The sequence below is a fragment of the Myotis myotis genome, unplaced genomic scaffold (genome assembly GCF_014108235.1).
Source record: "Myotis myotis isolate mMyoMyo1 unplaced genomic scaffold, mMyoMyo1.p scaffold_m19_p_7, whole genome shotgun sequence".
NCBI lineage: Eukaryota > Metazoa > Chordata > Mammalia > Chiroptera > Vespertilionidae > Myotis > Myotis myotis.
This window is the reverse complement of record NW_023416379.1, coordinates 75,624,431-75,768,609: the sequence shown is the minus strand read 5'-3', so window position 1 is coordinate 75,768,609 and position 144,179 is coordinate 75,624,431. Positions and strand designations below refer to the sequence as shown.

At 37.9% G+C, this 144,179-nt stretch overlaps 1 protein-coding gene across 2 annotated transcripts; it reads left to right on the top strand.

Annotated features, from left to right (window-relative positions):
* The first annotated feature begins 52,300 nt into the window (after positions 1-52,300).
* Positions 52,301-127,017, top strand: FAM83B (family with sequence similarity 83 member B). 2 transcript variants are annotated; one of them, XM_036318259.1, is made up of 5 exons: positions 52,301-52,527; positions 69,922-70,425; positions 111,773-111,937; positions 112,671-112,795; positions 121,914-127,017. In XM_036318259.1, the coding sequence occupies exons 2-5, from the start codon at positions 69,982-69,984 to the stop codon at positions 124,213-124,215; spliced, it is 3,036 nt and encodes a 1,011-aa protein (XP_036174152.1). In that variant the 5' UTR covers positions 52,301-52,527; positions 69,922-69,981; the 3' UTR covers positions 124,216-127,017. The 2 variants fall into 2 exon arrangements, with proteins under 2 accessions (XP_036174152.1, XP_036174151.1); XM_036318258.1 differs by having other exon boundaries at positions 52,301-52,610.
* Positions 127,018-144,179: the final 17,162 nt, after the last annotated feature.

Sequence of the window (144,179 nt, the reverse complement as noted above, 5' to 3'; positions counted from 1 at the left end):
TTTGGGTGGCAAATGTCACAGTGTCCCTAGGGTTTCTTCAGGTTTTCAAAATAGTCTTGAGTTTTATAGAGCTAACCTCAATATAAAAGTATTAATATGATGCTGAATTGATCTTGATCATTATTATACAAGTTAAACATAAAGTATATGAAATCCAGCAAAGTTAAGTAACAATACAGCTCAGTGCATGATTCAGTCGTAGGAATAAGGTGACTGGTAATTATAGAGTCAGGAAAACCGGGAAATGAATTCTAACTCTACTTCTTACCAGCTTTGCTGTATTGGGCAAGTTGCTTCACTTCTTTGATTCTCAGTTTTCTCATCTGTAAAACATGAAATAAGATCTACACATCAGTGTTAAAGATATATGTGAATTGCCTGGTACCATGGTTGGCAAACTGCGGCTCGCGAGCCACATACAGCTCTTTGGCCCCTTGAGTGTGGCTCTTCCTAAGCCTTAGGAGTACCGTAATTAAGTTAATAACAATGTACGTACCTGTATAGTTTAAGTTTAAAAAATTTGGCTCTCAAAAGAAATTTCAATCGTTGTACTGTTGATATTTGGCTCTGTTGACTAATGAGTTTGCCGACCACTGGCCTAGTAGAGTGCTCAGAAAAATTGTACCTTTTATTAAATAACTAGAGGCCTGGTGCATAAAATTTATGCACTCGGGAGCGCAGGTCCCTCAGCCTGGCCTGTGCCCTCTCGCAGTCTGAGAGCCCTTGGGGGATGTTTGACTGACAGCTGGACATCCTTAGTTCTGCCGTGGAGGCAGGAGAGGCTCCCGCCACTGCCGCTGGGCTCGCCAGCCATGAGCCCAGCTCAGGGCTTCTGGCTGAGTGGTGCTCCCCTTGTGGGAGCACAATGACCACCACGGGGCAGCTCCTGCATTGAGCGTCTACGCCCTGGTGGTCAGTATACATCATAGAGACTGTCATTCTGGCATTTGGTCAATTTGCATATTAGCCTTTTAATAAATTGGATTGCTGATGCTCCTACAACTGCCTGTAGACACAATAAAGGTAACAGATGTTCAAAGAAAGTATACGGTTCTATGAACTTTATCACTTTGGAAAAGTTTCACAAAAAAGACAGGCATGGCCCTGGCTGGGATAGCCCAGTTGGCTAGAGTGCCATCTCAATATGCCAAGGTTGTGGGTTCAGTCCCCAGTCAGGGCACATACAAGAGTCAACCAATGAATGTATAAATGAGTGGAAAAACAAATTGATCTTACTCTCTATCTCTCTCTTTTCCTCTTTCTAAAATCAATAAATAAAGGAAAAATTTTTTAAAAAGACAGGGTTTATGCTGGCATTTGATTGTTGAGTAAGTTATGTTTGGGCAGAAAAGATTCTTTGAATGGGAATAGGCTTCATTCCATTAAGGGACAATGAAATAAGCCAGTCAGAAAAAGACAAGTATCACATGATCTCATTATATGTGGAATCTAATGAACAAAATAAACTGATGAACAAAATAGATCCAGAGACATAAAAGCATGGAACAGACTGTATAATCTCAAAGGGAAGGGGGGTTGGGGGGTGGGAAGAGATCAACCAAAAACTTGTATGCATATGCATAACCCATGGACACAGACAATAGGGTGGTGAAGGCCTGGGTAGGATGGGTGCAGGGTAGAGTGGGTCAATGGGGGGAAGAAAGGGACATCTGCGATATTTGATATTTTCAACAATAAAGATTTTAAAAAGAGATAGTTATTACACTGGTCTAATAAGGAATTTATTTTATGGAGACATGGATAATAATGATACTGTTGTAATATCCTGGTTATTATTTAACAGGAAAGGAGTGAAAGGGGAGACAGACATGCCATTTACATGATAGAAACATCAAAAAGCTGTATTTACCTTTCTCCAAATCTGTTTTCCCCTGAAGATGGCAGTTTAGATGCATTCCCAGTAAGCAATCTGGCCAGGATGAGCGTGGCCACTGCAAGTGTATAATATAAATATATAAAGTTCTAGACAAAGGGCCCCCCCCCCCTCTCACACACACACACACACACACACACACACACACACACACACACACACACGTGCCCTCTTGGGAATCCTGCTGCAGGGGGATGCTCTCCCCAGTGCCCACATGGTGCGAGGCCATGTTGGGCTCCACACACGGACTAATGGACTATAATCTGGCCTGAATGCTGAACTTCACCCAGCTGCAACATGGGACAAAAACTCTGGGTGCTGGTCTTGTTTCTGACTCTACTGAACACCCAATTGCTTGGGGGAAGTGGGACATTGGAACCAAAGAAATGTAACGTCATATAAATAAAGCCTTCTTTCACATTCCATCCTCTCTTGTGAAAATTTATTTTCTGAAGATATCGAAAGAGCCTCATTCCCCCTGGTGCCTGGAAGTCTGCCCCTTTAATTCCTCCAGCATTAATAAGGGAGAAAAAGGTGAAATTGGAAACTGATTATAGGTGATCTTGAGTATCTGCCAGCCTTTGGGCTTTTTTCTGTGGATAATTGATAGTGGATTGGGTTATGATTAATGGGCCACTGTCAACCAGAAGAGAGATATGTAGTCATAATCTGTAACACTGTTCTCATGGCTGACATTTTAAACATGTTATCAAAGACCTAGCCTACAAAATTGGTCAGAGATTCTCTTTGGAACCAGAGAATTTAGAGTCAACTTCTAGTCCTCATTGAGTGGACAGCACACCCACAAAAGAGTGATCATAATCAGTAAGAAATTAGAAACATTTGTCATCAAAAGATGGAAATGTCTGGGTATTGTAAAAAAGCAAAAAAAAGCTAACAAATGTTATCTGATGGCTGAGTGAAGGTTTTTGTTTTTCTTCTTATGCTCATATAACAAAATAAAGGGAATCTGGCTTTGAGGATAAATGAGGTCCCTGAATAAAAAGAGAAATATTTAATGTATTTATATTATAATATATAGCATAAACATTATATTTTATACTTATTATAGCTTATAGTATAGTATACTATAGTGTTTCTTTAGTTATCTTTCAAATGATTATTTAAAGTAAAAAAATTCCAGTTGGATAATGTTTCAGTCATTTTGATATAGGCCAGGCATTCCTGAGTTGATTCATGAAGGGGCTGCTTGAGTCCAGCTGCCAGGTCATGGCAAGAAAAAGTTTTCTGGCTCATTGCATGCCCCAAGGCTGTCCGAGTCTGTTTGTCAATCAGCTTTCAGGAATGCACGTGCTTAAAATGTAAATCTTTCTGACCCCTGGGATGTGACAAGCTCTATGTTCAACCAGGATTGGATCAAGCTAACAGCAAAACGTCAGTTTTACCTTTTTGTTGTTTTAATTCTGTGTTTAAAGGTGGGGAAAAGAATACTCAGGAAGACCATGTTAGCAAATATTCAAGTAATTAACCATCTTACAATCTTTATTGTAGAAAAGGATAAACTTATTCTTTGTAGTGTCACGGGGTAGAGATAGAGCTGCTGGTAAAAGATACAGCAAGGGCAATTTTAGCTTTACATAAGAAATATTTTATAGACTTGGCTGAAAATAGCTTAGCCTGATTCATGAAGGTGAAAATATTCAAGCCAAATGGGGATGACCAGTTGTTTATGAGGCAAGAAGGAGCTATTAATGAACTCGGTGATCTTCATTCTTTTGCATGTTAGCATGACCTGAGGGTTATTTTTTTAAGCTACACTGACATCAGAACCCTACCTCAAATCAATTTATCAGAACCTCTGGTGGTGAAGTCTGTGGGCATTGATGTTTTTATTAAGCAGCAGGGTTGTGAATCACTACATTAGCCAAGGTGAGTCTAGCAAATACCTTATGAGCAAATCCCCTGTCTGTAACATTACTTAGGAGGATGTCAGGAGCAAGCACTGGTAGCATGGTCAATCATGAGATAGTATGCAGAATGGAATGAGGGCAAACCAGTTTAAAGGCAAGCAAGACAAGGAAGGGGCTGCTTGAGTCCAGCTGCCAGGTCATGGAGACTTCTACAAGGAACTTGCATTGCTTTTCTAATCAGAAAAGGAAGTTTCATTAAATTAGCAATAATACTAAAGAAAATAAGTAAAATTTGAAACAGTTCTCCAGCCTCATCTTCAGTCCCTCCTGTGCCCCAACCCAAACCCCCAACACATGCATATAATACTTGTATTTTAGCTACAATTGACTCCTCAAGATTCTGGAAACATTTTAAATATACAATATTCAGCCATTTTGTAGAACAACTAGGAAATGAATTTTCTATAATAACTTTGCTTCCTTCTCTTCAGGATGAAATCACACTTACCTCCAAATCTTGCTCAACCACTACATCCTCTGAAATTTTCCCTGAGTTCCTTGTATTACTTGTTTTCTCTACTGTTTCTTTACAATTTTGAACATAGTCCATGGGCTGTATTTATGACATTGCATTTTGGTTATTTTTATTTGTGGTTATCTCCCTAAAGTTTCTGTTTTCTCCTCTGAGCAGCATATTGGAGAGAAATCAAAGAAAAATCAGGTGTTCTTCAGGGAATGATAAAATCATTGACAGAATCATAGATGCTAATTGAGGTTATTTTGAGTCTGAGGCAAGGTTTAGTGCTCATTTAAACACACTATATCCTATAAATGTTTAAAAGTCATTTCTGAAGCTCATGAGAGAGGCTATAGACAGAGATCTAGAATCAGGACTTAAGCACAGAGAGGAAATAAAATTCATTCATTTATTCCTTCAACTTTTTACAAAATGTATTTTTATTGATTTCAGAGAGGAAGGGAGAGGGAAAGATAGAAACATCAATGATATAAGAGAGAATTATTGATTGGCTGCCTCCTACATGCCCCCTAATGGGGATTGAGCCTGCAACCTGGACAGGTGCCCTGACCTGAAATTGAACTGTGACCTCTTGGGTCATAGGTGGATGCTCAACCATTGAGAAGCTTGCCTGGCTATTCCTTCAACTTTGATTGTCTTCCACGTGCAAAGGTATTATCTTTACATATGCTAAGTACTAAGGATATATTGGAAACAAATATGGCTGAATGATTCTGTTCTTTTGGAGATTATACTCTAATAAGAGTGAATGGGACAGTGCAAATCAGTTCTCTGAGGCAGAGTATATATGAAGTAAACAGCAGGTGGCTAATACATGGGCACTAGAAAACACTTCCTTGAATAAGCAGAAGAAGGGCCCTGACCGGTTTGGCTCAGTGTATAGAGTGTTGGCCTGTGGACTGAAAGGTCCCAGGTTCAATTCCGGTCAAGGGCATGTACTTTGGTTGCGGGCACATCCCCAGTGGGGGGTGTGCAGGAGGCATCTGATTGATGTTTGTAACTCTCTCTCTCTCTCCCTTTCTCTCTGTAAAAAATCAATAAAATATATTTTAAAAAAATAAGCAGAAGAAGGAAAATAGATTAGTTAATAATAGAGAAAGAATAGAGGAATAACAGAAAGAGGAAGAGAAGTTATAAAAAAATAATGAAAATTCTTAGAAAATGAAAGACAATAATTTCAAAGTAGTTCTTTTAGCTTAAAGACTGTTAAAAATAAATATTTCAAAGTAGGGATGTTTTTGTGCAATTTACATGTAATCCCTATTTTTCTCTTAATTCCTTCATCCAATTTCTTTACCTTTCATTTTGAAAGGGATATCAAATTTTCTTTATTCTTATCATTGGTCCTATAGTAATTCCCTGAACCAATCTCAATGTATGTTTGGAAAGGCCTTCTGTTCAGGCATTAGTCCTCAAACTTTGGAACTTTCCTATGAGGATCTCAATTCATCCTATAGATGCTATGAAAGCTTTAGATATTTTCCTGAACTAGCAGTTTAAAATCCTGCAGTCCTAAATCCAACATTAAATTTACTGCTGCTAGATAGAAGCCTGGCTACATAATTTATGGGTTCCAATGCACAATGAAAATATCGACCCGCTTGTTCAAAAATTTTTCAGATTTCAAGATGGTGACACAAGGCACAGATCACATGCCATGACTAGATGTTTACCAAAAACTCAGTTGAAAGCAATAATTTTTATAAAGGATGTTCAGTCCACTACTCATTCCTTCACCCCTGTAACATATTTCTCTGGATTAAACCTGGCCAACTGAGAACTTCATGTCAAGTAGAGTAGCTAGATAAAATACAGCAAGTCCGAGTGGGGGTGGGGGGCAATGGGGTGTAGGAACACATATGTAATACCTTAATCAATAAAGAAAAAAAATACAGCAAGCCCAGCCCAGCCGGTGTTGCTCAATGGTTGAGCATCCACCTATGAACCAGGAGGTCACAATTTGATTCCTGGTCAGGGTGTGCATTAGGCAGCCAATCAATGATTCTTGTTCATCATTGATGTTTCTATCTCTCTCCCTCTCCCGTCCTTCCTCTGAAATTAAAATATATATATTTTTAAAATACAGTAAGCCCAGGTAAATTTTAACTTTAGGTAAATAATGAATAATTTTTAAAAAATATATTTTATTAATTTTTTTACAGAGAGGAAGGGAGAGGGATAGAGAGTTAGAAACATCGATCAGCTGCCTCCTGCACACCTCCTACTAGGGATGTGCCCACAACCAAGGTACATGCCCTTCATCAGAATCGAACATGGGACCCTTCAGTCCACAGGCCAATGCTCTATCCACCAAGCCAAACCCATTAGGTCAACAATGAATAATTTTTTAAGCATATGTATATCTCATGCAATATTTGGTACATACTTGTCCTAAGCTTATTTGTTGTTTATCTGAAATTCATATTTAACTGGAAATCCTATATTATTTTTTGCTAAATTTATCAATCCTAATTCCAAGATCACTTTCTTTGACTCTTTGCAAAGTATGTTTAATACATTTCTCATCAGAATATCATACTATAGTGAGAAAACTTAAGAGAAAAGCCCCTAGTAAATTTGAATCAGTACTTATAAAGTTGTTGTAAAGATATTTTAAATGTTTTTTTATATCATTTTATTGATTTAGAGAGGAAGGCAGAGGGAGAGATAGAAACATCAATGATGAGAATCATTGATCAGCTACTTCCTGCACGCCCCCTACAGGGGCACAATCCAGGTATGTGCCCCTGACAGGTATAGAACCCTGGACCCTTCAGTCTGCAGACCGATGCTCTAACCACTGAGCAAAACCAGCTAGAGATGTTGTGAAGGTATTATTCTTTCTATTATAAAATGTTGTCTTAAGGGAATCCGTAACAGAAAACTGTCTTATTATTTCTACATGTATTTATATCTCATCAGTTTGTATCTTTTAGACATCAAAAACGGGATATCTGATACCACCTTTCTCTTTGCATTGGCTTCTAAGAAACTTAGCTAAAATAGTATAATGCATCTCATACAGATTATATATATACATATATATACATTTATATGCACTATTATTTCTCATTTTACCGTATCTCTCCTATGCTCATTTTCTTCTTCTTCTCAATATTTAAATATATTTTACCTCATTATATATATATACATATATATATATGTGTATATATATATATATACATATATATATATATATATATATTTTATAAGAATCCTATTTTGGGAAAAAGCAGGTAGTGAATAACAAGTTACACAATAATAAATGAATGAAGAGACTTCCTAGAAGGTATACATGTTGTTGGTAATCTTAAATTTTTTACTAACTCTAATATTCCATAAATATTTAATAATTTAATTTATCTGCAATATAAGGAAACACAAAGCTATTATTTATTTTTTAAATTAGAATTTTAGGAAAGTACTTAGAACAATGTCTCAGGTGAACTTTATAAAATATTCACCAAAAGTAGTTTCAAAGAATAGAAAACCAAGTTGAACAATATTATGTAATAGAGGGTGTTAACTTGAATCCTGCATATCTGTCATAAAATGTATAACTTTATGTGAATACTTACTCAATAAATATTTATTATTGATGTTATTAGAAAAGTTTAAAGTCAGTAAGATATTGAATATATTATGTTATTAAATGAAAGATATTCATTAATACAACTTTATTGTTGATTATGTACAATTGCCTAAACCTAAAATTTTGTCTTATTTGTTTTGTAAAAGAAAAATAGCTGTTTAGGCCAAATGATTTATTTCCTTGTTCTAACAAGATTGGTACAAATCATTAGCTTTTTAATGGAGCTTTCTTTTATTTGAGTCTCTATCCCTGCAAAATATTAATAACTTACCCATACATGTTGTCTCATTTATAACAGATAATCACTGAATAAGAACTTTCATTCATCAGGCAGATTTATATCACAGTTGTTAATACACAATTTTTATTCATTTTATAACTAAAAAATGTTATTATCTTAGAGGAATACGGTTGTAATACTTCAACTGTAAGAATAAATGTACCTATATACCAACAATGACCAAATGGAATTTGAAATTAAAAACAATACTATTTATAGTAGCACCCCCAAAATAAAACATTCAGGTATAAATCTAACAAAACATATATCAGATTTATATAAAGAAAACTCAAAAATAAAATCAAAGAACTAAATAAATGGAGAGAGATTTTATCATCATGCATAGGAAGACCCAATATAGTCAAGTTCTTTTCAATTTGATTTGCATTCAATGTAATCCCAATAAAATTCCCAGCAAGTTCTTTTATGGATATCAACAAATTCATCCTAAAGGTTATATGCATCCTATGGCCATACCACCCTGAACGCGCCTGATCTCGTCCAAAGGTTATATGCAGAGGCAAAAGACCCAACATAGTGTTGAAGGAGAGACAGAGAATAAATTTCCTATTTAAATATATTAAAATTGAAAGATAGATGGATTTCTGCAAACATAATATGTTGAGAGAATATAGTTGTTATATCAACAATTATATGAAGAAACAAATGTTTACTTTGTAATCTTTATTACATTTCCATCTATGTTTTAGAATAAATTTTCTAATATAATGACACACAACAAATAAGACTTTAAAAATGCAGGTGCTTTAGACATTCTGATTTATTTGGGGGCAATGCCTAGAAACTTGTATTTTATTAGTAATAAGTACAAATCACTCAGTGTATAGTCATCCTCCAAATGAATTTCAGATCAACTGTGAGAAACATAGCTCTATAAATATGACTGATGTTTGTAAAACATCTTCAGTTAGAAATCAATATGCTTCTCTGTGAAACTGATATAATTAGAAAATTTTGATGGTCATTTTTAAAGGAGATTTTTAGCAGCTATATTTAAAACATTGTTCAAGGTAATATGAATGATGTTATAATATTTCCAATGTTTATGTAATGATTTCTTTTATTATTCTACGTGGCAATATGTTTTTGTATCTCTCCTACCCAACTAGGATAAGGGCCATTCCCATAACTTAGGGGACAGACCTTTATAATTTAAAAAAAGTACAGAAAAATACATGGATTACTTTAGGATAAAGTAATTGAATAAAATGCATTTGCTCTCATGACAATGAAAGGCCTGATTATTCGGTGCTGAGGGCCACTTTCTATGGTTAGGTGGCATTCATCAGATAGAGTCAGACCTTTCTACCTCCATGGAGTAAACTTTAAAGGAACTGAATGATTGACAATCCAAGTGAAAAGTCTGAATTGGGCCCAGAGAATGGCATGTATGTGAAACAAAAAAGTCATATGGGAAGAGAGAAAGTATTTCTACAGAAAGGCTCCCAGACAGATCTGGAGTGGGACGCTCAAAAGAATTACTATGAAAGGCTGCAAGTAGAAGGAGCTTAATGGTGAATAACAGTCACTTCTAATTCCCACTCAAGGTGAATTTTTCACAGGTCAACACTTGAAAATGAGGTAGAGGACAATTCAGCACAGCCTTTGAAGTCCATCTGAGTGCTTGGTCACCTAAGGGTTTTTCCCCACTAGTGGACTATATAACTTGCCATGTATGTTAAGGGGCTAGTAAAGGAATAGTAATAATCAGACGATACTATTTAGCTTTTTAAGATCACATAACAAGATATTTAGCTTTTTAAGATCACATAAAATAGTAATGGTAAATTGAATAGTATTATTACCTCTTATATATTAACACTATGTTGGGTAATTATTTTAAATTACTAATAATGTCTAATTAAGGTCCTGCTATTTATTTCTCATTAAATGTGACATATTAAACCTAGTTACATTTAAATTAAGTACTTATGGTTTCAGGCAAGAAGAGCATTGCAATATGATGTAATATGAGTAAGAAGTCCTAGATTCTAACCTACATTCCAAGCTTTTACTCAAATTAGCTGAGTATTTTGCAAGGTATTGAACAATTTTTGAGCTTTTGTTCCCTCATCTAGAATAATTTTCATACTTATTTTGAAACAACTAGTTTGTTCAAGAAAGATTTCCCCTTTTAATATGAAAAAGAACAATATTACCTTTGGATAAAAGCCTAGAGAGAGTTAAACTCTTAAAGATGGTTTTATTTGTTGGGTTAGCCAGTTCACTAGTAAAAATAAATGCTTTGCAAACTGATGAGATAACCATCTGAAAATGCGGGTCTAGTATCCTTAATCTTGGAACTCAGGATTTTGGTTTTTTTCTGGGCACGCATTTTAAGTACATTTTTTGGAAAACCAAGTTTTTGTGGGTTTTTTTCCATCTACTCCCCTCTAAACTTTTATACTATTACAAAATTATATTACTTGTTCTTAAACAAGTCCTTATATTTTTCTACATGCATTTCATTCTCTAATATCGTCTTGATTTCTGGTAGTCAAAAACTATAAATTTAATCACAATGTTATTTATTATATTAAAAAACTAAACACAGCATGAGTGCCAATCAGAGAATATCAATTAGGGTACACTATTTGTTCTCTAAGTCTTATTGATAATGAAACTTCTAATTGTAAATTAGGTCTCAGTTACCTGAAATAAAGGCTACTGTTCTCAGATTCTCTTATAGGAAGGCATGACCATGTAACTAAGTTCTACTCTTTGGATATAAGTAAAAATGGAATGTGCAATTTGTGGGAAATGCACTTTCCCTCTATTTACGTTTCTCCAATCTCCTGAAGATTGAGCTAAAGATAAGATATGAGATTCTACATCATGCTTCATCAGACCAGCCCACAATTTTTTGTTTTTGTTTTTGCATTTATGAAAGGAACTTCTATCTTACTTAATCCACTCCTAGTTTGGGTTTTCTCTCACTCGCAGCCAAATTAAATCTAACAAATACAGCTTTCTGCTTAGAACTGGCTAAATAAAATTATTCAGACTTTAAAATGACATAACAGAATGGAAAGATAATCACAATATATTGAGTAATAAAATAGCATTTACAGGATGATCTGAAAGCATAGAAAACAATGCATTAACTACTGACAAAATTATCCCGTGCAGCAAACCGACCCAAAACTCAGTTCCTCAAAAAATATGATTTATTCCCAATCATTTGTCTATTGGTGGACTGTGGATTGGCTAATCTTGTCTTGGCCTTGCTGTGCTTGGCTTCAAGTTGTTGATTGGGTCCATGTCTTCTCTATGAATTCTTTCTCTTTAGTCCAGTGGTCTAGCTTCCCCCCCCCCCCCTATAATGACAATGGGAGAAGTATTAGAGAGCAGGCACACTTTAAGCCATTGATTGTGTCACATTTGCTCATATCCTGTTTGCTAATATCACATGGATATGCCAACCATCAGAACCCAGGGAAGTTTATACAACTTTTAGTGGGAGGGAAGGCAAAATTCATGGCAAAGGTCATGGACACGTGGAGGGGAAAAAAAATCGTGGCCAATTATTTGATCCTCATAATCTTAACATTAATTTTGACTGGTAGGCTTATAGGTGATTTTATTTCTTTCTATATGAAATGCATTTTTTCTAATTTATATAAACAAGTTTAATATACAATAAATTAATAAAGTAATATTTTAAATCATGATACCCATGCTTTAAATGCTCATCTCAATCCATTCCCAGTTTGAGTTTTCTCTCACTTGCAGCCAAATTAAATCTAACACACAGCTTTCAGATGAGATAACCATGCTTCAATGCTCATCTCATGGCCACTTTCCTTTTGAAGCCTTCTTGTAGACTTTAACAAGCACTAGGATTTCCTTCCCTGAAATACAACTATTTGCTGTTATTTATATCTCTCATGGATTTTCTCAGATTTTTTTTATTTGAATTATCATTGTCCGTACTCATTACCATTAGACTGAAGAGTAGAAATCAAGTCTTGTTCAGAAATGCAACTACTTAGCCCAAGTTTTATATACATAAAGTGCTCAAGAAGTATTTATCAAATGAATTGGGGAAGTATAAGCAAATTTTAAAAAGGGCACATTGTGTAGGAAAATGTTTACACAATACTCACAAAACAGGTGTTGACAGATCATATACAATATATGAAACTTTTACAAAAATAGTATTCATTAGGACGGACTCCATGAGATGCTTTATACCTGGTGTGCACACTCTAATGACCTAAATATTGACTCCTATGGACAAATAGGGCACATCCATTATTGATATCCAAGTCTAACTTAGAAGCATACAAATATCACAAAAGGATTCAGGGAAAATGAATGAGAAGAACATGAGCAATTCTCGGAGAACCCCCAATAATATCTTGAAGACATTTAAAAGGTAGAATTGATATCCTCCTCTCATAAGGATGGAGACTATGTTTTGAAAGTAATATTAATGTGCCTTTATTCATTTCTACTAGTCAGTAAGGAGAAGCTGATATACTAGTACAGTAAATCCTCCTGACTAGAGAATGGTAATGCCATCAATCTCAAGTGCTTATTTAAAAAAAAAAAGACTTAAGAAATATGTCTTCCTTAAAGCAGTAGTCATATCTAATCTGATTCCCCTTTTTCAGATGTCTTATGTAATTCTTGTTCTTTGTTACATATTCAAAATATGTCAGCTCTTTGTCCCCCAGGCCTTTATGTTTATATTTTTAGTGGGCTTACTCAGAGTACCAGTGTTAATTAACATGCTACTTCAGAAGTCTTTCCATGTTTCCATGTGATCTGACAGACTCTGGGCATGGCAGTGGGTGCTGCAGCTCCCTATCTCTGAGGAGAGGGTTCTTGAGTTGTACTCCACACTGTCGGATAAGAGAAGGGGGTGCAGTGTGGAAAGTTTAATCCCCTTTAATTGGGTGATTTACTTCCTGGTAAAAGTAATGCCTGAAGACCAGTGTGTCATTATGCAATACCAGGAAGCCACTGACACTTTATAGGACTATTTGAACATAGTGATTTATTGAGAATTTATACAGAGCAAGTTCATGTAATATCCTGTTATAAAATTGCTTGGCTATACATTTCACTGCTGTGGGCCCTTAAGAGGGAAAGATAATTATCCTCCTCTACCTCCTCAAAAGTTCTTATTTGTATAGATTTTCCTTTGTCACGTGAAGATGTCAGGGAGAAAAAGAGAATAGTTTTTTTTCTGTGTCAGAACTGGGAAGAAGTTGTAAGTGGGGTTTGACACTCTGTTGGTAACTCTTTATGAATTTTAGAGCAAATATAAGTATCCAGAAAGAGAAAGTGATGGAAGCTTTGCATTCAGAGTTGAGGAGAGCATGTGGGGAAGGGCATAAGAAGAGGGAAAAAAACCACCCAGGGACTGGGAATTGTGTCAGGACTGAAAGTTTTGTGAGGGGGTGCAAGGGCCTGAGCATGCATAGTTAGTCTCTTTCATAGGAATTAAGACTACAAAACCAAAACAACACAGCTTTCTGTGTGTCTATGAGCCTGGGTGTAGGTTGAGAGGCTAAGGGAACAGCAAGGCATGAGAACCCAAGCCAGGGGCTAGGACCTGAGGGATAAAAGTGACAAGTGGAGCCCGGCTGGTGTTGCTCAGTGGTTGAACATCAACCCATGAATCAAGAGGTCACTGGTTCAATTCCTGGTCAGGGCACATGCCCGGGTAGCAGGCTCAATCCCCTTTAAGAAATGTGCAGGAAGCAGCTGAACAATGTTCCTATCTTTCTCTATCCCTCTAAAAAAATCAATAAGAACATTAAAAAAAGGTGACAAGTGGAGCTGTTCAATTAATGGAATCCACTGGTTTGGTCAGGAAGCTGGGGAAAAATATCTCACATTAAGTAAAACTTGAGCACTGAACAGAAACAACAGATCTGAGTCCTTCAAGATACTCTGTCTCTACTAGAAACTGAGGTTGCTATGGAAACTGTGGACCTCTTTCTGAATTAAATAGGACAGGGGCTGCATGGCTGTTTGCACAAACTCAGGGATGGAGAATGAACTCCTGGAAAAATGTTATATCAATGTAGCTATATTAGGCAACTCCAGCTGCATTACACTTGATTTGGGTGATCCAAAAACATGTATCACCATGATGGTTATTATTTTTATTGTTGTTGTAAGAGCACTTAACATGAGATCTACCCTCTTAACAAATATTTTAAGTGTATAATACAGCATTATTAACTATAGACACAATGTTGTACAACAGATCTCTAAAACATTTGTTCTCATTTTTTGTGTTATTATGTTGAAACTAGAGGCCCGGTGCACAAAAATTTGTGCACTCGGGGGGGAAGGGGGCCTCTCAGCCCGGCCTGTGCCCTCTCGCAGTCTGGGACCCCTCGGGAGATAACGACCTGCTGGCTTAGGCCTGCTCCTGGGTGGCAGAGGGCAGGCCCAATCCCTAGGCGCAGCCCCTGGTCAGGCTCAGAGCAGGGCCGATTGGGGAGTTGGGGCGCCGCCCCCTGTCATACACAGAGCAGGGCGATTGTGAGGTTGTGATTCCACCCTCAGTCACGCTCAGGGTAGGGCCGAATTGGGGGTTGGGGTACCATCCCCTGTCACACTCAAGGCAGGGTCGATGGGGAGGTTGCGGCGCCACCCCCTGTCATGCACAGAGCAGGGCCAATCAGGGGGTTGGGGCATTTCCCCCTGTCACTCACAGAGCAGGGCCCATTAGGGGGGTTGGGGCTCTGTACCCTGTCACGCACAGAGCAGGGCCAATCAGGGGGTTGGGGCGTAGCCCCCTGTCACGCACAGAGCAGGGCCCATCAGGGGGTTGGTGGGCCGCCCTCTATCACCCACAGAGCAGGGCCAATCAGGGGGTTGGGGTGCCGCCACTCTCACACTAAGGGCAGGGCCGATGGGGAGGTTATGGCTCTACCCCGTCACACACAGAGCAGAGCCTGTGTGTGTGTGTGGGGGGGGTGGGGGGGGTTGGGGCGCTGCACTCTGTCACACACAGAGCCACAGGGCGATCAGGGGGTTTGGGCGCTGCCCCCTGTCACACTGATCCCGGTGCCGGGAGGCCTCATGGCTCCGCTGATCGCAGTGCTGGGAGGCATATTACCCTTTTACTATATAGGGTAGAGGCCTGGTGCATGGGTGGGTGCCGGCTGGTTTGCCCTGAAGGGTGTCCTGGATCAGGGTGGGGGTCCTCACTGGGGTGCCTGGCCAGCCTGGGTGAGGGGATGATGGCTGTTTGCAGCTGGTCACACCCCCTTCAGGGTGGGGGTCCCTACTGGGGTGCCTGGCCAGCCTGGGTGAGGGGATGATGGCTGTTTGCAGCTGGTCACACACCCTTCAGGGTGGGGGTCCCCACTGGGGTGCCTGGCCAGTCTGGGTGAGGAGCTGAGGGCTGTTTTCAGGCTGGGGGTGACTAAAGCTCCCAACCGCTCCTTTCTTTCTTTCTTTTTTTTTTTTATTCTGGGCCAGCTTTAGCTTTGAGGCTTGGCTCCAGCTCTTAGGCCTCCGCTGCTGAAAGTAGGTTTCTGGCCTTTGCTTACAATGTTGCGATCCTGCTGGCTGAAGCCCGGCATGTTTCTGGGGTTTTGTTTAGCTTCTATGTTTGTTACATAGTTGCTTGCAGCTCAGAGGCCTGCAGCGGCAGGCAGGGAATGTTGGAGTCCTCCGTCACTGAAGCAAGCAAGCCTCATGTTAGTTTCAAGCTGCCTGGCTGCCCGCCGCCATCTTGGCTGACAGTTAATTTGCATATTGCCCTGGTTAGCCAATGGGAAGGGTAGCGGTCGTACGCCAATTATCATGTTTCTCTTTTATTAGATAAGATATTATTGAAAGTAAAAACCCTGCCTGGGTAGCTCAGTTGGTTAGAGCATCACCCTGATGTGCCAATGTTATGGGCTCAATCCCCAGTCAGGGCACATACAAGATTCAACCAATGAATACATTAAAGAGTGGACTAACAAATTAGTTTCTCTCTCTTTCTCCCTTCTTATCTCTCTCTAGAATCTATAAGTGAAAAAATTTTAAAGTTTATTTAGAAAGTAAAATAACATTTTGTATTAATCATATTGGCAAGAAAAATATTCATTATTGATCATAGCAAGAGAAAATTTGTATTATACACTTTTGTGAAAGTGATTTTTTTTAGTAAAAAAAAACTTTATTTCACGTTTTATATGTTGGACCTCATTTACATATTTATTTCCAATTTTTGTTGTTTGCTTAACTGACATCGACATTTTCTGATGAGATCCATGCATTCTTTTAAAAATTGTTTAACATGTATTTTTGGGAGAAACCAAGATGGCGGCATAGGTAAACACTGGAGTTTGCTGCCTCGAACAACCACTTCAAAAATACAACTAAAAGACAGAACGGACATCATCCAGAACCACAGGAAGGCTGGCTGAGTGGAAATTCTACAACTAGAAGGAAAGAGAATAGCATACCGAGACTCAGAGGAGGCGCAGTGCTGAAGTCAAATACTAAGGTGCGGAGTGCATGTGGAGCGGGCTGGCGGCTGAGGGCGTGGTTGTCGTTTTCAATTGGGAGGGAGTCTCAGGCTCTGAGCTCCAGTTCTGGGTGAGTCTCTAGGGACCCAGACTCATACAGGAGAAGCGGGACTGTCTGGCATCGCTCAGAACCCTAGGGCAGCTTTCTCTCTGTGGGGCTTGCAGTGATTACTGGGACACTGAGAAGGTGAGCCTCTGAGGGAAAGACTGAGAGCAGCCATAATTGCTAACCCCGCCCTGTTGATCCCATGGGACCCGCCCCACCCATGCCCTGCAGGGAGACTTTTGCTGGATAGCCTCAGGCAAAGGCTAGATTAGCACCTCCCTAGAGATCCAGGAGCCAGGAAGCCCAGAGGTCAGAGTGGGACCACCCAGTTTGCAGCTCCGTGGAACCATAAAAGACACACTCAGGGGGCAGACTCAGTGAGCACCAAAGCCCCATCTAAGCAAGTCTAGCCCCAGAGGGGTGTCTCCAGCACAGAAGTTCTCCCACTGCAGACACAGCTGATTCTCACAGCCAATTGGCCTGGAGGTCAATTCCTCCCAGTGATAACTACAACAATCAAGGCTTAACTACAAGAAGACTGTGCACAAAGCCCACAAGGGGGTGCACCAAGAGCGTCTACCTCAGGTAATTGGGACACTTAGCACAGAAAGGCACTCTATCGACACAGCGAAGCATAAAAAAATGCCGAGACAGAGAAACAGGACACAAACAACAGAATTGGAGGAAAGCATACTGTTGGATATAGAGTTCAAAACCACACTTTTAAGGTCTTTAAAGAACTGTCTAGAAGCCTCTGATAAATTTAATAAGGCCCTCAAAAAGACTGATGACACCACCGATAAATGTAGTAAGATCTTCAAGAAGACTGGTGAGACCGCCGATAAATGTAGTGAGATCTTCAAGAAGACTGGTGAGACCGCCGATAAATGTAGTGAGATCCTCAAGAAATCTAATGACACCCTCAATGTTGTGATAAAGAACCAACTAGAAATTAAGCATACACTGACTGAAATAAAGAATATTATACAGACTCCCAACAGCAGACCAGAGGGTTGCAAGAATCAAGTCAAAGATTTGAAATACGAAGAAGCAAAAAACACCCAACCGGAAAAGCAAAATGAAAAAAAGAATCCAAAAATACGAAGATAGTGTAAGGAGCCTCTGGGACAGCTTCAAGCGTACCAACATCCGAATTATAGGGGTGCCAGAAGATGAGAGACAGCAAGATATTGAAAACCTATTTGAAGAAATAATGACAGAAAACTTCCCCTACCTGGTGAAAGAAATAGACTTCCAAGTCCAGGAAGCGCAGAGAACCCCAAACAAGAGGAATCCAAAGAGGACCACACCAAGACACATCATAATTAAAATGCCAAGAGCAAAAGACAAAGAGAGAATCCTAAAAGCAGCAAGACAAAGAAAATCAGTTACCTACAAGGGAGTACCCATACGACTATCAGCTGATTTCTCAACAGAAACTCTGCAGGCCAGAAGGGAGTGGCAGGAAATATTCAAAGTGATGAATACCAAGAACCTACAACCAAGACTACTTTATCCAGCAAAGCTATCATTCAAAAGTGAAGGCCAGATAAAGAGCTTCACAGGTAAGAAAAAGCTAAAGGAGTTCATCACCACCAAACCAGTATTATATGAAATGCTGAAAGGTATCCTTAAGAGGAAGAAGAAGAAAAAGGTAAAGATACAAATTATGAACAACAAATACACATCTATCAACAAGTAAATCTAAAAATCAAGTGAATAAATAATCTGATGAACAGTATGAACTGGTGATTGTAATAGAATCACGGACATAGAAAGGGAATGGACTGACTATTCTTGGGGGGTGAAAGGGGTGTGGGGGTGAGGGAAGAGATTGGACAATAATCGTGCACCTATGGATGAGGACAGTGGGTGGGGAGTGAGGGCGGAGGGTGGGGTGGGAACTGGGTGGAGGGGAGTTATGGTGGGAAAAAAGAGTAACTAATGTAATAATCTGAACAATAACGATTTAATTAAAAAAATAAATAAAAATTGTTTAACATGTATTTTTGACAAACATTAAAGATCTCTAGAACTCAGTAATCTTACGTAACTGAAAGGCTGTACCTGTTGAATGGCAACCACCTCCCAACTTCCACTCCCCTCAGCCCTTGATGACTACTACTCTCTGCTTCTATGCATTTGAATATTTTATATATCTCATAAAAATGGTATTACACAGTATTTGTCCTGTGACTGTCTAATTTCATTTAGCATAATGTCCTCAAGGTTAATGCATGTTGTTGCATATGGCAGGATTTTGTTTCTTTTTAAGACTAAATAATGCACCATTGTATGTTTACACCACATTTCCTCATCTCTTGGTGGACATTAGATTGTTTCCACATATTGGCTTCTCTAATTCTGCAATAAATATTAGAATAAAAATACCTTTTCAAGGTTTTGATTCCAATTCTTTTAGATAAATACCAAGAAATGGAATTACTGGATCATGTTTTTAATTTTTTGAGGAAATGTTATACTGTTTTTAATAGTGGCTGCACCATTTTACATTCCCAACATTATACAAGGGTTCCAATTTCCTCACCTCCTCACCAATAATTATTATCTCTGTATTTTGATAATAGGTCCTAAAAAAATGTGAGGTGGGTGATATTTTATTATGGTTTTGATTTGTATTTTCCTACTGATTAGTGATGTTGAACATCTTTTCATACCTGCTGGCCATTTGTATGCCTTCTTCAGAGAAATGTCTATTCTGGTCCTTCACCCATTTTTTAAATTTTTATTTTGCTATTGAGTTGAAAGAGTTCTTTATATATTTTTAATATTAACCCCTAATGTGATCAACATATCAGATAATATACCAGATATAGGGTATGCAAATATTTTCTCCCATTTTATAGGTTTTTTTCATTCTGTTGTTTTTCTTTGCTGTGCAAAGCTTTTTAGTTTGATGTAGACCCACTTGTGTTCTTTGCTTTTGCTTCCTGTGATTTTGGTGTTTTATCCAATAAGTCATTGCCAAGACCAATGTCTGGAAGCTTTTGCCGCATGTTTTCTCCTAGGAATTTTATAGTCTCAGCTATTATGTCTTTAATCCATTTTGAGTTGATTTCTGTATATAAGATAAGGTCCCAAATTAATTCATTTGTATGTGCTACTCAGTTTTTCCAGAACAATTTTTTTGAAGAGGCTGTCATTTCTCTACTGTGTATTCTTGCCACCTTTGTCGATGAACAGTTGGTCACATAAGCGTAGCTCTATTTTCAAGCTTGCTATTTTATTTCATTGGTTTATATGTCATTCTTAATATCAGTGCCATACTGTTTTAATTACTGTAGCTTTGTAACATATTTTTAAATAAGGAAGTGTAAAGCCTCCAACTTTATTTTACTATTTCAATATTGTTTTGGTTATTCGGGAGACCTTTGATTTTATATAAAATTTAGAATTGGCTTTTCTATTTCTGTGAGAAAAAAAATGCCATTTTGATAGAAATTGTTTTAGGTAGTATGGACACTTAACAATATTACCTTCTAATCTATAAACACAAGGTTGTGTTTTCATTTATTTGAATTTTCATTAATTTTACTCCTCAATGTTGTATAGTTTTTGTGTAAAATTTGCCACCTTGGTAAGTTTAGTTCTAAATATTTTATTCTTTCTGATGCTATTGTGCATGAGATTTAAAAAAAAAATTCTTTTCAGACAATTCATTGTCAATTTGTAGAAACACACTGATATTTGTATGCTGATTTTGTATCCTGAAATTTTACTGAATTCATATATTAATTTTATCTTTGCGGGGGTTGGCCTTTGTGTTTTTTAACATATAAGATTATGTCATCTGCAAACAGAGATCATTTCACTTCCTCCTTTCTAATTTAAATGCCTTGGGGTTTTTTTTTTCTTCTAGCCCAATTTTTCTAGCAAACTACATTCAACAGCACATTAAAAAGGATTGTACATAATGATCAATTGGCATTTATCCAGATATGCAAAAAATGGTTCAACCTATAAAAATCAATGTGATAAACCACATTAATAGAATGAAAGATAAAAACCACATAATTAGCTCTATAGATGCAGAAAAAAACATGTGGCAAAGTTCAATACTCTCTCATAATGAAAACTTTCAACCAAACAGGAAAGAAAGATACTTACCTTACCATAATAAAGGCTATATATAAAAAGACCACAGGTGATATTATACTTGACAATAAAAACTTAAAGCTTTCTTCTAAGACACCCAATTTCACCATTTTTATCCAACATCATACTGAAGTCCTACCCAGAACAATTAGGCAAGGAAAAGAAAAAGTACAGTGCTTCTGTACCTTAATCATGTCATGGTAGAGGAAATTGTACCTACTGCTTTAAAAATATTGCCATATTAACACCAATTTAGAACATTTCTTTCATTATTTTGTCCAAAAATGAGTGTATTAAACTTGTATTTTAAAACATAGTTCCTAGTGAGTTTGATGCATATGATAAGTACCAATATAGATAACTAAATTATGATATGGAAATTCACTTTGGCCATTACATTTATACCCATTGGTTTTATGAAATTCATTGAAATAGGGTCCCAGAGATTTTTGTTAAACATGTTAGAAATATGTTATTTAAGGTCAGATTGTAACAAAAACATTCTTATGACAATGAACTAACGTATAATTCCCTTACATGGAAATATTATAAAGTGATTGACAATACAATGAATAGATAAAAATATACATTCCTCACTAAATAAATATTTTTTGCCAAGTTTTTTTTAATATGTATTTTTATTGATTTCAGAGAGGAAGGGAGAGGGACAGAGAGATAGAAACATCAATGATGAGGATCATTGATCAGCTGCCTCCTGCACGCCCACCACTAGCGATCGAGCCCACAACCTGGCATGTGCCCTTGGTAAGAATCGAACCCGGGACCCTTCAGTCCACAGGCCAATGCTCTATCCACTGAGCCAAACCGGCTACGGCTTGCCAAGTTTTATTAGTCTATTAGGAGATATTACTAAATTTTCCTACTTATCAGTCCTGATGTTGTAATATAGTTATATTTCTCCCTTTACTCCCAGCAAAGTACTGCAAAAGATCCTTTGTGTTAAATATATATTTCGTATATGTATATTACATATATATATTGAACATTGGTCTCTTTGCTATTAAGTTTTTGCACCACATGTTTTCCTGAGATTAGATGTCACTGGCTTCGTTGGCAGTTTGTCCCAGGAGCAGCTTTTATGCAATAGCCAAAAGTCTCTTAAATTAACTACTATTTAGGAGTCTCAGTTGCTGTAAATAACCTATGCGCTGTTTCCTTTGAGGGCCCTCCACAATTTTAGCAAAGCTAATGTGACTAATGACAGAAATATTAAAAGTTCCTTTCTCTTTATGATATGGTTAGATCTGAGATCAATAAAATGTTACACAGATAAGTGAGCCCTTTCCACATCATGTAAAACACAAGCCAGGCTCTCTCATGCACTTTTTATGAGTTTTAGGGCTTGTGATGTTATTGATTCTATTAATAAAGCCTAGAGGTATACAATAGAGATTAAAATTCTGGTAGTTAAATAGAGTATAGCAAACACAGCCCTGAGGGTTTGCTACCACTAGTGGGCAATTTATGGCTTTTTCTAATGTAGTTAATCCTTTCTGCCTTTCCCCCCCTTGTAAAATTGAGCTAATAGCACTCACTACAGTTTATAGACTGTGCTTTGGGAACTTAGATGAAAGATGTTATTAGATGTATAATATATTTTACAGATATATGGTAATTAATCATTGCTTCACATCTTAGGTGGAGTCTAAGAAATGATGAGGTTAAGTGATGTGCTGAGAGTAATATTGTAAATTAGGAACAGTGCTTAATGATTATAAAACTTGCTGGTATAAATCTAAGTAGAGTCATAAAAACCCCCCAGCTATTTGTTTTAGGTAGAGCTTTATGATTCCTTTGGTAAGTTTAAAAGAAGAATTCCACTCTAATGTAATAAGCAAGAGTATTATAAAATATTTTTCTTCTAAATTTTTTATAATTTATATTCACTGCTATTATATTTGGGCCAAATCTGTGAAAATTCTAGAGACAGAAGGAGATAGTTTAACTCTGAGAATGGAGTTTAAATGAAAATGCTATAGGTGCTAATTTGAGCAGTGAATATAATATCTAACTTCAACTTTTCTGTGGTGAAAGATATTATACATTTTATATATTCTTCTTTTTTTTTCCTGTCCCCTTCAGTCCAGTCCCTTAGTTTCCTTGATGTTCTTGGCCTTACTGCTTTTGAAGAATCCTGGACCAGTTATTTTCTAGAATGTCACTCAAGTTAGGTTTGTCTGTTTGCTTATTATTTTTTAATCCTCACCTGAGGATATGATTTCATTGCTTTTTATTTTTTAAAATAATTCTTTATTGTTGAAAACATTACATATGTCACCTCCCCCCCCCTCCGCCCGATTGACCCCCTTGAGTCCTCCCCTTCCCCCTACCCCAGGCCCTTACCACACCATTGACTGTGGCCACGGGCCATGCATATATGAAGACAAGGTTCTTGGTTGATTACTTCCTACCCACCCACCCATTGCCGCCTTCCCTCCAAAATTCTGCACTCTGTTCCATGCTTCCATGTCTCTGGATCCATTCCATTCATCAGTTTATTTTGTTACTTGGATTCCACATATGAGTGAGATCATGTAATACTTGTCTTTCTCTGACTGATTTATTTTACTTAGCATGTTGCTCTCTGGGTCCCTTCATGCTGTCTCAAAGGGTAAGAGATTCTTCTTTTTTACTGCTGCATAGTATTCCATGGTATAAATGTACCACAGCTTTTTTATCCACTCATCTACTGATGGGCACTCGTGCCGTTTCCAGATCTTAGCTATTGTACATTGTGCTGCTATGAATATAGGGGTGCATACTTCTTTCTGATTGGTGTTTCTAGTTTCCTGGGATATATTCCTAGAAGTGGGATCACTGGGTCAAATGGCAGTTCCATATTTAATTTTTTGAGGAAACTCCATACTGTTTTCCATAATGGCTGCACCAATCTGCATTGCCACCAGCAGTGTACATCACATAAACAAATTGAAAGACAAAAATCACATGATCATATCAATAGACACAAAAAAAGCATTCGACAAGATCCAACACCCATTTTTGTTAAAAACTCTCAGCAAAGTGGGAATAGAAGGAGCATATCTCAATATGATAAAAGCTATATAGGACCAACCTATAGCCAACATCATACTGAATGGGCAAAAACTAAAACCATTTCCCCTAAGAATATGAATAAGACAGGGATGTTCACTTTCACCACTCTTAGTACTGGAAGTCCTAGTCATAGCAATCAGACAAGAAGCAATAAAAGGCATACAAATTGGAAAGGAAAAAGTAAAACTCTCATTATTCGCAAATGACATGATATTGTATATAGAAAACCCTAAAGATTCCACACAAAAAAAATACTATATTTAATAAATGAATTTGGCAATGTAGCAGGATACAAAAATCACTCAAAAATTGGTGGCTTTTTTATACACCAATAATGATTCTCAGAAAGAGAAACTAAACAAACAATTTTATTTACCATTGCAACAAATAAATTAAGATACTTAGGAATAGACTTAATCAAGGAGACAAAAGACCTGTACTTGGAAAACTACAGGACATTGAAAAAAGAGATAAAGATAGAAACAAGTGGAAGAATATACAGTGTTCATGAGTTGGTAAAATCAATATCATTAAAATGTCCATACTACCCAAGGCAATCTACAGATTCAGTGCAATCCCTATTAAGAATAGCAACAACATATTTCACAGATCTAGAACAAATACTCCAAAACTGTATATAAAATCAAAAAGGACCCCAAATAGCTGCAGCGTTCTTGAGATAGCAAAACAAAGTTGGAGGAATCACATTACTAGATTTCAAGTTATACTACAAAGCCACCATAACAAAACAGCCTGGTACGGGCACAGAACAGGCAAATAGACCAATGGAACAGAATAGAGACCCCAGAAATTGACCTAAGCCAAACAGTAAATTAAATCATGTAATTTTATTTAATCTATACCAATATCAGCCAATTAGCACCCATACACTGAATTTGTAAGTCTGCATGGTAATAAGAACAAAAGCTCAATTGAGGAAAAATGCTTTGAGGGTATTTTCAAACAGAAAACACAGCCTTATAATAATGGAGAGTAGATCTTTCCTAATAAACTTTTATTTGAAAGTGATCACACAGAGTTTATGCTCCTCAAGGATTTTGTTCTTTTTCTGCTAACCAATAGATCTCTGCATTCCAGTTACAGAGAGACCTTGTTACAGTCAATTCTGGAATCATTTTCATTGTAGATATAATTTATGTCATATGGTTATCTAAAAATATTAATGGAAATAAATATAATTCCAAAGGAATTTGCCTACTTTCTCTTTTAAAAATAAGGGTTCTTTCCAAATTTCCTCATTTCTGAGAATATCAATATTCTCCTAGTCACTCAATATTATCACTTACATTCTTATTTTCTTTATCCAGATATCAAATTCTGTTATTCTTGTTTGAAATTATATTTTCACTGTTGCCTACTATGAACCCCCAATTAATCCCTACCAGGATTACTATAAGAACATATTATTCTACTTTGATATTTTTATTTGAAAGCTAAGGGGAATAAATAAGCTCATATCTATTGAACAATCTGCCATATCCTAGGCAGTATTCCAAATCCTTTACATTGTAAAACTCATTTAGTTCTCACCTTGACCCTCTGAGTTAAATATTATTTTAACCTCGTTTTCAAGATTGAAAACAAAACAAAACTGAGACATGGGGAACTTAAGTAATTTGTCCAAGGCTGAGCAGATATAAGTAGTAAAGTCAAGATTCAAAATCAGGTAGTCTATACTGAGAGTTCCCATCAAGCTGCTCACCATGTTGCCTGGACATTTTTATGAGAAGCACAGGAACTCCATTTGTGTCTTGGAGTGTTTGTATAACCCACATACTCATTCTGATATGTTCTCACTCTGAGGGATTCCAAGGGGAACTGGCAGGCACAGGTGCTAGAGACAAGGCACCACTGGGCATGAGAGCCTGCATTTCCAACAGAGAAAAGAGGAGGAACAAGTCTAACCATCCTCAGACAGAAACAAGCAGAGTCTTGTTTTTTGAGTCCTGCCTTGTCATCCTTCCTTCAGCCTACCTAGACAACGCCATCAGGTGCTCTGATAGCACCTCTCACATCATGTTATTCTCCCACCTCAACACCTAAAGTGGCTTTGTAATGCTTACAGGAGCAAGTCTAAACTACTCCATCTGGCACTAAAGGTCCTTTTCATTTGATTCCATCTATTTAATCTTCCACTTCTTCCAAACACAGATGTCCTAATTCCCAAAACACAGAATCATCCTTGACTCCTCTCTTTTTCTAACATCTCTTAGCCAATCTGTCCACAAATCCCACTGAGTCTAATTTCAGAACATATCCCAAATCTAACCATGTCTCACCATCTTCACCACCACCACCCTAGATAAGGTACCAATCACTCCTTGTTTAGACTATTGACAGAGCTGCCTAACTGGTCCAGCTGCTTCTGCCCTTACCTCTCTACAGAATCTTCCAAACAGGGTAATCAAAACATTGCTTTAATATAAATTGCTCCTCTGCTGTAATCCCTCTAGTAGCTACTATCACACTGGATGAAAGTCCAAAGGTCAGAGTGTGCAAGACCTTACAGAATCTGGCCCCAGCAACCTCTCTGACTTAGTCTCTGTCCACTCTCACACTTGATCACTTTGTACTAGACACATTGATACATAGTGTTGTTAGTAAGCATGTATTTAGGGGTAATTTATGAAAATATAGAATCACTACCTGGAATGTTAAGATAAAATAAGATGGAAAATGAGTTTTATTTTAAAACTAGAGGCCCAGTGCATGGATTCGTGCACTGGTGGGGTCCCTCGGCCTGGACTGCGAGGATTGAGCCAGGCTCTCCAACATCCCCCAAAGGGTACCAGATTGCAAGAGGGTGCAGGCCAGGCGAAGGGTACACGGGTCACCAGGCCTATAGTATTCATATAAGATCTTTGGTTAATCTCTTCCCGCCCTCCCCCTCTGAGATTCATCAGTGTGTTCCATGTTTCCATGCCTGTGCTGAGCATCTGCCCCCTATTGGTCAGTGTGCATCATAGCTACTAACTGGTTGGCTGGTTGGCCGGTTGGTTAGGCTTTTATATATATAAACTAGAGGCCCGGTGCACAAAAATTTGTGCACTCGGGGGGAAGGGGGAGGTCCCTCAGCCCAGCCTGTGCCCTCTCGCAGTCTGGGAACACTCGGGAGATAACAACCTGTTGGCTTAGGCCTGCTCCCGGGTGGCAGAGGGCAGGCCCAATCCCTAGGTGCAGCCCCTGGTCGGGCTCAGAGCAGGACCGATTGGGGAGTTGGGGCGCCGCCCCCTGTCATGCACAGAGCAGGGTGGATCGGGAGGTTGCGATGCCACCCTCAGTCATGCTCAGGGTAGGGCCGATTGGGGGGTTGGGGCACCGCCCCCATCACACTCAAGGCAGGGTCGATGGAGAGATTGCGGCGCCACCCCCTTTCACGCACAGAGCAGGGCCAATCCGGGGGTTGGGGAGCTCCCCCCTGTCACTCACAGAGTAGGGCCGATAGGGGAGTTGGGGCACCGCCCCCTGTCACACACAGAGCAGGGTGGATCAGGGGGTTGGGGTGCCACACCCTGTCACACACAGGGCAGGGCCAATGAGGAGGTTATGGCTCTACCCCGTCACACACACAGCAGGCCCGTGGGGGGATGAGGGGTTGGGGCGCCACACCCTGTCACACACAGAGCAGGGCCGATCAGGGACTTGGGGCGCCGCACCCTGTCACACACAGAGCCGCAGGGCGATCAGGGGGTTGGGGAGCTCCCCCGTATCAGGCACAGAGCAGGGCTGATCAGTAGGTTGGGGCGCCTTCCCCTGTCACGAACAGAGCAGGGCCGATAGGGAGGTTGTGGCCCCACCCCCGTCACACACAGAGCCGCAGGGCGATCAGGGTGTTTGGGCGCTGCCCCTTTTCACACTGATCCTGGTGCCGGGAGGCCTCTCGGCTCCGCTGATCCCGGTGCCAGAAGGCCTAGCGGCTCCGCTGATCCCGGAGCTGGGAGGCATATTACCCTGTTACTATATAGGATAGAGGCCTGGTGCACGTGTGGGGGCTGGCTGGTTTGCTCTGAAGGGTGTCCTGGATCAGGGTGGGGGTCCCCACTGGGGTGCCTGGCCAGCCTGGATGAGGGGATGATGGCTGTTTGCAGCTGGTCACACACCCTTCAGGGTGGGGGTCCCCACTGGGGTGCCTGGCCAGTCTGGGTGAGGGGCTGAGGGCTGTTTTCAGGCTGGAGGGTGAAGGAAGCTCCCAACCGCTCCTTTTTTTCTTTTTTTTTTTATTCTGGGCCTGCTTTAGCTCTGAGGCTCCAGCTCTTAGGCCTCCGCTGATGAAAGCAGGTATCTGGTTTGTTTGGGTTCTATAATCGAAACAATGTATAACTCCAGCTCTGAGATCCCTGCTTGCTGAAAGCAGGTTTCTGGGGTTTTGTTTAGCTTCTATATTTGTTACAATGTTTCAAACTGCAGGCTCAGAGGCCGGCAAGGCAGGCGGGGAACGTTGCTTTCCTCCGTCACTGAAGCAAGCAAGCCTCATGTTAGTTTCAAGCTGCCTGGCTGCCGGCCGCCATCTTGGCTGGCAGTTAATTTACATATCGCCCTGATTATCCAATGGGAAGGGTAGCGGAGGTATGGCTAATTACCATGTTTCTCTTTTATTAGATAGGATATTGGTTGAAATTCCTGGGGGTAAAAGCAATCATCATATTTAAAGAAATATAGTATTTAAATGTACTTCTGTGTTTGGGAAAACAAGCAGGGATTAAAAGTTACTTTTAATTTCTCACATGGGTTTTGATAAATTCATTTCAGGTAGACATAATATGCCACTAATAAAGAACATAACACCAGAAAAATTAGTTAATGGACATTTTTCTAAAGGGAGAGACCTTATCAAAACAAAAATCTTATCCTACCTTACCTTTTAATATGCTTATTTATTTTGAATTTTGGTGATTCCTAGTGAAAAATGAGCCTGAGGGATAGCCTCCTCCTTTTCTCATCTTGAAGTAAAATCTGTTAGAATTAATACAAAAAGTTTTACTTTATTTTCCACTTAAATTTACATTTCAGAAAAGTTTCCATAATGTTTTTTGAACATTTCAAAAATTAATTCCATTTTAATGTTAAACAAACTAGTATAAAACCAAATAAATAAATGTTTTTCTTTAAACTTTCTTTTTATTAAAAATTGGCCTGATTCTTGCAACTGACCAATGGTCCAATATTGAATTCTACAAAATGAAACTACAAAGTATTAAATGATATAATGAGGTAATTTTTTAATTGTGGTAAAATATACATAAGTTTTACCATTTTAACCATTTTTAAGTAAAATTAAATTTATTCATATTGGTGTGCAGAAACAACACTATCCATTGAAAAAAACTTTGTTTTATCATCCCAAAGCAAAACTCTGTGCCCCCTAAACAAGTAACTCCACTCTTTCACTTTCTGTCTCTATGAATTTGACTATTCTAGCTACTGCATAAAAGTGGAAACATACAATATTTATCCTTTTGTGTCTGGTTTATTTTACTTAGCATGGTGTTTTCAACATTCATCCATGTTGTATTATGTATCAGAATGTCATTCCTTTTTAACACTGAATAATATTCTATGTATATACCATAGTTTATTTACCCATTCATCTGTTGATAGACATTTAAGTGTTTTCTACCCTTTGGCTATTGTAAGTAATACTGCATGAATATTGCTCAACTATCTGTTTTCAATTCCTTTGTGTATATACCTAGAAGTGGAATTTTTGGATCATATGATAATTCTCTGTTTAACTTTTTGAGAAACTGCAACAAGGTTTCCTATAACAGCTAGGCCATTTTACATTCCCATCAGCAATGCACAGTGGTTCCAATTTCTCTACACATTTCCAATTATTGTTACTTTTTTATTTTTTATAGGCATTCTAATTGGTGTGAGAAAAAAAATTTTTAGATCTCAGAATGAGAAAAAAAATTCCAAATATGATATGGAAAAATACCAGAAGCCATGAAATAATATATTGATGAACTTGATTACTTGAAAATGAAAATTTTAAAAGTTTCTCTATGGTTGGAATCACCATAAGAATAATCAATAAAAAGACAAACTAGCCCAGCCAGTGTGACTCAGTGGTTGAACATTGATCTATGAACCAAGAGGTTATGGTTTGGTTCTGTCAGGGCACATGCCCAGGTTGCAGGCTCTATCCCCAGTAAGGGGCATGCAGAAGGCAACTGATCAATGATTCTCTCTCATCGTTAATGTTTCTATCTCTCTCCCTCTCCCTTCCTCTCTAAAATCAATAAAAATATATTTTTTAAAAAGATAAACTAGAAAATAATTGCAACTTTCAGACAGGAGTTGATTTTCTAATTTGTAAGAGACTTCAGATAAAAAAAAAAATAATCGGTAACCAATTGAAAAATGGGTAGAGGGTATAATTAAAAAGTTAACAGAAGAGAAAATTCAAATAGATCTTAAATACATAAAATGATAGTGTGAGTTTCTGGTTGCTCATCTTCAAAGTGGCTAATGATATCTACTGCAGTAAGCTAATCAACAGATTAAATGGTAGGTACTCAGCATAAAACTTTTATATGTTTTAATTCACAACTAAAGTCTCTAGGAAGTAGAGCAACATAATCTACTTGAAACTGGTACAAAAGAAAGAATAGTTCTTAACTTGGAACTCAGCTAAAAAAATAATTTCTTCATAACCAAGATTTAAGAGATAACCAACCAACCTAAGGTATTAAAATATAAACCAGATTGCTGAGTTAGATTGTCAGGTTAGCTCTAGTATAGTTGTAACTTATAGAACAGTTGTTCCAAAAAATCTAACAGATCTGAGGAGAGTGGGGTAGGGATACAGGAAGAGATTAGCCAAAGAATTATATGCATATATGCACAGCCCATGGACATAGACATTAGTGTGGTGAAGGTCTGGTGTAGGGTAAGGGCTGGGTGGAGGGGGGCAAAGATGGGGAAAAGGAGGGACACCTATAATATATATATAAAAGAATACAGAAACATTTTTCAATAAAATATTTATGAGAAGAAATAATAAAACTTTTTTTTATATTAGCAATATAAAATATTGGGAAGAAGAACTATTAAAATTTATTTCAACACCCTCATCATTAGGGATTGAAGTAGAATGAAGATCTCTAAAAATATTCACCCAGCATGAGAAATCTGGCTTTAGTGAATCTTGGAACTGCTTTAGTGTAATTCTAAGAAGTCTCATTAACTTTGAGAATTATTCCTCCTTGAGCAAAACTCCTTGGTAAGAAAAATCTATTTAAGTTTTCATAAATATTTTGTATGGGAGATATGTGTTTTTCATGTTTCACACCAGAATATCAAAATGATCAAGAACATTCATGTAGCAGCACTTTTAATCTTGCTCATAAAGCTATTATTAAATGAGTAATTAATACTCATCAAATATACAGAAAAGCAAAGTTAATGAGCTAAAAAGTAATTTTTTACTATAGATATCAACTTTTTTTTTATAATTCCAATCGAATGCACTCTGTCAAAGCTATTTTTGGTGTTTTCGGGTAGAATAGTGAACAAATATGATGAAGTCACTGCCATTGAAAAGGCTACATGCTAATAGGAAAAGATCACAAAAATCATGCAATATAAAAGTAAGTAAATGAAATGAAATAAAGAAGGTGAGAGGGCCTAGAACATGACGACGGGTCTTTCTCTTGTGCAGAGTGGTAGGGGAAGCTCTCACTATAAGGTCATATCTAGTAAGCCATATGAGTAGTTGAGGGAAGGATATTCTCGGCAGAAGGAATGGGGAGTGCCAAGGTGCTGCTGTCAGATGATGTATGAAATGTATGAGGATAATGTGTATGTAGAATAGTGGGCAAGGGGGAAAGTCAATGGCAAGAAAATCAGACAAAAATTTATGAGCCTTGAAGGCTATTGTACGAACACTGGATGTTACTCTGAGTGGGATGAAATGCCATTAGAAAGTTTTATAATGAAGAATTGTATGATCAGATATATTTTTAAAATATTACACTTGTTGCTCTGTGAGCATTGACTTATGGGCAAGGGTAGGGAGACCAGCTAAAAGGTTTTTCCAATAATTAAGCTGATAGTCTCATTCCATTCGTACAATGATTAGGTGTCTTGATAGTTGTTATTTTTTTATATTTTATTGATTTTTTACAGAGAGGAAGGGAGAGGGATAGAGAGTTAGAAACATCGATGAGAGAGAAACATCGATCACCTGCCTCCTGCACACTCCCCATTTGGGATGTGCCCGCAACCAAGGTACATGCCCTTGACCGGAATCAAACCTGGGACCCTTGAGTCCGCAGGCTGACGCTCTGTCTGCTGAGCCAAACCGGTTAGGGCTGGATAGTTGTTCTTGCTGAAAATAGTTGTAGATGCTGAAGAATATTATATAAGAAAGTGTGGAAGAAACTGCTAGATGCATCCTAATATTTACTTCCCTCTTATTCTCTAGTAACAGGATATTAGATCAACACATTGATGGAAGATTCACATACCTCCTCACTTCTCTTATAGTTAGGCATGGCCAAGTGACAAATTTCCTGCTTTTAAGTAGGAAGTAGAAATGTAATGTGAGGACTCCTAGAAATACTCTTTAAAGGGTCGGAGCCACTTTTTCTTTGTACTTTCTTCTCTTCTTGCTCCTCAGAATGCTGACAGGTGATCAGCTCAAGCATACATCTTAGACTATGAGACTATGAGACTAGAACAGTGGAACAGTAAGATAGAAGAACCCCTGGCCTCTGATGACTATGGAACCTCGTGGACATTCATAACTTGTTCATAACACTGCTTGTGTATTTCTATTAAACATAGAATTCAAGTCTAAAAAATATAGGAGAAAAGATGAACATAGGTTAACAAGTTTGGAGACTTCTGCAATAGTCCAAGTGAAAAATGACCAGGGTGAAGACATAATGGAATAATAATGAGTGGTAAGATTTAGGATATATTTTAAAGGACAATCCAACAGGAATCGTTGATGTATCAAATGTAGATTATATTATAAAAGGATAAATCAATCATGCATCATATGTTTTGCTGAAATAAAATGAAATAGAATTACTATTTACTGATTTGAGAAAGATTACACGTGGGATGGGATTGTTTTCTTTTTTCTTCTTTTTTTTTTGGGGGGGGGGGTGTTGTTTTCTTTTGTTTCAGTTTTGAAGGGCAGGCCTAACTGGTACTTTATTTTGGATGCATTGGCTTTAGATGATAGTCTATATTTAAACTGAAATATGGTGCAGGCATGTAATAAAGGATACAGCAGTTCATGGGAAAGGACCATGTGGAGATAAAATTACGGACCTATCAGACATAGATAAGAAGTATAGATAAAGAAGAGGTAAAAGGATGATCTGATGTATACCAGATGATCTGATGTCTATAAATCCAAAAGATGAGGACTGATTTGCAAAGAAACTCAAAAGGAGCAGCCAGTGAGGTGTCTTTGAGACCTGAGGGCATGGGGTAGAGGGTTGTGTTTCAAGAAGAATAGAGTGATCAACTGTGAGCAAAGCTGCTGATAGATCCAATTAAATACAAATCAAGAATTGACCATTGGATTTGTCAATGTGAATGACATGGACACTTTTGCCAAGAGTTGTTTTCACTGAGTGGCAGGGGGAAAGCCTCAATGGAATGAATTCTAAAAGAGTGAGAAGATAGGCATTAGAGTCTCCTGGTCTAAACAACTCTATTTGGAACCTTTATTGTAATGAGGAGCAGAGACATGGGGAAATAGCTTTTAAAATGTTTTCACTTTCTTTTAGATGGGAATAGTATAAGCATGGTATAGTAGTTGTACATTCATGAAAAATGTTCTATAGAGAGAATGAGTGGAAAGAATGGAACACGAGAGAAACATGTCTTGCCTATGAATGGGTGTCAAGGGATGGAGCCCAGTGCACCTGTGGAGGGATTAACATTTTTCAGGAATAAAGACAGTTCATCCAAAGGTTAGAGCAATATTTTATTTTTAGGCTTTCCTATTTGGTTGCTGAAATGTTGGGACATTTTCTTCTCATTTCTTCAGTTTTTTTCAAATGGTGCCAAAAGATGAGGACTTTTGGATTTATAGACACGGGTATACCTCAGATCATCCTTTTACCTCTTCTTTATCTACGTAAAAGCAAGGTCCAGGATATGATCATGGGAGTGGTTACCTGAGGTAGGTTGGAGAAGAGATAAAAAACTAACAAAAAAGAAGTAATGTAATATTGTTTACTCATATAAGTCTCTGGAATTCTGGTCAACAATTACTCTAGACCAGCCGTGGGCAAACTACGGCCCGTGGGCCGAATCCAGCCCGTTTGAAATGAATAAAACTAAAAAAAAAAAAGACCGTACCCTTTTATGTACTGATGTTTACTTTGAATTTATATTAGTTCACACAAACACTCCATCCATGCTTTTGTTCCGGCCCTCCGGTCCAGTTTAAGAACCCATTGTGGCCCTCGAGTCAAAAAGTTTGCCCACCCCTGCTCTAGAGTCTCCAAAGGACATTGTTAATAACATAAAATCCAGAACAGAAGTGTTTAAAATGCAATATTCGGGCAGCGGTGGGCTAGAAGGAGTCATGGGAGAAAAGAAGAGGACATATGTAATACTTTCAACAATAAAGATTTTTAAAATAAATAAAATGCAAAATTCATTGGAAAAAAACCAAACAAACAAAAAACCACTAACAAACAAAAAGTGACCAGAGTATATCGGAAAGATGATTTATATAGATATTGCACTCACCAAAAATTAGTGAGCTATACAGATGCTGGAATTTTTAAGGAATAAAGAGAGTGACTAAGAAATCATAGATGACCACAAGAAGAGATAAGTGGCCAAACTACTCACGCCCTCCCTAAACTGAGCTATCTTAGCTATGTGAATGCACTGGAACCTTGAGACAATTTTGTTTGAAATAGCATCTGTTTGATACTATTTTTATCAAGTGCTCACATTGTTCTAGGCACCAAAGAAGTAAAGGTGAATTAGGATGCATAGTCTCTGATATAAGTACATCAATCTAATAGGGGAGACAAACATGAAAATAAATGGTAATGTAGAGAAAAAGCATTCCAGCAATCTGTGAAGCATTTGGAATAACAAGAAATTATGATAGTGGTGGATTGTTGAAATGAAAGCCTTCTGGATCATACACAAGTCATCCCTAGATGTAGTTCAAGAATAGATCGACCTTTCATTGATTTTCTCAAAAATCTAGTGAGTACTTCATAAAAGTGTACAAAGTACAGAAGAAGATACAATGATATACTAGATTAAAACCCTATCTTTATATTGAGTTATATTATGGGAGGTCATATCATAGGTGAGATTTCCTAAGTTCTGTTCAGCTTCGGGCAAAGTTGGTTTTTCATGTTACATCAAATTGTCTGAGTCATGTAAGCGTTTGTTTAAAATTTAAAGCCAGAGTTTCAGCTAAGAGAAATATCAGGGGAAAACAAAACTAGATACTGAAGACTTTATGCACCAAGTGTTATCTCTCTAAACATATTCACAAGATTTTCTATGAGAACCGAAAACAGGCTTAGTAACAGTGGGACATCTTTTTTAGTATATATTTTGAATCAAATAATAGTACATGTCAAAATGACTCATCATGCCGCCTGATGGTTGGTATTTACCTCTTCATAACTATCATACCATGCACTGAATAACAAACACCAAAAAATAATTTGCTTTCTTCCTGAGATTATTATTCACTTTTTCTGTTGGAAGTTTAATATAATATTATAGTTTATTTAAAGGAGCTCAATATTTATTCATGTTTAATTTATAGTAATATTTTGTTTGAATAGTTTTTCAACTAAGCATATAACAATATATGTTAACATTTATTTTATCATATTTACAGTAAATTGGAGATAATAATAATATCTAATGAGGTTACAGTGAAGATGAAATTACTCTATATATGTAAAGCTATGAAAAATGTTCAATAAATGTTAGCTAACATGATTACCATTGTCATCAAATTATTATTACAACTACACAGATATATTATTTTAAAACAAAACCCAACTAGTAGTAGGGCAAGCACACAATGAAGCTTAGTTGAATTCGCAGAGACAGAGGAGTGACATAAAGGGCTGGAATAGTGTTGAGCTTCAGATGACAATGGGATTAGGCCTAGGAGAACCATCAAAATTCTCTTTTCATCTTTCTTTTTAATCTCTTCCCATATGCATCAGCTTTCCCATCTTGGCATGATGGCTTTCTCTGCTTTCCATCTTTAGGGTGGAACCGGGTTGCAACAATCCTCATGTTTACACGTTGTCATTCCAGCCACGTGCCATAACTGACTAGCTGACTCTCAAGATCATTTCCAAATAGGATAGAAAATGGGAACAGTCCAACTTGGTTCAGAAATCTCCTCCTGAGCTTGTTGGGATCGAGGAGTTGATACAGTTTAAAAATGGCTTCCATCTCACTCTTGTGATGACTGGAACAGTTTCTAGAGGAAAGAGGATTAATGTTAGCACTGCCGATAAGACATACTTTGTCTTATTCTTATTCCTCAGTTCATATTTGTCTTTTTTTCCATATATCTAAAGGTATATCCTCAATTCAACTGAATGATGCGTAACAACAAACACACTCAACCATTTCATAAATGGAGGAAACCTAACATAAACGTATTTTTTTTCCCAGAGGCATCCCATAGGGCATATATTCGGACTTTTTTAGGAAAGAAACAACTCAAACATTTAAAACTAAAAGGAAAATTTACTAAATCATTAAGTGGGAAGTCAAAAGGTATCTTTCTAGATTCAGGCTCAACTACATTCCAGAGTTTGAACAATTTTCTAATATGTGTATCTCTATGGCCACTGCTTTTCTCTGTATGTGACCTTGATATTCTGTGTGTCAGGGGGATTTTCTCCCTGTGTCTGGGGGCGATGGGTCACTGTTAGATTCATGGTGTACTAAGCTAGTTTTCTCTCCACTATCCAATTTTACAATCCAGAGGAGGACTGTTGTAATTGCTCTTGTTTTAGTTATAGGAGCAATTGTTCTAGTTAAGAAAAATTGAGTTCTGTCTATGGGCAGGCCAATGTCAGGTGTTTATTTCTGAGGCCTGGAGGTGAGGGACATGATCTGTGATTGACAGCCACACTGGAACCTCAGTTTGGAAAATAATAATTTCCTCAGAGTAGGAAAATAATAATTTCCCAAAGGTAGAAGTGCTAATAAAATATTGTCTATTCTATTCCTGTATTCCAACTATGGCTGTCTATCAGCCACATTGTAACCAATTATGAATGTCTTCACCTAATGTGCTATAATAATTCCAAATGTCATCAGATACATACTCAGACCCTCTCCCTAGGGCAACAAATCAATATCATCTCTAGATGACACATCTGCTGATGTGTACTCTCCCTTGATCAATTCTGGATATGTGGATTTCCATGACATATTTAACCAGCCTAACACAATCTGCAATAGGGTTGGCAGGACAAAAAGATAACAGAAGTGAACCTACTATTTTTGAAAAGGGAAGAAGAAGAAATAATAGTCGTTACTGAACCTTAGCAAAAGTCATAATCCATAGGAAGGAAGAGTAAGCAGCCCTCCTTGACCATGGAGTAAATACTCAGTCACAATCTACCTACTTTTGCTCAAAAGACTTAACAGTGGTTCTCAACCTTCCTAATGCCGTGACCCTTTAATACAGTTCCTCATGTTGTGGTGATCCAAACCATAAAATTATTTTTGTTGCTACTTCATAACTATAATTTTGCTACCGTTATGCATTGTAATGTAAATATCTGATATCCAGGATATATTTTAAGGGTCGCGACCCACCGGTTGAGAACCGCTGGACTAGGAGGATTGCCAGGGCCCATTTTCCTCAATGGCCATGCTGGAGGAAAGATTCCCTCTGTAGGACTGTAATTGTTTAATCCACCCACTTTCTGAAAATATAGTTATAATGACCTGAGTGTTGAGTTGATGGGTGAGCAATAACATATTTCTGGTTTCCAGGTTAAAGGGTTCTCTGACAATTAAACATCCTAAAACCCCCACTCTTCTAATAGTTAATTCATTTCTGAAATCTCTACAGTCTACTAAGCAGCAGTAGCAATCTTGGATCAAGAGCACTGGTGTTTCTCCCAGTAATTGTCCTTAATGCTCTGCTGATTTCTCGAAGCCACTGATGAACGGCTTCCACTGAGCCCTCAGCTGGCGGTGGTAAGGGTGAGCCCATCTCTGCCCTATCCGGCTGCATCCCAGTAGACAGTGCTTTACACTACCCACTGCCTAGGGAGAATGTTTCCTCTGTCAGTCTGGGTGCAACATTAGGAGAGTCCATTTGGAAGATGAATCCATGCCTTATGCTGCTCATAGGTACCAACCTTATTTTCCCACCTCACTGCTTTCGCTTGTTCTAACTTTTTTTTAAAACAAAATAATTCTTTTGTTTTATAATTAATAAAGCACTGGGTTTCGGGCTCTCAGCCATCTCAGATTCATGTTTATTAACGAATCTAAATATTTCCTTTCTGCGTGCAGATCATTGGATTGAGAATCAAAGCTTATCCCTGTTCTTGCAGGATCTTACCGGAAGCTGCTAGAAATGACCAACATTCTCATCTTTTTAATAGGTCCCCCAAAATTTCACCCCGGGAAGTATGAATTCCTGGATACACCAAACAAACACTTCCAACTTCCTATCCAGAGACAGAAATCATTGCTGCACAGATAGTTACCCATCTCAGGGCTTTGTTCCTACAGTATTTCTTTTTAAGACACCAATTTGTATATGAGGACTCTTTGGGGTACAAAGGACCAAACCTAATTTAAGTCAGATTAAGTTTAAAATGGGAACTGGGTTGATGGTTTTATATTTGGTTGTATTCAGGACCCAATCATTTTAGGACTCTTCTCCCTCCACACCCCGCTCCACACACACTACTTATGGTTTGTTTTCTCTTATAAATTGGCTTGATTGTCTCCTCCTTCACATCCTTCCAGGCAGTTTGTGAAGGAGGCTGATACTCCAGGCTCCCTCACCTCAGATTAACTGCCTCAGCGGAAAGATGACTTCCAAATTCTCTAATTGCTTTCTGATGTATTAATATCATTTTAAACTTTACGAAGTAATTTTCTTTTTTAAGATATATTTTTATTGACTTCAGAGGGGAAGGGAGAGTGAGAGAGAAATAGAAACATCAATGATGAGAGAGAATCATTGATCGGCTGCCTCCTGCATGCCCCCTACTGGGGATCAAGCCTGCAACCTGGGCATGTGCCCTAACTGAACCCGGGACCTCTGCTGAGCCAAACCAGATAGGGCTACAAAGTAATTTTCTATGTCATTTAGGAATATACACATATGTAAAGAAAAAAGTATCAGGACAGACATAAGAATGATAAACACCAAATTGGGGAGAATAATTACCTCTGTGATGTCACAGGGGAATGAGCTATGGTGTTGTACATAGAAACTTCAGCTACATGGGTGATATTTTTTCTTGGTATATGTTTTCTTATACGTTTTAGTATGGCCAATATATGTTATAATTTAAAAAGGAAAAATAATGTTATTTATATTAAGATTTTGATTGCAGAGATAATCTCTGACAGGCTCTATTTGGATAACTTGGGCAGTCTTTTCCCTCATTTTTATTTTTTCATTAAAATGTACAAGGCTAGGTTATATGCTAACCACTGTAACTGTGGGTAGGATGAAGAGAAACGGTTGTTCTCAGCCCCATCGAATCCAAAAGAAACAGGAAAAATATGGTTTTCATAAATAAATACGTACATACATGCATACATGCATGCATACATACATACATAGGTGTAACTCATTCTTTCTCTAGTTCATTTTCAATCTGTCCAGGTATGGAATCTCATCACCGTATATACTACCAACTGAAATTATAGCGTTAACTATGGCCAATATATCTGGTAAACAATGGTGGGGGGAAACAAGATGATTCTTAAACACACTTAGGCTTCATCTTTTCCTTGTGCAATGTCATTCAAGGCCAGCCCCGGGAGGAGCATGAGGAAGGCTTCTCCGCGTGTGTAGGTGTGTGCATGCTCGCACACATAGGTGTGCAAATACCACTTCTTAGTGGTGCTTGAATTTGGATCTGAGGGTGACCCAAGCGGATAACACTCCCCACACTATTTTTCATCACGCATGCGTCATTGTGCCTCAGAATTTCACACTGCCCTGAAACCTCCTGGACTATCATCTTTTGACTTCATTTTGGGGGACTCAATTTGTTAAAAACAAACAAACAAACAAACAAACACACTTCCATGAGACATTGCTTGTTTGGTCATTCTTCAAACCTTATTTTACCAGGAAATCTCCCTGCAGGTGATTATAAGTGTCATCAGTGCTCAAATATCCTCATTTTTCTCTGAGGATTGACCTCAGCCACAGACCATGGATGGGTAACAATGGGATGAGAAAGGAGCCTTTCTTACCATGACCACATCCTGCTCCTTCCTCCTGAGAATGTAGTGATGGAATGAGCTCTACAATGAAATGTGGAGATTATCACTGTTGGGAACAAATGTTTGAAGACTTCTTTAAAGACATGCGGCGAGGGGGTAGTGGTCAAGTTTGATAGATGTACCCCCAATATTTGGATGCTGTGTATTTTTTAATCAGTGCATCAATCTTATCCACAGTACCTGGTAAATGTACCTACTGCAGTCCCTGTAATTTATGATTAATTTTTTTTGTCTAGACCTCAAATATTTTAAATCATTGACCCAGTTTTTTTTTTTTGTTTGTTTGTTTGTTTGTTTGTTTTTATATATATATATATATATGCTAGAAGCTGAATGCAAAACTGAAGAACATCCTGAACTAAATTTCAAGGTGCAAAACCACACATTTCCACGTATGCTGTTATTTGCTACTATTTCCACTAATGTTTCATCATTAACACATAATTCATCATTAGGTAGGCTCTCTGCTAAAGTCTTAAGAGTCAACAGATAATAAGAGTCAACACAATCAAATACTTCATTGTGGCAGGGTATGGACTATCAACTTCCTCTTCTGGGGTGGGGAAGTCCTCCTTGAACCTGACCCTTTCCTGACTTTGCCGTTCAACATTCTCTGTGGGTATGTTATTCTTAGTCCTTCACCTGATGCTAAAGTAGGTAATTTGAATTCTTTAGAATTCTAACAGTAACAGAAACCAGCTTGTGTTTATAATTGTAGGAATGGGAAATATGTTATGGAAAGGGTTAAAGAGAATAAAACGGGGTAGAGAAAACTTATTGTGCTTAGCAGATATTTCGCCGAAAGCTTGCAGCCTTGAGCACGACATAGCCTAGATAACGAGGAGACGCCTGGCCCCGGGAGGAGCCAAGGACAGACCAGACCCTTATGTCAGCAGAATGGTTTGCAGCCAGCAAGGATTAATAAAAGTCTGCCTCCCCCTTCGGTCTCCGCTGACTTCTTTTTGTCGGACTCAGACCACCTGCATCCAGGTGCCTGAAATAAAAATCTCTTTTGATACATTATGGCCTCATGTCATAGGTGCATGTCCCTGGCCCACTCGGAACCTGTCCGTTATGGCCATGGATAAACATCTCCCAGAGACGAAGGACAGGACGGCATTTAAATCCACAACAGAATCTGGATTGGGGAAGTAGAAAGCACTTCGGACTTGGTTTCAGCTTTTCTTTCGACTTCACACTGCCCTGTTGTGTCCTGGTTCTCTCTGCGGACCAGTTTGCTTTACTGCCTACATGACTACACATGGCTCCACAGACTCCAGATACATGCAAACATTGTCTATAAATTCCAAGAGAAAATTTGATTGGCTTAGTTTAAGACAAATACTTTCCCTAGTTCATAGGTTGGGCTAGGTGAAAATTTAATTGGGGGGGGGGGGCTATTTTGAAACATTAGATAATCTCTGTAGAACACGATCATTGAAGGTGAACCATCAGCATGGAATTCTGCCGTTTAGTGAAAAATGTATTTTATGTCTTAATTCATCTTAGGGCTTGTCTTGGCTTTGATGTTTGAAATAGGTGTATAATGTCTGCAGTAATGATAACCATAGTAATATCAGACTTTTGTACCATAATTGTAGGTTTTCTAAGCTATCCAACATCTCTTTGAGGTTTGTCAGTATTACTATAATTATGCCAGATTTAGGGATATGAATATGGAGACACAAGAATTTAAGCAGCCTTGCTAAGAAAGGGGTCATGACAAATCCCAGATTTGAATGCAAATCAACTGACTCAACCACTTGGGCTCAGGAAACTTAGGCAATGGTATTGGATTGCAATTTTTGTTCACCTGGATTTCTATTTTCTTCTCATCATTTCTCACTCCAGATACTCGAATGTCCCAATTGCTTTTCATAATAGAATTTTTAAATGAAAAAGTGTGTTCTTTATATAATAACAAATAGAAAGCTAATCTATTGGCAGCAACAGTATCCTATATGTTTTGTACTTTTTTTCATTATAAACATTCTCCTTTAATTCCTTTTTTTCCAACTAATAATCATATTGATGGTGGATCTTATTTTGCCTATGTTTGTAAACCGAGTCAGAGCCTTAGGGAACATCTGCCTAAATGAGTTTAAATTAAATTCTTGCTTAATCCCCACTGGGGAAATATAGTTTTGGTTGGAATATGGAGAGTGGCAAAGGCAGAAAGGATACTGTTCAAAAGTGTGTCTGCTTGTGTTTAAATATGAATCATTTCACTCAATAATTAAAGCAGTGATTAAGAAGAAAATTTTAATATTGGAAGTTTGATATTGAGGAATACAGAAGTCAGATCTTTGAAGCTCATTGTATCTTCCATTTATCCTTTTCAGCTCTATATCAACTCTCAATTCTCAAAAGGAAAAGAGGAAATAAATGTTGGTTACAGGCATTGTTAAGAAACAAAAGATAGACTATTCAAGCATTATTTGCAAGAGTTCAATAAAGGATGCTCTAAGTTATAATACTTTATAAGTTCATTCACTGTATTCACTTCCTCATTTACTCATATATTTATTGAGTTATTATTCATTAGGGATATAGTAGTGGACAGAAAGAAATAGATGCTTGCTGTCTTGGAACTAGTGTGAGTTCTCTTGGAACTAAAGGAGTTGGGCTTTTGCATAAAAAAATCTAAAATTATAATTATGACCATTTTTTGGAAGAAAAAACACATGCCTAGAACTTGTTTATAAACTTAGAACTTGTCTAGTCAGAGAAGCCAGAAAGACTTTCCTGTGGAAGGAAGAGTTGCATTTAACTCTGAAGGAGGAGTTCATAGTAGATTTTTTTCTTAAATGCATAAGGGTCTTTATTACAACACTGTGACTAGCAGAACAATATAATATGGACATCAAACTCTAATGAATAGGTGAATGCTGCATATATAATAGAGTATATCTCACAAAGGGACATTATGCACACATTAAAAGAATCAATTAGAGCTTTGCCTTTTGACTTAAAGCTATATTGAATGAGAAATGGGATATATATTTAAAGCACAGGAATAATTCCAGAGAGTGGTTTCATCAAGGGAAAAAAGGGGAAGCAGCGTGAGGAACTGGCTTTCCAGGTGAAAGGACCATCATTTTTCAGTTCCCTGAGGAAGATGAGCGCCTATTGAAAGAGTTGAACTGTAAGGAGGTTGATGGAGTTAGAGCTCAGAAATGCGGGCAGGGGTACAGGACAAGGGGAGGAGGAAAGGCCAGGGTAAGTACAGAAGTAGACAGGCAAGACCATGCAAGAATAGGCCATGCTCAGGACTTGGTTGTTACCATTCAGTAAATGATTTACACTTTTGAACTACTTTTTCTTTTCTCACTTAGCCATTGAGTGCCATCACTGAGCTGATCCTGCAGGCAGGGGTCCTCAAACTTTTTAAACAGGGGCCTGTTCACTGTCCCTCAGACTGTTGGAGGGCCGGACTATAGTTTAAAAAAAACAACTATGAACAAATTCCTATGCACACTGCACATATCTTATTTTGAAGTAAAAAAACAAAACGGGAACAAATACAATATTTGTATTTGCACGTGGCCCGCGGGCCGTAGTTTGAAGACCCCTGCAGACTATTGAGCATATAGTAGAATTTAAGGCACTATACCTGGTGCTAAGGAATTACTCAATAAATCCTAGCTTTTGACTTCACTTATTTCTCCCTAGCATCTCCTGCTTTTTCCATGAAAGGTATAATCTGATTCTGCAGTTCTCAACTCTCAGACTCATGTCCCTCTATGTTTTTGAGTCAATAAGGTTAAGAAAGTTAATGTCTCTTTATAATAGCAATAAAATAAAATAAAATTTATTGATAAAATAAATTAACCCACACAGGTTTTTTAAAAAATAAAGCTATGCTTAATTGTAATGTAAATTTATAAAAATACTATTTATTTTAGTAAATATTCACAGACAATTGGACTAGAAAAGGTGAAGTCGTCAGAAGTTTGACTTACAGATGCTCAGGAGGCTGATGAGTTTTATTGGTAACTCCAATGCGGTTTTGTTAGTGCTCTGAGTTACAAAATAAAGAATAGTTCTTAGCAAATGTCTAAATTAAACAAGATACATTGTAACTAGATTCCTGAAATTTTGTGTATGTTAAAACTGCACAAAAATTCGTATATTTGTGCCTGGCTGGCATAGCTCAGTGGTTGAGTGTCAACCTATGAACCAGGAGGTCAGAGCTCAATTCCCAGTCAGGGCACATGCCTGGGTTATAGGCTTGATCCCAGTATGGGGTGAGCAGGAGGCAGACAATCAATGATTCTCTCTTATCATTGATGTTTCTGTCTCTTTCTCTTCCTCTCTAAAATCAATAAAAAAAATATTAAAAAACTATTATATTTGTGTATAAAACAGGGAGAAGTTCTAGTCTTAGGCAATTATAATGGATTTTTCACCCTCGTTACATCATTTGCACAAAACATGGGGTGATTTTTGTGCAGGACACATTACAGGACATATGTCATTCCTCCAGGTGCTTGCCCACCAAATGCCAGTAGAAATTGAGAAGTGCCTCAGTCATTTGTAGCATTTTCCAAATGTCTCCTATGGGCTGGGCTGGTATCGCTTCCACTGAGAAATACTGATCTGATTGGAAGACAAGGCACTGGGGAGGTTACATTATGCCGGCAGACCTCAATCACAGCCCAGTAAAATAATAAAAGGGATGTTACATGGTCACATATTCTTTGGTAGAGAAGTAGTAAAGGGATCAAGGCTTATGCATTTTAAGGAGCTCATACTAGTCTCAGCTAAACTTAGATGATGAGTGATGGCTATCCTGCAGAGAGGCAGACAGGAACAAGAAAGGAACCACAGGAGAGAGAACCACTGAAAAGAGGTGAACAAAGACAAGGAATGCAAATAAACATGATATGTCTGGGAGACAGTGATACAGAATTACAGATATCTGTGAATTAGACCTACCAGAAAAGGCAGTTGAAGTTGGAAATTTACTGCTACTTTCTCTCTCTATCTCTCTCTTTCTCTCTCTTTTTCTTTAATTACAGAAGTACAAGTTATATCCCAGACCTCAACTGACCTCTGTGAAACCCAGTTCAGGTAATGATTCTCAGGGCACCTAAAATGATCACTGTTGATGTATTTCTACATGATACATTCGACATGGAATAAAAATGGATGTCTATAATCCTATCTAATAAAAGAGAAACATGGTAATTAGCCGTACCTTCGCTACCCTTCCCATTGGATAATCAGGGCGATATACAAATTAACTGCCAGCCAAGATGGCAGCCAGCAGCCAGGCAGCTTGAAGCGAACATGAGGCTTGCTTGCTTCAGTGACGGAGGAAGCCAATGTTCCCCGCCCGCCTCTGCCAGCCTCTGAGCTTGCAGTTTGAAATATTGTTACAAATATAGAAGCTAAACAAAACCCCAGAAACCTGCTTTCAGCCAGCTGGGATCTTAGAGCTGGAGTTGAAACAGTGTTTCAATTATAGAACCCAAACAAACCAGATACCTGCTTTCAGCAGCCGAGACCTCAGAGCTGGAGCCAAGCCTCAGAGCTAAAGCTGGCTAAAAATAAAAAAAATAAAATAAAAAAAGAAGTAGTTGGGAGCTTTCAGTCACCTGAAAACAACCCTCAGCCCCTCACCCAGACTGGTCAGGCACCCCAGTGGGGACCCCCATCCTGAAGGGGGTGTGACCAGCTGCAAACAGCCATCAGCCCCTCACCCAGGCTGGCCAGGCAACCAAGCGGGACCACCACCCTGATCCAGGACATCCTTCAGGGCAAACCAGCCGGCCCCCACCCGTGCACCAAGCCTCTATCCTATATAGTAAAAGGGTAATATGCCTCCCAGCACCGGGATCAGCGGAGCAGCGAGGCCTCCCGGCACCGGGATCAGCGTGACAGGGGGCAGCACCCAAATCCCCTGATCGCCCTGCGGCTCTGTGTGTGACAGGGGGTGGGGCCACAACCTCCCTATCGACCATGTTCTGTTTGTGACCAGGGGAAGGCGCCCCAACCTTCTGATCAGCCCTGCTTTGTGCCTCATAGGGGGGAGCTTCCAAACCCCCTGATCGCCCTGTGGCTCTGTGTGTGACAGGGTGAGGCACCCCCCCACCCCCCACGGGCCCTGCTCTGTGTGTGACAGGGTAGAGCCATAACCTCCCCATCGGCCCTGCCCTGAGTGTGAGAGTGGCGGCACCCCAACCGCCCCCAATGGGCCCTGCTCTGTGTGTGACGGGGTAGAGCCATAACCTCCCCATCGGCCCTGCCCTGAGTGTGACAGGGTACGGCGCCCCAACCCCCTGATCCTCCCTGCTCTGTGTGTGACAGGGGCCGGTGCCCCAACTCCCCTATCGGCCCTACTCTGTGAGTGACAGGGGGGAGCTCCCCAACCCCCTAATGGGCCCTGCTCTGTGCGTGACAGGGGGGAGCTCCCCAACCCCCTGATCGACCCTGCTCTGTGCGTAACAGGGGGTGGCACCTCAACCTCCCCATCGACCCTGCCTTGAGTGTGACAGGGGGCGGTGCCCCAACCCCCCAATCGGCCCTACCCTGAGCGTGACTGAGGGTGGCATCACAACCTCCCAATCCGCCCTGCTCTGTGCATGACAGGGGGCAGCCCTGACCAGGGGCTATACCTAGGAATTGGGCCTGCCCTCTGCTACCCCGGAACAGGCCTAAGCCAGCAGGTCGTTATCTCCCGAGGGGTCCCAGACTGCGAGAGGGCACAGGCCGGGCTGAGGGACCCCCCCCGAGTGCACAAATTTTTGTGCACCGGGCCTCTAGTCCTATTTAATAAAAGGCTAATATGCAAATCTACTGAACAGTGGAAAGACTGGTTGCTATGATGCGCACTGACCACCAGGGGGCAGATGCTCAATACAGGTGCTGCCTCCTGGTGGTCAATGTGCTCCCATAGGGGGAGCACCGCTCAGCCAGAAGCCCTGAGCTGGGCTCATGGCTGCTGAGCACAGCGGCAGTGGCAGGAGCCTCTCCCACCTCTACAGCAGCGCTAAGGATGTCTGAGTCGGACATCCTCCAAGGGCTCCTGGCCTTCCTGAACTGCAAGAGGGTACAGGCCAGGCTGAGGGACCCTCTTCCCTCTGAGTGCAAGAATTTTGTGCACCGGGCCTCTAGTTTTGTTAATAATATTGGTGATAATGACTGTTACATATTGCCATGATAAAATACCTCTGAAGAGGGCTATTCATTTTCCTTCATAAAAATGATAAATAGCTAATGACTTTTAAGAAATTAGGTGACATATTTTTTTAAAATATTTAAACTGGACAATATATGTCTCAGCACACACTGGTAACAAAAGCCTAAGATATATTTAAAATTGAATAATTATAATAATTAGTACTTTATATCAAATATCTTTATATTAGCTTCACTTCACATTCTGTCGAGCATGATTATGCATTTTAGCAATTGATACTGGCAAGATTTTTAGTTATTTATGTGTTATAAAAAAATGTAAGCAACCTAATATTTTCATGTCTTTGATCTGCAGAAGAGAAAAAAGAGGAACTGCATTCATGAGAGAGTAGGATATGATGAGTTTAGCTTAAAAACAAAGGAACATGGTTTTCTGCTGTTTTATCACTTATTTCTTTCTCTCATTCATTCAAATAATTTATTACAGTTATCTAATTTTTACAGATACTTACAGATTAAAAAATAATTACAGTACTATACCATAATTTTGAAAGAGTGGAGGAAGCAGAAAGTATAATGTTGCCTATCCTTCTAAAGGAATTTAGGATGGGAAAAAAACACACAGAAAAACAATTACTAATCTACATATTTATCTAATTTGATTTAATTACATTCATTTCCACACTGCTTTTCACTCGTACAACTTTTTGAACTTTAAATTGTATTTAAGTATTTCCATCTTTTCACACACATAAACACACACACAGAGACACGTCAAGGATTCAGATAAATGAATCCTAGTTATACCTACTATGCTTTATTAATCTTTCCATCCTGTGCCCCAACCAGTGCCTGGAACAATGCCTTTCCTACAGAAAACTCTCAATAAATATCTGTTGAATTAATGACACATAATACTTTAGGTAACTATTTAAATATGACAGATATATGAAATGATTACAATGTTCATTTCAATTATTTTCACAGTAGTCTTACATGAAATGTCACAAGACTATTAAACTAATGTTATGATTCGTCCAGCAATAGGTTTTGCCAACACTAACAGGTTTTGCTTCTTCACTTCCCCAAAGTACTTGGGGAAATGTTGGACATGACATTCTTTCTGTATCAATGGCTTTATCTGCCTGGAGGCCATTCTCTTGAAGCACATTAAAATATGAACATTTCAGAGCTCTTGAAGGGACTAGGAGCTTAATCTACAAATAATGACTTTTATCTACAAATAATGATTGAGGCCTTACAACCCAATGAAATAGCTTCTTATCATATTGTTAAGAATTTTTGAAGGAACATGTTTGTTAAAAGCAATATAAACAATTAGAAAAAAAGTCACAAAGAATATAATTTTTCTTTCCCAATAAACTGTAGTGGCTTCCTCTCTTCTGTAATGTATGCATCTTTTATTTTTATCTGTATTTTTGTGCATACCTATATTACTCTTTGTATTATTCTATTTCATATATATGTTGTCTTCTCAATTAAATTATAATTACTTTGAGGACAGAAAAAAATACCTGCTACTGCTTTTGAATCCCCTGGTGTACTTGAACTCAATATGGGAGGTAAATTGAGGTCTGTTGAATATAATTTAACATGTCCACTATTTTGTTCTTGAACTTCAGACTAAATTTTATAGAATGGAATAAAGAGCCAATGAAGATTGACTTGCTATTTTATCAATAAATACTGCGTTGGGGGCCTCTTAATCATGAGTACAATCTTACTAAGTTAGGTTTTAAGTATTAATTGTAAAATTCTAATTTTAGTTTCTGTTTTTAATATAACCTATCTATTGTAAAAATAAATCAGAGCTGAGGATTTTTAAGGTCATTTTTTCATATAGAAAACCTGAGTTTTTTGTCTCCTTGCTCACACCATCTGGACCTTGTTCCTTACCTACTAGTCTTTCTATTCTCTTCTTCCTCTCCACCGTCTTTCTCTGAGTGCCTATACAGAGAGGACCCCAGTACCTTAAAAATAACCTTTGGCCCTAGCTGGTTTGGCTCAGTGGATAGAGCATCGGCCTGCAGACTGAAGGGTCCCAGGTTCGATTCCAGTCAAGGGCACATGCCCAGGTTGTGGGATCGATACCCAGTGGGGAGACATGCAGGAGGCAGCCGATCAATGATTCTCATCATTGATGTTTCTCTCTTTCTCTCTCTCTCTCCTTTCCTCGCTAAAATCAATAAAAATATCTTTTTAAAAAAATAATAACCTTTGACATGACCCTGTTCCTGCCTGTTTCTACTTTTCACACACATGGCTAGTATACTCTTTCCTTCCCTCCACTGATAACTTTTAGCAGTTTGAAACTCATTATTTCTTATTTTTTTTTCCCTTTAAGTTTCACATTCACTCTGACCCCAAATGATATTTTCAATCTAATTGGCTCTCAAATTGGTCTCCTCTTTTTCATTTTCATTACTCCCTCCCTTGTCACCCTTTTCATACCACAGCTGGGCCAAACTGCTCTTCCTGACTTCCTAGAATTTCTACTAAAGGTCACCAGCTGTGAAATGAGTCATTATCTCACACCATCAGTAGACACAAGTCCATGTTCTTCACCTTGCAACCAGGTCCCTTCACAGTCCGGACCCCCAGGATAATTATAGTGCCCGCTTATTGTGCCTTACCATATATCAGGTGCTGTGATAAGGGTTCTACATAAACTGTTTCTAATTCATAATTCTCATAACAATCCTAGATCGTAAATAATACTGATCCCACTCTGTAGGTGAGAAAATGACTCTAAACTTGATTCCCAAACTTACCTTCCACACACAGCATGCCATGCCCATGGCCAGATCTGGCAATTGCTTTGTATGGTCCTGGAACTTTCTCATGTCCAGCCTTTACTCTGTACATTCAGCATCTAGTAGTCAGATGTCAGTCTCAGACTCCTGTCAAGTCTGCTCATCTGTCAGGACCCAATTCAAATTCCAGCAGTTCTGTGAAGTCTTGCCAGCATACTCCAGTGATCTAAGCAGTTAATCATTCCTTCCTCTTACCTCTGAAAGGACTGGAGTCCTTTGCACTTAAAGTTCCTGACACTGGCTTGTACTAATTAGCCCCTTTTCCTTGTGCACGTGTCTTCTCTCCTCGCCTAACTTGTAGGCTCCTTAATGGGTTCGGCCAATTTTATACATTCTCCTATCCCACTAAGGATGGAAAGCCCTTCCCATAGTGCCTTTAATGAATGGCCCCTCTTCATTTACATTGTCCTCTCATTTGCTTTGAATAATTAGTACTGTAGTAGATATCCTTCCTTGTGATTTCCCTTGATTTATGTATGTATGCCTATCAATAAAATTAGAGTTCCCATGGGCCCATTTTAACTTGTTGAGTCTAAATATTCTTGCTGTTTTTATAAATAAGTGTATATTTGTGACTGTGGTCTCAAAATGCTCACAAATATTGCTCCTTTAAGAAACATCCAGAATTATTTTTGAACACTGAAAAAACATACCAACAAATAAAGTGCCACGTAGGGAATATACACTGAGTGAGTCATATAATGGCACTTTTACTTTCTGCTTTTGGCCTTTGCTGTTTCACCATCTAGAATATGTAAATTTCATTCTCCTGTGGAAGTCCCCTCACCAGTCAAGACCTAGTTGGAATCCCAATAGTTTTGTATTCCTCAAGTGTTTTATTCAGAACAAAATAGCTATAAAATTAATTTTAACCAATTTTTGGTAATTTAGATATCATGCTGGAAGCTTAACATGCCTATTATTACCCTTAGTTCCATTCTTCCTCCAGGAGGCTGCATTTTTACCATTTGCTGCTAATAGTTACATCTTGAAGACTATGGTTATACAATAGTCTAACCAATTGTATGGTTATACAATTACTAGAAACCCATAATTTACTTACTGAATTGTAGACAAGGAAATGAAAACAAATTTTATTAACTTGTTTTTATATTAAAACCAAATTATAAAGTTTCTAATGCCATAACATTTGACCCATAGCATTTGACTTAGGGTGACCTGCTATCACTCAGGTGTTCCTTTTCAAAAAGTGTCTTTTCACCCTGTTCGGTGGATCAGTGGTTAGAGCACAGGCCCACAAACCAAAAAATCCTGGGTTCCATTCCTGGTCAAGGGCACGTACCTGGGCTGCAAGTTTGATTGATCCCTGGCAATAGGGCTATGCGGGAAGCAACTGATCATGTCACATGGATGTTTCTCTCTCTCTCCCCCTCCCTCCCTTCCACTCTCTCTAAAAATCAATGGAAAAAATATCCTTGGGTAAAGATTAACAAACAAAACAAAGCAAAACAGTGTCTTTTCATTCCAAGTCAGTAACCAGGGCAGTCCCACGTTGGAACCAAATCTTTAATGATACTTAAAATTCTTCTTCCATAGAAAAAGGTAAATGCACAAGTACTCTTTCTTCCACCTTTCCACTTCCTGTCTTTTCCAAGACCCGAAACTAACTCTCAGGGGGTCCGATCGGGGTCTGCATTGCTGGCTGCCGATGCGAATGATCAAGTGTGGGCTGCATCCGCCCCACTCCCGAGGGTGGTGGGACCCTGGCTCTCACCCTGCGGCCCCTGGGCCTCCCCTGGGTGCACTCGGAGCGCAGGAAGGGCGGGGAACGGGAGCACAGCCCGGCCCCGCCAGGCCCACCCTCTTCCCAGGTGAGCGCCACCGCCCTCCCAGGTCTCGGCTCGCCCGGGACCGTGGGGACTGGGAGTCATTGCCGGGTTGGCTGGAGGGCGGGCAGGAAAGAAAGCTCCAGACTTTGCCGGGGGAGGGTTGGGTGTTGGAGTTCAGACAGGTTCCGAGGCGCTTTCTGGCTGCACGGAGTTTGGTGTGACAGGACCGCGGGCTTGTTGGAACTGGTCCCCGCACCCGCCCTCGCTCCGCTCGGCACCTCGCCCCGGGGGTGCGGGCGCGCAGGGGGCCGGACGGAGCTTCGCCGCCGACCTGACGCCGGCAGGTAACTCCTCTCCCCTCCCTCGCGCTCCCGCTTCCTGGGCGGCAAAGCGGCGGCGGCGCGGCTCCGGGCGGCGGCTCCTGGGGGTAAGCGGGGCTCCCGGCTCCCCTCCAGCGAGCGGCGGGCGGGCGGGAGGGGCGGGCGGGCGGGAGGGGCGCGCGGCGGGGCGGGGACTGCGCCCACCGGGGCCGCGCGGACGGGAAGGGACCTCTCCCCGCGAGCGCGCGCGGGGTCGGAAATTGACCAGGGCGCGGAGTCTGTTTTCGTTCCTCCCTGGGCGCGCCAGGGAGTTAGGAAGTTGGAAAAGTGAAGTCCCGGGCGGAGTGGGTTCGGCTTCCCCGGGGACAGGCGTTGCCCGCCGTGGACGTGGGGTTTGTTTCCTCTTTCTGCGGAGAGGACGCGTGGAGAGGGGCCTGGAAGAGCCTCCTGGGAGGAAGGGTGGAGGTGGAGGTGGAGGTGCGTGTGTGTAGGGGGGGGGGGGGCGGTACGGAGAAAAGGTGGGGAGCTTAGGCTGCAGGGGGGCGTGGGGTGGTCTTTAGATCTCGCTCGAGGAGCAGGACTGGAAAAGGAAAAGTTTTTCTTGCGAAAAATCTCTTTTTGATCTGTATCCAATCCCGCTTCTGCCTCCTGATTAGTGGTGGACCGTGCTTTTCCCCGTGCCTTTGATTTGCTGGCCAGGTGCTTGTGGGATATACTGTCTCCGATCTGGGGAACCACTGTTCTAGGTTGTGGTCACCTTCAAAAGGGAGTGTGACTAGCGGAGATTGCTCCTGGCAAGGTACTGGAAACTTCAGTCCTGGTCTTCGTGACATGCCGGGAGAAGTATTCCCTATATGTATAAGGTGGGTGAGGAGGCAGATAATGTGTGTGTGTTAGTTGTTGAAATCCTGGGGCCTGTAAAGAGACAATAGTGCTTTATAGGGTGGAGTCTGAGGTTATGGGAACACAGGATAGCGTGTTGACTATCATGAAGGGATGAGGTTATAGGGTCTCTGACTTGGAAGTGTAGATGAGAACCAAGGAGGCCAGAACACTAAAAAAAAAAAGAAAAGAAAAGAAAAGAAAAGCCACGCTGGTGGCAGGCAGCAAAGGCCCGACTCATGTTCAACAGCTCACATCCAGATCCCCGCATGCTGCACACCTTACCAGGCTCCTTACGGACAGGCACCTCCCTTTCCCTTTCTCATCCCCAACAAGTGCCAGAGCCCCAGGGAAATCCATGACTGGCTGAATCCGCCCTGACAAGCCATAGGATAATGACAAAAGGGACTTGTGAGAGAAAGCTGGTCTTTCTGTTTTTTCAAAGTAGCTTAAGAATGAGGATGGTGTGAAACAGGATAAAGGAGGGAGGTGTGGGTGAGCCTTTGTTTTGTTGGCTTTCTCCCCCTCTTCCTACAGTTCCCAGCAGGGTAGGAGCCCCACACTTTCCAGCTCCAGATTCCACCTCCCTTGCTTTTGGGCCTAGGTCACACGTGGTGCACACATCTATGACTGGTGCTGACTGCGCCCTACAGAGCCTGCCTGAGGGGCTGGGTGGATCCTGCCTTCACAGCTGGCACATTCTAGACCGCAGATGCTCCGAGTGTATTGTGGGAAGCATCACCAAGGGAGCAGTTGTTGAAAGGGATTGCACAGATGCAGACAACCGCCCCTCAGGTGCTGACTCAGTGATGTCTCTTGTGATTACTCTCTGGAGATGATTACTTTAACTATAACTGAGTAAATGCTTTGGGGATGGGTTAATTTTATTATTGGTTTTATTATAAACCCCTCCTGGTACCAGAGCTCCTTTCAGTTTACAGTGGAGGTTCATACACTGAGTATTTTCTTGACCACAATTTACCCTGCAACAACTCATCTACCTGTTTCCCATTCAATTATATTACTCAGTAAAGAGTTTCCAAGAGTTAACATTGTACATTAAGTTGGCGGAATATTGTGGTGAAACTGTGGCCCCAGGAAAGCAGGCTTCTTCTGTAACATAAATCTGGTTGGCGGAGGCCTTTTGAAAAGGCCCCACTTAGCTTAATTTAACCAATTATTTGTAAAATTACAGGTTGGCCTTGTTTAGCTAGTTAGGTAACTTTACATGTCTCTCCCTCTGTAACTTGCAAAATATTGAGTGCTCCAGGGATATTTCACAATCCACAATTTGTTAAACACAATGTTACTGTTAATTTTGAAGTGTACTTTTGTTCATTTAAGTATTTCTCATCTGGAAATGTAATGTATTTTAGAACTTTGTTGGTGAGTTTATCATTTGAAAATCAGAATACATTCTCTTCCTTGTCCCACCCTTCCAGCATGGAAATACAGTTCTAAATGATGGTTATGGATTTGAAAGATACCATTTTATCTTTCAAAAAAAGTTAAATTTTGTACAACTAACACCTAAGTTCCATAAAAAAAAAGATAATTCCGCTCACATTTCTCTGAGAAAATGTGCTGAAGCCTTCAGGTGGTGCCTCTTTCCTACGGGTGGGCCAATGGGCATTGGCACTGTTTTGAGGTGTCTGTCACACCCTACCAGGGTGAGTAGGGATCCCAGGGGGATGGGCACTGCCAGGCCTTGGAGACTGAATACTGTGGGGTGGTGATACAGGAGCTGGGGAAATGGTGAACTCCAGTAGAAAGGGTAGTTTGGAGGTCAAGTAGAGTGGAAGCATATTGGCTGGAAGATTCGGGAGGAGAGTTTATTAGGGTGTCAGGAGGCTAACATACCCAGGAAATAGGGGTGGGAAATTAGAGAGGCAAAAGATGTTTTCAGCAGCTATGATTGTGTGAGGAAGATAAGCCTGGGTTGGAGAGATGGTCCAAATAGAAGGAATTTTCCCACCCATTGGGTACGTCTGTGTTGAATAACATGATGGTGAATGATATGAGGAATCTTTTCCTCTGGGGACATCTCTAATTACTATCCAGTTTGTATTTTTGTTTTTATTTTATTTTCACAAAGTCCCTAGGAGTGAGGCCAGCTGTCCCCTTAAGGCACATGACATTTATCTTTTGAGCTATGTGTCAAGTAATTTGTAGACTGCTCCCATCCCTTAGTCATGGTCAACCTCTTGAGTACTGGTGCAGGGTCAGGTGTAATATCTGTGTTACTGTCAGTGGCTCATTTTAAAGAGTTTATACACAAGCTAAGGAGTCATGATATCTCAAGGTCATAACTGCGCTCTTGCACTCCATCCATTCATTAAATGTGTGTATTGACAGTTGTGTACCAACAATGTGTTCCACTCTGGGAATATGAAGGTAGCAAGATACTGTTATTGAATCTTAGGAAGCTCACTGTTGGGTTCCCAATAACCATTATTAAGTACAAACAGAAATTAATGGATCAGGTCCATTTACTTAGTACTGCCTTCATATTCTCTGAAGGTCTCATCAGATATTATATATTTCATTAATTGAGAAATAGAACATTAACAGACCTTAATTAGTTGTGCTTTTGGAGAAAGTACTTACATTCAATCGGCCTCTCAGGTTTTTTTATTGGTGTGGTAAAGGGTTTGGACTACATGATCAGTAGTGTGTCACAGTCTGCTCTGAAATTCTCTGAGGTCACTTCTAATCAAGGGTACCATAAAATAACGTTAACTATAAGGCCTCCCCAAAGTATCACTGGGAAGCTCATTATTTCCACATCCATTGCCAAATTTTCATTTCAAAGGGTTTTAGTTTTCTTTTTGTCATCAGGTTGCTTTTCTAATTATATAACCATTACTCACTTGGGTAAGAAAAGGCAGTTTTCAAAGCACTAAAAAGTGGCATCTTCCACCTCATTGGCTGTAATAGAATCAGTCGACTGGAAGGCCTGCCTACGCTGTTATTTATATACATGCACAAGCAATGGATGGCTTTAATTCTTAACAGCACATGTCTCCAAATGCTTAGTCTTATCCGACTCATTCAACAGTTGTTTCCTGATGTTTTAAAAAATGTGTTTTTCTCAAATTTAACTTTGAGTTATTTATCAGAGAAGAGTGAAATACATCAAAGTTGTTTCTAGAGCAGTGGTTCTCAACCTTCCTAATGCCGCGACCCTTTAATACAGTTCTTCATGTTGTGGTGACCCCCCATTTCATTGTTACAAATTGAACATAATTAAAGCATAGTGATTAATCACAAAAACAATATGTAATTATATATGTATTTTCTGGTGGTCTTAGGCGACCCCTGTGAGGGTCGTTCAACTCCCAAAGGGGTCGCGACCCACAGTTTGAGAACTGCTGTTCTAGAGTAAGGAACTATTGACAGTGTTCCCCAGTTGTTGTTTTTTTTGCATCTCCACCCTTTCTTTCCTTTCTCATCTATATTGTCCCTTTATTCCTTTTGTCTGATCTTATCTTTTCTGGCCCCTTTTTGTTTCTTCTTGTTCTTTGTCTTTCCTGTCCTTTATTTCTTCTCAGTGTTTTCTCTTCCCTTTCTTTCTTATCCCTTGTCACCCCTTGCCTTCTTTACTCATCTCCTCATCCTTTTGTTTTCTTTTTCTACTCTATTTTTTTTAATCTTTCTTTTCCCTCTTCTCCCATTTCACACTTCTATTTATTTGTCTATTTCTCCAACTGTTCAACTATTTATTCATTTATGTTTTCTTTAATTTCTATCTGTCATCTCTTCTATTAGTATAGTTCTTTATTTTGGTACCTTATACAATTTGGGGAATAGTAGTCTCCAGTAGCTAAAATATATTATAAATAAAGTGTCCAGTTATACTTTAAATGCTAACTACAATATTTTTCTGTCATTTTGTACATTTAAAAAAATGTATTTGCCATTAGCAATGGAGCATGTGTACAATGATCATCCTGATAAAACTAATGATTTACCTCTTTTGGCACATCAGTGATTTTCCATTTTTTTAAGTCAATTTATTAGATAAACATTGTATCACTAGCATGAAGACTTTCATTTTTCCATTTTCCAAAATCTTGCAAGTTCAATTTGCAAGAAAGTATTCAAATAAGAGTGCACATCATACTGTAAAAAGAAAGGTAATGTTATTAAAACTCCTGAAACTGCATATTGATATGCTGATAGCCTCACTGTGGAGGTCATTGAAACATTTGTTAATTGGTGGATTAAAGACTGGATTTATCACACAAAAAAGTACTTTGAGTATCAGTGTCCAATGCAGAAAAATTGAAGGTCAAAAGAACTAATTAGACTTTTCTTTAAAAAAAATCTCAGTGTAAAATGATACCAAAGAATATTAAAATTATAGCAAAATTCTACATTTGCTATGTCTATTAATATCAGGCAAAAAAAAAACACAAACAAACCCAAAACCCGTCAGTTTATATATATTGAAAGTAATATAAAAAGTGCTCTATTGCAAAAGCATTTATTTGTGCAATACTAGACGAATTCTAGTACACTCATATCTACAAGTATGATCTCAGAATGCAGTCACTTCTGGAACACACTCAAAGCCTAGATTCAGAGCCCTGTTGTTGAGAAAGGATCTTCAAGCTATTTTAAATTCCACATTTGTTTTTAGAGAATATTTACTCCCTTTTAGCAGATTAAATCTTATTTGTAGAAGAGTTAGCACACAAAAAAATTAAAAATGCATAAAGTCTTTTCAAGGATATTGGATCCAAAATGTGATCCCCCAGAAAGTTGGGACAGGAGCCCTCGAGCATAAGTAGGTGTGTTTGTATATCACACATAGGGTGAATGACTGGATAAAATTATTCAGTGTTTGAGTTAAAGAAACTAATTGTTATCTTTGATTTTAATATCACAACTTAGTGGTACCATTATTGGAGGGAGACCCCTAACAGTTCAATTTATTTTTTATACATTTCATGTAATTTTCTTGATTTGTGTAGAAGATGGTTAAAACTGAAGAAAGAGAGGATAGTCATAGTGTAATCAGTGATGACACCTTCCAAAGAATGCTAAGGTCTTTCCTCTTCAAAATGCATGTTGTAGGAATTGCTAAATACTAGCCACATTTATGGGGGGAGCTAAGTTGAGAGACTAAGAGGTGAGTCCTGCCTTTGAAATCAGAACTCTGACCAGCAAAGAGTGGAAAGAGCAAGATTCACACACCTGCACAAGTGTACACACACACGAAAGTAAATTGTGCGGGACAGAAAGTCACCAGTGATAGCCATGATACCATGTGGCCAAGCCATCGCCTTCTTCAGATGGGCCTTAAGGACAAATGAAAGTGAAACAAGGGCTGCCAGGTGCCTTTTCTGGTTCAGGTCTGGTTTAGGCAAAGGTGACTAGAGTTTTATAAACATCAGCTGTGTCGCAGTTATAGTCTTCCAGGTTAGAACCATTGTCAGAGGACTTAAACACAATTGTGAAGAGAGATTACAGGAAACCCAGGTTCACATGTAATCCCATCTATACAAATCCAGCAGCTTTTTACACATTTAAAGATGTATTTGCTTATATCTTGATTCATTTCAGCGTGTGCTAGTGTTCTATAAACAAGTGAGAGGAGCCAATACAGATTATTTTGGAAACAATTAAAGGTCTGAACTAGTGTGGGGTAGTTTTCGAATCAGGTTTGTTTTTTTTTTAAATTTCTGGGGGAAAAATAAAACATCATTTTATTTCAACTGTGATATAGCTGTATAAAGAGGCTTGATTAAAAGTGAATTCTAAGGGAAAAGACTAATAAAGGATTGCTAGGCACTGAGGTTGTTTTAGATGTTCTGATTATGTGTGTGGATTTTTACGCAAATTGAAATTAATCTTTTCTGGCTAGGTATATTGTTGACATTTAATATTTTTTGGCATTTTAATCAAATAAATTTCTTCCCACTTACACAGTTTTCACAACCATATTACTGTTTTTAAAGCTCTACTTTATAATAGTCCAAGATTGCTTTTTTGCCACTGAATATAACAGTAGACTTTTTAGCTGTTCCCCACATACCAAAGCTAAATACATTTTCTTAAGGCATTTCATTTGCAAACTTTCACTTTTTCATAGATGAAGCAAACTGTTTTGTTTAATGTATTCAGAAAGCCACTTTAATAGTTTATATTGGAGCAAATATATTTGTTACGTTTTCCTATATTACCTGTTCCTCTGTAAATGTGAAAGTGTACCAAGATTGACTTTTTTATTGTCTTAAATAGTTTAGTGCATATGACATATGTTCAACATCTCACGCCATGGGGCCCCTGTTGCCTGTTTTGCTCTCATATAGATATATAAAGTCTTTGTTATAAATTATACGACTCCACTTCCTATGGTTATCAGAGAACTGTGGATAGTTGTTGTAAAGTGGGGTAGAGAGGCAGGCAAACGAGTGAGAGATGAATGGATGGATAGGTGGGTAGGTAGGTAGGTACATAGATGGATAGATAGAACCCTAGTTTTTTCTCCTTTGTGATTACCCAATGAGGAGAGAATGGAACATAGTTCCCAATATACTTAAAATGCAAGACAACAGGCCTTATCCAAGACAGCCTTGATACTCAAAATGTGCAATAACCAATATGACAGGGGCATTGATAAATTAGAATATACCAGTTTAGTGGCCTTTGAGGAACTTCCATTCTAGTGAGGGGGATACAGGCAGTGATAAGCAAACAGATACCTTTGTTATTTTACATAAGTGCTGTAAGTTAAAGCCAGTTATTTTACATAAGTGACACAAGTTAAATATAATTAGCATGGCAGAGAGGGTGGGTTGTTTTTAAAATGGGTAATCTGAAAGACCTCTCTGTAAGGAGACAGCAGATGAGTAAGATAGGAATGAAAACAAGGAACATTCCAGGCAGATGGGACAACCAGCACAAAGATTCTAAGATAAGAATTAACGTGGCTTGTTAAATGCAAAGAAAGAAAACCTGTTAGATATCTAGGGAAGGTGTCCAGAAACCACTTGAATATATGTCTGGAACCTAGGGGAACAGTCAGGTCTGGAGTTTTGCAATTCATCTGGATATAAATTATTTCATGCAATAAAACTTGATGAGATTATCCTGGGGAGAGCATGTTGTCCTTACCAGCGGTTCTCAACCTGTGGGTCACGACCCCTTTGGCGGTCGAATGACCCTTTCACAGGGGTCGCCTAAGACCATCGTGCATATCAGATATTTACATTACGATTCATAACAGTAGCAACATTACAGTTATGAAGTAGCAACGAAAATAATTTTATGGTTGGGTCACAACATGAGGAACTGTATTTAAAGGTCCAGAAGGTTGAGAACCACTGCCTTAAACAAATAGCCAGATATTTCTTCAGTAAAATGGATTTATTTGAGTGCAACGAGAATTGCAATTCAGGACATGCAATCCAATGGCCAAGTGCAAGTCCAGAGAAACAAAGGAGAGGAAGGCTCTTTTATGGAATTGGTAGGGATTGTAAACAAATAATCCATTGGAAGAAACTGAAAGTTCGAAGGATAGTGACTTTTCATGGGCTGAATTATGGCCGTCTTCCATTGGCTGAGCCGTTACTGGGCAAGGGGGAATCTTCCTCCTCTTGAGGGAGTACAGTGGTATCTCTTCCTGTCGGGTCAGTAGTGTTGCCTTAAGTGACACATGCATGGGAATTCTCCCTTCTAGCCTCTGGAACCCATTTTAAATGAGATGTCTGTTTATTAATTTCCACAATAGAGATAACTAAAGTTCCCAAGTCCATGCCTGGACAACAGGAAAATAAGTAGCTGTGAAGGCATTTGAAGGAAATTCTTCCCTCTGTCCTAGAACGAGGCATTGAGGATTTCTCTGCAGTGATTCTTGGATAATGTCAGCACTGTCAATAGTCATTATTAAGATCCTTTCCCCTAGCATTCTAGCATTCTCAAAAAACAAACAAACAACAACAAAAAAATCCTGATCCTCTTTCAAGTTTTACCTACCTTTAGAGTAGAGAGAGAGACGTATTTCTTGAAACCACAATTCGGGTTAGGATCTGGATGATTTATGGGATAAATTTAAGCCTGGCACTGCTCTGTTTTATTCTGTTGTAAACTATGCATTTGTAAACTCAGGGCTGCTCTGGAATATTTAGTTTCCTCCAATTTCACCTTAATGATGAACATCTATGCTCATAATTCACTTAAACACCCACTTAATTCTTTCGCTGATATAAGTTCATATAACAGAACTGATACCAAAAGCTTAGGAGAAATGGGTCATGCTGTACAGCTAATTTTTATCACCGTTTATGTTGAAAATATAAGACTAAGACTTAGAACTTTATTTATTAAAACTAATTCAAATGCACAAAATGAGTTTAACATAATTTTACATTTCAAACAACACTTGATAATGCTATTTATTTTTCTGACAGAGTGCTCTTTTGAAATCAGTATTTATATTTTTTGGCAGTGATCTGTGGATTTATCTAATCACTTATAGTACTCAGTGGGTTTCTGCTTACAAATAGATAACATTTTGTATCATCAAAAAACTTAACCTCCATTTAACATTAACATATATGTGCTTCAATGTTGTAAAGTTCTTTTTGGTAGTATATTTTAAACATTTATATTTCAGCATTTTGGGTGCCTATCATACATTTATCAACACTCAGGCTGTTACATTAAGTTATTACAGCAGTACATTATTAGCTTATTTAACCATTATGTTCTGAGCCTTAATAATTGTGCTAACAGAGCTTATAGTCTAGTAAAGAAGGTGGAGAATAGTGCATTTAACTAATGCATAAGAAGTGGTAGTCTGCTTGTTATCCACATAGCATCATAACATAAGCATTTTTTTCCATGCTCTTAAAACAATTAGAGGCAGCTTTTGACTTTCTTGAGTTTTTTGTTTGTTTTGCATTTGGTAATAGGTGGGCATAATATTTATTTAAATTTAAAAAGAAAAGAAAAGAAACCAAACTATGAAGGCTGACTCAGAAGAAACAGGGAAGAAGGGTAAGGGATAGTAGGCAGTTCCTTGTCCTACCAGAATAAGAAACACTTTCCTAAGCATCTCCCTATTTCCAAGCAAAGTTAGCAGGTCTCTGGCATCACAGAATTTTTCAGTAGGCAACATAAATATCATCTTAGAAGTTTGAAATGGGGGTGTCCCCAAACCCAACTTGTTGCACATTAGGGGACTCTGTCAAAAATATGTCCTCTGCTTGAATACATACAGAAAGAGGGTATTCAGTAAGAAAGGATTTTATTACCTAACTATGTTTTAGCAGTTTTTATGGCTGATATAAAGTTGAAACCTTTTATCTCATTTAGTTCCTATTACACACATTGATCAGAACCAGGGAAAGATGGAGCACTTTGGCAAAGTGCAAGATACAGCCCCATCATTTAATCTCCTGGAATGCTAACATCATGATGGAATACAATTCAGGAGTAGTTGGTTGTTGGTAAAAGAGTATTTTGCTTTAATTTCACTTGCATGCATAGAGTATTCCTCTGCATTTTGACTATAGAGTATATGCTCTGAGTTAAGGGTTTATTGCTTTTTTCTATGACTTTCTCTACCAGATCACTCAGTGCTTCCACATGATAGTCAGTGCTTCCACATGTTTTAATGTCATTAATATATATTGGAGGCCTTTATATTTTTATATCTGAACTGTAGTGTAGACAGTGGTTGTTAAATATATTGAATAACAGCCAATATAAATAAACCCTAGAATTATTTTGGTGGGAAAGTGATATAACATCACCCCACCCATCAATTTAAGGAAATTAAGAAATGTCAGGTATCAGAAGAGGAGCTTTCATTTGAGATTTATGAAATTAATTTGAGTGTTTAGGTGTATCCTTTTCATAGGTTTGATGGGTTGGGTGATCCCAGTGATTTGCATACGGAGATGTTTGCACTCACCACCCTGGGACTGTGTGTGCTGTATGTTCATGTATTCCTTGGCCTGCCAAAAATTATACCCTGTGATCTGTGCCATTTGGCCATTTTTTATGTGTTATTGTGAAGCCAGCTTAGAATTTTTTAATAAGTTTGGATGCCAAATTAGATATCAAATTGTACTTGACAGGTTAAGTATTAGAGTGAATTTTTAACTTAATAGTAGCTTCTTGAATGTTTTAATTGTCATCTTAAATTTCTGACAATCAGATTCAAAGCGAACACAATTTTGGTAGCTAATATTGTGAAGAAAGGAGAGATACATGATTTTCAACTCTTGTGGACCATGGATTATGATTTCATGAGACAGAGATGTTCCCAACATTTCTTTATGAAACATTTTCTCATATTCTGTAGGTAGACATTTTGATAAATATCAAAAATTCAATTATCCAAAGGATTGATTTGAGATTTTTTCTTTAGTATTTGGAAGACTGTGAAATGGTTCTTAATAAAATATGTTTAACATAGAAATTAAGTAAGAGAACTAGTTTTATGTCATCACATAAACCAGATAAAATGCTTGAAATTATTTCTGAATGGAAAATTAATTTTTCATTAGGTTCCTTTATTTTAAATGTTTAAGTTTTAAAAGTAAAGGCAATCTTTATTTGTATTAGCTTCCTGTTCCTGCTGAAACAAAATAAAACATCAAAGTTGGACAAAAAAAGAACACTTTATTCTCTCACAGTTCTAGGTCCTAGTAAATAGTCCTGAATCAGGACCATGTTTTCTTTGGAGGCTCTTGGGAAGAATCTGTTCCTTGCCTTTCTCTTATCTCTGGTGTTGCTGTCAGTCCTTAGTGTTCCAATCTCTACCTCCAGAATCACTTGGATTTGTCCCTGGCAACTCTCTCCTTATACAGACTTCAGTCATATTGGATTGGGTCCTACTCTAATTGAATATGTCTTCGTTGTAACTGGATTACATCTAAAAGAAGACCCCATTTCCAAATAAGATTACATGACTGGTACTGAGGATTTGGACTGGAACATATCTTGTTGGAGGGCACACTTCAACCCATAACAGTATTCAGTAGTTGAATAAAAATAGCCCAAGACAGAAATTGGAAAAGGGAACTCAGAGACATTAGCAGCTGTAATCCTTTGGGTCTTCTGCTTGCACACTAGTTACATACAGTAATTATAACCTCAAACTACTTGTGATTTAAGAACAGTGTCATTTCTCTTTGAAACATTTTCCCATTGACTTATTATTTCAGAAGACTTCTCAGTGAATATCAGATCAAAAACCATAAACAAATTGACACTAGGTTTGGCTGTTTATTCAATACTTCAGTTGCTAAAATAGCGAGTGATAATGTTAATGGTATGACAGAATCATTATCTTCTTTTGAATCTTAAAAAGACCTTTATGATCAAACATTTTTATGTCTTTATGGCAATTTTACTTTAATAGGTTGTTTAAATGTAAAATAATAAAGTTAATAGCATTTACTTTAAGTGATTTACCTCATATACTCTTTACAATGACTCAGTAAGGTGAAGACTGCTGTTATTCTTTCTACACATGACCAAACCCAGGCTTTGGGCATTGGTGACCTGTCCAAGAGCTTCACTGTAATTGGGCAAGCTGGCTTGGAACCTGGCAGTCTGACCCTACAAATAAGCTCTCACTCTCGATTCTATATATTGTGTGTGTTTTTCTATTCAAGGTCCATGAAATTGCTCATTAATATTTGTTTTCTAAACTTTCCTATTTTGAGATTATTGTCAATTCACAGGCAGTTGAGAGAAATATTTCAGTTGATTCCTTGTATCTTTTTAAAAAATATATATTTTTATTGATTTCAGAGAGGAAGGGAGAGGGAGGGAGAGATAGAAACATCAATGATGAGAGAGAATCATTGATCAGCTGTCTCCTTAATGCCCCCTACTTGGGATTGAGCCTGCAACCCAGGCATGTGCCCTTGACTGGAATTGATCCCGGGACCTTTCAGTCCACAGGCCAACTCTATCTACTGAGCCAAACCAGCTAGGGCTTCCTTGTATCTTTTACTCAGTTTCCCCCAGTGGTAACATCTTGCAAAAGCCATAATATTATATCTCAATCAGTACATTGACGTTGATACTGTCAAGGTACAGACCATTTCCATCAACACAAAGATCATCCCTGTTGCCTTTTTGGAGTAACTTCTTTCTCCCTCCTCTACACACCTTTCTTAGAATGACTCAGTGAGTAAACCCTGGCAACCACTAATCTGATCCCCATTTCTATAATTTTGTCATTTCAAGAATATTATATAAATGGAATCATGTAGCATCTAATCTTTGGGGATTGATTTTTTTTCTTTTCCTTTTTTTTTTTTTTTTCTTTAACTCAGCACAGTTCTCTGGCTATCCATCTAGGGCGGCTATAACATGGATCGATAGCTTGTTCATGTTATTGCTGATTAGTATTCCGTAGAATGAGTGTACAACAGTTTGTTTCATATTCACCTCTTGAAGGACATTTGAGTTATTTCTAGTTGGGGCTGTTACGAGTAAAGCCATTAGAACATTAATGGACAGTTTTCGAGTGAAGGTACATTTTTTTTATTTCTCTGGGATAAATTCCAAGAGTGCAATTGCTGTATCACATAGCATTTGCATATTTAGTTTTATAAATGAAACTGCCAAACTGTTTTGAAATCTAATTTTTTTATACTTTGTTTTGTATCCTTTGTATTTACATATTCAATGTTTGGAAATTATACTTTCCAAAAATGGCATTAAACATTTAATATCAAGTGCAATCTGTAACGGTTTTGAGGCATGGATGTGAACTCTTTCTATACAAAACTATTTTCCTGGAATGAGTCACTTAACTAGCAGGTGAGCCAGGCAGTTTGTTCAGCTTTTCCATCATAGCAAGATTTTATTTTTCTCTACTCATTAACTCTATCATGTATGTTCATGTACTTTCTAAGAGTATTTAATGGTTATTAATAAAATAATGTGCTTTTATATGTCTAAAAGTATACCCAATTAATTTTTGCCCTCAATTTAAGCCCTTCAAATGTTCAGTGATTGAACTCTCAAGAGTTCAAATTAAGTCTGTGTCTAAATACAAGTGCTATTTTATTGCAGTACCCATTCATGCAAGTGCCATTACCTTGCTGTTCTCCTTTAAAATTTCTTTATAGATTGTTCCTAAACAAAACAGCCTTTGGTTTGTTTTTGGTTATTCTAGAAATGCAAATTTATGCATAACTCTAGACAGTGGTCAGAGTATTACTTCTTTAGCACGACAATATCAAGTGTATTTATTTCTTATCTTAATCCTTGTACAGGCTATCTCAACTTCCATGCCCAGGGCATGGAAGGGTTTTTTTTTTATCATGTATTTTTCGGTTTTGTATCTGGCATTGCTATTTGGTTAGGCCTATAACGTTTTGCTTTTTTCTCATTTTCAATTGTATCTTCCATGATTAACTTTTCAACTATGTCTTTGTGGTTTTATTTTGTATTTATAGTTCTCTTGCCCTCTGATTTCTTGGATTACCCATAGTTCAAGAAATAATTTTTTACAGTAGTAAAGTATATTTTGCATAGATGAAGCTCAAAAACAAACACATTTTTTAAAAGTACTTTATGCATTTTAACTTCCAAATAGGTAATGGGTTTTTAATACCACATGTTATGGGAATTCAAAAGTTAAATTTTTAAAATTAAGAAATAAGTGCTGAGAAAACATAATGTGTTTGTTTGTGTGTGTGTGTGTGTGTGTGTGTGTGTGTGTGTGTTTTAACAACCAGCAGTTACCTATCATTTGATTTTCATGATAATACATGTGATTTTCATGTAATCACTGGATGCTTGTCCTGTCATGGTCTAGAATTACTAAATGAAAATCACACCTCACTAAACCTTAGGGAAGTATACTTTAATCAAATGGATTGATTCTGTTAAGTAGATCCAAACCTTTTTTTCTTTGTTACAAATGGATATTACATGTAACAGAACTTTAATGAACATTGAAAGGTCATTAATTAGTAGTATGATGCCATGCATATGAAGTGAGCAAGTTGAAGATTACCTTGGCACCCTGGACATTTTGGCCCAGTTAGTTCCTTAATATGGGTGGCTGTCATGTGTGTTTAGCAGCATCCCTGGCCTCTACCCAGTATATGCCAGTAGCATGAACATATTCTGTCTTTACTCTTATGTCAGATTTAATCTTTAGGTTCTTGATATTTTTAGAGTGACGGTGAAAATTCTGAGCCTAGAGATAGGGAAAGGATCGTCTCCGCTGAAATAGTAAAGTGGACTCTTAATTTTGCTCCTCAGCTCTGCCTAGTAAATGCTGGATCATTTTTGGTCCTTTCCTGCCCAACGAAACTTGTGTCCCTATTGTCCATTTCTTTCCAACCTTTTTGTATGATTAGTGGCTTCTGTTACATATTGTCAGCTCAGGAATAAACAAATGGTAATAGTTCCTAGGTTACCCTCCCAAATCTGATTTGAAATTTGGTAGGCCTGAGTCTGAAAAGGCTGAGTTCAGTGGACAATTTAAAGTTAGGGCCAAGCCCTAACCTGTTTGGCTCAGTAGATAGAGCATCGGCCTGCGGACTGAAAGGTCCCAGGTTCAATTCCAGTCAGGGGCATGTACCTGGGTTGCGGGCACATCCCTAGTGGGAGGTGTGCAGGAGGCACCTGATCGATGTTTCTAACTCTCTATCCCTCTCCCTTCCTCTCTGTAAAAAAACAATAAAATATATTTTAAAAAAATAATAAATAAATAAAGTTAGGGCCAGGCTTTCCATACGAAAACGTGTAAACCTAATGTTGCCCCACCCTGCATTCTAATAACTATGTATGGCTTCAGATGGGTACTAAACGTACCGAGTGATTACTTTGTAAGTTATATAAATGTCTAAAACTAACATAATATTGTATGTCAATTGTAATTGGAAACTTTTTAAAATTATTTTAAAAAATGAAATTAGGGCCAGGCCACTGACAAAGACGTTTTTGGTCAAATTAGCCCTTTGGGACTTGTAGCACATCATCAAGTTGTACTTTATTTCAATCCACACAATGGAGATCATGATTTCAAAACCTGGAAAGGCCCTTATTTGAATGAGATAAAGTCCAATCCAGTATCTCACACACTGAGTGATTGAATGCATAACATTCATTGTGGGGCTTTGTGAAGGATGAGGTGTGAGCTTGAATGGGAAGATTTTGATTCCTGGGAGAGAACCCTGGATTATCTTAATGTCTTAAATTTCTTCACTACCTCTATGCTGTCAAACTATCAAAACCCAGGAGTTCTTGCTTTGAATCATCTCTTGAATACACTTGTCGCTTCTTCACTGGGTATTTGAATGCTGAAAGACTAGATACTTGTCTCTCCTCCACTCCCCACTGCCAGACTAATTGTTTTAAACACAAGTTTTGTGGAGTCACAGAAATCTCCTGTGTCCCTCCACACCTGGCTCTGTTGTGGCTATTCAGCATTATCTCCTACTCCTACTCAAAGGAACCTGCTTTCTAGCAGACCACGTTTTTTCACTAAGTCCTGAATGTACAAGCTCATACCTGTTCTGGGCTTTTTGTGTGTTTTTCAGTCTTGTGTGGGATGAAAATGTTCATTCTTACCACGTGATTGTATTCTTACTTAGTACCCCAGGTTCAGCTGAAGCCCACACCCTACAAAGGGATATCCATAACTCCTGTATTCCATTTAGATTTCTACTTGCTTTTATCTGAAGGCATTGACAGCAGGCAGTACTCATTTTGGCCCTTAGCAATATATGGCTGTGTTCAAAGCGGTAACAAACAGCTTTGTGTGTGCATTTTGCCTCTTCTGATAATTACTAAATTCCTGGAAAGCAAGTATTTTGTGATTTTTATGTTTCATCAGTATGTGCTTATATGCATAACAAGTACTCAGTGAAGACTTACATTAATGGCTGGCTTGGTACTGATTTCAATATATATATATATATTAGCATCAAATAGGCTTATAGAAACTGATGCTACCTTGTGTAGTATCAGATTAAAGCTAAGAAGGATGGACTCTCTGGATGTGAGAGAAGAAATGTGTATTTCCTTAGGTGAAAAACTGGAAGTAGAGGCCTGAAATGGAAAATCAAGGAATAGTCTGTAAAAAAATCTATTTGTGGTAGTTTTTGAATTATAGTGCAATTAATGCCACTTTTGATATGAAATGTATGTCATATTAACCCACAGGTCATGGAAATGAGTAAATGTAAAAACTAATAATTGACATGGGTTATAAAACCTTTGATTACAGCCCTAACTGGTTTGGCTCAGTGGATAGAGCGTCAGCCCGTGGACTGAAAGGTCCCAGGTTCGATTCCAGTCAAGGGCATGTACCTTAGTTGCAGGCACATTCCCAGTAGGAGGTGTGCAGGAGGAGGCTGATCGATGTTTCTCTCTCATTTATGTTTCTGACTCTCTATTCCTCTCTCTTCCTCTCTGTAAAAAATCAATAAAATATGTGTTTGATTTTTTTTTTTTAAAAGACCTCCCTCTTCAAAAAAAAACAAAAAAACTTTGATTACAGAGCACTAACTGATCTTAATTTTCTCCTTTTCAAACACCCAGATACCTCTTGCTGCTGCACAAATGGACATTTGACAGTGCTGTTGTCAAGCACTTGCCAGCATGGAGACTTCGTCGTTGCTGTCCTCATTGAATGATGAGTGTAAATCTGACAATTACATTGAGCCTCACTACAAGGAATGGTATCGCGTAGCCATTGATACGCTGATTGAACATGGGCTAGAAGCATACCAAGAATTTCTTGCCAAGGAGCGAGTATCAGACTTTCTAGCTGAGGAAGAAATTAATTATATTTTGAAAAATGTCCAGAAAATTGCACAAAGTACAACCCATGGTACTGACAATTCCTGCGATGATACCTCATCTTCAGGGACTTATTGGCCCATTGAATCTGATGTGGAAGCTCCGGATCTTGACTTAGGCTGGCCATATGTGATGCCGGGACTCTTAGGGGGTACCCACATAGACCTCCTCTTTCATCCACCAAGAGCACAGCTACTTACAATTAAGGAAACTATTCGGAAAATGATAAAAGAAGCCAGAAAGGTAATACTATTTCTATTTCTAAATGAAAACTCTGAAACTGTGGGAAAGCACCAGAATAGTATACCACATTTGCATGTTAAAATATTCTCCATATGTATGAACCATGCCTGTTATTTTTAGGAAATATACATATGGATACATGGGAAGATTGCACTTTTTATATCTTGCAAATATCTGAGAGAGTTGTGAGGTCCCTGCTAATGGTAGAGATTTCATTCTCTTCATAATATATGTACACACAGGAGACCATATGTCTATGAAGGCTAAGATCTAGGGACTGTGAATGAGATGATTTGACATATTTATAAAGTTCAAAACACTTAAATTTTCCTTAATCTCTGAAAAGAGATATGTTTTTGGTAAATCTGGTGAAAATTTCTTTGTTTTTAATAGGACTGTGCCTTAATTTTTTCTGTAGATATGGTTTACACTGGTAAATAAATCATAGATTTACTTACTTATTTCCTGAGTTGTGGGGAAATGGTATAAAATCAAGCATGATCATGTAAAATTCTGAAGGAAGGTCCTGAGGTACTTCCCTTTTGGGGCCTTGGTCTTCTTTATTAAATATTTATGTTGGGTTATAAATCTAGAAACTCTATTTTAGAGCTCATATTAAACTGTACAAATTTTCTTTAAATTAATTAAATAGAAGTTACTGAGAGTTATCTATGTATTCAGCACTGTGATAGGCACTATGGAGACTATAACAAAAGGTTCTAAAGTGTTTCCTGAGATCACTCTAGCATTTTTAAGTGTATGGACAAAAAAGCTACGGGTTTTTAAGCTATAAAGTGTCTAGTTCTTAGTTACAGATACTATATAATAAATAAATTTAGATCTAAAAAGGTTCTTAGGATGTACACATACATGGAGTTGCTTTCTTCCATGTCAGTAAGATACAGAAATATGTGAAATGTATGCATTTATGAAGTATGTAAAACCAAGATCCCTGAAATCTACAAGACACTGTAGATTGTAAGAGAAGCAACTAAAAGCTTTGCAATCATTTTAGGGAGACACAATGTTCTGAGGCTGATGTCAAATGTAGGCTTTGCAAAAGTAACGTGTTTTTCCCCAAAACCTCTCAAATAACTTGATGTTTTTGCTGTGTTAACTCCTTTAGCAGAACTACATTAAAGAAAGCACTAATCTATTTCAGTTGTTAAAAATTAGCTATAGAATCAGGCACACGGTAGGTGTCCAAACTTTTATTGAATGAGTTGAACAATCAGTTCAATTTCCCAAACTGAAGCATGAGTATTTTTAAAATTGTACTCTCTTATGCTCTGTGAAAAAATTGTACAATTGTATTTTGTAAAACTACAGAGCAAAAGTCAAGGATATATATATGAGTCCTTTTAAAGGTAAAATAACAAATATCAAGTACCAACATGTGCTAATTTCTGTTTGGGGACACAATATATTTTTGAACCACTGTTTGGTTAACTGAAAATTCAAAATACATTAGTGAAGAGTAAACTTAGAATTCATCAACCTACACCACAGCTGGTTTGCTATGGGGCATTGCACTTCTGTGACACAAAATGAAACTGAGTAGGTCTTATGAGTTCTTGGGCTAGCACTAACTGGAAACTGAACACTAATCATGACCATTTGAGATATATATTCTTTTTAATGTGGCAGCTATTTATTTAGAGAAACTCTGAAAGTAATATATTCTCTGTCTGGTCATTGTCTGCTGGGAACTCTGATGTACATTAATGAGCTGAGGAACTTGAAGTCCATACTGGAAAACTGTGGTATAATGTTATGTTTATCTTACACCAAATCAAAGTGACATAAAATAAGAAAGAATTTTTACCTTTATTCAGTTTGCAGAGATAATTATGTTAACTCTGCAAATTGATACATTGCAATTGAATGTATATCATAATAGATAACTTAGTGTTGTTTTTCCCTTCAAAGCATTGAAAAATATATTAGTTTCTCCCCAGTTGCAATAAATATTGAGGTCACATGAGCTATAATATGGATGGCATATATATTTCTGAAGTATTTTTGGAAATGTCTTTATGTCACTATATTTATTTAAATACTAGAGGCCTGTTGCACGAAGAGATTCATGCAATAGGCCTTCCCTCCCTTGGATGCTGGCACCAGTTTTCCTCTGGCACCCCAGGACCCAGGCCTTCGTTCTGGCTGGGCTCCGGCCAGAGCTCTCCCCGGCCCCCCCCCCCGCCCCCCTGCAGCCGTCAGGCCTCACTGCTCCTCTGATCCCGGGGTGGTTAGGCCTCGCGGCTCCGCTGATCCTGGGGCCGTGAGGCCTCGCGGCTCTGCTGATCCCGGGGCCGTGAGGCCTCACGGCTCGGCAGGCTTCGGGTACGTTTGGCTCCACCTCTTGGACCCTAGTATGCAAATTAACCGCCATCTTTGTTGGCAGTTAATTTGCATATCGCCCTGATTAGCCAATGGGAAGCGTAGCGAAGGTACAGTCAATTACCATTTTTGTCTTTTATTAGATAGGATTTTTAAGATCTTTGTTATTTTAAAGATTTTTGAGGTTATTGACCCTCTTTTCCAAGATTTTAGACTATTTACTAGCCCATACTGGACAAGCTCCTGTGATAAATTTTTTAAATAAGAGCAAATAGTACTATGAAATTAAAGCTTGTCAGAACACGTTGCTTTTTAAAGATTAAGCACAGTTTTCATGACTATCATTTGCTTAGCAGATAAGCTATTTTCTTATAATCTTTCAGAGTCAGTGGAAGCCTATTAGTTATCAGGATAAACTTTCTGATTTTGAACTGTTTTCTATATTTTAATAGATAGAAGAAAGTTACATGCCCTCAAATTTCTCAGGGATATATTTTTTGGTAATCAACATTATGCAACTGTGGAGGTCTGAGGTCAAACAAGTAGGGCTCTAAACCAGCAAACAGAACCAGCAAGCCATCTCAGAGAAAAATTTAAATCCATTTTCACTATTCCGTTTGCAATTGAGATAAGGAACTCTGAATATAAATGCCATGTTATTGAAAAATCTTAAAATAATAAAAAGAATCCAAAAGCAAGTTTCCTATCAATCCAAACATCTGAAGTCTGAACATAACCACCAAGTTAACATTCTAATCCCTTGAGAAAGTAAATTAAAATGATACTATATCTTATTTATCTTTACTGGAAATATTTTTGTTTTGAATTTCACTAATTTATATGCATTTGATGGGTTGACCTTAAATAGATAGCCAGATTTCTCCAGCAAAAATGGGTTTATTCAGGGACAGAAATACACAGCAATTTGGGACACATGGTCTAATGGCAAACCATGCACAAATTCAGAGTAAAAAGGAGACAAATATGTTTTTATAGAGGGAATGGGGGATTCAGAGGTGATGTTGTAAATAGAGTCCATTGGAGGAAAATGAGAGTTCGAAGTATAGTGGCTTTTCATTGGCTGAATTATAATAGTCTGTCATTGGCTGAGTGGTTGTTGGGCCAGGAGACAATCCCTCTTCCTGCTGGAGTAGTAGGAGAAAAACATCTTCCTGTTAGAGATGGGATTGACAAGGAGAGGTAGTGCATGAGAACTCCCCTGTAGGCCCTCCTAACTCCAATTTAAATGAGGTTATGTTCTTAACCTTCACAATTTCTACTTTAAGTAATATAATCATTAAATCATCTGCTTTTAAAAGAAGAATATAGTCTTTATAATATTTTAGAAAATCATAGCTTTGTTCTTATTGATTCTTTTCATTTTTGTCCCTTGTCACTTAGAAGTTGTTTAGACGGTTGCTTTTTTTCCCCCTTTGCTTTTTTTTATTTCTTATGTATGTTTATATAATATTTGAGAATTTTCCTTTGGGAAACTCCAATTGTAGGTAACATCTTACTTGTGCCCTAAAAAGGCCATATTTTGATTTACTGACCCTTTTTCTAACCTATTTTTATTTTTCACTATGCAGTTGACATATTTGGGTCAACTTTGTAAAGTCTGATAGCGTCTAGCAAGACTTTCCCAGATAATTATTTGTCTCTCAAGAGTTGTTCCCAAGATGATATATGCATGTATTCCTAATTACTATGAATACCTCTTATGAAAGTATCCTCTCTAATTACTCTAAAGTCATCTTTCATGAAAGTAATTCTTTTTCTAGGCACTCAGTGGTAGATATCCATGCATTATAACTTTTGATAGTTTTGAATATGTAAATGTCTAACCAGAATGCTATTTGCCTCTCTGTTTCCTAATTCTAGGCTAGCTGCTTCTATGAGATGTGAATCTTAGTCTTGTGAAATATAAAATCAAGAAGATACATAAGCAAAAGTCTAGTGAGAATTAGGGCACAGTAATTCCTGAGGTGCTCTGTACCGCCTCTCCTGAGTTCAGGTCTTGTTTCCTCCCTGAGTCAGTGTTCCTGGGTGTGTCTGTTATGGCCTAGGGAGTTATTAGTAATACAGAGAAACATTAACTACCAGCTTGTCGCATGGCTGCAACTGGGAAGGTGAACAGATGATAGGGCGTTTCCTGGGATTTGACTGGTATTATAAAAATAGTACTAGATTAGAGGCTTGATCACCAGGGCTCTACCACTAACAAGTTATGGCATCTCCCCAGGTATCTTTATTTATTTAGTGAAATATATCAAACAAAGCACTTTAATGTCTTTTAAATCTAATATTCCTATCTAAATCTCTCATAGTGCTTACCAATTTAAGATTATTTCAATATGTTATACTCCTTGCTGAATTAGTTCATTGATGAATAATTCTTATTGTGTCATAGTGTGTCACTTCCGTCTGCATTAATTTGCAACCATATCCTGCCCAACTAAACGATATTTGTTTATTCATCTTTCTTGGACTGCAATTGTCTCTCTCCTAATGATCGCAGTTTTGGTTAAGAACTTCCTCTCTGCCCCCTCCCTATTCCATCTCTCACTGTGAATACTTTTATTCTTTGAATGTGAGTCAAAATTAGTTGCTGCCAGAAAATATATTTTGCTTAGTGAGATTTAATGACATTGTTATCTTTTTCTATTAATTTGAACATCTCTTCTCTGAATACAATGCATTATTTGTTAATATATATTAATGTGTATATGATATATATGTGTGTGTGTGTGTGTGTGTGTATTTATTTATTCAGGGAGAGAGAGAGAGGAAGGAGGGTATCCTGTTAAAACTGACATTGCCATGTAACTGTTGTTGCTGTGTATGGGAATACCCTTTCTATGCCAAACTTCTGGTGCTATACAGAGAGATACCACATTCCATATTCTCCTCAATCCATTCACACACTCCCTCCACTACTACCTATAACCATGATAACATCAAATATATACTTTTCAACACAGTTACTTAAGGGAGAGGAGAGGGGAAAGAAGATAGCATGTAAGGACTCTTTAACTTCATTGCAAGATGGAGTTTTGGGCTTGCATGACTGATTTGATAACAAAGCTGTAGTCTCTCTTTTTTTAAATTGCCAAATTGAAATGATGCTTTCTTTTTTAAAATTATTTTTATTGATTTCAAAGAGGAAGGGAAAGGGAGACAGAAATAGAAACATTAATGACCAATGACAAGAGAGAATCATTGATCAGCTTCCCGTATGCCCCAAACTGGGGATTGTGCCTGCAACCGAAGCATGTGCCCTAACCTGGAATTGAACTGTGACTTTCACAGGTCAGTGCTCAACCACTGAGTCATGCTGGCTGGGCCAAATGATGCTTTTTAAAAAAGAGGATTCATGGAATGGTGTGAAAGACTCTGAATCTTAGAGTCTCAAATGACCATTTGTATTAGACGTTATACTCAATCTCCCTGAGCTTTATTTTTCCCAACAGTAAAATGAAGATCCTAATATTTTATACAATCCTTGCAGGAATAGCATGAAATAGATGACATATCTAACATGACACCTATCACACATTAAATACCCTGTGAATGGTGTTGAGGTGACAACTCCTCCTCTCCTCTTCCTCCTGCACTTCCTCCTTCTCTTACCACATCATTCCAGAGCTTTATTTAGTTAAGAAAAATAATCCATCAGTCTGTATTTTTGCATCACAGTGATTGGGAATTTGTTCTTTTAAATTTTTTAATTGAAGAGAGTGAGAGAGAAAGAGAGAGAGAGAGAAGCATCAATTTGTTTTCCCACCTTTTTATGCATTTTTGGTTGTTTCTTGTATGTGTCCTGACTGGATATCAAACCCGCAACCTTGGCACATCAGGATGATGCTCTCACCAGCTAACTGGCCACGGCTAGGCGTTTGTTCTTAAAAGCTCAGTATTGAACAAGACAGTATGTTACTAGGAATGCCATCTAGGATTATTAGCTTTTGTGAAATGACTATTCCCGAAAATACTTAAACACCTTTCTGAAGTATCATAATGATTATGTACCCTGCATTAGCTATAGAGCAACACAGCATTTCCCCAGTGTTATTTTGTAGGAAGTTCAAACTGGGAAAATATTGATTCAACATAAGTATATTGATTGAAAATAAGATCTACTGTGAAGATGGCTTAGATATAGAATATTTTATATTCAGAATGTGCTAAAAAGGCATCCTCTTTTATGGAAAGCAGGCAGGTATGGAAGAAAACATTCTAAACTATACTTTCTTTCCTAAAGTTCTGATGATCTAAAAAACTGCAGAGATCTGATGAAAAGCTAAGAGAGGGTGAGCATGTTCTATAGACAAAAAGAAAACAATAATCTTTCCATTTTCATCTAGAATTTTAAAAGTGATCATTGTATTAGCTTTTTAAATAAAGACATTATACAAGGGTTTTATATTTATGAAAAAGAACAAGGTTTTGAAAAATTTTAAAGTTCATATTTATTATAGACCTACCATTTGTTATCAAAATTTGGTTTAAATAACTACAAGTTTATGAAATATTATCACTAGTTGCTAAATATCTTTGATATAATTCAAAAAGTGATAATATTATTTAAGGAGTATAATAATTAGTGAGCAAAAAAACTATGATTTCTTGATAGAGATTACATTTTATGCTTTGTTGAAGCAAAAAAATTCAAGGTTAAGAAAAAAAAGATTTTATTAAATGAGACCTTTAACTTGGTTGCACACTACAGTCATCTGTAATTCATGAGTTTCAGATGTTTTACCAGTGTGTTATCAGTTAAAAGCTAAAGATCACCTATGATTTTTATTTTTAACAGAATTTCATTTGAAAATTGGCAACTTGAGAAAGAATTTACCCTTAAAAAAAATTATGATTGTTATTAGGGACAATAAATTTATCAGAAACACTGCCTTGATAATGTTAATCTATACCTCTATTATTGTTGGGGGGTAAACAGTTTAAAATTTGAGTTATTTTAGAGTACATATGACTTATCTGATTAAGGGAAATGTTTTTTTTGTGTTTTTTTAAAAATATATGTTATTGATTTTTTACAGAGAGGAAGGGAGAGAGATAGAGAGAGCTAGAAACATCGATGAGAGAGAAACATCGATCAGCTGCCTCCTGCACACCTCCTATTGGTGCCCTTGACCGGAATCTAACCTGGGACCTTTCAGTCCGCAGGCTGACGCTCTATCCGCTGAGCCAAACCGGTTTTGGCAAGGGAAATGTTTTTAATACAGTTTTCTCTGATCAGTTATTATCCTTTGATACTCTTTAATTTCACTCTCCCCACCCCCCACCCCCAAAAAAATAAGCTGTGAGAAACAATTCTTATAGGAACTGCATATGGGTGGCAGGTACAGTCTTTCTATTCAACTTTGAGGATTGTTACTGACTATGGGAAAAAATTTAGATGTGTGACTTCTCAGATCTCTAAAGCAGAGAGCTTATGTTTTATGACTATTTCTGCTTATTTATTTTCCTTTCGGTCACAGAATTAAAATAAAACCCAAATATTTATTGAACTACTTATGGAATTGTGTAATATTTTTCTGATGACATGTCTTTAGTAGTTTGTTGGAATGACAATGCTAATTGTCATCATAAAACATTATGTTTGTAAAACAGAGTTTTCCTAATGTCTAAATAACACCTAAATTCCATAAGGCTTGAACTGAGCAGTCTTACAAATGCAGATGCCTTTAGGGCCAAGTCAGAAAAAATAATCCTGCACAGGAAAAGCGGACAAGTGGTATTCCAGGAGGGAGCAAAAGGGACCTGGAGGAAGAGGAGATAATTTGACTCTGTAGGAATTCTTGTTTAAAATGTTATAAATAAAATGTAGCTTGCAACTGAATGTGATGATAAGCTTAGGGCCTCAGGTACACCTTGAGGCATCTTATCAAAAGTTAACTTTCATAAGAATAAGGGCATTTAGCTTTCCTTATCTGTCCGCCTTATGAGATGTAAAATATCAGGGAGGTGAGCTATGGGAGACTTTCTGAGATGATGAGAACTGGAACACTAGACTGACATGTTGTATTTTAAGGATTCTGCCTGCTCTTCTAGGGTTGCCACAAATTCATCATGTGGTATATCCTTCTACATCAATTATTCAGGTCTTTAAACAGTCCCTCTTCAAATTATTTTGAAAAAATTGGTTTGCTTTTATCATCAGCAGGGGAATTGCCTTCTGATTCTGTGTAGTGGATTTAATGGCTAGTAAAGAGTAACAGGTAATATTTATTGAGTACTTATGTGTCATAACCAAATTGACCTTCACAGCCATCCTGTGACATACATACTTTCATCATTCATATTTTACAGATGAATAATCTGCATTCTTGTGGTAGATGTGACCTAGTCGGTGGTAATGATCCAAGATGGTGATAATTGCAAAGTAATAATGACTACATATTCCTAAATAGAGGTATTGGAGGACCTAGTTGAGAGGCTCTGGGATTGAGACCAGTTGGTGATGTAGAAGTATTTTAGTTTCTAAAAGAGATAGGCACAAGGATAATATGAGGTTGCTAGTAGAAGTCAGAAACAACAAACCTGGAACTGAGATACAATTATAATTAGTAGATGAGGTATAGCACCTAGAATGCAAAGTAGGGGGCACTGAAGAGGAATGGGTTTTTGGAGTTCAAATATAGGGACGATTCAAAAAAGTAAGAGGACATTCAGACAGTGAAGTTGTCTTTTGGCCTCTGCTGGGTTCAACTGTGAGGGGAAGCGGGGATGCCTTACAGGGAAAGGGAAGGCAGGCTATTCATTCACCCAGCAAATATTTATTTACTGCCTTCCGTTCTAAACTCTGGGGATATATAAGAGAATGAAATACCAAAAACTCATACCTTTGAATGGAACTTACATACAAATAGGGAGGGAGATAATAAGCATAATAAATGAGGATTGCTGTGGAGAAAAACAAATCATAAATATGGTTGGGAAGGAGGCTTGAGACTGGTGTGTTGCGGGGAGGGGGGGAGGGTGTATTTTTAGATAGAGTTATCAGAGTAGGTCTCATCAAGAAAGTGACACTGGAGTCCAGATTTGAGGAAAGAGAGAGTGAGCCATGCATCTATTTGCCAGCAGAGCACACCAGCCTGAATATATATATATGGATAACAACTGCTAGACACCAGGAAGCAAAGGGGAGATGAGTAAGTGGGTTTAGAGAGGTAAATGGAGGTCCTCACAGGCCATTATAAGAACCTTGGCTTATGCTCTGTGTCTAATGGGGAGTCACTGGAGAACTTTGAGCAAAAGAGAGATATGATCCATTTCAAATATGCTGTTTTAAAAGGATACATCTGGCTGCAGTTTTGAAAATTGACTCGAGAAGCTTAAGAATAGCAGAGGCTATTAAGACAATTCAAGTGTGAGATGAATATGTCTCAGATGCTCAGTGATGGTTGGATTTGGGGTATATTTTGAAGGCAGTGAAATGTGGATGTCAAATAAGTTGAAAAATAGAAGATTGCTCCAAAATTTTTGGCTTAAGCAATTGGAATGCTGGCAATGTCATTCGAAGTTGGTGTCAGAGTCAGCGGAGGCTTGGATGAGGAAGCAGACACAGAGGCCAAGCTACAGAGGCTTTATCATTGTCACCGGAGCCTTGGGGTGGTTGACAGTATTACCCCAGCCACCAAGACCTGCAGATGTGTCTAAGTAGAGATTAGGGTTCACTTAGAATCTAAACACAGATCAGTCCTGATTCTGATGGATGGTATCAAAAATAACTTGCATATGATTCAGATACAGAGGAATGGGTAAATACAGAGTGTGAGATAAGAAGAAGACTGACTGGATGCTGACCCAGGACCTAATAAAACAGATTATATAACCTCCTGAGAAACAGAGCCTCCCAAAGGCAGTTATTAAGCAACTCCCATATGCTGGGTCAGGGATGTGAAAGACAGAATAAGAAACTGGGAAGCTATCACTGGGGTGATCACCTTTTCATGATTTTTCGTAAATCATTTCGGTAGAATACATTTTGAGGACTGGAGATGTATGGTGGAGAGTTGGGCATTTTTAAAGATGGGATGAGAGGGGAGTATAAGTGGATCGGAAAAGGAAGGTGGGGGTTGGTAAGAGAGGTAGACAGTTCAAATTGTGAAGGTTCTTCAACCCAGCTTTGTGGATATGGATGGTGGGAAGTCATGAAATGTTTTTGAGTAAGTCAGTGAGGCCATCAAACCTGATGTAGGACATATTAACATTTTGTTGGTTAGCTAAAATGTAGAGGAGAATAGAAAACAGGTTATATGGGATAATGCTCACTGACAGGCTAACAATAGCCTGGAGTCAACTAAAATTAAATGTAAAACACAATCTCTTCTTGAGAATATACCATCAATTCCTGCTATTGATGTTATATTCAATAATATAATTGAGAAATATAACTACATATGTAATTCTGTGTCTCAAGGAAGGTGATTTTTGGGGTCGTAAAGCTATATTTGAAATGTCTTAATTATTTGATTTTAAGTCAACAAAGTTTATTTCTGTACAAAAAGTTTCAACTACATATAGAGTGCCCCAAAAATTTATATAGACACTTTGAATAATTACAAAGTTTATTAAAATACATGTCCTTTTCAAATTGAGGTATCAGCTATTACAGTGTGCATGCACATTTTTGGGATATTTTGTATACATAGTTTAATTCTATATTTCCTTATTGAATCCCTACTATGTACAAAGCATGCTATTAGGTCATACAGGTGGAAAAAGAAACACTTCAAGTGAAGTCTAATATTTGGGGGGCATGGTAAAAGATTTATGTGAGATATTGCAACATGGGGTGCAGGGAGCAGATCCCCCCCTGTGGGTTCTTGCTCACAAAGTTTGAAAAATAAAATTCACGGATTAAAAGTACTTGTTAATAAAAGGGTGGAAATTTATGGGAAGCAAATACAGACTCCCACGTAGGGAGAGGTTCCCAAAAGGGTAACCCACTAAGCCCCTTTTTCTAAGGTTTGTAAAGGCTGGGTAGTTCTTTGTCTCTTCATGCTCCCTTCTAATTGGACCCCTTCCCTACTTTATGACCCTGTGCTTTTTTAAATTGGTCAGTCTTTTGCAAAATATCAGCTTCAAAGCCCAAAACACGCTGGTGCCCCACTTTTTCTCTCTCCCTTATCTTGTAACATTCCTCTATCTCCTGTGAACATGTTTCCTACTTTCCAGCATCTGTGGATTTCTCTATCTTCTGTGAAAGTATGTTTCCTTTTACCCCATACTCTGTGACTTTTCTTTATCCTCTGTGAATGTATGTCTTCCTTGCCCTTTTTCCTGTGGCACCTTTTCTATTCTCTGTGAATGTATGCCTTCTGGCATCTCCAAGCCCTCACTTATGCATTACTTCCCCATGGACCCTCTTTATTCCAAAGATTTCCTAAACCTGCCTATTTTATCCCTAAAATTCCTGTCAATATATAGATAAAATATTGCCAATGCATTGACGTTTATGTGACTGACCTATGTTTTACAGAAGGTCTGGATTTTTACCCTCCACTTTTTTAATTTTTAGGTATCAGAGTATTATAGAGATACTTCCTGAAATTTCAAAGTAGAAAAATTTTGAGATAGATAAAATACCTTTAAAATATTTGTTGGCAAACACTATTCTGTTTTCTTACTAGTTCAACTTATTAGTTCAACAAATGTATATTGTAAAGATTTTTTTTTTATTATTAGAGTACACATATTCCTTGTAGAAAATATGAAAAAGTACTGGGAAGGCTTAAGAAAATACAAGTTAGAAATTTTCTTCCTTATTAGATAAATAGATGGAAAGAGACATACATGTGCATGTTTGTGTGTATAGGCATATATAATGCCTTATATAGTCCTTTGAAATAGAATATACATATGTAGTATACTGAGATCATACTTGAGCTTATGTATAAAAACGTGCCTCCTGACTTTTTTCACTTAGGGCTTTTCCCATGATAAAGTAATTGATTTCCTGTACTGGTAAGCAATGGCATAACAAAGAGGCCGCATTGGGAGCTACTTACCCTGGGTGCAGGCAGTAAGAAAGCTCATCGGCTCTAAGGAATTTAAAAACAATGCTGAGACTGACCAAAATGCAGTCTGCTTTTCATTACACCATGTGCTGACAGTTGTAAGTAATATCAGTAATAATATGCTCCTCCTCACCAGGGCAGATCCCGCAGCCCTCACTCATCCCTACCTCTCCTCCCACCCCTTGGTACACCTGTGCTAATATAAGGAGGACGTCGCGGTACTCTTCCTGTAGAAATGAAGAAAGCCTCACAACTGTTTTTGTGTGATCACTAGCCATTCAATAATTAGTTGACTCTTAAAGCTTTAAAAGCATGAAAATCAGCAAGTGTACATTTTCTTTCACAAACCAAAACTTCCCTTTGGGCTGGAAACTGCTGAAGAAGCTGCTATATAGATCGCCATTACCTGTGTAACAATCTATTCAACTCATGTAACCATAGTAATGATAAAAAAAACAAACAGTGATAAAAATAATGTTTAAAATTCCACTTGTTTATCACGGGGCTTAACATTTAAAACTGGATTGAATATTTTTCTTCTCAAGCGCTAAGGGCTGCTTCCCTGGATAATCCCCATTGCTTCCTTCCTGATTGGGGACTTCCCAGGTGATGTCCTTTAAACTTCCATTTTTCCACCTAGAAAGCCTAATTTCATCCCTGCCTGGGTGGCTCAGTTTGTTGAGCATCATTTTGTGCGCCGAAAGGTTGCCGGTTGGATTCTAGGTCAAGGCATATGCCTGGGTTGTGGGTTCGATCCTCGTGCTCCTGCAACTGATCAATGTTTCTCTCTCCCATACATGTCTGGCGCTCTCTCTCTCTCTCTCTCTCTCTCTCTCTCTCTTTCTCTCTCTCTCCCTCCCCCCCCCCTTTCTCTCTAAGCGTGTCCTCAGATGAGGATTTAAAAAAAGGAAAGAAAGCCTAATTTCAGCTATCTTCTAAAAATTTTCTCAGAAGGAAAAATAAAAATCTCTGATTTTGCCCCCCTCCCAATTGAATTACTTTGAATTTTACAATTTTAATTTGTATTTGTGGTTATTTCCTTTCTGCTTTCCAATATGACACTCCTCTATAGTGTTGCTTGCCTCCATCCACTATCATCTCTCTGCCATTCTTTATCTCTTACTTTTCAACTGTTATACTCCCTTAAGAAAGTCCTCTATTGTCCACGTGGTCAAGACATGCCCGCGACCCTCTAATGACCCACAGTTTCTTCCACTGCTCTGTAAGTAGCGTTCACCCTCAATTCTCTTACCATTGGTTTCCATGTATTTGTCTCCATTCTTTCCCTATACTTCTATTGTTTCTTAGTGTCTTTTGATAACTCTCTTTCTGTCTCCCTGCAAGTGAATGCGTAAAAGATTTTTTTATTCTTGAATCTGTTCTCTCTCCACATTTTATTCCTGCTTTCCACTTCTACACCTTCAGCTACTACTGCCATTTACAGCTCTGCGCTTCTGAACATTGGCCTTTAAATCCCATGGTCCAGTGTCTTTACCTGTATGGCGCACTGGACTTTCAAAATGCAGACTGTCCAAACAGTTGCCAGAAGTTTATGAAGCTCACTAAAGTTTTTCTCCAGTCTTCTCACTGTTAAAGGCAGTATCACTTTCTTAGACACCAAGGCCATAATATCTCAGAATCACATGTGATTCTTCCCTCTCTCATCTTATACCTCCAGTTTTGTCATCAGGCAGAGTTTTGGACTTCTGCCACATCTACCTACTCCTGATTCTCTCCATTGCTACCGCCCAGGTTCTGCTCTCTACTTTTCGGGTTAATTGCATCAGTCCCTTTAACTCATCTTGCTACATAACAATTCTGCTTTCTCCGGTATTCCTACGGTCGCTTGCCAGAATGATCAATGACCATGTCATTCTGACCATGTCATTCTTTTATAATTATACACCGTTGTATCTTTGCATTCTGTAAGTGACACAGAATCACTGGCCTCATCCAGCACCATCTACTTTTCTAGATTTGACATGCCTTTAAATCTTTGCTTTTGCCCTTCCCTCTTCCAGAAATATTCCTCTGTATCTCTGCCTACTAATATTGTATATATTTTTGTGTACTAGATCTTAATGTTACATATGCTGATTTTAAAATATGTCTACAACTCTTCAAAGGTCCTCCTTCCCAAAGTTGGATCTGAATTTCCTTCTTGTTGAGTGAGGACTGGACGTAGTGACTCCCTTCTAGTGAATAGAAGATGGCAGAGTGATGGTGTGACCAGGTTGTGACAGACATCTTACTTCCTCCTAATATAGGAGCCTTGATCTCTACTAGTGAGATGAGAGTACTCCTGAGAATTTTCTTGATTTATACCACTTACATGTTCTTTAACACAATCTATTTGTACTGTAGTTACTAATATATTTTATAATTTTTGCATTATGATAAATTTTTACAAGTCTAACCTGTTTAATAAACTATATAAATACATCAGAGCTTAAAATATGAGCCCAATTTCTAATATCAGTTCAGTAACTTAACACTTTATATTAAAATAGTTCTAGATATGAATGTTTAACCTGGTGGGTCTTTTTTTTTTATATATATTTTATTGATTTTCCACAGAGAGGAAGGGAGAGAGATAGAGAGTTAGAAACATCGATGAGAGAGAAACATCGACCAGCTGCCTCCTGCACATCCCCCACTGGGGACGTGCCCGCAACCCAGGTACATGCCCCTGACCGGAATCGAACCTGGGACCCTTCAGTCCGCAGGCCGACGCTCTATCCACCGAGCCAAACCGGTTTCGGCAACCTGGTGGGTCTTAAAAGACATTCTCAGCATCTTATGTTTCACATTTCCAATTATATGTCCAACAGCCATAAACCAATTAAAATATTGTGATTCTATTGAACCAAGTTACATACGGAGCCAATCTCTAAATCTAAGGCTTAATACCTAAACAAAGTGATGTAGATGGAAAGATATTATTTTTATTAAAACCTTCTAAAGTTTAGCATCAAGAATTCTCCTTTGATAATATCTATGTGCAGAGAAATATAAAAGGAATCTCTAAAGAGTACTTTATAGTGCACATGTGTATATATGTGAGGCCTCAATATTTAATTACTATAGCCCTCCTACTTCTCCATTTTGCAAGTGATATGAAATTCTAGTGACTTTAAGTGTTATTAGTGCTAAAATATAATTGATTTCTTGCCATCTTATCTTAACCCAGTGGTTCTCAACCTTCTGGCCCTTTAAATACAGTTCCTCATGTTGTGACCCCCAACTATAAAATTATTTTCGTTTCTACTTCATAACTGTAATTTTGCTACTGTTATGAATCATAATGTAAATATCTGATATGCAGGATGGTCTTAGGTGACCCCTGTGAAAGGGTCGTTTGACCCCCAGAGGGGACGCAACCCACAGATTGAGAACCACTGTCTATGTTTTATGGCGGTTAGAGAACAATGCTCTTTAATTATTCCAAGAGGAAAACTGTTCTTTTTCATTTGGATGTTTACATCTTTTTTAGTAAAGGGTTAATTTAAGGGAAAGGGAGAAGAGTTCTCTCTAGGTTGATATTTAAGAGTATCTTTGCACTTTGATCACAGAAATGCGGTAGGACATGTAGCCAATGAATGGCCTTCAGTGATTATAGTGTGGTATCTGTTGATTTAAGTGGCTCTCCCAACTGTGCCATACATAAATTCAAGAAGCAATGAGCCAGCCAAGAATTTGCAAACTCCCAGTCCTAGAAGCATTTTTTTTTTTTTTCTGATAGAATAGTGGTCAGATGGTACATGCCGTTTATTTGGATTCTGATAAATCTCTTGACTTTTTTTAATTTGACAGCCTCATAGATAAATTGGGAAATATAATCTACTTTCTGTAACTTGACATATGTGTATGGTATTTGTCAATAAAATACACAAATGTGCCCCAAAATGTACAAATACAATCTAGTTTACACACATGTCTTATATTTGAGAGAACATATTTAAAGAGATTTTAATTAAGAATATGTGGCATCTTAGAGATCCTAAGAAATGAACTCTGCATGGGTTTTTCCTCAGCCATCTGGTGTTTTATATAACATTTTTTTGGTTTTGACTGAAATAGAATACACACTCTGTTCCTTCAGTTTTCAATAGATGACACATTAGCAAGGATAACAGGCCCTTGGAATTGAATATTCTAATGATGAATGGCTTTGTTTGGCCAAAAGATTATTAGAAATAAGCAGGGGCAAATCTAATATCAGACCTTGTAGAAAGAAACTTCAAGATATACAGATGTATGTGGCAGCTTAGGTCAGTCATCATGAGCAGGAACTCTGGGTCCAGACTGCCTGACTTAGAATCTCACTCAACTCTACACTTAACTTTTACTACTATGTACTAAATATGATGCTATGGACCTAAAAGAGTATTTTATTTGATCCTTGAAAACACTGGAGGGTATATTTTATCTTACCATTTTTCAGGTAAAGAAACTAAAATTCCAAAAAGTTAAGTAACTAGACCAAGGATAGCAACTCATTCTTGGTAGACTTAAGACTGAAACCTAAGTCTCTGTCTTATCATTGGGGAGTTTACAAATACTTTATCGTTGTGAACTCAGTCATTCAGAAGTGTTGTGGGAGAACAATAACAACATTAAAAATCTGGATCAGTGAGAATAAGCATTACAAAGAGGCATTGAAGAAATGATCACTGTTGAGCTAGAGAGATCACATTTTGTGAGACTGAAGCACGTATGCTTTTCTGTTGCACTTTCTTGAGACTTGTCCATTTTCTTTGTAATATACGTGTGTCTTTTTTTATCCTTAGGTGGATGTGCCAGTTTGTGGCTCTGCTTTTACTTTAACAAGCAGTATGTGCTGAAACACAGTTGTTGCATCAGAGACTTTTAACACACACTCACATATCATGACATCAAATATTATGAAAATAAACATACCAGGTTCACGTTTATAATTTTTACTTTGTGTTGTTTCTGTGAGGTCAGCTTCAATTAAATTAGGAAAAAATGAGTTCTGAAACCAATAACCAATAGCAAGTTGTAGGTTAAAAAAGATTTTTGGTTAAAATACTTTATCGATCGCTTAAACTAAAAGTATATACCGCGTACGCTGCCTTTCCATAGCTGGCTGCCTTGTTTATAGCATCCATCTAGTGATGCAGAAAACCAAGAGATAAACACATCAGTCCTAGGACAGACAAAATAGACTTGACCAAAAATTACAGCTTTTTGATGAAACTGGCCACTTGGTTCCACCCCAGAGCCCATTTATCCTTATTTTGCACACAATTCAAATAATCTCCTGGATCTTCTATTCCCCAGAGCAGAGCAGATTGCAAGTCTTAAGTTAGTATATACAAGGAGCCGTTATGACAAGAGATGGACGTGTTAGCTTGACATCCTGATAGCAGGAGAAAAACCATTACTAGTAAGAAGCATATGCAAGTGTATATCATAAGCATAACAGTGAAGGCCCCAGAAAGCAGTGATTATCACTGTCAACAACCTTTACAACTTTTATTGTCTTAGAATACATTTAATTAGTACTAGATTTAAATTACTTTTAGTAATGCTTGAGAAGTTCAGGGGAGATAGTCTACAATTAAGAATGTTTTCCACTTAAGATTGAAAGAATAAAGACAACAAAAATATTTTGGTGCTGAAAGTCACATTTCTACAACTATCAGAAAAATATGTAATTAGAGTTGATATATGTTAGCTAGAATCCTTGGGAGGAACTTATTTAATAAAAATCAGTTTCTGAAAAAATTAAACATCATTGAATATTATAGTCAAATCTAGATTCTTAGAGGTCACATGGGAACAATAAGAATGCAGAATAGTTTGAAAATACATTGGATACCATCCTAGTGTCTACGGCCATACCACCCTGAACGCGCCTGATCTCGTCTGATCTCGTGAAGCTGAGCAGGGTCGGACCTGGTTAGTACTTGGATGGGAGACCATCCTAGTATTTAGCTAAAAAACTCTCTCTGAATTGCCTTCTCTTGAGTTGTCTTTGTGGTTGTTGTTATTATAATGGCTTTTGTTATTAGTTTCCTGTTCAGTGCTACTGCATGCCTTCTCATGTCCGCTCTCTGAGATCTTCTGGCTACTTCCTACCTTACAAACTTGGGACAGATTCACCAGCTAAAACTGCTGCTGTACTGGCATGGCAGTGCCCCACCCACCCTGTGACCTCATGGAAAACAACATCATCTTAATAGTATGGAAAGCACAGATGGGAAACAACTATGGGTACCATGATAAATCTAAAATACTATTTATAATCTTGCTGATAATGAAAACCACGTCTGCCTTGTAATGTATTCTGGGCAGTTTAAATGTTCTAAATTGGAAAGACCTTAAACGAAGTTAATATTTCTGACATTTGCTTACCTATTATTGTATTTTCTACAATTAGAAAATAGGTATGAAAGGCTAAGCTAATTTTCTTAGAACTTTTGATAGAAATCCTAATAACAGTTTCTAGCTGAAAAACTGCAGATTTCTGGAAAAAGACAAAAGAACGCACAAAACCGAACTGTTACATTAGCTGTCAAATTCAGGTCAAAGCTTTTGTTCAGTAGATTAATATTCTGGGATTTCTTAGTCATTCTTTTTGTTGTGTTTTTTTTTTTTCTGTACTGGCAGGGTAATGTGACAGTAAAAAAGACACATCAGTAACACTAAGCTATCTAACAGAAGAATTAAGTAGCTCACATGCCAGTTCATAGCCAGTGATGCTTTTTGGCAAGCAAGTGGGGATTAGACATGTATGAAAAGGAAATAGTGCCTGTACTATTTTCCTAGTGAGCCATTTTAGGTCTAAGGAATTCCAGTGTTATAATTATAGCATAATCAAATAAGACTGTCAGTTATTTAGGCCAAAGAGAAAACTCAAATAAGGAAAATATCTGGATTATACATTTTTTCTTAGCATTATCAGTGTCAGGGAGGGGGAATCCTCCCTTCTACCCTCCTGGAGTTCTTGCATGTAGGCTTTTAATAAAATCGGCACCAGGCAGAACAACAGGAGAAAATCCCAAGTCTTATTACATGTACACAGCAGAATTCCATCAATAACTCTGTGAGGGAGAGAAGTGGAACAAGCAGTTTATATGTAAAGAGACAACACATTTCTGGAGATTTGAAGAGGGAGGAGAACAGGGCTTAGTGTCCTTCCTGAGGAATTTAAGTAGAATGTGGGTTAGGTGAGGGCAGTTGATTAGTCAAAGTAACGGTTTCTGAGCTCTGGGTTCTCCGCCTTTGGCCAGAGGGCTGCCTCTCCCTTATCTGATTGCTCCTTAGCCCTTTTAGAGCAGGGAGGCCACCTTTCAAATGACATTTCCTGCATTTAGAGAAACAGAGAAGAGTCAAGAAGCTCCTCTGGCTGCTTACGTAATTTGAACTAGAAAACAATCCATAGGTTCTTGTGGGATACTTGGCGATGGCCTGCCCCGGGCGCCAACATCAGACATTCCAGAAATCATGGTATCACTCATTTACCTTGGTTGCATATAACGAACACATTTCTTTGTCCCTTCCTCCACTGGGGTTGACCTTTATTAGAGTGGCTAAGTCTTATTTTCTCCCTTCCCCCCCTTTGGATGTTTAAACTTTTTTCTTAAGTAAGGTTTCCAAGATTCCAACATAATATATATCCCAGGGAATTAATGCCCAAGATAAACAAGAAGCTTCTGGCATCCTTGAACCTACCTATGGCTGCCGCTATCTGATCAAGAAAGAATTCCCTGTGTAGCCCGAAGCAGTGCGGGAATGACCAAGTCCCTTAGAAGACTCATCACTAGCTCTGTTTGGAGTGAAGCAGACTCCGGTGCTCTCTACACTTTGTAGAGACTCAGACATGGTGATGCTGGTCTTTGGAGGGCATTTGCTACTTAGTGAGAATTGGGACAAAGGCCAGGAAGAATGAAGGGCTGCCTATCACCAGTTCACAATCATTGTCTTCTGGATATTTCCACCCGAGTGCTTCATATGAGCCAAACTTAGTACTTTCCTTACTGAGCTCCACCCCTTCTTCCAAATCAGACATTATATTTATATTTTCTGCCTCGGATAATGGTATCACCATCTTACCATGTGTTCAAAATCATAATCTTGAAATCAGGTGTGTTTTTTTAACTCCTTCCTCTCCCACATACTTTCCCAAACCCCCATCCAAATTTGTATAAAGATGCTCTGATTCTATTGCCGACATAGACCAGATTGACTCTCTCTGCTCCGCCCCTGTTGCCATCTGCTCCACTCCAGGCCTGACTGGTCTCCTGCCTGGACTGTGTTGGGAACCTCTTACCTCTCTGTTCTCCTGCAGTGCGCCTTCCTGTTGATTTCTTTTTAACCTTCAAGTTTTAATTAGCATGTCTTCACTGCTGAGCATTTCCTGAACTTCACAAGTTAGTTCAGTATTACCTGTCATGCAAAACTTTGTAACAGTTGTGCTGTGATTCAATTCTTTGTTTATGCTGCTGTTTTCCCAACTAGGCTTCCAAGAAATCCTTGAGAGAGGAACATTTTTACATATTTTAAAATTACTAGGCACATAGTCAATGCCTAGCATATTTCCTAAATAAAATTGAGAAATAGAAATAGAGTTCCAATTAGTCATGAAATCGAAATCTATACTAATAAAAGGGTAATATGCTAATTAGACCAGGTTGACCAGACATCTAGTCGTCCGGTTCTCCTTCTGGACAAAGCCATGGTGGCAGGGGCTATCAGGCCGGCAGGGGAGGGTGGTTAGGGGTGATCAGGCAGGCAGGCAGGTGAGCGGTTAGGAGTCAGTGGTTCTGGATTAGGAGAGGGATGTCCAACTGCCAGTTTAGGCCCTATTCTGCAGCGGTCCCAGGGGTTCTGGATTGGAGAGGGTGCAGGCCGGGCTGAGGGACCTCCCTCTTCGTGCACGAATTTTGTGCACCAGGCCTCTAGTTAGTCTTACAAGTTGATAAAGTAGAAATTAGAAAGGCCTTATTATTATGTTTAAACAGACATTTCATATAGCGTTTGTGTGAGTGGAGGAATAGGTTTAAGGTTTTCCCAAACATTTCTTTTTTAAGCCTTTTAAAAATCACAAGCAAAGTAGGATGTAGTAGAAAATGCAGCAACTCTTTGCCTGGTTCAAAAATACATTTTATCTTTTGTTGGAATTTATAGTCTCGGTGCTCCCTTTACGTGGTCCTCTGTCATCAGTGATTTGTTCAAAAGCTAGCGGAAATTGCCAATTTGAATGCTGTTCAAATGTTCTCACATTTTGGTGACTAAAGATAAGTTGAGCTACTGGGACCAAATGACCTAGAGTACACTTTTTTAGCATAATGAAATTAAATGATTCAGGTTAAAACAAACAAAGTAAAATCTGATAAATAGGTAAAATAGTTCATCCTATGATATACAGTATATTGTAGCATACTTCAGTTTAATGATGGGCCTTTCCACTTTTATCAACATCATGCAAATACAAGGCATTATCGGAATCTCTAGGGGGACTTTGCCAACTGCTCATTCTCCCTGGCTCCAGCAAGAATCACCATGTGTAAAGAGAGTCCTTACTTAACTGTAGTGTGGTCTTCTGGCATTCTTAATGAATATTGAGGCAGAAAAATGAGCACACTATTAAAGAAGTCAACAGTTGTTATGATTCCTGTTTCATATTTCAGAAATACCAAAAATATAATAACTTTTATATTTTACATACCTGAAATGAAGCATTTTTAAAATAATGATTTTGGTGCCACAGATTCTGTCTTTGCTTTTAATCAAGTAAAAGCTGGTAACTGAGAGAAGGGGCATTTCATGACAATATATACATATATATGTAACAAATTTACATAGCAAATAAAATGCTTGATTTTGGAAGGCTGAATTAACTCTGTGCATGCCGTTAAATGGTGAAATTCCTCATAAGTTCCTTTTTTTAAAAAAAAAATGTTTTTATTGACTTCAGAGAGGAATTTAGAGGGAGAGAGAGATGGAAACATCAATGATGAGAGAGAATCATTGATAGGCTGTCTCCTGCACCAACCAGGGATTGAGCCCTCAATCTGGGCATGTGCCAAGACCGGGAATCGAACTGTGAGCAGCTTCTGTTCATAGGTCAACACTCAACCACCGAGCCACACCGGTCCCATCATATAAGTTCCTTTAATAAGAAAGTGAAAGATGTAGGGAAAGTGGAGGGGCCGGGGGATGAGAGATACTGATGAGCCTGCTAGAATACCCCATTCAACTTAGTAAGAATGGCTGGGAAATGTGTGTATAGGACCCCAAAAACTATATCCACATATGTAACCACTAAGTAATATCAGGCACTGGTATACTCAACATTCAAAGCAACCCCGTGTTTTCAGACATTAGAGGTTGATTATTGGTCAAAATTTAAACTTTTTCACTAGAACATGGCTGTTCTTTTACATTAGTCAGCTTTGCTGAATTGCTGGCAACAAGAGCTATTTTTGACACATGGAGAAAAAACTGGGAATCTTGTCTATATACCTAGCAAACCTGGATTCTTGAATAGTTTAAAAACAAAAAGCCTGGGGATTAACAAATAGGATAAATGCCTCAGAATACAGTTCATATCGATCCTGCTTTCCAGGCTGTTATCCTTAAGTTCTTCTGTTCTCCTTTTAATACATTTAGCACATTTTTCTAGGAAACACTGCTGGGACTGGGAAATTTGAAAAATTGCTAGATCAATATAGAATCTCAGGAGCTAAAATTGTGTCAGGTTTACAGTGTTGCTCACCATTATAAAAAGTGTGTATTGTTATCTTGAAACAAATGTGGTCAAATCCTGTTATATAGTAAGGCAAAGGGACGATAGTCTTATCCCCTGAAACTATTATTGTGCAAAATTTCCTGTCCTATGAAAGAGTGTATAACGTCACATACTCACTGAAAGAAACTTTTTACAATGTTGTGGTGACTTAGCACTACCACAATACAGAAATTTAATAAAATAACATATGTAGGTTCTTATAAAAATAGTATTGTTTCCTTTATTCATTCATTTAATACTAAAACATAAAGAAAAGGAACAGCAGTTGCTGAGGTACCAAGTTCTACCTTGGAATGACTTTGAAGATAAGTCAGTGTTTTACATTCAGATCATTGGAATTAACCAGATTTACAAAGAAGTAATTGGCTGGTGTTTAGTGACAGGTGTATCATCTGTATGGAAGTAGCAGACTACCTTTCCTTCCAGGAGTCCCTCTCCTGCCTCCTTTTCAAGTCTATAGAGGTGAGCTGGTCTTCCCATCCCTAGTCTTTCTTGTTTGGGGAAGATAAGGCTGACTTTATTTTCATCATAATATGGTAATTTACCATCTTTTCCCTCACTCACTTTGAGCACAGTTGTTTCTTTTTTTCATGCAACTCTTGGCAAAGAGATTGCATTGTTGTGTCAAACAGTGTTTCCTATATATCTGTGTTTGTTTCTGACATTGACATCAAACTGCATGTTGTGAAACAACAGAGTAATTTTGTTCCATGATGTTGACTCCAGAAATGGGAGATTGTGTCCCGGAAATTTTTCCATGTTCTATTTCAGAGACATTTGTGACTCTATAAATCATGAATTCATATTTAGTCACTCGGGATTATATGTTTATTATTTTGACTCCATAAACTTCCAGAGGTAAATTTCACATGTCCAGTATCACCCATATGGAATTTCTTTGTATCTGGGACTAACTTAGTAGGAATTGGCTAGGTCTCTCATGATTTCAGCCTTCAATTTTGTTGTGATCATAGTCTTTCTAAGAATTCTAATCAGTTTGTCTTAGTTATTGGGGAGGCTATACATGCTCTCCTTAATCATTATAATTAGCTTGTGTTTGATAATTTTTAATACTCTTGTATTTGTCCTGTCAACAGAGGTCATTTTGCCAATTCAAAGCCAACAAGAATCCCCAATTTGGGGTAGGGTGAAGAGGGAAACTTTATTCAGTGCAAACAGTGATACAGCAGGGCTATAAAACAGCATGGTCATGGAAGAACTCTGGGACCAGGCAGTCCTGGGGCCAACCCCCTCTCTAGCTAGACTAGGCAGTTCTGCTCCGCTCCAATGAGACATCTCTCTTGTTTCAGCTCTAGGCAGGGAAACACAGTCTTCAGTCTTTGGAGGAGAGTATGCTCCTGCCCCCAGTTCCTAATTGGACCATCCTCATGCAAATGAGGATATCAAATTCTCGCAGTTTGATTGCCCCAAAAGACACTGTTCTGATTGGTCACAATTGAGCCTCTCTGATTGGTCAGAGTTGCACAGCTCCCAATTGGATGGGGAAGGCCTCAGTCATATTGGTTGAAATAGATTCCAGGAAACCTTTGCTAGGGCTGGGTCAGATGGCAGAAGCACAGTGCAGGCAGGCAGTTCAGTGCAAAGAGCGTGTTTCAGTGCAGAGGCAGGCAGGTTAGACTAGAGGTTCTTCATGAAGTGCAGTTTGTGTGAGAGGCCCTGTGCGGAAATGACTGCTGGCTTTGCCTTTTTTATTTGACCCCAGTTAGCCACCAGGAGCCCTTCTTAGTAGGTGTCTTCCTCCTCTCCCCCTTCTCCCCCTCACAGTTCACAGTCCTAAGATAAAAGGACTGTAGAATTCCAGGCAAACCTCATTATTTTGTATGAATCAGATTGGTCTTTTTATTTTATTTCTAGTATTCTACTAGTGATGTCTAAAATCTTATATACGTGTATCCTATAGCTCAGTCAGATAGAAATAAGTCTCATTAAGACATGTTTTTAAGGAGTGCTGGTTACTCTATTTGCTCTCTCTGTGCTCAAGAATCTTGAAGGGCTCTTTAGCTTTAGCCTTTAGAATAAAACAAAATGATTTGTAAGGTGAAATTTATATAATTTAATTTCACAAATATGTAAACAAATACATTTTGATAATAAAAGTAGAACTAATCATACTTATAATAATATTAGTACAACATAGGAGGTAGATAGAAGACAATAAAAATAACCTGAACTAATAATTTTGGTGTAGATTTTTTTCTCTGTGTATATTTTCTGTATTTCAATAAATGGGTTTATATCTTACATTCTGCTTTGAACCTGGCTTGTTTTCACCACTTTCGCACTATTATATGGATGTGCCATAACTGTAATGCACTATTATTTATTTAGCTTGCCTACAAATGTATGTAATTATAGAGAGTGCAGTGTTGAACGTGCAAATATATACATCTCTACATCTGAGTAACATTTCCCCTTAGGCTAAGCCCAGAGAATTGGTGTGCTGTGATAAAGGATGTGGTTTGGTCACCTATTAACTGTAAAGAACATCACTGGGTTGTCATGTAGGAAAGTTGTCCCAATTTATACTACTGCTGAGATTTCATACTAGTGTCTATTTTCTCTCATCAGTTGCCAACATTGGGTGTTGTCAGTCACTTCAATTTTTTGACACAGTGAAAGATAAAGCATGGTAGCTTAATTTGTAATCCTGTCTGGTATTGAGGTCTTCTATATCTTCTCATATGTTCATTGGTCATGTGTTTTGGCTTTAATTATTTTTCTATTGGGGTATTTGTCTTTATTATTTTTAATTTCCTAACTCAATGTAATATATTGTAATTTTCTAAAATCATCTTTATCAAAAAGTATCTTGAATATATTCTTTACTCATTCTCCTTTCCTTTATTTTTTTCTCTATTCTTTAAAGCTGCTATGTTTTTATGTGCCAGAAGCATACTGTTTTATTCTATAATAATACTGCACTTTTTAGTTACTCTTTTTTCTGATTTTTTTGTCTACTCACATTTCATTTTCCCGGCAAATAATAGGATCATTGCTCTGAATGCTTACAGGTCATGTCTACATAGGGTATATCATTTTCCAGCTCTTCTTCACTAAGGCATGAGTGTCAGCCCTTACTCAGTGTGACAGGAGAAAACTTCTTTGTTGGGTGGAAATCTGTCCTGTGCATCCATTGTTATTGCCCCACCCCATGTGGCCAAGATATGCACTTCTTATTTTAAGGCTCCTATAATTAATCACAAGTGGCTTAAAATCTTTGTTTACATATTGTTCAGTGTTCAGTTATTGTCGTTGTTGTTTTTTAATTATAAGGGAAAGACTATTTTTCTGCCTTCTAAAATGCTCTACATGGTGCTTGGTCTTCTCAGATATTTAATGGTGTTAGGGAATAATGATCAGTAAATACGCTGATGTGGAGGCGGTTATCAAAAAGTCTACCTGAGCAACAAAACATGTTCAAAAGCAGTGAGTAGAATCATCTTCCAAAAGTCCAAAGGTGCCCTGTTCAGTGAATTTACAGACATTATCATTTCTACCTAAAAGTACAACTGTCCAAAGATTAAGTATTGTTCTAACCTAGATTATTGCCTCCCTCCTCCTTTCTAAGATAATTTAAGATAAACACTCCTCCACCAGACCCTGCTGCCTTCCTCCAGCCCCAGTTTAATACCTCTCCCAGTGTCTGATAGAGAATGAGAGCTCAGTACATTATTTTTTTAATATATATTTTATTGATTTTTCACAGAGAGGAAAGGAGAGGGACAGAGAGTTAGAAACATCGATGAGAGGGAAACATCGATCAGCTGCCTCCTGCACACCTCCTACTGGGAATGTGCCTGCAACCAAGGTACATGCCCTTGACCGGAATCGAACCTGGGACCCCTCAGTCCACAGGCCGACGCTCCATCCACTGAACCAAACTGGTTAGGGCGGTACATTATTTTTTTACTAAAATATCCACAGATGGATATGACCCCACCTCTGTGCATTCCCGTATCTAGTGTTTGGTTCATGGGTGGACCAAAAAAGATTGAGTGTTAAGACATCACACTAAGAAATTCAGAGGCTGAGTCAACAGATGAAATTAGCACAAGAACTGTGAGGCCAAGAAATAGTAAGAACCAGAGTCTATCTAGCTCTGGTCACATGACGCTCACAGAAGCCAAAGTTGGCAGAATGGCAGTGGGAGGCAAAAAACTAACTTTGTGGAGAAGCCAAGCAGTAAGAGAAGTAAAGAAAATAAAAAATATCCAGTAAGAGAAGTAAAAAGAAAGAGGGAACAAAGAGGGACCGAGAGAGGAGAGGGGATTAATTACTTGTAAAGGAGAGAAAGGGACTTCTGGGAAGGCCTGGAAACGGTTCCTAGAGGCAGCAGCCCTGGTAGAAGGCAGGAATGGAGGAGGCAGATCTGAGGAGCAGCTGCAGGCCACCTGCTAATGCCACGTTCCTTCTCAGTGTAAAGTCTCCTCTGCTTTCACTTGAGGTAAGAGGGGGAGGGGGAGCAAAGGACTTCGGATAAGCAGGAGCAGTTATTTGCTGCAGGGAACATGCAAGGCTGAGGAGCAGGTTGAAATCGCTGTTGGCTCCATCTGTGCCTCTCATAGCTGCTTTCAAGGGGACCAGGTGCCAGGAATCCACTCAAGAAACAGGTTCCCTCTCATGCCAACATGAGAGGCCATCAGTGTGTGTGTGATTGTGCTGGAAGCTCTAAATTAAGAATCCCAAACTTTTGTTGCAACTGAACATCCTGTTCTATCTCGATGGGGAACCTGAGTACATTTAAGTGGAATTTTCAAAGGACCACAATTTATAAAATGTCTGGTTCAGCTTAGGAATAAACTAGTTCATTTGTACTATTAAGAGCAGATAAAAGTACCAGAACCCGTGACAGTGACCCCGCAAAGGTGACATACACGCACTGGTATTTATTTTATCTGACTTTATCATCTACATTTAAATTTAGAAAAATTTCAAATGTTTTCTAGACTTAGAACTCAATCTAGTATAGTACATAGTCAAAGCAAAACATGTTATTGATGCTGCTTGCAGTTAACAGGTGATTTTAAAAATACGGTGATTTTATATAATGCTGCTAAGAATGATCTAAAAGTTCTGATAAAATACTTAGACTAAATAACAGCAGTGAAATATCCATTCACAGGTACAGCAGGTATTATGCAATCTCTTTCATCCATTATTTCCTGGCTATATTAAAACTCATTCTGTTATATGATGTACCCGTTTCCATTTATTCTGTTATTATGAACAGTACCATCAAGCAATAAACAGTACCATCAAACAATAAACCTCATTGAAGTTATACGAAGCAAGCCCATTTCTTAAAATGTGCATGTTCAGCCTGTACCTTTTCTCAAATGCTGGTTAACTGTAAAAAAAAAGAGACAAATGTTACAATCATTCTCTAGCCTTTTTTGTTGTTTCTCTAGTAAAGGAAAGCTATTATCTTAATTAGTCTTATCATGTTTTTAATTAAAATAAACAAGATTATCCCATATGATTATTCCTATCATTGTTTTATTCAATCAGATGGTATATAAGCATGTATTATTCTTCTTAAATAGTATAATTTCATTTACTGATCTCAGTTGTTTGGAAATGTTACCATGGGTGGAGGGGGGTGACGGATGGGCACAATTCCTCCAAAGCATTGCTAAATGTAGCTAAAATATAGAAGTGAAAAAGTTCAGTATGGCTGACATTTTTGAGTAATGATGAGCCATTGTCATAAGCCCAGTGCTGTATCTCTTCAATTCCGTACTTTCTTTGCTCTCATTTGATCTTTACTTTCAACTTTTTTTATCTAACATCTCATTAGGTTGGGGCAGAAGGAGCCTCCTGATGTCATGACAGAAAGGAGGTAGAAGAGAAAGTCTTGTTATTATTTTCATAGGGAATGTTTCATGAAGTTTTTTTTTTTTTTTTTTTTTCATAGAAGTGTAGAATTTCAAAGTTTAAAAGCACTTCAGAGGTCAGAATTGATCACATTGATTTCTTTGCTCAGTGAATGGATTTTTCCGTTCTATGCAGGATTCCAGTTAAACACTGCAGTATTGACCAATTTTCAGACAGGGTATTAAGATTTGAAGAAACCTCAATTTCTAATGCCAACACATTTTTATAATGGCTTGAAAAATGACCTAATGCCATAAATGTTATACTTTAAGCTTGAGTAAGTTGCCATATGATGTTTATCAATGGAATAGCAGTAAAAAGATGTAATAGAGAAATTGCTATGAAAGAAAATCCACTCCAGGGATTTTTTTAAGCCATTATTTATTTAAGGTTCTTGTTTGCAAAAATTAGAGGAAGAAAAGGAAATGGACTTGATGTGTGTGAGATAAAAGGCTGCTGTTGCTTCCTCTTTTTGACGAGATCTCTGCCTTCTTGGGACTTCATGAGAAGAAAAAGCCCAGTGAATGGCAAACATGCCGTGTAAAAGATATTCTACTAACAGAAGCTATATTCAGTGATTTCCTTCATCCCCAAGTTCCTTATTGCCTTATACCACTTTCTTCTTTCTTCCATTTCTTTTTTAGAAATTAAATAATTTCTTTAACGGGTCATTCTGTTTACACTGTTGGGGTGCTGTCTCCTTGGCTTAATAGATAAGGTTCTTCCATTGTGAGAAATATTCCTAATGTATAGTTCTACACCAAAGACGAATAACTTTTTTAAACATTCTGAAACTGGCCTTATTTAAAAATTCTGTGCATTAACATGGATGAGCATATGATTTATTCTCATCACTTGATTTTTCACTTTAAAATTAACGAGATGGCCCAGAAGGAATGGCTTAGTTGGTTGAGCAGCATCCTGTGCACCAAAAAACTGCTGGTTCAATTCCCAGTCAGGGTACATACCTACCTAGGTAGTGGGATCAGTCCTAAGTTGGGGCATGTACAGAAAGCAACCAATCAATGTTCCTCTCTCTCTCTCCTCTCTCCTCTCCTTCCCTTCCCTTCCCTTCCCTTCCCTTCCCTTCCCTTCCCTTCCCTTCCCTTCCCTTCCCTTCCCTTCCCTTCCCTTCCTTCCCTTCCCTTCCTTTCCCCTTCCCTCCCTTCCCTCCTTCCCTTCCCCCCTTCCCTTCCTTTCCCTTCCCTTCCCTTCCCTTCCCTTCCCTTCCCCTTCCCTTCCCCTTCCCCTTCCCCTTCCCCTTCCCCTTCCCCTTCCCCTTCCCCTTCCCCTTCCCCTTCCCCTTCCCCTTCCCCTTCCCCTTCCCCTTCCCCTTCCCCTTCCCCTTCCCCTTCCCCTTCCCTTCCCCTTCCCCTTCCCTTCCCCTCCCCTCTCTTCCCCTCTCTTTTCCACAGTGCAAGTATTATTATTCCCAGCCTTCTACATTTTATTATCTGCACCATTTAGAATATATATTTCAAGACACACTTTCATTTGAATAGCAGGCAGATGACTTTGATCTTTAGGAGTATTTTATTTCTTATAGGTATACATGCATAAAGTATTTCCAAGAACCAGAAGATCAGTAAACAAAGCTATAGCGATGGTTCCTGTGCTCCAACCTACTTCTTTCCCAGAACTGTTAAGTTTCAAATAGAAAGTACCATTCATTTCTAAGACAGTGCTTTATTTAGCAAATCACTAGAATTTTGAGGAATCCAAAAGAATAAATATAAACATTTGCTTGTTTACTACTTGAAATTAACTCCACAATGCTTTGGGAGAAAAACAAGAAATAATTTAATAAATTTTATTGAATTATATTAGTAAGTTGAATGGGGATGACTGAGTCACAGAAATGACCAAGGTTCTCCCCACCCTTACTTGTCTTAGTACTCTCTTGAAAGTAATAAGTAAGCAACTATGGATGAAATATATGAACAAATAATGAAAATGAAAATGCTGTGGTCAAAGTATAAATAAACTATAGATGGAGCATACATTAGGATGCAATTAATATAGACTAAGGGAATTGGCAAAGGTTTTGAAAGGGGCCTGCAGGTAGGCTGGGCCTAGAAACATGAATTGAATTTTCATAGAGAAAGAAGACCAGGATTTTAGATAAAAGGAAGTGCAAGGACAATATGAAAGCCGATGAAATGGCATGGCCTTCAGAGCTGGATTCATGGGATATGTAGCATGAATGAAACTAAGAAGAAAAGTTATTCAGACTTTGATAGACATTCAGTGTCATTATAAAGAGTTTACATTTGATTCTTATGAATTCTTTTTTAAATGGTTAGTCTGAATGATAGAATGGAAATCTGTGAAATTGGAGGCCAGAAACTTTCCCCGAGCCCCAGACCCCAATAACCAGTGGCCGGTAAGGGTTTCCACATAGCTGTGTCATAAATGGCTGAAACAGACCCAACAGACCAGACCCAAAGCCAGACTCAAACTCCCATGTGCCTATGTCCGTCATTGATAACACCAACCACTCAATCACCCGATTATCCCAAGTACGTTCTCCTCACATGCCCATCATCTATTGACTGTCACATTTTCTTCTTGCCACTTCGTCCCTAAATATCTTTGAAATCTGGCCTCTTCCATATCTCTCTGCATATTCTTTTCTATTCCTACTCCTACCAGATCTATTTTCCACCCTTCTCTGCCCTTCTTTCCATTTTCAACAGCTGTTGCAATAGACTGCAACACCTGGCCTTTCCCCGCTGCCCTCCTTCCTGGTGGGAGGTTCCCAATGGGAGGCACCAGCAGGGGAGTGAACAAAGGAAGAAGTTCATATTCAGTTTATTTGTTTGTTTCCTTGCTTAAATACCAGGGCTCTGTCTCCCTTACCGGGTCCATCAACTATGCTCACACTACTGTAAATAGTCATTACCATAAATTTCTCAACATCGAAAGCTCTTAAGGAAATTCTTTTTCCTACCAGAACACTGGATGATATAATCCCTTATGTTAATTAGGTTTGTGGACTTCTGTAGCAGATTTTTAGTTGGTCTTTCTTTGTTATTTTTTTAAATGTATCTTTGTTATTGAAAGTATTACAAATGTTTCTCCCTTTCTCCCCCATTGATCCTCTCCACCCCACTCCCGCCTCTCTGGAGGCCTTCGCCACACTATTGTCTGTGTCCATGTGTTATACATTGACACATGTAAGTTCTTTGGTTAATCTTCTGAGATTTGTTACTATGTTCCATGCTTACATGTCTCTGAATCTATGTTGTTCATCAGTTTATTTTGTTCATTAGATTACACATATGAATGAGATCATGTGATACTTGTAGGTCTTTCTGTGTTCAGAGTTCATTCTTCACACTGCTTTGGAGAACTACCTTTTCCAAACATGTGATGTTATGATAGTTTTTATAATAGAAAAATTTCTCTCTCTATAAAAGCCTAAGCAACCAAAAGACCAAACGACCAGTAGACCAGTTGCTATGATGCGCACTGACCACCAGGGGGCAGACAGTCAATTCAGGAGCTGCCCCTGGTGGTCAGTGCACTCCCACAGCCATCTTCCTGTGGCCTGCCAACCTCCCCTGGTCCCTCCCTGTGGCCGACCAACTTCCCGCAGTCCTGGATGGGTGGTGGATGGGTGGTGGATGGATGGATAGATGGATGGATGGATGGATGGATGGATGGATGGATGGATGGATGGATCGATGGATGGATCAATGGATGGATGGATGGAAAAAAGAACTTCTGAGCACATCATTTAACACATTGTTTTGGGTTTCCTTTTATATAAAAATGAAATTTGCTTTATAACGGTACAATAATTATCCATGTAATTTAGGTCTCTCACACCTAATGATTCCTGGTGAGCTCCTCTTGTTGTCCTCCACAAGCACTCAGCCATTGAGTCTTGTCCAATCATTCTTTACAACTTTACCTCTATACCTTCCTTTTATCCCTGCTACCAACATTCCACTTAGCATCTTACACATTTATGCTACATAAGGACTGAAACCCCCTTCTCTACCTACTAGTAGATATTCCAGTTTCTACCTTACCACATATATACTAATGTATTAATTCTTGGTCATAATTTTATAAGAGCAAGTGTCACATTGATGTATGTATAGTTTTTTAAACAAATCTCATAAAGCTATGAGCTCCTTGAGAACAGGCACCATCTAGCCCAGGGGTGGGCAAACTTTTTGACTCGAGGGCCACAATGGGTTCTTAAACTGGACCGGAGGGCCGGAACAAAAGCATGGATGGAGTGTTTGTGTGAACTAATATAAATTCAAAGTAAACATCATTACATAAAAGGGTACGGTCTTTTTTTTGTTTAGTTTTATTCATTTCAAACGGGCCGGATCCAGCCCGCGTGCCGTAGTTTGCCCACGGCTGATCTAGCCACTGCATTTCAACAAAAATTTAATGAAACCTAATATATTTCACTTATACCTACCTTGGAAGCTAGGTATAAAAGAGTAAATATGCTCAAGTTATGTGACATTAATTATAGAGAGTTCTAACTAACCTAATAATTATAAAACACGTATTCATAAAGCACAAATATATTTTAGTCTAACTTAGAGGTTTTACTTATAATTAAAGTTTTCACAAAGACATTTTCATAAAATGATTTAAATTTTTTCATTCCTAATTATTTCCTTCCCAATGGCTTATCCCAATTTTAAAATAATTTTAAATAATTATTTAATGCTATTTTAATAGCATGATTAGTGAAAATTAAAAAGTCAAGAAAGTTTCTAAAGTATAATAGCAATCTGTCCTTTGTTATATTTTTACTTTCTTTTTACAATTTTGAGTAGTTTTGCTTTGTTAATTAAATTAATGATTTAACATCATACTTACTATAATAATGTTCTCCATAATAGGTTTTCTTTTAAATATTACCAATGAAGCCCAGCTTGTGTGGTTCAGTGGTTGAGCATCAACCCATGAACCAGGAGGTCACCGTTCAATTCCTGGTCAGGGCACATGCCTGGATTGCTATCTCAATCCCCAGTAGGGGGTGTGCAAGAGGCAGCTGATGGATGATTCTCTATCATCATTGATGTTTCTATTTCTCTCTCCCTCTCCCTCCCTCTCTCTAAAATCAATAGAAATATGTATTACAAAATATTACTAATGAAAATAACCATTTGCACATAGAATTTTAGTGCAAAATTGAAAGGTCAACAGCAAGCTATAAAGAAATTAAATATGAAATGTGTTACTTTTAATGAATGGCTTAAAGAAGACTGGGGAGGATAGATAAGGCAACTTGCTCAAATAAATATTTTATTTCAGCAGGTTGCCTCATATATCCACCCCAGCCTTCTTCCTAACCCTGGGTAAAAATTATAGCCATCAATAAATTTATTTCAGTTTTTACTCTGAATTTATATCCCAAATCTCTTAATATATTTATGTAAAATTAAGTCAAATACAAGAAAAATTTAAAATATTAGTAGTAAGTATAAATATTCATTGTATTTTTTTTTAACTTTTCTGTATGTTTGATAATTTTAATGATAAAAGTTAAGGATGTAGTAAAGAAAAGTCATACGTAAATATTACATTTTGGTACATGCTTAAGTTCTTCCCTAGTGAGGTAATGCTACTACATACCTATACAACTGTACTATATACCTATATACATTGATGTATTAGAATACTATATAACAAATACTCATGTACTTTGTCTTTGAAAATTTCATAGTTTCCTAGTAGTGTATTATTACTTTAAAATAAGTATATACATTTTAGCTCTTCTCTTTTTACAAATATTGTCAGAATTTGATTAAACTATCACTCTGATTCTTCAGTAGCAGCCGAATAGACTAGCATTTCTAGTGCTGTGATAATGGCACAAATCTTTATTTTAAAGAGCATCCCTTTAAAGACACACCAAGAGCTAGGTTTTGCACCCAGTTAGGGGTATTGTAACTGCTTGCTGGTTGAACAGAATTGCTCTGGTGCTCCCTCTTTGTCTCTCTCCCAGCCTCTCAAGGTAACTCCCACAGAGCTCCTCCTTATACTCCGTGAGGTGGGCTGTTCTGAGATCACTTAGGCTGGGAAGTCTTGAGCTTGTTTTTCCACAGCTCACTACTCTGTCTAGACCCCCTGACACTTTGACTTTAGGGGCCCATGCTAGACACCTTTTCCAGGCCAAGTTTCAGGAAAAGTCTCTCTTTTGAGAAGTGTTGGGGAAATGAGAGCATGCAACAGGACTGAATTATGAAATCAGTAAAAGGACTATGGCTCATCTTTGTAATTTCTGTCAGGCCTGCCTGCTCCTCGTGCTTTCTTTCCTTCTTGAGGTATTAGAGTAAAAGCTATTTTAAAAAGCAAGGATGCCTATGGATGCAAACCAAATATAAGGTTTTCCTTAAATCTGACAAAGATAAAAGCATAATTTATTCTTATGGGGTCTCACTCTGGGCTACTGTAACAAAAATACCATGGACTGGGTGGCTTATACAGCAGATATTTGTTTCTCACAGTCCTGGAGCTCAAGATTGAGACACTGGTAGAGTTAGTGTCAGGTAGGGACCCCATTCCTGGTTCATAGGCAGCTGTCTTCCCACACTGGTGCAGGGGTAGAAGAGATGAGAGCTCTCTGGGGTCTCCCTTATAAGGGTACTAATCCTATTCATGAGGGCTCCACCCTCATGACCTAATCACTCCCCAAAGTTCCTACCTCCCAATAGGATCACATTGAGTGTTAGGATGTCAACCTATGAATTTTGAGAGAATACAAACATTTAGTTTGTAAAGTGCTATATGAGTGCTTGCAATCATATAATTCAATATATAATACAACCCTAATATTTAAATTGACCGAACGACAGAATGACCGGTTGCTATGATGCGCACTGACCACCAGGGGGCAGATTCTCAATACAGGAGCTGCCCCCTGGTGGTCAGTGCGTGCCCACAGGGGGAGTGTTGCTCAGCCAGAAGCCCCGCTCACAGCTGGCTAGTGCAGCGGTTGTGGCAGGAACCTCTCCTGCCTCTGTTGCAGACTGGCTGTATGGAGCAAGGGGTGCTGGACTGCGAGAGCCCTGGACTGCGAGAGGGATGTCTGACTGCCAGCTTAGGCCCGATCCCCTGGGGATCGGGCCTAAGCTGGCAGGCGGACATCACTTAAGTGATCCCAGACTGTGAGAGGGCACAGGGCAGGCTGAGGAACCTCACCACCACCCAAAGCATGAATTTTGTACAGTGGGCCTCTAGTTCAAAATAAAAAATCTGGGAAATAATTTATGCAGTTTCCCTTCTGAGTTTTCAAACATAGGTATTGACTCTCCAAATGTATATTATAGACATAACAGAGCCCATTTCTCTTTATATGTCCTGTTCACTTTATTACAATACCCAGTTGTTGTTTTTCCACTTTCACCAAGTCCTGTTTGGTGCGATTTTTACAAGCTAAGTGCAGTGCATACATTTTAATCCAATAGTTGGAGAATTGGAAATAAACATTGAATTTCAGAACTTGGTGCATGCAAGATCACCTCTGGTTTATTTAATACTAGAGGCCCGGTGCATGAATTCGTGCACAGGTGGAGTTCCCTCGGCCTGGCTGGCAGTTGGGGCCAATCAGGGCTGACCGGCCGGGGGAGGGACCGTGGGAGGTTTGCTGGCGCGGGAGGTTGGCTGTGGGTGCACAGTGACCACCAGGGGGCAGCTCCTGTGTTGAGCATCTGCCCCTGGTGTTCAGTGTGCATCATAGCGACCAGTCAACCGGTCATTCATCGACTGGTTGTAACAGTCACTTAGGCTTCTATATATATATAGATGTAATAGATGGCATTGAGACTCACATGCATTTTAGAGACTTCCCCAAAATTACTTAATGACAGATCAAATGATTTGATATATCGATACAGCTACTAGTCTACACTGATAGATACTTCAATATCTGCAAAAATTAAAGTATTTATCATGTAAATCTGTAACTTACTAAATAAGAATCTAATGGGCATAACATTATATATGAAATTTCACACAAAATGGAAATTTTTACTTAGGCTGCAGAAGAAGAGCAAAGAGCACTTATTCGTAATAACAGCCTCTCTTTTTTCTGAAATCCATTTAGCACATTGCTTTTGACAGGCTTTACAGACTCAGAAATATATGTTTCCTAAGGGATCATTTCCCTTGATTTCTATTACTCAATTCTTAAAGTTTTCTAGTTGTGTTGAATTTTCTTATAAATACAGTCATTATAGAGCTCCATTCATTCTTTTTCATTTAAACTCCTTATTAGCTGTTCTGCTGTGGGAAAAAGTAAATCCACCAGTATCTAGCAGGCAATTATCAAAAAAGTTCGAGTCCTTTTGAATGGTGCTTAGTATTTTGAAGCAGAAAAGGTATAATATTCAATTTTTCAATTTTGAGGATGATAATGACCATTCTGTGACTACAGAACATTAACCCAAGGTACACTTACATTTTGTTAAGTAGGTCATATAGAAGCATATCACTAATGGCTTTCTATCCTAATCGCTTACAAAGGAATAAACAATACAGGGTTCTAAATTAAAATACTGTAGATAGTGAAGCATATTTCTAAGGAAATGCATGTATTCAATGTCAACATTGTGATGAACAGTTTCTATCAAAACTGTCATTAATTTTCAGTTCTTGTCATCTTTCCTATCACTGGTTTCTACCTCACATTGTTTTTAGTATTTTAGTGCATTTATAAATATGAACACTACAATGAAATGATAAAGGGGGGCTTTATAATACTTATCAGTCGAAATGACTCAATAGAATTTAGATATTTTTAATATGAATATTATGAGACACATTTTTCCAAGGTACTATTTTGACCAGATATTTCCATTTTTAGGATTTATATTGAAATCTAGATCAAATCTAAACACATGTCACAGTTTAAAGATCCTTCATAAATCCTAACTAAACTTATTCCATATTCATAAGCATGAATTAGTATTTAACTTTATGTTAGTTCAGTAAATGTATTAAAATATTACTGTCATTTTCAGTGCTATAGTGTTTTAGGTTGGATGGCTAAAAATAATCTTTATTCATTATTTAAGGTTTTCCATGAAACCCTGTTAGTTTCATTCTACCATGTACCACCCCTAACAATTCAGCAATTTTTTTTCTGAATTATTATTACAGTAAATTACTTACCAAATGATTATGTAATTTTGTGACTGGCACTAAATTATGTCATGAATATGAACTTATTGTGAATTTATTGTCCATATTTATATTATTTTAATTCAGTGTGTCCTCTACTGTCACGGTAATTTAGGAAAATTTACTACTGTGAGAAAGATAAGTGAAAACCAACATCCTTGAGTGAGATTCTCCGAAACTACTGAAAAATGTGAAGTTTCACTCAAATCTTAAAAACAACTTGGAATCTCTTTCTAAAATTTTTTGTCTCATGTTGCTGATAGACGAATTTATTTATTTACTTTTTCAACTTACAAAGCAAGAATAAAATAGGAATTAATGAAGAAGCAAGATAACTTAAATATTGTATAATGTCATGGTAGTTTGTTGAATACCATTTACTGTAACCAGCTTCTATACTGACTAATAAAATCTATTGATGTATCTTTTCAAAAACCGTTATCCTAATCAGGTATAATTTCTTTTATTATATATAACCATTGTGATCATTTCTAAAGCACAGTGTGATTTTGATAACTGAGAATATAATACCTTCAGATTAGGGTTGGCTTACCTTATTTCTAATTATTCCTTTCCAGGAATTTAATCCACTATTAAAAAGAAAGAAAAATCAACATTTCATTTTACCTCTCTTGGCACCACTGACATTTTCTGTAGACTTTATATTATTTTTTAACATCAAGTGATAGTACAGCACACTAGAAGTCCTGATAAGCTACCAGACTCAATTGCCATCAGATAAGCTTGTCAAAGATGTGTAATCTAGTCTCCTGAATTCTGATCCAGTGTATTATCTGTCAGGCAAGAGAAACTGGCATTTGTTCTCCCTTTGCTATACTAGAATCATCCACTGGATGAGTGACTTCAATTACTTTTTGCAAACAAAAACCTTTATTTATCCTGGTACTGTATATTTGTTCCTTTCCAAAGTTTCCAGTAATTTGTTACATGAAACTATCTGGCAAATTAAAAATAAATTCCTTAGATATGCTAATAATGTCTTAAAGAATATCATGTTGTATAAGAATGTTTACTTATTTTAAAAATCCCTTTCTATCAAAATGACAATGAGGTACCATCTCACACCTGTCAAAATGGCTATCATCAACAGATCAACAAATGATAAGTGCTGGCGAGGATACGGAGAAAAAGGAACCTTTGTGCACTGCTGGTGGGAATGCAGACTGGTGCAGCCACTATGGAAGACAGTATGGAGTTTCCTCAAAAAACTAAAAATGGAACTCCCGTTTGACCCAGTGGCCCCACTTCTAGGAATATATCCCAAGAAACTAGAAACACCAATCAGAAAGGATATATGCACCCATATGTTCATAGCAGCACAATTTACAATAGCTAATATTAGGAAACAGCCTAAGTGCCCATCAGCAGATGAATGGATTAAAAAACTGTTGTACATCTACATAATAGAATACTATGCTGCTTTTAAAACTCCTACCATTTGCAACAGTATGGGTGGAGCTAGAGAGCATTATGCTAAGCAAAATAGTGAGTCAGAGAAAGATAAATATCACATGATCTCACTCATTTGTGGAATATAATGAACAACACAAACTGATGAACAAAAAGAGATACAGAGATAGAGAAGCATCAAACCTCAGAGGGAAGGTAGGGGAGGGTGAGGGTAAGGGGGAGAGATCAACCAAAGGACTTGTATGCATGCATATAAGCATAACCAATAGACACACCAGAGGTGTGAGGGCATAAATGGGAGTGGAGTGTGGGGGCAGTGGGAGGATAAGGACACATATGTAATACCTTAATCAATAAAGAAAAAAAAATTCCTTTCAAGTTAAAAAAAAGAAATTGGTGCCAGACTACTCCACACATACACTTCTAAGAGTTATTTTGTAAAATCTATATATATATAAAAGCTTAAACGACCGAATGACCGAAGAATTGAATGACTGGTCGACCAGTTGCTATGAGGCGCACTGACCACCAGGGGCAGACACTCAATGGAGGAGCTGTCCCCTGGTGGTCAGTATACTCCCACAGTGGGAGCACCGCTCAGTTGACCAATGGGCGCCAGATGCTGGGCTCATGGCTGGCAAGCGCATCTGCAGTGGTGCAAGCCTCTCCTGCCTCCATGGCAGCACTACCTTGCAGCGGTGGTGACAGGTGCAGCGAGGCCAGGATGAGCAGGAGCGGCCTAGCACCTGGCCCAGGCTCAGGCTCCTCCCCAGTCACCTGTCACTTCTCACACTACCACATCCTTGGAGGGATGTCAGACTTCTGGTTTCAGCCGGATCCCCATCGGGGTCCTGGATTGTGAGAGGGTGCAGGCCAGGCTGAGGGACTCCACCAGTGCACGAATCCATGCACCTAGCCTCTAGTAAGTTTATAATATGGACATTTTATTTTCTTCATCTCAGTGCCTATGCATTGTCACACCACTTATTAATGCAGCGTAATCCTAGAGAACATTGTGGTGAAGGCCAGGGAATGTGGGTGAGGACAGGGTCTAGGTGGAGCTTGTCAAAGAGGGGGAAAATGGGGACATGTGTAATAGTATCAATAATAAAAAATAGTTGTGAATGTAATTTGAGAGTTTGTCACATATTTGATTAAAGAATATTCACAAGACATGAGTGATGTTGTTAACACTAGCATCTCCCTTCTTCTAGCACCTTATTCCATTTATAAATAAGAAAGGGTCATGAGAGGCCACTAGAATGATTGAAATTCTACCTGGAGAAAATCTAATTCAAATATGTTTCACAGTTAGTTTAGAGAATGTCATCAACTTGTATAATTTATGCATGGTCCAATATTTCGTTTTAACGTCTTATTAGAGTAAATAAAATGATTTAATATACTATCCATGATTTTGCTCATCTTCTAACATATTCACAGTGTATGCATCACATTATCCTGGCTGTTGTTGCCATGTGTCTATTCCCAGGTCATTCCATTTTCTCTAATTTCTTATTTATTTTTGTTTATTTTCAATAGACTCTTTTTATCCTTTACCTTCTATTTTAGAAAACACAAGTGCTTGTTTATACATGTATTTAATTTTCTATTTTATCCAATTTTTATTGAAAGCACCAATTTATAGATATTTTCCTAGTGGGTATCTAACATTGTTTGCTATTCTTATTTTTAACAGGTCATTGCTTTAGTGATGGACATGTTTACAGATGTGGACATTTTCAAAGAAATAGTGGAGGCATCAACTCGAGGGGTATCTGTATACATTCTGCTCGATGAATCCAACTTTAATCATTTCCTAAATATGACTGAGAAGCAAGGTTGCCAAGTTCAACGTCTCAGGGTAAGAATTCCATGTTTTTTTCCTCGGGTACCATTTTGATTATTTTGTGTACTATTTTTTGTCTCAGTCGAATTTAAGACATGTTAAGCTATATTACTCCAAAAGTAAAATAGAAAAAAATACATACATATATAATTTAAAGTAGAATGACGGTTGATCATTAAAGGGTCCCTTGTATTTTTTCGAATGTAACTGAAAGCACATATATTTATGACAAATGTATATGGTTCTTTTCTTGATAGTGAGGCACTTGAGCTTCTGAGGTTTTTTTTGCTACCAGTCATAATTAATGCTCCTGTTTTGCATATACAACCTTGAAACTATTGACTCCAGGGATTCTTTCATGCAGCAGATGTTGCTTATCACAATCATTTGGCATAGTGATCTCAGTTCCATTTGACTTTTTAAAAGGCGGGTGCATTTTAATATTAGTTATTTGGACATTATGAATTTATAACTTGAAAGGATCTTGCAATAGGACTCTTAAGTGATTTATGAAACCATTCCATATAAATGTAAAATAGTATCTTAAATTACTCTTTTCCTAGTGTATTTCTTTTTTGGGTGGTGTTTTAAAAGTTGCTTTTCACTATTTGTCGTTTGGTTATGTATTTAAAAATTATTTCAAGTACACTGTTTTTGATACTAAGGTTTTATATTAGCATATATTTTACTTTTCAAAATATTCCCTTTCTAGCCTTAATTTTTACATTATATTTACGTATAATTCTAGAATATTCGAGTGCGGACAGTAAAAGGCCAAGATTATCTTTCAAAAACAGGAGCCAAATTTCATGGAAAATTGGAACAGAAATTTTTATTAATTGACTGCCAGAAAGTTATGTATGGTTCTTACAGGTAAGATCATTGTGTTCATCTCTCACATTAATAATAATTTATAGAATTTGTTAGTTTCAAATTTTATTGTAATCTGCTTAGTTCTTTTTTAATTGTTATAAATCACGTGTAACATTATATTAGTTTCAGGTATAATGATTTAATATTTGTATATAATGCTAAATGATCACCACAATAAGTGTAGTTAACATCCATCACCATACATAGTTACAGAAAAACTTTTTTATCTTTGTTATGAGGATAATCTTTCAAGATTACTTTCTTAGCAATTTTAAATATGCAATGTAGTGTTATTAACTACTAGAGGCCTGGTGCATGAATTTCTGCACAGGTGGGGTCCAGCTGGCCAGGCCTTGATGGGGGCCAATCAGGCCAGGTTGGCAGGGGGGTGGGGATGTGGGAGGTTGGCCACTGGCCCCACCCCCAATCAGGGTGGGGAGAGGCAATCAGGGCCCTGATTGGGCCAGTTGGCCGCTGCAGTGTGCATCATTACAACCGGTCGTTCTGTCCTTCTGGTTGCTTGGCTTTTATATATATAGATAGTCACCATACTGTACATTACATCCCCAGGACTTATTTAGTTTATAACTGGAAGTTTGTACATTTTGACACATTTACCCTTTTTACCCATCCCACACCTCCCTGCCTCTGGCAACCACCAATCTGTGTTCTGTATCTATAAACTATTTTTTTTGCAGGGGGAACAGGGGTTTTACATATAAGTGAGATCATATTGTATTTGTCTATCTCTGTCTGATTTATTTCACTTGGCATAATGACCTCAAGTCCATTCATGTTGTTGCAAATGGCAAGATTTCATTATTTTCTACGGTTGAATAGTTTTCTGTTGTTTATATGTACCACATCTTTTTTATCCATGCATCTGTGGAGGGACATTTAAATTGCTTCTATATCTTGCCTATCCTATATAATAAAAGCCCAGCGACTGGACAGCAGAACAATCAGAACAAGTGGTCAACCAGTCGCTATGGTGCACACTGACCACCAGGAGGCAGACGCTCAATGCAGGACCTGCCCCCTGGGGTTGAGCAGCTGCACTCTGCAGCAGGAGCAGCAGCTCAAAGGGTGGGTCCACAGCAGCTCGACTGACTGGGATGAGCGGCTGCTTCTGCTGCAGCAGCTCAGCTGACTGGGATGAGTGGCGCTTTCTCAGTGGACCGATCCCTGCAGGCCATGCCCCCTACCAGTGCATGAATCCCGTGCACTGGGCCACAAGTTGTAAATATAGCCAATGCAGTGAACATGGGCATGCAGATACCTTTTTTGAGTTAGTGTTTTTGTTTTCTAAAGATAAATATTCAGAAGTGGAATTCCTGGGCTGTATGGTAATTGTGTTTTTAATTTTTTTTGAGGAGCCTCTATACTGTTTTCCACAGTGGCTGCATCTATTTCTATTCCCATCAACAGTGCACAACACTTATCTCTTATCTTTTTAATAGCCTAGTTTGTGTTTAACTGCATTGTTATCAATCATTTACAGAAACTATTAGTTTCCAATGTTAATGTAATCTAGTTATTTCTTAAAAATAAAAAATAAAAGCAATCTTGGAGACTTGGGTTTCAGTTCTGACTATACCTCTAAACAACATTAGGACATTGGGAAAATCCCATAACTTCCTTTGGCTTCAAGTTCTTCATCCCCAAAATGAGGGGGTTATCTCATATCTCAGATTCTCTATGGTTCTACAATACTAAATGTGTTTTTGTTCCTTATGAAAACAGTACATAGTGTGGACTTAATAATAATTGTTCATAAAAATGGAAGGCGTGGCTCAGTGGTTGAACTTCAACCCATGAAACAGGAGGTCACGGTTCGATTCCCAGTCAGGCTATATGCCCAGGTTGTGGGCTCGATCTCCAGTGTGGAGTGTGCTGGGCTGAAGAATCTGTTGAACAGATTTTTCTTATTTCATCACTATTGAGAAGCTGGTAATTATCATGTAGTCACTAATATTACCAAAAAGTACGTTTAAGAGTCTGGCTGTCATAGTAGACACTAGACAGGTGACTCGGACTCTACTCTCTGGCATCTTTAGAGGCTTCCACTGGTGGTATATCTACTCTGTTCCCGCTTAGTTCGTTTACATATTGCAACCCATCCTTACAACTTATCTGTAAGGCTGTTGTTTTCATCTACATTTTATAAAGGATGAAATTGAAATTCCAGGGGTTTAAGTGACGTGTCTAAAACCCCACAGCTAAGGACCACAGGCAGTCCAGGACTGGCAGCACAGTCCAGATTCCACTGGCTCTACAGTATGAGTGCTGCCCGAATATTCTCTGATAAATTTCAGGCATTGGTCCTTAATGGGATACACAGCGAGGCTATAGTAACAGGCAGAGGAAAGCACCAACAAGCATGTATGCACTGCCAGGTCATCAGGGCAGAGTGGACTCCTTACTAAAGACTGTGGCAAGAAGCCAGGAGACCTGTGGATGTAAGCAGGACAGTATGAGAGGAAGCCTTAGGAACTTAAAAAGTCCACAAGAATGAGGCAACAAGTTAAAGTGGAAGACTGTGGGCAAGTTCCTTAATGTGGTTGCGTTTGAGCTTGCTCCTCTGTAAAGAGGATAATCATAGAACTACCTCATGCCGTTGTCATGAGAATTGGAGTTAATGCATCCCAAACCTCTAATGTTAACTATTATTTTAGGCCTTTAAAAAAACTGTTATCTGCCAACTTTCCTTTCTAGGGGATCTTTTTTGGAAAATGTAGTTTGGAGTTCTAAAGGAAAATGTGTGGAGAGCAGAAATTACAACCAGTGCTTAAAATTAATGAGTCCTTTTAAAAACTCATTATATGTGTATGTATTTGTTCAGATCTACTTGGTTTTAATTGAAATTTTAATTAAAATTGGGAGTTCACTTGACTTATAGAATGGTGTTTATTAGTTAATCTCATAATAATGAATGCTTTCCATTTTTATTATTTAACTTGACTTTTAAGATGATCTTTCAACAATAAATTCACCTGAACTTTGTTTTGCTACCATTTGGTGTTAATAGGTGCTATATGTTGAGATGACTATAACTGAGCTACTTTATTTTTTTTTAAATAGTTCTTTATTGTTGAAAGTATTACACATGTCCCCCTTTTTCCTTCATTGACGCCCTCTAGCCCGCCCCCACCCCCCTGCCCCAGGCCTTCAGAAAGCTGAGCTAGTTTGGAGGCGATGTTGGGAAAAGCAAACAACAGCAACAAAAACTTTTATCGTTCTATCTATATCATAAGCCAGAGGCAGAATTAAAATCATCATTCATGGAAGTGGATATGGAATGCCTAGGACCACAGATAATACTAATTCATCAAAACTCTTATCTAACAGCTCTATCTCTTTATGATATTATGTTACTTTTAAATATATTTCTTTAAAAAAGTTAATGGTTGCCAGCCCTTGTCACTTTTTGTTTTTTTTTTCTGACTAATTATCATGAAACTTTCCTACTGTTAACAGGATATGGTGGAACAGATATGAACCAGTCTTCACAGAAACTGATCAAAATTTTTAGTTCCTTTTGGTTAAAACCATCCTTTGTCTCTTACATTCTGTAATTGTCACTGTTTATCTCATAGGGAAACTCAAAATGCCTTCTTTATTTCAAAATTCTTTGCCATAAAATGTCTCCATATTTTATTTTATTTTTATACAATATTTGTCTTTTTTATTTTAAAAATGTTTTTATTGATTTCAAAGAGAGGAAGGGAGAGGAAGAGCGAGATAGAAACATCAGTGATGAGAGCAAATCATCAATTGAATGCCTCCTGCTGCATGCTCCCTACTAGGGATGGAGCCCCACAACCTGGGCATGTGCCCTGACCAGTTATCAAACTGTGTGACCTCCTGGTTCATGGGCCGATGCTCAACCACTGAGCGACACCAGTTGGGCAGTCTTCATATTTTAAACTCCCAGCATTTTTAGACAGGTCTGGTGTCTGTACTAACCACAGTCACACATTGTGTGATAGCTCCCTCACCATGGTGATGGTTTATTAGGAAAACATAAGTGTTTTGTCATATCATGATCCTAATATTAATGAGATAAAACACTTACATACTTTTTATCAATGTGTGTAAATAAAATTTTTTAATTGGATATGCTCATTTGAGATATGAAAATCTGGAAGGTATTTAGTATTACCCACAAAATTGACGGAGAGAATTTGATAAGCTCTTTGTAAATCTTATGATCTTTCTAAAAGTTTCATTAAAGTGAAGTAAATTTCACTGAAGTTATTGGCTCCAAGATGCCATCTTTGATCAGACTTGCCAATCATCATATTTAGAAATCCATGCCACAACCTGTCACTATTTTCACTCCATGGACTTCACTTATTACCCCCAATCAGGAACTCAGAGTTCTTGAACCAATTTTTATAAAAAATATGTTTTTATTGGTTTTAGAGAGAGAGGAAGGGAGAGGAAGAGAGAGAGAAGCATCGATCGTCTGCTTCCTACACACCCCTGCACTGGGGAATGAGCCCGTAACCAGGGCATGTGCCCTGACCTGGAATCTCACCGTGACCCCTGATTCATAGGTCAGCACTCAACCACCAAGCCATGCCAGTTGGGCAATTATTTAATTATTTTAGCTAGTTTTCCTGATATGTATTTCATTCTCTTAAATAATGTGATTATGCTGCTATTTCTAGATTTATCAATTTTATTTTATTATTATGTTTTAATCCTCACCCGAGGACATGCTTGGAGAGAGAAGGAGGGGAGAAAGAGAGAAAAGGAAAGGGAGAGAAAGAGAAACATCCATCAGTTGCCTTCCTTATGTGACCCACAGGGAATAGAACCCACAACCCAGGTATGTCCCTGACCAGGAATTGAACCAGCAACCTTTTGATGCACAGGACAATGCTCAACTAACTGAGCCACCCTGGCCAGGCTAAACTGATCACTTTTAGATATGATCTTTTGACTTTATATTAGGGCAATTGAAGAGTTGTATTTTGTACCCACTCATATCCACTTGCCCTCCTGATTCCCATTCACCCTATACAGTTTATCATAATTTTTGGTTAAATAAGTAGTCTGGGTTTACATTATTGAAATTGTGTCAGAATGTATTATTGGTAAGTGATGAAGTGATTTATGATATATTTTCTCCTTCATAACAATGTGAACAATGACCATTTTGTTTTGGTTTTATTCATTGTCTTTGTTTTCTATTAGTTGTTTTTTGTTTTTTGTTTTTTTCCAGTTGACTATAGAATTCTTAGCACAAACTTTTCCAGATGCTCAATTACTACCAACAATCTGTAATGTCCAGTCTGGACTAACAGGTCTTTAATGAGCACAGCTGGGATCCTGGTATTTTCTATATTCTTAGGTAGTTCGAGCTACAGTTTTAAAAATCCTACTTTTAATCCCATTCTTAACTTGTTTTTGTTTCCAGTCATAGTTTTTCTCTCAAATTTGCTCAAGAACATTTTCTATCAGCATAGGAATTTTTTAAGTCCAAAAATTCATAATTCCAGGTGATTTATGTTTTAACTGGCGATGAACTCTAACTTAAATCATTTTTTCCTCTGAATTTGGAAGGCATTGCCCTGCATTCAAAATTACTATTTAAGAAGCCTCAAACAATTATACTTCAAATTCTCTTCATGTAACTTTATATATTTTTTTCTTTCTGGGAGTGTCTAGGATTTCTCTTTTTTAATTTATTGATTTTAAGAGAGAGATTAGAAAGGGGGAGAGAGAGAGAAAGAAAGAAACCCTGATTTGTTGTTCCGCGTATTTATGCATTTATTAGGTGATTTTGGTAATTGCCCTGGCGGGAGATCGAACCCATAAACTTAATATTTCAGAACCCCTCTAACCAACCGAGCTACCCAGCCAGGGCCTAGGATTTCCCTTTTATCCCATGCTATTCTCAAATTTATTAAGATGTTTCTAGATATAGGCCTTTTTTCCTTTTGTTGTTCTGGGCAATCCAAATAGATGTGTCTTTAGATTCTGAGAAGTTTTCTCATTTGTTCTTTGACAATGTCTTCTCCTCAGTTATCTTTATTGTCTGTCTCTGGAATTCTTAACTAGATTTCTGTTCCCATTGTATTTTTCCCCCCTGTAATTTTCCATCCAGTAGTGGGGGTATTATTACTAACAGAGGGATTTCCTCCTGCTTAATATCTATCTTTTTGAATGTTGCTCTCAAATATTTTGAATATCTGCTACTTGAAATATTTTCCTAACACCCTATGTGTGTTTTATATACTTATTTCTCTCTTTATTTCTTTGAAAATATTGTGTGCGTGTGTGTGTGTGCATGCACGCGCATATTTATTATTATTTGTGCATTTTCTCTGTTTCCTCCAAGTACCTTTTTTTGTGTTTGTTCGGTTTGATTTCTATATTTCATCTAAGCTTTTAAGCATTATAAGCTATCTTCTAAACTTTATTCTAATGTCTGCCTATCTTTTGCACTGTCCTTATATTTAAGAATAAGGGACTATAGAACAGTGATGGCGAACCTTTTGTGCTCGGCGTTTCAGCATTTTGAAAAGCCCTAATTTAACTCTGGTGCCGTGTCACATATAGAAATTTTTTGATATTTGCAACCATAGTAAAACAAAGACTTATATTTTTGATATTTATTTTATATATTTAAATGCCATTTAACAAAGAAAAATCAACCAAAAAAATGAGTTTGCGTGTCACCTCTGACACGCATGTCATAGGTTCGCCATCACTGCATAGAACTTAGTGGAAATTGTGTGGGAAATGGTTATCAATAGGTGAATTCACAGAACAGTGATTGGCTGGGGTCCTGGAAATTTTACAGGAAGTTGCCTAAATGTCAGTATATCTTTTATCTCTGGGAGTGTTCAGTGTTTCCAGAGAATAATCTCTACATTAAATGTCTCCAATTGAATATCTTTCCATTACCTGAAATTATATTTCAGTAGTATTTTTTGATTTACCAAATCCTAGAACGTTTTCCAACTGCCACACATTCATTAGTACCATTATCTTCTCAGATTCCGAAGCTCCACACCTGCAGGTAATTCTTTTATATCCTATGCACAGCCTTTTTATGACCTGCAGATATTCTTATTCTTTCTTGTTACTGGCTCACCATTTTTATTCATTCCAATTTCTGCTCTGGCTTAGTCTCTTATCACCTCATTGCAACTACTTTACTCTTCATAGTGAATACAATCCCTCATCTTTCAAGTCTATACAGCAATTAGTTAAAGAAAAAAAAAATCATTCTTCAAACATCTCTTTTTATAATAATTGGTTCAAACCTGGGAACAAATTCCACAATCCAACTCTGCTTTGCTTTCAAGGTTCATCCATCTCTTATATAGCTTCTTTTCTTCAGGTAAACATAATTTGTTTTCTGTGTCCAATCAATACATGACCATTATTACTTCCTTTTTCTGTTTTTTCTTCCACACAAATTGTCCTCCCACACCTTTTGTGTGTGAATTTTGTGTCAAAATATTGCTAAACTTCCACTTTCTCCAGGAATTCTTCTTGCATTTGATAGCTGACTATTCATTCCTTTACTTGCTGTTTCTAACATACTTCAGTGTTAGATTGAAATTTCAGTTGGATTGAAATTTTAGTTGGATTGAAATTTCTTCAGTTGGATTGAAATTTCTTTAATGATTCAGTTTTGCATCATTTCTTTTAAGTCAGCCTGATGGCCAACACAATAATAAAAGCCGGGGCTGCAAGGGAAGCCTGGGTTCCGGGTGCCTGCTGGAAGCCGGAGGGAAGCCTGGGTCCTTGGTGCCTACCGGCGGCCAGAGGGAAGCCTGGGTCCCGGGTGCCTGCTGCAAGCTGGAGGGAAGCCTGGGTCCTGGGTGCCTACTGGCGGCTAGAGGGAAGCCTGGGTCCCGGGTGCCAGATGGAAGCCGGTGCCAGCAGCCGTGGGAAGGAAGGCCTATTCTTGCATGAATTTCGTGCATCGGGCCTCTAGCGTGTAAACAAAGAACACGTAGTAAATGTTATACTCATACCATCATTCAATAAGTATTCTAGATAACATTAAGCATATCAGAATAATTAAGGTGCACACTACTGTTTATAGTATTTAATGTATTTTAAATTATTACGCTGTATATTCTTTTAATAATTTAATCTGCCTTCATTATTGTCCCCCCTTTATAAACACCAAAGTCCTTTATTATGGAGAGTATCTCTATAGTTTTTCCTTTGTATTAACCCCTATTGCATCATGTAATTATTTGATACATATTAGTGCTTTCCTTTCCAGCTCAGTGACTGCATGTTAATTATTTAGATTTTCAAATGTCAGATTTAACATTTTACATGAAGCTTCAAGGTAACTGTTTGCTCTAAACTCTGAAAAAGAGATCGGAAGTTCCACAAAATACTATAAAGTAGTCACAAATTTATTTTCCTAGAAATTGTACCTGTATTAGAGGATCTGAATTGGCATTCTGACTGGCATGGTTTGTGAGGATTAAATTTATCAATCCTGAGGACACTGAGTGCACTGTCTAATAACTGAGGCTACTACCCACAAACCCTCTCTGAGTTTACAACCCCCCACATCCTATTTGCGTAGGCCCATTGGGCATTATAACATGTTCAAAGTATAAAGAATTGTAGTGATTATGCTGTTCTTGTCTTCATTTTGGATAAGAGTAGACTGAGGCTCCAGCTCATGGGACTAGAGAGATCAGCAGAAACCAGTTCTCTCAACTTTTCCTATGGCACTAGCTTGCCTTGACCTTGCCCGGATGCTATCTATGAAATATAATATCATTTTTTTATTCAATAAAAATCTTAGCAGGCAGAGATCCAAAATTCATAGCAGACTTCTCTTTGGACTTCTTGTAAACAGTATAAAGAATTGTGGGTGGATTCAAACCCAGAACTTGAGTCGATTTATTACTTAAAATATGAATATGAGAGTGGGGCGGCTTATGTATTACAAGCATGTAATGATTGGAGGTGTTCTAAATTATGGTAGTCAAGGAAAACAAACAAAAAATACTCTTTTGTTGGCATTAAACCACACATGTTTCTTAGAAGAGCTATATATATATATTGTCATTAATCTTTTAACTCGGTCAATGTAAAATGTTCTAATTTTGATTTTTTTTTCCAGCTACATGTGGTCATTTGAAAAAGCTCACCTCAGCATGGTTCAGGTCATCACAGGACAACTGGTTGAGTCCTTTGATGAAGAATTCAGGACACTCTATGCCAGGTCCTGTGTCCCCAGTCAGTTCGCCCAGGAAGAATCAGCCAGGGTGAAGCACAGCAAAGCTCTGTGGGAGAACGGCACTTACCAGCGCTCACTATCGTCATTGGCCTCTGTTTCCAGCCAAAGAAACTTTCTTGCTAGACAAGACCAAATCCATAACCTAGATGCTAGTTACTTCAAAAACAGAGGGATATACGCTCGGAATGAACATGACAAATATAGCATGAGGAATCCTGGATACAAACCTCATTTTGTTCCCAACTTTAATGGTCCAAATGCAATCCGTCAGTATCAGCCCAGTCAGAATGAAAATTGGAAGAGGCACAGTTATGCCGGGGAACAGCCAGAAACGGCGTCATACCTGTTGTTGAACAGGACCATGAATCGAACCATCAATCCTCCTGGTAACTGGAAAAAGCCTTCAGATAGTCTGAGTGTGGCATCCTCGTCCCGGGGAGGCTATGCGAGCCACCAGGTCACCCCTGCCCAGAGCTTTGGCAATTGGCTTGCCCAGAGGAAAACAACGCATCTTGCAGAGAGGAATTCAAATGTGCGGAGGTCTTTCAATGGGACAGATAATCATGTTCGCTTTTTGCAACAACGAATGCCAACCCTTGAAAATACCACAAAGTCATTCCTGCGTAACTGGAGGATCGAATCCTACTTAAATGATCATTCAGAAGCTGCACCTGATTCTAATGGATCTGCGCTTGGTGACCGGTTTGAGAACTATGGCAGCTCTGAGAACTTGAAAGCCAGTGGCCTGTATACACATCCGCGGCTTCGCCCCTCTTTAGTGTTTAAACCAACTTTACCTGAGCAGCAAGAAGTTAATAGTTGTACAACTGGCTCTTCAAATTCAACTATCATTGGTTCCCAGGGAAGTGAAACACCCCAGGAGGTCCCAGATACCCCTACAAGTGTAGAGCAGTTGACAGATGAGCCCTTGCCAGAATCCATCCCCAAGCTACCATTGCAGGCAGAGTCGCCAAAAATGCACACCTTGCAGACTCCCGAAAACCCCTCAGCGGTCTTAAACCAAACTACAGATGGCCATCCAGAGTCAAGCAACTATTTATATACAAACTTGTGTGTAAATAAACAGACAGAAAACCTAAAGAATGAACAACAAAACGAGAATCTGCTTAAAAGGCGAAGTTTCCCATTCTTTGACCACTCAAAAGTCAATTTAGACCATGGAAATAATAAGCATTATGTTTATAGTACACTTACCAGGAATCGAATTAGACAGCCTGTAAAACCCCAAGAGGATTTGCTGAAAAGTTCTAAAAGCATGCACAATGTGACCAACAGTGTGGAAGAGGAGGAGGAGGTGATCCAGGGGGACCCTCCGAGTGGCGCAGCTACCAAGTCCATTTCCATCGCTGCTTTGCTTGATGTGAATAAAGAGGAATCTAACAAAGACCTCACTTCAAAGAAAGAAGTTAAGGGTTCCCCAAGCTTTTTGAAAAAGGGATCTCAGAAGTTAAGGTCATTACTTAGCCTTAGCCCAGAAAAGAAAGAAAATTTATCCAAAAATAAAGCATCTCCCTTTTATAGAATGTGTAGTAGTTCTGACACTTTGGCTTCTGAGGCTGAAGAAAATCAAAACCCCAAAAAGTCAGAACCGAAAGTTGAGTCGTCTCCTAGAAGAAAGCGAGGTTCCTCATCAAACTCTCAAGGCAGCATCCACAAGAGTAAGGAGGATATAACAGTGAGCTCCTCTCAGGGGAGAAATTCTCCACCTGATGAAAGTAATGAAATAATGCCTTCTCCAAGTCCAGTTGAAAACAAGTTCTTAGAAAGGCCAGGGGATGCCTCTGCCCCAAGATTTAACACTGAACAGATCCAATACCGAGATTCGAAGGAGATTAATAGAGTTGTTGTTCCTGTAAGAAAACCAGCTCCTCCTGTAAGGTCACAGCCCAGTGAGCTTCTAAGAACTCAGTCAACTGACCGGCGCATTTACAGTCGTTTTGAGCCATTTTGTAAGATTGAGAATTCTATTCAGCCAACAAGCAGCATGTCAAATAGCAGTATACACCGCCCAGAAATAAAATCCACAACTGTGGGCAATAACTATGGTCGGTCCAGTCCAAGGCTTGCTTACAACACTAATGTTTACCACACATATCAGCCAAATGAAAACAAGTTTCGAGGATTTATGCAAAAGTTTGGAAACTTCATAAACAAAAATAAATGAAGTATTGTAATTGCAAGTAGATATTAAAATACAAAATGAATGTGGCTAGGATTATTTGTCCAAAAAACATTGTGGACAGTTTTTGTAAATGCCAATAGAGTTCTGTGAGGCAGGATTTGGGGTATGATGTGTATTTTTACCAACATACTGTGTACAGTAAAGTTATTGTTTGTGATGAAGTTAGTTGTGCTTAATTATGCCACCAATGGAATGTCTCTATAAACACGTAATTTTTAAATGGTAATGGTAAAAAAAAAAATGTAATTGTTTTCTTCAGAATGAAGATCTTCTTAAGTCTTAACTAGAAGCTTTAGTGGAGAGATGGTGCATGGGTTTTAACCATTTATTGCAAAGTCATTCCTTTTATAAAAGGATCCTAACACTCTCAGTGGCCCACATCTTTGTGGGGTTTTCATAACTTCAGATTATGAGAAAATAAGACAAAGCCTTTTCTGTTTTAATTGCCTTTAAATTTTACAGGATAACTTGTTATATTTTATTAATGTTGTATTACTTTTTCTGTGGGGCATATACCACTGGTGGGTAGCACAATAATATTTAAACTTTATAGATCAGCATATTTTTTATGTTGCCTGAGGGTGTTTGCAAAGTTTCAGCCTCAGGTAGTACAAGTACATCTTAGGAATGTGTCTTCCTTCCAGGATGTGCTTCTTCCCACCCTTTCCAGGGAGCCTGGACTTCACTTATCCATCAGCTGCTGAGCTTTTATAGTCATTTCTTCTTTCAAATGAAGAGCAAGGCAGCAGGAATTGAAAAGCCTGATGTGCCCCTCCCCTTTATATACTTTAAAATAAACTTTTAGAAACATAAATTTCTACATAAATGTTTATCTTAAGAGGATGACAGTACTTAAGTGTCTTGCTTGAGAAGTCTTTGCTCTTTTTTTTATGCTGTGCCAAACACCGGGTGACTTGGCAGTGTTTTCATAGGAATGCTGTGATGAATATGGAACGTGGTACCTGGTCTGTTCTTTCATGACCTTTGGACCTGCTTGAAGGTGTAAAGATTTCCTGTGTCAAACTCTCAAGGCAGCATCCACAAGAGTAAGGAAGATGTAACCGTTAGCTCCTCTCAGGGGATGGGGCTGGATAGGGCACTATTTTATTGTTTTAAAAATTCAAGATTCAGACAAATATTAATATATGTTATGAGATAATGAAAATAATGGCATTAAAATATCTATGCCATTTAAATAACTTTCCTCAGTATTTTCAAACCATGATAAGAAATACAATGGGAGAAGTAATGACAGTCAGGAAAAGAAAACATTTACTGAGTGCTTACTTAGACCAGGTCTTGAGCCTGAACCTAAAGTCACCACAACAACATTTTGTGGGTTAGCATTACCCTCTTTATTTATAGTTGATGACTAAGGTGATAATTGAGACATTGCAGTACAAAGAGATAATGCCCCAAGTCACATAATTAATAAGTAATGGTACTAAAGTGTTTATAACATACTGTCTCATCACATTACCTCCAAAATATTTTCAACTTCTGCCTCACCTAAACTGTTAGGGATTAAATGAGAAAAATGTTTATATTTCCTGACTCAAGAGCAATCAATCAAAAAGGATTTAGTTGAATGCCACCAGACAACAGGGCACATGGGGCTAAAAATAGTCATAGTAGTTGAGATTAAGGAATTAAATTGAGATTGATATATGAATGTAACCCAGCAGGCCAGTTTTAATTGCTGGGTAGTCATTTTGATCCCTTTCCAGTTGGCCTGTGACAATGAGAGGAAGGGAAGAGGAACCATTGGTGAGCCTCAACCTGCTTCTGTACTAGAAAAAGAAGCCCATTGGGGTAGGAAGCTAGGCAGGGAATGGAACTCAGGGTTAGTTAAATACATGATCTAGTTGTATATATCATGGTGGGCAGCTTAGACTTTTGCACAGCAGATTTATTCTCTGACTTTTTTTTTCCTTTGGTTGTTTTCCTTCTCTATTATTTTCCTTCAGAAATATCTATGTGTCAGAATCAGGCTGATCTATAAAGTTTAAATATTGTGCTACCCACCAGTGGTATATGCCCCACAGAAAAAGTAATACAGCATACAACTAGATCATGTATTTAACTAACCCTGAGTTCCATTCCCTGCCTAGCTTCCTACCCTAATGGGCTTCTTTGTCTAGTACAGAAGCAGGTTGAGGAACCCTGGGAAATACCTTCTTTTTGCAAGTAAGAAAACTAAGCCTCAAAGAGTTACATAATTTGCCAAGAGTTACACAGCTCTTAATTGGTAGAACGGGTGTAAACACAAAAGCTTATATTTTTAATACTATACTACACCATACCCTACCGGCTTCTTATTCCTCTCTGCTTGAGGAACCTCCTTTGAAAGGAGTTCCTGTCTTTTGTTCTCTTTACAAATTGCAAAACTATAACAGTAACTCTACAGCAATAGCATTTTATAAACACAAATTCAGAATATAATATTCAGTTTAACATCATTCACAAAAGCGGATTTTAAATCTCTCATTATAACTTAAGGAATTCCCAAGTACTACAACATAGGATTTTATTATTTTGGTAAAGTAAATGTAATAGAAAGTTTTGCACATTTTGTCATAAATTAATAGCATAAAAATAAAACTTTGAGGCGGAAGAGCCATTTTCACAAAAAAGACAGCCAAGTATATTTATAAAAAATGAATTAAAACTGAAATATGTATTTCCTTGTAATCAGAAGAGGAATTCAGCTGCAATAAAGCTGTTTCTGATTGTTAGTGGGTTAATTTTTAGAGCCAACTAGAAGTTGTATGCTCTTCAGATATTTAAAAACGTTAGCAGAGAGTAAAAGAGATTTGTAAATTTGCTCTTAGAAAAATTGACTTCTGTAATTCTGGACCCACAGTTAACCAAACCAGATTGACTTTAATATCTGACCCATTCTAAGTTACTATTAGATGGGGCATGTTTCAGAGATAAGGGGGTAGTTTGCTAATTGTCTTTAGGCCACTCTGAAATGGCAAATCCTGAAAATTTCGAGCAAGGTAATTTTAAAGCTGAAATCACAAAAAGACTAGATCATGTTTAATTACAAGCAAGAGCTGGTTGCCTTTCTCTGCAGCCGCTGCCATCGCTTCTGGAAGCAGTTTTTACACAGTGTCTGAGTTCTCTCCCTAGTGACACTGTGAGCACAGGATGCTTCATTTCATCCACTCGTGGCGGGCAGCTTAGACTTTTGCACAGCAGATTTATTCTCTGACTTTTTTTTTCCCCTTTGGTTGTTTTCCTTCTCTATTTTTTTCCTTCAGAAATATCTATGTGTCAGAATCTGTGCAGAGTAACTGTCCAAAGTTTCTGTGGCCGAGAAACTCCTCAAGGTTAAAACTGAGCAAGCACACAGTACTTCCAATAATTTACAGGCACTCCAAACTCCATGGATATATTTATTTCAAGCAACATAATTCATTTTGCTCCCAAATGAATATTGGTAGAAACATAATGTCACATAAGAGTATTTTCATATAAAGTTTGGTAAGGTCATTTTCTACTCTCTACATCCTACATTAATTTCTGTAAGCAGAAACTCAAGAAAATTGGTGTGATTTCAAAGTAGTTCTTGGCAGGTAGCTTCAGAATAGTTTAAGTGCCTGTATCCTGAGCACATTGATATCTCTCTATCATAAAGATCAGGTTAACCTCAGTTCTGATGTGCTGTGTTACAGTATGCTATGTGTTGCTATTCTCACCTGTGGAAGCAAATACCTTGTTTAGTCAAGATGGCATACAGTGTGATCTAGATAAGCAGGAAGAAGACTGAACTCTCCATTAACTTTAACTTTTCTCAGGATTATCTAGTTATTCAACTTTTATTCCACAGATATTTGTCTTTTGTGAATATCTGTCGTTCTTAATGTGCCTATGGATAAGGGATGTAAAGTAGAATAACTTTTTATGTAGACTATGTGTGATGCTATGTTTTTATAAAGTTTACCTTAATATTGAATTTGGTTCTAGAATATTTAAAATAAAAAGGATGAAATTATAAACCAAAAAGTTAATTTTTAATATAAATACAATGTTAGCAAAGAAATATTCTTCCAAATTAACTTTGTTTTTAGATCTAATAAAAATATTAAATAATTTTTTACAAAGATCAATATATTGTGTTTATTTTTTCTCTCATACCGTGGATTTTTCTATATAAGCTTATACTTTCACTTAGTTATTTTATTATGAATTTAGATTTTTATACCTCTTTAATGTTTTTCTATACATTTTGAAACCATAGCTTCAACACTTTTAGATTTATTTTGATTAGCAACAATATTTTATATAATAATCTATCCACATTTTATATCCAGTAACAATATTCTTCCCTGAACAATATTATATACACCTGTTTTTTTATTTCTATTTCTAATGCACTATAGGAGCTATTTTAAATAACTTGGGACTTTGAAAAATAGAGAATCTATTTTGTTTCAAATTTGGTAGCTGATTTGTATAACTATAACATTTAGTTGGAGTGAAATATGCTAAAGGAACATTTCATTAGATGAATTAGTGACATTAAATAATTTAAAGTCTGAAAGTTATTTAAAACTCAAAATGTGTTTTTTCTTAGAAAAAAACAATTTCTGATATTGCAGATTAAGATACAGTTGAAATACTGTGTTTTGAAAATTAAATAGTGACTTTGAAAAGGCAAATGTGATTTTTAAGTAGGTAAGTATAATTTTAAGTAGTTAAATAAAAATGTTTATTTTATTTTTTTTATTTATCATAAAAACTGATGTTTAAGAAAAACCTGGTTCAATAGAATGGTAAGGGAAATAGATAAGGGTTTACTTTTTGTGGCCATCCTAAAGGAAACTTTGGAAGAGGTTCAGTTGATTTAACTAGTTAAAGACCATCCTGGGGTAATGGGACTATATAAATATGAAAGGGCATTGTGGGTGTGTGTGTGTGTGTGTGTGTGTGTCCTGCCTGGGGACAGAATCACATGAGGTGGAATTACCTAAGCTGAAAGTGGTAGGAAACAGAAGCCAGTGATACAAAAGAAAATTCTTGATTTAACCAAAAAAAAAAAGTCAAATTGGACATTTTTTCTCATAGTAATCTGTTTCATTTATTTATTTAACACATACTGGGAGCCTACTTTATTCCAAGTGTATAGGTTATAGTAGACTTTTGATGTAAGAAATAAAGAGAATGTCTTGAATAATCAGAAGCTATAGCAAGTTTTCATGTGTTTTGAGACTAGCCCAAACTAACAGCAAAATATGTATGCTACCTGTCCAAACTGCTTTGATGTACTCCTAGTGCCTGGCAGAGGGTGCACATAGAGATGCCTGGGAAGTATTGTATGCGTGAGTCCAGTTATTTCCTTTTTTTTTTTATTGATTAAGTTATTACATATGTGTCCTTATCCCCATATTACCTTCCATCTCCCCCACTCATGCCCTCATCCCCCTGTTGTCTGTGTCCATTGGTTAGGCCTATATGCTTGCATATAAGTCCTTTGGTTGATCTCTCCCCTTACCTCCACCCTCCCCTGCCTTCCCTCTGAGGTTTGATGGTCTGATCTATGCTTCTCTGTCTCTGGATCTGTTTTTGTTCATCAGTTTATGTTGTTCATTATCCAGTCATTTCCTTAACTGTAATTGATAAATATATATTCCATTAACATCCTTGTATTAACATCTGCATTGTATAACTATTTGAATAGCCATTTTTATCAAAGGCATTGATGGGTTAATAGAGCAGGGATTTCTAGTTTAAATTTCAGCCACATTTACCCTAGGATTTAAGCATCTTTAGAACTCCAACAGGGCTGACCTTCTGAGGAGAAATATATATATATATATGAAGGAAAGGAAACCCCTGATGAAAATTCATTCCAAAGAAAACTGTGTAGAGCTGTTCAAATTGAGTTCAAAGGCAATTGGCACACAAGGGAAGGAAGTGGTGTTTTGTGTTAGACATTTAGATTGTCAACCTACGTAGGCCCAATGTGGCACTAGAAGGGAAGAATGGCTCCTCTAATGTCTCCCTGGATGGTGCTTAGAAAGACCCAGGTGTCAGGGGCGAGGCCATCACCATGAAATTCAGTACACAGCCTCCGGTTTTCAACAGCAGCCTCTCAATGTTGAAAGGCTGTAGCAATAACTGCAGACTCTGCTGGGCAACAATTAGGTAGTGGACCACTTTTGGTGGGGAAGGTAATTGGCAATATTACCACAATGGGCCCGAGCAGGAAAGAATATTGCCAAGAGGGATGGGAACTTGATGTTCCCTCATTCTCACTGAGTTAGAATGGCCCTAGGAAATAGACGTTAGAAAGAGGCAAATGGAGTGAGAGAGGGAACCAACGACCCCCAAAATAAAAATAAGAAACGTTAATCAGGGATTTTTTTTAGAAAAGAAATTTCAGGGCACACCTTGATACTAGCACATTGTGTCTCTAAATTTCTTTTTTGCTATAGCTATAGGAATAAAGATTGTTAACGATTTTTGTGTGTCTTAGTTGTCAGACAGATTCCATTAAACTTATTTTATTTTTGTCATTTTTCTTCTTTTTTTAAATTTATCTTTATTGTTGAAAGTATTACAGATGTTCCTCTTGTTCCCCCTATTGACCCCTTCCACTCCATAGACCCCTCCCAGGCTCTTACTGCATTATTTGCACTATTGTCTGTGTGCATGGGTTATGCATATATGCATATAAGTTCTTTGGTTAATCTCTTAACCCCTATCACCACCATCCCCACCTTCCCTCTGGAATTCATCTGTCTATTCCATGCTTCTATATCTCTGGATCTATTTTGTTCATCAGTTTATTTTGTTCATTAGCTTCCACGTATGAGTGAGAGCATGTGATAATGATCTTTCTCTGACTGGCTTATGTTGCTTAGCATAATACTCTCCAGGTCCCTCCATGCTGCATAGCATTCCATTGTGTAAGTGTACTTTATCCACTCATCTACTGATGGGCCCTTGAGTTGTTTCAAGATCTTAGCTATTGTAAATAGGTAAGAATATAGGGGTGCATATATTATTTCTGATTGGTGTTTTCGGATTCTTAGGACATATTCCTGGGAATGGGATCACTGGGTCAAATGGCAGCTTCATTTTTAATACTTTGAGGAAACTCCATACTGTTTGTTTTCCATAGTGACTGCATAATACTGGAAGTTATAGTCACAGTGATCAGATGAGAAGACAAAAGGCATCCAGATTGTAAAGGAGGAAGTAAAATTCACTATTTGCAGATGATATGACATGGTACATAGAAAACCCTAAAAACTCCACCAAAAAGCTACTGTATTTACTAAATGAATTCGGCAATGTAGCAGGATACAAAATTAACACCCAGAAATTGATGGCATTTTTATACACCAATAATGAGCTCTCAGAGAAACTAAAAATAAAATCCCATTTATCCCTGCAAAAAAAAAAAAAAAAATTAAGATAGTTAGGAATAAACTTAACCAAGGAGGTAAAATACCTGTACTTAGAAAACTACAAAACATAGATTCCATTAGATTTAAGGCTATATTTTAGAAAAAACATTCTTTTGTTTTTGTTTGTGTATTTATTTGGTTGTTTTACAAACTACAAAAATTTTATTTTAGTTAACTGCTAAGGCTAAATAAGTTAGATATTCATTAAATTAGAATGAGTTTTCTAGTTAATGAAGATTGACCATAAAGCTCACAATTAGATATATTTCCATAAATGAAGAATTTAATTGATTTATTTCCATAAATGAGGAACTTAAACTTTGATTTATTTTTCTTCCCCAAGCAGATTATAACATTGCTCTTTAAAAGACAAAGTATGTTACATATTTTGCTAATTCAAATCAGAAAATAAATTCATTGACCTTTGCAAAGCATTCTTTTAAATGTGTTTCATATGATTCAAAATTAGTATTTGTAATATCAAGTGCTTTCACAGTGCTTGGCACAAAGATAGGACTATGAGTAAGTACCAATTTCATTTTATTTCCAAAGAAAAAATGTGAGAGATATATTTTGCATTCTAATAATGATAAGGTAGAAGACATTGTTTGAAAATACAATTAAATAAAAATAGATGGAAGAGCAAAGAGCAAGTGGCAGACTGAATGTTACTTCCATCTTCTGACAAACCACTCTTTGAAACTGAACTTCTTTGTGCATGTTTTCTTTCATATTTAATGAAAAGGCTATTTTGTACTTAACGGGATTAGCGCATATTAAAGAAATCCCTTGTCACTTGAGTCCCTTGAAAGAAGGATACAAGGTAAATATTAGCATAGTAGAATTATCATCTCCATAGCATTGCTTTGTGGTGTGTGTGTGTGTGTGTGTGTGTGTGTGTGTGTGTGTGTGTGTGTGTGTGTTTAACTTGGCTAATGGCAGTAATAGCTTTTAAATTCTTAGTTATCTCCAGTGAACTCAAAGTTTGACAAAGAGGTTGCTTTCCAGATGCTGGGTATTAAAACTGTAAGTATGGAAGGATAAAATATATTTTTAAATGTCATCTAGCTTAAAATGTTTTTGCATGAGTTCCAAGAAATATAAGACCAGATGTCAGAGATTGGCCAGAGCTGGGAGATGGAGAGCATGTGGGCACGTGCTCCAGCACAACCTCCAGTGACATGCATGGAATAACAGCTGCTCCATCAGTCAAAAATGACAGGATCTCATTGCCGCCTCTTGGAATACTAAAAGCAATGGTTTAAGAGACTGCAAGGAAAGTTAGTTTTAAGTTGTCTACCTCATGTTTGGGATTCTGAGAGACCATCTATCCCAAGAGCAGCACACCTCAGTTTGGTTGATGACAAAAAGTGTGTTTAGCATGTGGTGACCAGGGCTGATTCTTATACACATTAAATTATAGATTTTAGATTAATTACAAACTTTTCTACATTAGGTTCCATACTGACTTATTCAAATTTATGCAAGTTTTTTTTCTTATTACTCAATATATACTAAGCAAAAACTATTTATAGGTCCATTTTTCAAATACTTAACAAATTATTTTCTTTTCTACACTTGGATATTATTTATCTTATATCTCCCTATGTCAGAGTAATAAACATACAGGATGGGTTGGGATTTTTATTCAATATGCGTACTGTTAAATTACCTAGCGACATCAACACTGTCCTCTACATTATTGAGCATGGGCCTCAAGGGTTACAGGATACATTTGTGGAAATTATGTAAACATGTAACTACAAGTTCAGAAATAGAGGCTTTAACACAAGTATAAGTTTACATAGTCACTTTTGTCAAGCCTTTTGGTTCTTAAATATAGCACTATAGATGAATGTCTACTAAATCATCCAAAAAACTGTTAAGTTTGTCACTTTTTAGATGTCTAAATGACCTGTTTCAAGAACTTAATAGTACCCAGATGTTCATGACTTAATACATTTATTTGATCAGTTTAAATAAATTTGAGACTTGAAATAAAGTGTTACTATGTCGGAGGTGACAGTAAAAAAAGGTAGGTCTGTGGGACTACAGAGAATAAACTTTTTACTAAGCTGAATTCTGCAATATAAATAGTATTTATTTTGTTTGTGTACATAGTACCATCTCAGGAGGCCTAGCTTGTGTCATAAAAATAACATTGAACCTGACCTTGGTAATACAAAAAAATTTTCAAAACACACAATGGCATTCAATTTTTTAAAAAAATCTGAAAACCAGGCTGCACCAATATAAACTAAGGAGTGACTTTGGTTGTCTGGATGGTCTATGAAACTGGACATTTCTTTGTGGTTGAAAAGCTAAAGAATAATCAGAATGTAATACCAGAAAGGCCAGTACAAGGAGAGTACAGATGTTTATACTCAGAGTGTAATATATGTTCAGGAGGACTCTCGTTTTACACTAGGGTCAAGTACGGGGACTTAACTACTAGAACTCTATTTTAAAAAACATTATTGATACATATTCTATTCAGATTAAATTTAAATAACTAATGAATTATGAGATGTGCTTGAATACATCTTACAATTTGGAACTAGTTAAAAATTTGAAATAAAAAAGGGGAAGGCAATCAAGATTGATGATTCTGTGCTGATTCTGTGTCTTTGGAGAGAGAAAACTAAGGACTCACAGGCTTGGGAGAGTTATTTTTATATAAAGCATTCTGAATGGACAAATACTATCTTATTGAAGTCCAGTTAATAAATTCAGACTTTATCAGCATTAATTATTCATTTAAAAATACCCCAGGGGTCAAGAGAACATATTAGGGACAGCTGCCCAACACATCAGCACTGATTATAATTGTATTTATTGAGGGCTTTCGGTATAACGTGCAATGTATTTTAAATGCATTGTTTCAAGTGACCTCACAGAAATTGTATGGGCTAAGTTTTACTATTCCCATTTACCCACTGAGTAAACTGAAGCTTACAAAAATTCCTTAATAGTCTCAAAGGATAAGGAGAGAGTAAATAGTAAAGTCAGAATTAAGATTAAGATGGTTAGATTTCAAAGCTCATAAAAAAATATGTTTAGAACTGATTGATCTTTCATGAATTAATTCATTAATTTCATGGTTCAAAGCCCATTGTGTGCCCATTAGTGCCTGAACCACCAAGTCTGTTCAGAACAGATTCATTTTCACAGATTAGAATAAGGAATCAGATTTATCTATTCACCTCAGCAAAATTAATTTGAGGCACTTAAAATACAAAATATTATGGTTCCCGGAACAGTCCTCAGCAATACTGAATGCTCCGTGAGTATTAGAGATGGGAAAAGAGAGGGACATTCTTGGATGCTGTGATTGTACTACAGGGAAGATGATGCTGAAAGATATGTTCAGATTGGACACTCTCTCCAATGCCCTCAATATTTTATCTTGTACCTCCCTTCCCTTGGGATTGCAAGTCCTTTTCACATCTAATCTCCTTAATCTCTCTGAAGTTCTCCTTCTCCTTATCTACTTTCTCCTAAAAAAAGTAAATTTGCCTCTCCACTTCGTGCTTATTTACTCTGTCTTTGCAAAAGATCAAAGCAAATCACACCTTCACAGTGAACAAATTTTCATTAGTTTACACAGCAAATTTTGTGGCACAGAGCAGTTTCCCTGTGTCTGTCCAGCAAAAGTACTCATTTCCTTACAATGTGCATTTCCACAATTAAATGTTTCATTAAAATGAGTCAATGATTTTTCATTAATCTCTTATATTGGGAGACGGAAATATTTTTTTTTTTTTAAGATTTAGCATCTGCCTTCAAAGAATTTACAATATGTTGAATCCAGCAGAACGACTCCAGTAAATCAACAATAAGAAAACACCAAAAGTTCAAGAAGAGGCGTGCAGACAAAATACTAAGATGGCTCAGAAGATGAAAGAAACATAACCAGGTGAAGATTCACACGCTTTGCTTACTATGTGTATGAAAATAGCTTAAGTATAAATCAAGCTTTGTCCAGAAAATGAGTCAAAGACACTGAAAGTAAAAACACAGTTTTGGAATACCTTATTTGATTTATTTTTTTTATTTTAATATTAATTTCAGAGCAGTTTTAGGTTTATTAACAAAATTAAGAGGAGAGTACAGAGACTTTCCTTATCTTCTCTCCCCTCCCCCTCCCTCCCCTGCACATGCATACTCTCCTTATGGACGTGACTCACCAGAACATTGGCACTTCCTTTGGTTTTGACTTAGGGTTTCCATCTGTCTGTTTGCCTTGCCCAAGTGTTCTTGCATACTGTGTACATCATCCATTAGCTTCCTTAGCATATTAATCAGAGATGTTTTATATGCTCGGTCTGATGATTCTAATATTCCTGCCATATCTAGTAATCATGCTTGCTCTTTTGTGTTGTGTTTTGTTGTGCCTTCTGGTAAACATTGTATTTTTATTTATTTTTTATAGGGAACGTGATTTACTGGGTAAAAGAAACTGTTGTAAACAAGCCTTTAGTAAAGTGGTGTTCGGTGGAGAGGGGATAGAGAGCATTCCATAGTCCTATGGTTAGGTTTTGGACATTTAGGGAGCCTTCATAAGTGTTTTTCTGCCCCCTCCGCCCTTCACCATGGTAGAACAGGATGGCTAGAGTGGGCTGGATTTGGGTATTTCCTTTACCCAAATTGCTTTAGGCTCTGATAAAACTTCAGCAGGTTAGGCTCTGGTCAACTTGTTAAGAAACTGGTTTCTTTCCCCCTCTCCCCTGGGAATCCTCTGAGTTCCTTTAGGTGAATCCCTATATATGGAGACTCCATCTGACTGGGTCCCCATGCAGTTTTTAACTCTCAGATTTGTTCACACTGAGACTCCAGCAATTCTTCAATTTCAGTGCACTGTTCCTACTCTGGTACCTGTTCCCAAGGCAATTTTTCCCCATGATCACTGCTCCCATAAGCCCTCACTCCCTGTCTGTATTCACATGTGTGCCTCTCCAGTCTTCAAGGCCCTGGTTTTCCCAGTGTCTTCTCCCCATCTCTTACAGATTCCAAAGAGTTATTGATTTTTCAGTCTGTACAGCTTTTTGCCTTTTGTCACTATGGAAGGAGTACTTCTAAGCTCCTTACAAATGGAAATGAAAATGGAATTGGAAAGCCAGATTTAATTTTTATCAAGTATTTCACAGTTTATAATTTTCTAAAACTTATGTCCATTTTTCTTACCTAGAGTTTTTAAAAAATAACACCTTACCTCTTTTACTTCTCCACTATGGTAAACAGTAGTTCTACAAAAGCAGGCTCTCCCAAAATATGCCATTTACCTTTAGAGCCGAGGCACAGAAGCAGATTTTCTAAGAACCAACGTAACAATAATTGGAGGATGAGGCCTTCCAGAGTGGACAGCATGTCACAAATGCAGATTAAGTGTTTCAGTCCAAAGATCCTAATATCACCCACAATGAAGATAGCATGTGACAATGCCATTATGGCTTTGTTAATTCATAAGTCAATGTCGCATCACAATACCATTAATTTGCCACTTGCCACGGTCTATCTATGCAGAGGTAGTCTATGCAATCTGTGCAGCTCTGAAAATATTTTAAAATAGTTTTCCTTAATCCTTCATGGTCCTAGTTGTATGCTCTAACATATAAAATAATAGCATCCTTGGAAATTAGCATTACCGCTAATTGAAAATGTAATCACCTCTGTGGTGAAAAAGAAGAAAAACAGACTGTACAATTATTTTAAATCATTAGATCTAAAATGTAACAGGTTAAAATACAAATAAAGTATCACAAATATATTTTTAATATTTATATTATAAACTGATCTTAAAATGAATGTTGGATATTAAGATGTTATCCTGAGATAATGATTATTATGATGCAATTATTTTTTATTTATTTCTTTTTCTTTTTTAAAAAATTTTGTGGGTAGAAAGTTTATTTTTTAATGTATTTTTATTGATTTCAGAGAGGAAGGAAAGGGAGAGAGAGTTAGAAACATTAATGATGAGAATCACTGATCGGCTGCCTCTAGCACTCCCCCTACTGGGGATAGAGCCCGCAACTCAGGCATGTGCCTTGACCAGGAATCAAACTGTGACCTCCTGGTTCATGTGACACTCAACCACTGAGCCACATCAACCTGGCATCTTTTTAATTTATGTAATGGATTGAATCATTTGCCACTATTTCCGGCTTCTGAAATCAGGAAAGGATTATTTTTTTCACTTTACTGGCAATTAAGTGAATGTATAATTTGAATAATCATTTGCAATTATTTCTTGGGCATGGTCCCATAACTTTCATCCAATTCCGAAAGCCTAGCGTATGTGCTGTGCTTTTGAAGTTAGGTTAGAAGTAGAAGTGTTTATAATATGGGGCTTGGCAATCATTCCACTTGAAATAGGACCAGAACTTCACTGCACCATGCAGACGTCAGCAAAGCCAAATGTTCTCCTTATAAATTCAGCTGCACACCATTTTACAGAAGTGGTGGCAGTCACCTTCTGCCAAACGTATCTACAATGGTCAAGAGAGGAAATATGACTACAGTCATTAAAATGTGATTACATTCTCTGTGTGAGATTCACTGAATTTTATAACAACCAGAACTGTAGCCATGGTTTATACTAGTAGATGTTAAAGTATGATCTCTTGAATCAATCAACCCATTTTATCTTAGATTCACCACCTATTTTTCAGGGGAGGCCAGGGAAAGTTTCTGAATTCTCTGATCGTTAGCTTCATTAGCGTAAATGGGGTCAGCAAAGTGATTCAATTAAGGCTCAGATAGTAAATACTTTTGGTTTTGCCACCCATAGGGTCTCTGTTGCAACCACTCCCCTCTGCCTTGTAGAGCAAATTCACCTACAGACAGAATGTAAATAAATGGATGTGGCTATGAACTAATAGAACTTCACTTATGGATATGCAATTTAAATTTCATATAATTTCCCCATGTCGAAAAAGATTATTCTTTCTTTGATTATAATTCAACCACTTAAAGTTGATTGGCCACACACAAAGAGGTGGCAGCCCAGACGCATAGTATGACAAACCCTGATTTATATAATGGGCATAATCTTAGTAAGTCCCTTATGGTGTCCTGATGAATAAGAGAAAGAATTAAAGTTCTTAGCATTATTTTGATCTTTACAATTTTTATTCACATAAATGTTTTTATACACTAGTCATCCTGGGAGTTAATATATATTTTTCAGCCACGGTGTTACTCAGAATGGTTTTGTGTACCTCTTGAAGAAGTGGCCTAAGAGACTGGATTAGACTCCTACTTGCTGAGAATTTGGCCAGCAGGAAAGAGAAGCATGAAAGCACTAGATGGAATCAAATGACTTAGCTTTGTAGCCGGCCCCTCAGTGTCACAGGGCTTGGGTAATTCTAGGTTTCAGACAGGCCAGCAACAACGCTAAAGGAAATCCAATTTAGTGGGCTGAACAAGATAGCAGGGGTCACTCCCATCAAGAAGTGTTCACATCAGTAAGGCATCAGTGCAAAGTATCCTCATTATGAATACACTCAGAATTAGTCCACTGAGCAGAGATTTATAGCAAGGATTCAATCCAGTGTGGTCTGACATGCTAAACTAAAAAAGGCAATATTCAACAGAGAACGGAGATTGACGTTGGCTGTGACTTCATGTATATTTAGTTACTGGGGCTCAGTAAGACCTGCCTGCCTGCCCAGTTTACAGCAGTAAAACTCACTCCACTGGTGAAGAATATTGGTCTTGATTGGTTCAGGAGAGATGGTAGGATTTTAACGCTAAGTGTGTATAGGGCCTACATACTATAGGCCCTTTAAATACAGTTCCTCATGTTGTGACCCAACCATAAAATTATTTTTGTTGCTACTTCATAACTGTAATATTACTACTGTTATGAATTGTAATGTAAATATCTAATATACAGAATGGTCTTAGGCGACCCCTGTGAAAGGGTCATTCAACCGCCAAAAGGGTCACGACCCACAGGTTGAGAACTGCTGGTATAGGCTGAGTAGCTCACTCTCATGTACACATAGAATCTCTACTCAGTGGTTGGCAGTATGTATTAGTCCCATTTTATAGAAATAGTAAGTGGTATAGTCCAACACAGTCTAACTGGACCTAAAGTTCATTCTCTTCTTTGAGGAGAGATTAATTTTTTTTCTGCCAAATGCCCCTGTCGGCTCTCCCTCTCTTCGAGTTTTAATAACCTAGCAGGAAGTTGGCTAGCCCACTGAGCTGATTCAAAGGGAGAACCCAGAGTTTCCAGGTAAATGCAATGCTGTTTATTCAGGTTCACCTGGATTTTCTCATTTTCTAACAAGGCATTCACCTGGTTTAAAAACTTTCATAGTTGTATAATCCATGGGCTGCCACTTGCTGTAGTCCTGTGTGATTTGGGGAATAAAACCCTGTTGGTTATCTCCTACATCTCTATAAATATGTAAAGTATTATAGCCAGAAAGCTAATGAAGCATGGCTTGGTGCCCTCTCCACAGTAGACGTGGAGAGTTGCTGAGAGCACGGTGTGCTTCCCAGCTTGGATAACACCCTCTATCCCATGATGGTGGCCCTGAGGCTGAGGGCAGGCCAATAGGTTACCCTATTTGCTTCCAACAGTTAGATCTGTGCTAGGTAGACCTCCTTAGGCATCGGACCCCATCTGTGACTTAAGAGACAGGAATAGATTCAGAGTCTGCTTCATTGCTCCCTGCTCGAGATCACGATGACCAGGCTTCGGGGCTCTGCCACGCTCTGCACACCCAGGGGCCCATGAAGGCTAGAATGGGGAGGGGTCATGGTACAGGGAGGGCGTGGCCAAGCTGGACCAGCAATCGACATTCTCTGATGACTTGCCTCCAGGCAAGAAAGACTTTCTAAACAGATGTGGCATTATCAGTAAAAAAAAAAAAAGTGAATCACTGGATTTTGAAAACACACTCAACTTTCCATCAGCCATGCTAGAGGTACAGTTGAAATTACTTTCCTACACTCTTTTTAGAAAGTTATATTTTAAAATCATTGTCATTGGGAGAAGCAAAGAACATGCACCAAAAATTATAGAAAGAAAATATGGACAGGTGTATCAGGTTGCTAATACTAATATTATTTTTCTGCATTATGTAATAGATGTGGTACTTTGTGGTTTAAGTTTTTAATTCTTTACAATTTCTATTCTCATTCTTATTAAGTATGTACTTTTATATTTTTATTCATACTTTTCTAACATCTTCCTTAAAGAGGAGTCCCCAAATTAAATGTGCTTCAGGCACCACAAAACCGGAACCTGCCTGCACCCAATGGTGAGGCATGCAGTGCTGCCTGCCTCCCTGACAACTATTGCAAATTCTTTAATTTTTATACCATAAATCTTTCTTTCTCACTTCGTGTATTGCCAGGGGTGTGTTTGTGTCAGTTGTCCATGTTTTCCTTGCCTTGGCCATAGATGACTTGAAAACGGGCAATTCGAACGTGCATATGGAGAGCATTTGAGTAGCTATGGCCATAGGCAAATTATGCAATCTCTCAATATCTCTTTTTAAAAGTCTATTTATACAGCTTGTGCTGAGCATTAAATGAAATTATGCAAATAAAGGCCCTAGAATAGTTTCTGGCTTTTAGGAAATTATTAGTCCGTGTTAGCTAATATGTTTATCAACATCATTTTTATTGACCTGGTCTATGAAAGGCAGGGGTTAGTTTTTGGTGTCTCATTCATTGGGTATTTACATTGCAGACCAAATCTTAATCATGGGGGTAAGTTCATGGATGGAAACGATAACAATAAGTTGCAGCTGGGTCTAATGGAGATGGAATGTGCCAGAGTGCTTTGTGGCACTAAAGGGCCCATTCACTGGCTCCAAAGGCAGCGCCACCTTTTCCCAAATATATCTGAGACAGTAGCAACTTCATGGACTGTTTATCTTTCCAAGGTGACTACTTTGACAAGGTTCATACAAACACAATCCTGTCCATGGATGTATGAGGTTTGTTGTGCCTAAAACTAAATCAGACTCAGAATGCACGTAGAGCGACTTGGTTCTGGCCAGCTCCCTTGATTAGAAGGCAGGAGGGGTTGGTGTTCACTCAGCCCAGCACATCTTGGTGCACAAGAAAGACCGGCAGACGGACCCACAGGGTGTGAGAAGAAACGCAAGCTATTTTGAGTTCCTGGGAAAAACACTGCTTTATAAATTCAAGGCAGCCTTCTTTATGACTTCCTTCCTGACGCTTTGTCAAAATGGACTTAGAAATATAAAAGACCAAAGAAGCCCAGGCTTGCGCTGTATCCAAAGGAAGGCATATTCAATTATATTTTGTTTAAAATTATATGTCTGAATTCATAGTTAGTAAGAAAAATAAATTCTTTTCAAATGACTAGATAAAACTCCCACACTTGCATTAATAGGGAATAAGCAAGGATCTCAGTACTGGTGATGATGTGCATATCATTTGTTTGACTGCTGTTTTCTTTCTTTTTTTTTAATTAAATCTTTATTGTTCAGATTATTACATTTGTTCCTCTTTTTTCACCCCATAACTCCCCTCTTCCCAGTTCCCGCCCCACCCTCTGCCCTCACTCCCCATCCACTGTCCTCATCCATAGGTGCACGATTTTTGTCCAGTCTCTTCCCGCATCTCCCACACCCCTTTCCCCCCCAAGAATAGTCAGTCCATTCCCTTTCTAGTCCCTGATTCTATTATGATCACCAGATTATTTATTCACTTGATTCTTAGATTCACTTGTTGATAGATGCATGTTTGTTGTTCATAATTTGTATCTTTACCTTGTTCTTCTTCTTCCTCTTCTTAAAGGATACCTTTCAGCATTTCATATAATACTGGATTGGTGGTGATGAACTCCTTTAGCTTTTCCTTATCTGTGAAGCTCTTTATCTGACCTTCAGTTCTGAATGATAGCTTTGCTGGATAAAGTAGTCTTGATTGTAGGTTCTTGGTATTCATCACTTTGAATATTTCTTGCCATTCCCTTCTGGCCTGCAAAGTTTCTGTTGAGAAATCAGCTGACAGTCGTATGGGTATTCCCTTGTAGGTAACTGAGTTTCTTTCTCTTGCTGCTTTTAAGATTCTCTCTTTGTCTTTTGCTCTTGGCATTTTAATTATGATGTGTCTTGGTGTGGTCCTCTTTGGATTCCTTTTGTTTGGGGTTCTCTGCGCTTCCTGGACCTGTAAGTCTATTTCTTTCACCAGGTGGGGAAGTTTTCTGTCATTATTTCCTCAAATAGGTTTTCAGTATCTTGCTCTCTCTCATCTTCTGGCACCCCTATAATTCTGATGTTGGTACGCTTGAAGCTGTCCCAGAGGCTCCTTACACTATCTTCGTATTTTCGGATTCTTTTTTCATTTTGCTTTTCCGGTTGGGTGTTTTTTGCTTCTTCGCATTTCAAATCTTTGCCTTGATTTTTGTGCTCCTCTGGTCTGCTGTTGGGAGTCTGTATAGTATTCGTTATTTCAGTCTGTGTATGCTTAATTTCTAGTTGGTTCTTTATCATAACATCGAGGGTCTCATTAGATTTCTTGAGGATCTCACTACATTTATCGGCGGCTTCTAGACAGTTCTTAAGAGACCTTAAAAGTGTGGTTTTGAACTCAATATCCTCCATTGAAAGTTTTGTCCTGTTTCTTTGTCTCCGCAATTTTTATGCTTTCTTGGTGCACCCCCTAGTGGTCTTTGTGCGCAGTCTTGTTGTAGTTAAGCCTTGATTGTTGTCGGCAATACCAGGGGTGATTTGACCTCCAGGCTAACTGGCTATGAGAGTCCTGTTTTCTATAAGGCTTAACTAATTTTAGAGATATATCTCAGGACATTGAATTAAGATATTTCTCTCTTTTAGAAGTAATGAGCCTTTCAGAAGTTACATATTTTACCAAACAATTTTTCCAGGAAATTTTAAGAACTATATAGAGACATAGTTTTCATATTTTTAATGACATGGGTGAATCTACACACACACACACACACACACACACACATATATATACATATATATATACATATATATATATATATATATATATATATATATATATATAATCACACACAAAAACCAAACAAACCAATATTCCATTACTAAAAACCACTGAAAACATTTTACTCATCGGGCAATTTTATATTCATTTTTACAAAAAGCAATTCAATTTCCAAAAACAGAGATAATTGTTTCTTTGAAATAGAGAATAATTAAAATTATAATGCACCATTTAAAATAATGTTTATACTTTTTTCAGAATATAGTTTGCCTTTGGTATTCATAATTAAGTCTCTAGAAGCAATCAGGAAAACTCTCCTACTTATGGTAATTTTCTAAATTGAATGGATCTGCAGTTCTCAAACTGTTGTATGTATGACTCAACAGAGAGCCCCAGGTGAGGCTCATACAACTGAATTTTAAGAAACATTTGTCCTAACATTTGCCAAATTTGAACAGTTAACCCCCATAATTTTTTCTTTTCTCTCATAGTTTACCGTATTTTTCAGGTTTATTGAAGTGTAATTGGCAAATCAAGTAGTAAGATATTTAAAACGTACAA

What these genes read in the sequence shown, in the direction of transcription:
- FAM83B (XM_036318259.1), top strand. Translation starts at nt 69,982, where the DNA reads ATGGAGACTTCGTCGTTGCTGTCCTCATTGAATGATGAGTGTAAATCT. An exon ending in TGATAAAAGAAGCCAGAAAG is followed by an intron (nt 70,426 to 111,772) that starts GTAATACTATTT and finishes TATTTTTAACAG; the next exon opens with GTCATTGCTTTAGTGATGGA. An exon ending in GCCAAGTTCAACGTCTCAGG is followed by an intron (nt 111,938 to 112,670) that starts GTAAGAATTCCA and finishes GTATAATTCTAG; the next exon opens with AATATTCGAGTGCGGACAGT.